At 40.2% G+C, this 127,054-nt stretch overlaps 1 protein-coding gene and 1 long non-coding RNA gene across 2 annotated transcripts; both read right to left on the bottom strand.

Moving 5' to 3' along the window:
• Positions 1-7,292: 7,292 nt before the first annotated feature.
• On the bottom strand, positions 7,293-9,217 carry LOC133221034 (uncharacterized). The gene is made up of 2 exons (XR_009727870.1): positions 9,085-9,217; positions 7,293-8,538 (listed from the first exon to the last, which is right to left on the bottom strand). It is a non-coding gene; the product is annotated as an uncharacterized LOC133221034 (long non-coding RNA).
• An 8,315-nt stretch (positions 9,218-17,532) lies between these two features.
• On the bottom strand, positions 17,533-67,487 carry DAP (death associated protein). Its single transcript, XM_061369697.1, has 4 exons — positions 67,328-67,487; positions 60,673-60,769; positions 21,575-21,617; positions 17,533-20,354 (listed from the first exon to the last, which is right to left on the bottom strand). The coding sequence occupies exons 1-4, from the start codon at positions 67,380-67,382 to the stop codon at positions 20,235-20,237; spliced, it is 315 nt and encodes a 104-aa protein (XP_061225681.1). The 5' UTR covers positions 67,383-67,487; the 3' UTR covers positions 17,533-20,234.
• Positions 67,488-127,054: the final 59,567 nt, after the last annotated feature.

A 127,054-nucleotide genomic window follows, 5' to 3' on the forward strand; every position in this document is an offset into this window, starting at 1 on the left:
GTCGGAATGGCATGGCAAACCCCGGCAAATTCTGCTAAGGAAGGGCTGCAAACCTGCTGCTTGCTGAAAAAAGACCGTGTTTGTGAAAGCAGAGGTCACCTGCAAACAGCAAGTCATACAGCAGTTTCTCAGGCTTTGCTCCCATTTGAAATGAGATGTGCTGCAGTGTGTCTTCCAGACAGCATTGCTCTGCTGGAGCTCCAGCAGACCCCAGCTGCCGCTGTCACCAGCTTCTCCATTCAGTTAAAGAGAGGGAAAACTTTCCCATCCTTTACTCCCACAGCACAAAGGCTGCCTGTGGTCTCACTGAAGCTGTAATGAAACTGTGTATGTCATGGGAGAAATAAATTCAGTTGACTGAAAACTAGTGCCCAGATTGATATTGCCAGCTAGCATCTGCAGGGTCAGGGCTTGACAGAGGTTATGGCAGACATGTGAAACAAGGCTTTTCCACACAACCTGTACTTTTACTTTTTGCTGGATTAGCTGTGCTGGCTGGACTGCATTGCCAGCGAGCCTCCAAGGTCAGAGCTGGAGGAATACTGACCCTGCTAATCAACCTCCCCAGTCCTGTGAATATAAAAAGTATTTTAGTCTGCAAGTGCATCAGCGCAACTTGTAGACACCAATTTTGTTATGGATTTGGTAACCAGAATATAAGCTAAATTTATGTCTTTGGAGAGCAGGGAGACAATCTTTTAGCTGTCTGTGACAAAGATACTGTGATGGATTCACAATGGATTTCAAATTTGTACACTGGATTGAATGGTTTTAACTATTAATTTTTGTTTGCTGCCAACCCAGCATACAGAAGGCTCAGCATTCAGATTCAGTATCTGAAAAGCAACCTGTGCTGCAGGTGAACGTCTGAATTTGCACTCTCAATATCACTTGCAGGAGACATACAATTGACAGGTGCTCTCAGGGATTAACATACAGACATTAACATGTTAGAATTAGGGGCTGAAAACTAAGCCAGTTTTCTAGCCCTTTGTACTGTACTGTGTATATGTGTATAAATATGTGATATTTCCATTAAAAGAAGCACAAACTGTCAAACTTATTTGGCGATCTTATTCTTCAGGGTGGTTTGAACACGCTGATCAGTAGATTGAAAAGCCCATTCACTTTCACCAATGGACTAATCAGTATCATCTGAAAGCAGTCTGGTTTCCTTGTAAGGAGCTATTGTGGGTTAACCTCCACTCGTTGTGAATTTTCCCTAGGAGTAAAAGGAAACCTCTACATTTGTCCCAAGATCAGCCTTTGATGGACACCTTGGTCAAAAGAGAAGCCATTGCTTTGATGACATGCAGCCACGTTACTCTGCTGCAAGCAGGCAGTCCCCTGGCATCCTTACAGTCAGCCTGGATCCATTCTGTGCATCTACGTAAAGCTTTGCACTAGCTGGGTTGGGAAGTGCAGGCATAGGTCTCTCCTCATTGCCTTCATCCCCTGCTGCATCACTGTAACCCCCCAGCTGTCTTACTCCTCGTCTTCATTACCATCCTCACCAAAGTGCTGTGCCTCTCTCTTGCTCTTCTTATTGTTTATCTGAAGGATCTGAAGGTTGGGCAAAGCTCCCACAAAGCATGCTTCCAGAAACCTGTGGCAAATGGACCATAGTAGTGGAAGCTGCATGCCTGGCTTGAGCTGCTGCCACCCAGGTGGATTCAATTTCTAATGAATTCCAGCACAAACAGAGGGGTTTGTGGTTTGTTGTTTTTGTTTTTCAAGAGATCTGTAACTACGAAATGCCAAGCAATACCCACTGTACTTCACACTGCTCCTGGTTACTCAAGCAGCTCATCAGTTTACCTCCTAAAACCGGTATGCGAACCCTTGGCAGTACCTCCTGGGAGCTGGAGCCCCTGAAGGAAGGCAGAGGTGCTGCTGTAGGAGGATGCTCCCACAGAAGGGAAGGGGACACTGATTCCTAGGATGGAGAAAGGTTTTTTACATGCCTTCAATGCCAGTCTGGCATATTAGTGGGAACAATGCTCCTGAGCGTTGTGAGTGAAGCTGGAGCAAGGGCTGTGTCTGCCTTCACTGCCATTGCTTGTCTCTCTACACTGTAAGCTTTGGCTTGACAGCCAGGTTCTCATCATCTAATGCTCACTCATTAGGGAGCAAACATCCCAATGAGCTGGCTGACTTCTACAGTAAGCAAAAGCAGTTTAATACAGTGATGGTATAAAGTGAAATGCCAAGCACTTCCCAATGTTCTTCAAAATCACATCGTGCTCTTGTCTCTGGAGAACAACGGTGTCATGAGGAAGAGATCACTAACCCTGCAGAAGGTTTTTCAGGCAGGAACACAGAATTGCACATAATTGGATCCTTGTGCCACTACGTATTATTAATTTGGGGTTTTTAATGCCAGTGAAAACTGTTCCTTAAGCCTTGACAGAAATCCTCTCTGGGCCTCTTCACTGAATGCCTTTTTCTTAATAGTTCTGACTGCTCATGCTAATCTGCCATGGGACAGATACCAGAGCAGCTGGTAAAAAGCACCTTGGATAGAAAAATGTAACATTCTTTGAGAGTATTTCCTTTTTAAACATCTACAGTTCTGCAGGAAACACCTGAAGTAGGACTGAAATTAGGACCTGATATGCAGGGTATGCCAATTTACAGGTGGTTTGAGCTGCTGAAGCCTCCCCTTTTGTTCTGTAATCCATATGATGCAGCCTTGTTTTTCTGGATCTGCTCATTGTGCCTCAGACACTCCACAGTTTGGTTAGATACCCAGAGGTGGCAGGTAGTCCACAAGCTAGAAAAGGAAGCTATGTCCCTCTCTCCTGCCCATGTGTTCCTGCGTGCCCCCAGAAAACCTGTCATTTTATGGATTAGTATTCTGCCAATTTAATGAGCTAGACAAAAGTGCTGGAGCCAGTGCAGGGAAGCAGGGAAGGGAAGGGGCAGGGCAGGACCGTGTCACTCAGAGCCATCCATCTGCCGGGTGGCTCAGGCAGTGCTCCAGGCTGTGCCCAAAGCAGTGAGGAAGAGCTCCACTGCACAAGTTAGGCAGCTCCAGGAAAGGTCCAGCTGTGTGACACACACAGGTGACACCCTCTTACAAATATTTGTATCTCTTCTGTACCCCAAGGAAAGGGGCTTGGACAGGTTTGCAGATGGTCAGGAAAACTACAGCCCCTCTCTCCTCCTTTGAGCGCTCTTCAGAAAGATATAACAAGTACCAGCAAGAAAGCTGCTTAGAGACTTCAGCCATAAAGTAGGGCAGAACTGGAAATTATCCTCACTGTTTCTTTCTTTTAAATTATCCCAGGTAGAATTACAAACCCATATGGACATTTGGTTCATTTAAAGAGCTTCTTCATAACTTAGATAATTACACACCCAGAGAGTGTATTCAGCAGAGAGAGCAGCTGAGATGTCCACCTGCCCTCTTCTCAAGGCAAGCAGAAACTGGACTGACAGTTCATTAGAATCTCCATATAGTAAATTTTGCAACTAAATCTTTGAATTCCAAGTCACTGACAACTGCTAAGCTAACATTATCACATATAACAGTAACAGTGGGAAGGGATAAGCCCTGGAAGAGTGGCAAAAGGGGGGGGGGGGGGGGCCAGGAAAATACATCTATCTCTGTGGTATGTCTCTGATTTAAAACAAGATTGGCTTTTTGACCCATTTTTTTCTGACTATTCTGTAGACAAGAGTGAAAAGCAGCCACAAAGCCTTGCTCTGGTCTGCTAAGGAATATATCATTTTAAAAGAAAGTGATTCAATATGAGCCTCCTTCATATATATTTAGGAATTTATAAAACATATACATATAAAAAGCCTCTCACCTCCCAGTGATAATGTGAATCACTCTAATATGTTAATGATGACCATCGTTAAGAAAGCTAATGTTAAATAATTGTTCTGTAAGAGGAACAAATCATTCAGGATATAATACGGAGCCTACAGAGAGAAAACAGACCAGCTGCCTTTTCACTGAACACTGTGGAATGCTTACATGGAAAGAGGCAGTGGATTCTGGGAAAAATTGTGTTTTGCTGGGTAATTAAAGTTGTTATGCATATTAATTTTGCCTAGTCAGGTTTAAATTTGCTACTTCTCTCAGCATGTTTGAATTTACAATGTTTGTGGCATTCTTTTATGGCTATAAAACTGCGCAGAGGTTGGTGGATAATTAGTGGGCCAAATGCTGCTGTTTCAGTCCACTCTTGGGAGAACAGAAGAGGTTGGGAAAAAAGACTCAGGCTTTTCCCCCTTTCCATTATAGCAGCTTCCCACATGAATGATAGTCTGCTGCTTTGCCCAAGCCCTTCCTCCCAAACAAATAAAAAATAAACAGAAATCCTCAAGCGGCAGATGTGCAAAATCCACGCTCAGAGGCATCATCCCGGATGCATTCAGTTGTTTCTCATAGGGCACTGATGGAACCGTGAGCTTTTGTAAATGTGGATCAAGAAAGTGGCACAGGAACTGCTCAAACATCTCTGCTGTCTGTGTACCTGTGGTAATTTTGCTTTTGGTGCCACAGTAACTGAAATCTGCTCAGGGCAGTGTTCATCACCAAAGGCGCTTTCTGAGTCTCTATAGGCAGCCTTCTGCTGACAAACATGATGAAATATTTACTCCCTACTGCATTCAGCAACAGGAGCTAAGTTTTCCTCGTGCTTGCTGCTATTATACTGAAGCCAGCTTTTTGCAGAACCAGTAGCATAGGGATGCTCTGAATGCTTGTGTGGTAGTGCTAATGTGACATAAATCAATAAGCGATGCCATTAAGTAAAGACTCCCCTAAAAGTTCTGTTCCAAAACAAGGTGAAGCACTGTTTCAAAAGAATATACAAGCATAGCTGTATTGAAAGCAGACATGCTGTATTAACAGCTTGGCTGCTTTCACAGGGAAGTATAGTGGCATAACTGTCTGTCAGGGTTTACCCAGTTTCCATTCAAGGGATATGTGGCCTTTGACCACCTGGTATCCTTTTCCAAATGCTGCCATTGCAACCTCCTGAAGTGCATCGTTATAACTGAAATAAAACAGCATTTGCTTGATGAGCAATACAACTGAACAAACCAGTCATATTAGGATAATTTTGCTTTGTTTTGCTCTCGAAAATTTGTTTAGCAAACTCAGATTTGAAACGTGCTCAGTTAAGAACATAATGGGTGTTTTACACAATCACTTTTTCTCTTGTGGTTTATAAAAACTGTGGTTATTATTCTTCATACAACTGACTGTACTCACCTCCATTTTATTGTCATGGGCACAATGAACAGTGTTTGTCTCTGGTTTCCCAGCAATTATGAGGCAGCCTTTTGCAAGAGTCTTTTAAGGCTTATGTAGGGCATTCTGTGACAGCATTCTGGAGAGCCTTGCACCAGCTCTTTGTTACAAGAAACTCTGTCAGCTACTCAGTGGCTGAGCCACATGAACCAGGCTTCTTTGTATGGCAGCAGTCGTCTCAGTCACAGTGATGGATGGGCACTGGTTTTGATCATATGCTCAAACAGAGCTCTCCATGTTCTTGGGTAATCACTTGCCTAACAACGTGCCCATTTATGATGCTTAAATACCCTGAACTGTCTTAGGGCTCCCATGACTGACTAAAATACCGTGCTCAGAGAAAGCCAAGGATAAAGGTGCTGGACTTACTTAAACTGCATGTCAGCTGGCCAATGAAGAACTAGGCAGGTGTTGTCTGTATTTAAAGACAAACCCAAAAATAAACAGTTGAATTGGTTTAACTGAAAAGTTAAGCTGAACAACTGTGTGCAGACTCCCTTGGGCTGGTTTTAATCAAGCTAATATTCACGTGACTTAACCAATCAGAACCAGTCTAAGATCAAAGCAATATAAACAATTCATCCTGAAATCAGAGTTTCCACCCAGAGAGTAGTGGTAGCTTAACCAAATTGTTTTCAGTGGAGAGCAGAGGGTTGTACCCTTGACCTGGGGAAGGCTCTAGCCTGAACTGTCTGATGACCCATTCTGGTTTCCTTACAGCTTTCATTTTCCCAACAGGAGAGTAAGATGCTCGTTTTTCTCCTACAGCTTGTCGTTGATGAGCTCGCTCATACACAGCAGTCAATGGCACCTGCTGGAGCATTTCAGTGCCTCTTGCACACTTTTGGCTAATTACCAGTCCCACTTTCATTAACGTGGCTTGCAACTGCCAAAGGCCCTTCCCGTCACACAGTCCCCAGCACCACACTGCAGCTTTGCTCTATCGTTTGGGTTTGGGAAACTTTAAACCCTTGCATGTAGAGCTGGGTAAGAACCGCCCTCCACAGAGAACTGCTCTCGTTCCATCAAGTAAAACACTGTCTTAATCTTTAATTCAAGGCTGTCTTTTGAGGATCACAGCCCCAGCTCAGGAACAAAGTGAGCCTGACAACAGTCAGAGGCAGAAGATGAAATATTAATCCATGCTTTCATGACATCCAGGCTGGATTACAGTAATTCCCTGTCTGCAGGTCTTCCCAAGGCCGCCTGCCGTAAAACACAGCTCAAACAGAAGTAAGCCATGGGATTTAACCAAGTACTGCAGGCATACATTCTACCTCCCAGCCACCAAGTTTGGGGCTTGCTTGGAGACCTCTATTCCTTCTTTATCTCCAGGTACGCTCTTCAACTGTTAGGAGCACATCCATAACTGTAGCTATTTTTAGTCACTAAAAAAAGGTCTCAGCTTCAGGATGTGTCTACCTGTCCCAGAAAGTAAAAACATGTAGAAAATCTATAAACATGGAAGGCAAAATCTTCAAACATAGTAGGCAAGCTCTGTCTCTTTCCTTCCTAAGACCATCCTCCCAGGACATTGGATGTGTGCTATATTTGTCAGGATTGAGTGGTACTTCCTGAGGGCAAGAATTAGTTAAATTGGAAAAGCAACAAAATTAGGCCCTTGTGAAGAGCTGACTGCTGTACACCAGTTGGCTAGGATATGACCAAAGTAAAGAGAATGTGTGGTTGGATGAGAGAAAGGAAACAACCACCACAGGGGAATATGGCTGAAGAAAACACTGAGGGAAGAAAACAGAATAAAGCCAGTATCACAACACGAGTCTCCAGAAGCATCAAGGCCACAGTGGTTCCTGTGTTGACACATACTGGATAGACTGGAAGGCTGGTTCCAGCCAGATTTGTTTGTTTGCTCTGTGCATCAGTCTCCCCAGCATATTCAGACAGAAATATATTCCTAAATCCCAAGTTAACTCATAAGGTCAGCTTTTGGTTATCAGGTAATGAGGGAAAATGATGAATGGGAAACCCCATAGAAAAAAAATCCCACATGATGGAAACAATGTCAATCAAGCAAACAGAGCACATGTCATTTATTGGCTTTGGAAAACCATGTAAAGTTCTTTACAGATGGTAGAGGCATGGACAGTAGGGGTCAGAGAGAAGCCTGGGGCAATCCCGATGGAAGTCTGCAGATCTCAAATGATGGTGATGCTGGACACATCCATAACATAGATCATCTGCTGCTCATGGCTAGAGGGTGGCTGAACCTCTGCAGCTTCAGAAGGCAAAGACACGCGAGAGTGCTTGTTCATTCCTCACAGTATAAAACATACTGTTAAAGGTGTCATCCTTCAAAGACCTTCAAAACATGAAAAAAACAAAGTAAATACAACTCTTGGAGTAATGGGAAACTGATAGTATCTTTGGCCTGTTTTTCACACCAAGTGCTTTCTTTCAGTAAATGAGTATTTGCTGTATAGCAAAAAGTACACTGAGAGCTTTGCCTAGAAATACAAGACTAAGAAAGCTTTGCCTCCTACACTACCATTATGCCATAATTTTCTGAAGAGTTACAGCTTTTGCTATTTAACAGTGGGCTATTTAACAGATTTATGAAGTTATGAAAGTGAAAGCCAGGTCCATGCAGTCTAAATGCCATTAAATCCCTGTGTTGCCATTTGCCATTAGCTGGGCACTTATAAAGCCTTGTGCCAGCTAAGAAGACGTATCAGGGAACAACACTTAGAAGGAATTTAAATGAACCTGGGGCAGAAGGGAGGAGGGAGAAGTGGTGGCATCAACCCAGCGGCAGCAAGTCAAACAAAGCCAAGTTCCAATTTAAGTGGTAATTCTCCACCAGTTATTTAAAAATCATGTTCATGTATGCACATGAATCTTCTTAGACAATTGTGGGTTTGCACAGACCCCAGATAGCCAGGGAAGAGCAGAAGAAAGCAGCATTTCATTCACTCATGGCCTGAAGGTCTCTCCCCTGTGCCAGAGCAGGCATGCCAGCCATGTCACAGTTATCAAACCCAGACATGTGACAATAAAGTTTGCAAAACGTGTATGAGATGCTCTGAGCACACACCGATAAATGCATAAGAAAAATAGCAGATATGTCACCAGTTTTAGTCTGGGCAAGACTGCTTTTTAATTAGTCCATGCAGTATTCAAGCATCAGCTTGTCTTTGTGCCTTTGAACTTGACTGGAAACATAGCTGAGGCAGGAGAAGTTTTGATGGGATTGTAAAAAGTTCCTAGGCACCAAGATTCATGAGTGAGCATGATGTGTGTGGGGATGTGTCCTGGGTTCAGCAGTAGCAGTCATTTTTCTCCTTCTTAGTAGCTGGTGCAGTGCTGTGTTTTTGACTTTCAGCCTGGGAACAGCGCTGATAACACCGATGTTTTAGTTAGTGCTCAAATGTTTGGTCTGACCAAGGACATTGTGAGCCTCATGCTCTGCCAGGGAGGAGGGGAAGCCAGGAGGAAGAGACAGGACACCTGACCCAAACTGACCAAAGAGGTATTCCATACCACAGCACGTCATGCCTAGGATGTAACTGAGAGTTACATGGAAGGGCTGGTTCACTGCTCGGTCGGGCTGGGTTTCGACGGGTGGTATTGTATTCTCTCCCCTTGTTATTTCCCTTATCATTATTATTATTGGTGGTAGCAGCAGTGGTTTGTGTTATACCTTAGTTACTGGACTGCTCTTATCTCACCCCATGGGAGTTACATTCTTTCGATTCTCTTCCCCATCCCTCCAGGAGTGGTGGGAGTAAGGGGGCAGTAAGAGAGTGGCTGCATGGTTCTGGGTTGCCGACTGGGCTTAAACCACGACAGGATGCCACAGGCAGCTGAGACTAAACCCTGTCACAGGCTGGAGGAAACACAACCCTTTCTCATCTAATTTATACGAAGTTACTGAACTAAATATAAAAATAAAGACTATGGTCAGTACAGTGGTCAACCACAACATGGCATGACAGCCTGTCCTTGAGTGTGCCAGCACTGGGAAGTGAGATGCCAGCAGATGGGACAGGCCCACATATTTTGCACTGCTGCCTCTGAATGACTGCAGTCCAATCGGTTTTGCTTACAAGTCCCTCCTCCTACTCCTTAGTTGGTGTTTTTTGCAGAATCTTTCCTTCTCTTTCTTTTCTCCCTTGTTGTTCCTGATGGGAAAGACTGTGAAGACAGAAAATGTCTCCCCCAAATCTGCACTGATCACATTGCTGTGACATACCAACTAACTCCAGCAGATGCTGTCAGCAAGCTGCACTGAGATAGAAGATTTGCTTTTAAGAGGCATTTCTGTCAAGTTTGCAGAGTAAAACCAAGTTCACTTCTCCTTTCACACTTGCAGAGCTTTTGCTGCACGGTTGATGGAAAGCAAAAAGCCTTCAGCTGTGTTGTTATTAATGCCAGCAAATATGGCTGAAACTACACAGGGCTCATATTCGTTGCTTGTAGCTTGTATTACCCATTAAAACTATAATGCTATCAAAGTAATATTCTCCATTTACATCAGCTCTAGCATTTTAACTTGAGTACTTATTATAAGCTATCAAAATACAGTGGCCCATAAGGAATACAAAGGTGCCATCCTTATTTAGAGACCTTTCAGAATACCAGTTCTAGGTCACAAATGCTATTTAGAATTGCTTTTCAGGGTAATTGGTACCTCTCTTCTTCCTGAAGTGCTGTGCTTTAATCTTTTCACTCTATAATCTCAGCTCCTTACGAACAGCCACAGAAATATTTGTATTTTCAGAAGACAAAGGACAATAAATCAAGAGTGAAGTTCCCGCTTGATTCTAGCTATTAAAATCATTTCAAAAGTATCTCCAGGCTGAGCAGATATCATGACTACTGCTTGTTTGATTATAGGCAAGCAATAACTATGTGAAGGAGAAACTGTAGAGCAGAAACACTAGGACTGCTTTTGTAAATTAACATGGGGTTTATATCATCCCTCAGAGAATGGCTGTGGTAGGGCTTACGTTTGTTTCTGTTGAAACAGATTGTACACTCATTACCGGGAACTGCAAAATTAGGATATATTCCCATAGTTATTAAAACCAGGTAATACTGAATTATGCAACACATATACGTAAGGATGTACATGTAGACCTGTGTGTTACAATAGTGATTTTTTCCTTCTTCCTACCTAGTAAGCTAATTTACTCTGAAGCATTTTGTTCAATTGTTTTCAAAATAACTCAGGTTTGAAATAACTACTATTTCAAAATAACTCAGGTTTTCACTCATACCATCTTTTCTTCTAAACTTGCAGTTCCAGTAAGAAGCACCCCACAGACACATGCTCCTTCTTCCAAAGAGCTCTGTTGAATTCCAGTCCCCTGTTTTCAAAATCACAGGGCCTACACAATGACAGGCTGGGGTCATATTTTGCACAACAAATTACATATCACTCCCCGTATCCAGGGCTTTACAACACATTTATAAGTCAGCAAATAAGCCAACCTTTAATAAGTGCCTTAGTAGCCTCCAAACTGCAGAACTGGAGATGGGACATAGTCATGTAGCACTGACACTCTTCTGCAGAGGAAACAACTCACATTAGGCAAAGGATCTGCCTGCAAGTCTCCTCCACCATTTTTCAGGTTGATATGCCTTATGCCGTTTGAGAAGAAAGATGTTTGGAGGTTCATACCTCATGGAAAATATCTAGTTTGACACTCCACTCCTGCAAAATAAATCTGAAGTTAACTTCAGTGATACCAAGGAATGAAGGTGACAGGACTCTTGTAAAGACAAAGTAGAAATCCTCCTTGAAAGATAGGTGGCCTGCATGGGATGGTACAAAAACATGCCTTGAAGAAACCTACATCTGTAGGAATCCTAAATCTCCCAGGAGAGATCTATTCAGATACCATTGGTAACATTTTCTATACGTTCAAGTTATAGTTTCTGCCCTTGAAGATTCTGCCTTTGAACCTGCTCCCACTGAACAAATGAATACCTGTTGCAAAGGACTGACCGTCAGAGAGTTAGGCATACCTTGCACAATGGCAGCCAGAAAAAAACCTGCATTTATAAACAGAGTGAACGTATGAAGCTAAAAGAGAGGAATATTATGAATCATAATAAATAGTCAGATCCCCCTCTATACTTTCTATAAATATTTATCTTAGAAACAATTGGCTAATGGTGAACCAGCAATTAGCATGCAAAGTAGAGCTCTCATACTATGAAGTATAGGTTTCCAGTGTGTATGCTGTAGGAGCTATTTGGCACAGTGAAAAGGAAGGCTGTGTGTTTAACAAATGGACTCATAATAAGCTCAGTTGAAAAGCTTATTTAAGGCTTCAGCCTTTCATTCCAGACCCCTCCAGCTGTCAAAATTCTCACATCAGCAGTAGGCTAATGTTTATTATGTTCTGGGTGATAAATCAGGCCCTAAAAGAGAATTTTTGCATTTGATATTCATCATCTTTTATCCAGAGAGCAGGAATTAGGTAAGGAATTAGCACAAAAAGATTTTACACATGAAAAGCTGCCTGCAAAGAGGATGTTAAAGGTGTTTAGCCAAACTGTGTGTTCCAAGGAATCCGATCTCACGTTGCTTAATGCTTCTGGGATGAATAAAATGTTGTATCTTAGTTTCTACAATTGACTGTTCTCTCTCTTTGTAGGCACATGCATACTAGAATATTAATTAGGTCTCAGTTCGACTAGACTATGTCTCAGTTCCACATTCTGCGTAAGCATACACCCAGTGCTGGCTTTTGCAGCAAGAAGAGATAATATATATTCCTTTATGCTGAGCTTTGTAGGTTAAAAGAACCGGGGTTTGTCAAAATACATTTAATTTGAAGATTTGCCTCATCTGAAGGTCTCTCCCATGCAAAAAGATTCAAGGATGTATAAATTTACAAATCAATGAATTGTACTTTCAGTATACAATTAAGCAGTGGAAATTGAGGTCACTGAACAGCATCAGAAATGGTCAGTATCCAGTTCTGAAATGCTCAGTTTCTTTTCTCTCATCATCTTTTAACAACAGCTTCATAGAGCACAACTGAATCCAATTCCCTGCTGATCCACATACTATTCTAGTTTTAATACTTGAGGGTTTACTGCTTTAGTCACAGCTCCTGTTCACTGCAGATTTAAATACATCAAAAAATAAAATGAAGTGCACAACACTTCACCAGCACATGCCCCAGTCTGCTAGTCTTCCAAGAAGCAAAGCTACAACACCTTAAGCATCCTTAACGTTCCCCATCACGTTGTTACCCATCCTACCCACCCTGCCACTGGGGACAGACCTGCTTGGAGCAGCAGCTTGGAGCTGAGAACCAGAGCTCCACTCAGCCCACGTTTCTGTGATACCTCAGTAACACACACCAGGACATCAGAGGCAGGTGAAAAAGGGTCCGTATCACAGAATCCCAGAATCCCAAGGGTTGGAAGGGACCTCAAAAGATCATCTAGTCCAACCCCCCTGCAAGAGCAGCTTAACCTAGAGTACATCACATAGGAACTTGTCCAGGTGGGCCTTGAATATCTCCAACATAGGAGACTTTACAACCCTCCTGGGCAACCTGTTCCAGTGCTCTGTCACTCTCACAGTAAAAAAATTTTTCCTGCTGTTCACATGGAAGCTCCTATGCTTCAGTTTACACCCACTGCCCCTTGTCCTATCACTGGACATCACTGAAAAAGACCTAGCTCCATCATCCTGACACTCACCCTTTACATATTTGTAAACATTGATGAGGTCACCCCTCAGTCTCCTCTTCTTCAAACTACAGAGACCCAGCTCCCTCAGTCTTTCCTCATAAGGGAGATGCTCCACTCCCTTAATCATCTTTGTGGCTCTGCGCTGGACTCTTTCAAGCAGTTCCCTGGCCTTCTTGAACTGAGGGGCCCAGAACTGGATGCAATATTCCAGATGCGGCCTAACCAAGGCAGAATAGAGGGGGAGGAGAACCTCTCTTGACCTACTAACCACACCCTTTCTAATGCACCCCAGGATGCCATTTGCCTTCTTGGCCACAAGGGCACATCGCTGGCTCATGGTCATCCTCCTATCCACCAGGACCCCCAGCTCCCTTTCCCTTCGCTACTTTCCAGCAGGTCAGTCCCCAACCTGTACTGGTACATGGGGTTGTTCTTCCCCATATGCAAGACTCTACACTTGCCCTTGTTGAATTTCATCAAACTTCTCTCCGCCCAACTCTCCAGCCTGTCCAGGTCTCGCTGGATGGCAGCACAGCCTTCTGGTGTGTCAGCCATTCCTCCCAGTTTAGTGTCATCAGTGAACTTGCTGAGAATACACTCGGTTCCCTCATCCAGGTCGTTGATGAAAATATTATCCAGCACTGGTCCCAGCACCGCCCCCAGAGGGACTCCACTAGTCACAGACCTCCAGCTAGATTCTGCACCATCGATCACAACTCTCTGCCTTCTTCCTTTCAACCACTTCTTGATCCACCTCACTACCTGATCGTCAAGCCCAGACTTCCTTAGCTTATCTATGAGGATGCTGTGGGAGACAGTATCAAATGCCTTACTGATGTCAAGAAAAACCACATCTACCGCTCTACCATCATCCATTCACCTAGTTACTTCCTCATAGAAGGCTATAAGGTTGGTCAAACATGACTTCCCCTTGGTAAAACCACGTTGGCTGCTCTTAATGACCCCCTCATCCTTGATATGTCTAGAGATGGTGTCAAGAATAAGTTGTTCCATCACCTTTCCAGGGACGGAGGTAAGGCTGACCGGTCTATAATTACCCGGGTCCTCCTTCTTGCCCTTCTTATAGACTGGTGTGACATTTGCCATCCTCCAATCCTCAGGCACCTCTCCTGTTTCCCACGACTTACCAAAGATGATGGAGAGTGGCCGAGCAATGACCTCTGCCAGCTCCCTCAGCACCCGTGGGTGCATTCCGTCTGGACCCATTGCTCCTTGTCCATGGCTCCTGTTTGTGAAAACCTGCTCTGAATGCACAGAAACAATCATGGATTAGAACAGCTTTTTAAAGAAATAAACCGTGAGGTCAGCAGAACATAAGCGAAGGTTAACTTACTGCAGAGTGATACATCAATCACTTTAAAAAATGAAATGGAGCCTAGGATTAGGTGTACATGACTTTAGAAACAAAGGTGTTTTTTAAACACTAAGCAAAGTGATCAGATAAATACAGTAGGCTCACAAGGAAGTGTAAAACAGGGAGAAAACTGATGTCTCCCTTCCGGCCCAAACAGTGGCACTCTGGTGCAACTTTACTCAGAGTGGAATTGAATGCACCTGTGGTTCCAGTCATGTCTGAAACATGGTGAGGTTCTAGTTATTTCAAGTTGCTGGCAGCTTGCATAGATTACTAGCTAACTTTTGCTTTTCATTTAAACTAAATCTGCTGCTCTGTATTTCAAGAGATGTTGATTTAAGAGGGAAGCCAGGTTAGTTGCTGTGCTCTCCAGTGCACTTGCTCCTCCCTATGTAAGAAAGTGATTATCCTTAAGGTGCTATTAGATACCCATTGACACCTGAGACAGCCCATCAAAAACAGCTTCTAAGAAGTTATTTCACATACCTTCATAATGCACTGCATATTTGTCAGCTAGAAAGAACGACAAACAACACTTTGCTGAACAAGCATTAGTCCCAACAATGTGAGAATACACCAAGGGTAGCACACATGTCCTTACTGTTGGCTACAGAGAGCTCACAGCTCGTTAACAGCTAAACAGTTTTTATAATCCTTAAAATCACTGTGGATTACAAATGCCTTTCTTTCGCTAAAGCCAGGAGTGACCTACAGAATGCCAGCCTCTCCAGGTTTCTAAAAATAGCTCCAACACAAGCTGGGCCACAGAGATTATATTACAGGGCTTCTTTCAAGGTCGCTTGCGAGATCCACACTTGCAATGGCTTTAGTGGCCGTGTTTCAGTTTTGTCCCTGGCAGCGTTGGGAGTGTGCTTTGCAAAAAGCCATCAGCATCCATGCATGCCTGTCAGCCCCGAGCAGTAATGAATTACTTTCTCACAAAAAGCCATTGTATTCTTTTTCTCGCCTCAGATCAGGATCCTGAAGGGAAGGGAAGCAGTTTCTGCAACAGAATTGACTTCTTTGTTCATGGAGAGCTTTGTAAAATACAGCCCATTCCAGAGGGCTTCCCTGTCTACATACTAGTGCTACCATTTTATGAGAAGACTCAAAAAGCAGTATTACACTGCATGCAGTCTTTTTTTCTCAAAAAAAGGAAAAACAATAAATGCACATTCTTGAAGGAGACCCAAGAGCACAGCAACAAGCAAAACACAAACCTCCACCTTCCTAAGACAAGTGTGTGTGCGCCAGCAGTGCGACACAGAAATTCCGATAAAAGGAAGAATTCTTTAGGAAAGCAAATCAGGTACTTGGTAATTACCAATTATTAATACACCATCACTTGGTAATTACCAATTATTAATATACCATGATGTCTTATGTAAACTATGTAATACAATCATGCACCGCACTTACCAAAGGCTACAGCTAGAGGGCAGGGTTATATTACCCATCTGTTGAAGAAATCTGATTAAGATTTACCACTGTAGACTTGACTCAGTTTCTCCTCATCGAGGCTCTTCCAGTCACTATGGTCTGCATTCGTCTTTTACTGACAGGGTAGATAATGGTAGCTGGAACAAGTTATATTTAAATGTCTTTGTCTTGTGAGGAAGGAGGTTTGTGTGGAAAAAAGTGATCAATTAAAACAGAGATTAGACTTCTTAACTCTATACGTCATTGCAGCACCTGACCAGCAATACCTCCCCCCTGTAAAATTAACTGTACACTTACTGACATTCCCACATTTCCTAAAATGTAATTAAAGTATCTTAATCCTATAACTGAAGCCATTGGCCAAGACTTAAATCTAATTTTAACTTGATATACTCAAATCTGAAGGGTACACGAGAAGTAGCTTATAAACCCCACTTCTCCTTCCTCCATGAAGATAAGTACTCAGAATAAAGTCATTTCAAAGGGACAAAACGTACATCCAGTCCATCCCCTTCACCTTTGTATGAAACAGACTGCTCTGAACAATTTGTTAAACAGCAAGGAGCATGTGATGGTCATATTACCACAAATAAAAGTGCAAGGCTCATGTTTCAGGACATTTGACGACAAAAGCCATACTATTGAAACTAGAAGGAAATAATTACTAATCACTAACATTTGCAATACTGCTGGCCACGAAGCTTGGGATAATTATGAAAAACTCAACAGCATGCCAGACATCACACACGTGTATTTTCCCCTAATTTTAATGAAATGAGATTTTTGTTTTTAATGATGTTGTACAAAAAGGAAGCTCAGGCGGGACCTTACCTCTCTCTACAACTGTGTGAAAGGAGGTTGTAGTGAGGTGGGTGTTGGTCTCTTCTCCCAAGTGACAAATGATAGAACAGGGAGAAAGGGACTAAAGTTGCACCAGGGGAGATTTAGACTGGATATGAGGAAAAAAATTTTCCATGGAAAGTGCTGTCAAGCACTGAAACAGGCTGTCAAGGGAAGTGGTGGAGTCACCCGAAGGTGACTTAAAGGTATTTAAAAGATGTGGAGATGTGATTTAGGGATGGACTTAGCAGTGTTAGGTTTAGGGTTGCACTTGATCGTAAAGGTCTTTTCCAGCCTAAATGACTATGATTATGTGAATGCAGCATCTAAAGATGTAACACTGCAATAGTCCCAGGGCAGTGAAACTATCATATCTGCAGTGTATCACATATGTCTGCTCTGTTATATACACACTACATATTTACTAAATACAGGATACCCAAAGTATCAGAAGGCTTCCAGAAGCACTGCAGCTATTTCTTCAAACTCTTTTGTGAATCATTTATGGCATGCACTATGTGATGTTAATTGCAGTTTTATAAGAAGCTCGCCACCTCTTCTGATTACAATACTTTTTTTTTCTGAAAGAATATTACAACTTGAAAAGCAATGGAAAACATTAAATTTCATTTCCTTTATCAGACTGATTTATTACCAGGCTTAGATTCAACAGCTTCACAAAGATAAGTGAGGATCTCCAATTTCACAGTGGAAAACAGCAATCCCCATTCTAGCTGGTAGCATCTAGTTTTTATTTTAAATGAGACTGGAATATCCAAACAGCTCATCCACTGTGTCATAAAACTTCCTAATAAATTTCACTATCTATAAAATGTTGATTAGTCATGGAGCATTCTGTAATAAAATCTCATAAACCCCACAAAACTACATCCTGCTGCTTTACATTGTACTTACAGAAAAAAGAAGCCCAATGTACAACTTCATGCTTTATTATTGCCACATTGACAATTACAGAAAATTTCTTTTGCAATCATTTCAAGGTAACATCTGAACATCTCCTGTGCTTGTATATTAACATTTTAAAAGTACCAGTAACCATCAGAAGGCAATCGAGACAACCAGTTATAATTCTTTATTTTGGGAAAGGTAATGCTTTGGTAAGGACACCTATCTATAAACACGGATACCTCCAACAATGTATAATATGCTTTCATACAGAGACATTGTCTAACCATATTGGAATTCCTGCACTCTAAAAGCCACTAAAGCTCTCTTGAAAGCCATACTATATTGTACAAACTTACATACCCCTTTAAGTAACCAAAGACAAAATTTGAGTATTCTCTATACATGGTGTATATATTGTATTAACATTCAGAAGCAGTAGTTTGTAATCCAAAGGCATCCACATTCATAACTTTAGTATTAGAATGGAAAAGTAGTGTTGTTTTCAGAAGCATTTCTACCAGCTATTGGTAGACACAGAGTAGAGGTACCCAGCCACATCTAAGTGTGAGCTTTTACACTGAGGTATGTTTAGTTTTCCACTGCAGTCAACAGAGTCAAGAATGATCCACCTCATCTTCAAAGACACTTCCATTTGGTTCAAGATGCCATACCTAAACTCTACTGACTCTCTTGACTACATCACCATTGACTACAGCTGGAGTCTAGACACTACCTCAGATGTAGGCACAGGACTAGGAGAGCTGAATCGCATTCAGCTCATTCTCAAGCCAGCAGCTACCAGTACGAAGCAACTGCAATGACCTGCTTCATTGCTGGTGCAGCATGCTGGCAGCTACTGGCTGCACCATAGAGATGTCACTACTTTCAGTCCTGAACCTGCAAACATTTCTGCCAGCAAATTACCCCATGCAGATATTCCAAAAGTCTCAACAATGCTACCCTTATGAATGAGTTACTCATGTGTGAATCACTTACACACTCATGAGCAGCTACAAATAAGGCCTCAGACGTACCATCATCAGAAACAGAAAGCGTGTTTTTAAAATGATGCATATTCTAATACAGAATAATTCTTATGAACAACACTCATTCCTTAAGGCAAGTACAGTTATCTAATTAAACTGGTAATAAGGACTGTACATACAGCTTGTACATACTTCCTTAGGTGTAGCACAAATATATCCATGCATATACTTTGCAAAACATCATTTTCATTTTAAGGCTAGGAAGAGATGGAAATGCCAAGTCCCTCTCGCTCACATGAAGTGAGTTATTCCACTTGTGAAATGGGCCACATTTCATATGATTGTTGTTGTTTTAAAATAGCTGCTCAGGGAGTAATTATTTAACGTGAAGAAATGTTATAAAAATGATGTTTTTAAATCTCTCCTCACTAGTTTTCTGTACTATTTGATTTTAAGCATAAACAAACTGGTAAAGGCCAAGGTGACCCCAAATTTTCATTGATTTGCCAGATGAATGTTTGCAGCACTCTCTGGTACACACTTGTTTTAAATTACGAGAAATTTCAGAGACCTAGAGGGTACTAAAGGCTCTATTGTATTTATAGTCAGTTAAAACCAAAAGAACGCTTTAAAAAAAGTAGATAAAATGTTTAAAAAATTATTTTCCTGGATTTTACAGAGATGAGCTGCAGAAGGAAAACAACAGAACTAAGTGATTTTGAACTTTGTAACCAAAAGATTTAATTATGTGGCCCAAACTAATCTGATCACTCTATTTGAAAAGTAACTTTTATTCCCTCTTATCACTCCTGTTCTTAAAAATACCACGATGAACAACAGAGGTTGGGTCATAAAATACAACACATTTACTAATGGTATCTCTTGATCACAAAAAAGTGATCTCAAACTGTAAGTCAAAAAAGAACAGAGATTTTCCACCAGTTTAAGTTCAGTTCTGGAGGGGTCCTGAGCTCCTTCAGCTTGTTATTTATCATTAATAATCATTACCTCATAAAAATGCAGCCCTCAATGAGACCCACGAGATCACGTATCAGTTACCTACAGCAGCAGTGTTCTTGTAACTGATGTCTCACCCCTCTCCACACCCACTCACCTCCAAATGGAAGAACCTCAGCAGGGCTGTGCGAGTGCAAGGGGATGTAAGGAAGATTCAGTTGGATTTCTGATGACTCATGAATGTGTTGGGGCCCTTCTACCAACTCACTAGCTGGAATCAGAGGGCATAGCCACTGGGGTACAATGCTGTAGGATACTGAAGACTGCAAGGGCTATACATAAGCAGGACAACCACCAGTTTCTGTCTTAACATACACAGACTCCCTCCAGGTATTAAAGACACCAGTACAAAAGGGATATTCTTCCTTACCGGCTTAACATAAAAGCTGCATTAACTATCTGCTACTGTGATGCCACACCTAAAAGTACAAGTTTTAAGCTCATTAATCTTATTGTTCATACTAAAGTTCTATCTTGGCAATAAGAAAAATCTTATAAAAAACCCATCCCTAATCAGCACACACTTAATAGAGAATTTTCCATCCGGGATAACAAATAAACAATGTCTTCATTTTTATTAACCCTTGAGAATTGAAGTAAAAGAAACAGCATATTATTTTAGAGGTCAATTTAACTGATTTGACAGTCTGAATCTAAAGGGTTTTCATCTTCTCTTGAAAACTTCTTCACTCTTGTCAAGTTGGCTGGGATTCCGATGGAGAGCTCACTTGCGAGGCTGGTGGATGTGCTGTTTGACATGCTGTGGGGGAGGAAGCTTTTCCACAGAAGGATGTGGTTTCTGATGAGCCACCTGAGCCGCTGCTGGAGGGAAGTCCTTATCACCCTGTTCAAAGAATACACCGGGAAAAAATTAAATCTTAAAAGTGTACTTTCCGGTTTTTAGAAATGTGAAAAGCAGACAGAGAACAATGTTGCACGTTACTCTATTTTATTACCTAGAGAAGAAATTTCTATACATGTTTGGGAGCTATTAAGACTCAGGAAATTATAGAACAATTTTGCTTTTCATAGGTTAATACACTAACTTGTAGCTGACAGCACACTAAGGATAAATACAGTACTCTGTTAGGTAATTGATTATCTGAAGAAGAGCTGAGTTACAAAATTAAGAGAGTATTTCCCTCCCATTTTGAATCTTTTGCATGCCCACTAAACTGGCAGCCTGTGTTTTTTATGTGTGACATTTCGTGAGTCACTCATAAAAAAGATACCACTACCCTACAACTGTTAAAGTGTTATCAAAGTTACTAAACATTAAGGCAACAATTAGTTACAAGTAATTAGGCATGTAAATGCCTAAATAGGTATCCACCTTGGTGCAGACAGAGGTCCAGGAAAAACAGCACTTGCTGTCTACTACCTCTATGGGCTAGGGAAAATGGCATCAGCTTGCTCTTTCCACTTATGTGATCTGATGCAACCACAGCATGTTACAGTAAACCATACTGTACACCTCAGTGATGTACGGTTATCATTATAAAGGTGACCATCATATAAAGCCATGATGAAACCCGTCACAACACACAAGGCGTAAATTACTGATCACGAAATTAATGGCTAGTTAATGCTAATTATTTAGCTCATGTATTTCCAGGTCCTGGAAAACCAGGGAATAACATCTTGAATCCCATGTACCTCAAGGCACAAATGGCAGCTGAAACATGTATCTTCAAGCACATATCCTTACAGGCAGGACTGTTACTCCGCATCACAGATCAGGCTATAGCAGATGACTTAACATGCAATTGCTTTCACGGGAAATGAATACAGTAATGACTAGCTTCAGTATGAAAAGAAGATCCAATAAACTTAAAGTGTTAAAATTCAGAACAGAACAATGGAAGTCATTTCAATAAATAATTTCAATTTCACGCAAAAGCAAAAAGAATGCTCAAAGGGACTTACAAACAAACAAAACATAAAACCTCTTCTGATAAAAGAGGAAGGGGGATGCAAAATATTAATTCTGCCCTCATCAACAATAATTCTGGAAAGCCTACAGTAAGTTTTCTCTCCTTTAAAGATATTTAATGATAATCTTACCCTAGCAATGACACCAGAGATGAACACCGTTGGCTTAGGTGGGCTAAAAAAAAATAAGAGGGATTATTTGTATAAATTATATAGAAGGTGAAAATGACAAATACATCACATATACAATGGAAAGAAAAAGTGTCATTTTTGACAATTAATGAATGTTTCAAATAGACAAATTTCCCCTTCAAATGACCACTGCCTTAATAGTTCTTAATGCAGCAAGAACAGACCTATCGTTTTTGGCTGCTATTGCTTCACATTAATTGACAGCAGCTAAAAGCTAGTCCAGCAACACTATGTTCCTTACTTAAAGCTGAGAGTCTTTGTTTGTTTGCATTGGTTTCTTAATCCTCAAATTTTATCGATAAGCTGCCAGCAGTACTTTAGGCTCAGTGTGTTTGTATTGCAACATTGAAAACTGTACTTGGACTAAACTTACTGCTGTGATAGGAGAGTAAACAAAAATTCAAGTTTATATCTGTCAATCAAATGGATTAAGATTCTGAGTCTCAGAATAAAACCAACACCCAGTATCAGAGATTTTTCAAGCGGGTATTTATCTACTCTATTACATAGGAAAATCAAGCCTACAACAAAACAAACACCAAAAACCATAAAGTAAAGCCCACCCTGCTTTTTCATTTGTAGACCTTCATCCATGCCAGTAAGAACAGACACTCCCATTTTCAAGAAGGGGAAAATGGATAACCCAGGGAATTACAGACCAGTCAGTCTCACCTCCGTGCCTGGCAAAATCTTGGAGCAGATTCTCCTGGAAGGCATGCTAAGGCACATGAAAAACAACAAGGTGCTTGGTGACAGCCAGCATGGCTTCACTAAGGGGAAATCCTGCCTGACCAATTTGGTGGCCTGTGATGGGGCTACAGAACTGATGGACAGGGGTAGAGCAGTTGATGTCATCTACCTGGACTTGTGTAAAGCGTTCGACACTGTCCCACATGACATCCTTGTCTTTAAATTGGAGAGATATCAATTTGATAGGTGGACCACTTGGTGGACAAAGGACTGGCTGGATGGCCGCACACAAAGTGCTGTGGTCAACGGCTCAGTGTCCAATTGGAGACCAGTAACGAGTGGTGTCCCTCAGGGATTGGTGTTGGGACTGGTCTTGTTCAACATCTTCGTCGCTCACATGGACAGTGGGATTGAGTGCGCCCTCAGCAAGTTTGCCAATGACACCAAGCTGTGTGGTTCGGTTGATACGCTGGAGGGAAGGAATGCCATCCAGAGGGACCTTGACACGCTTGTGAGGTGAGCTGATGCCAACCTCATGAAGTTTAACCATGCCAAGTGCAAGGTCCTACACCTGGGTCAGAGCAATCCCAGACACAGCTACAGGCTGGGCAGAGAAGAGATTCAGAGCAGCCCTGAGGAGAAGGACTTGGGGGTGTTGGTCCATGAGAAAATGAATATGAGCTGGCTTCAGTGTGCGCTTGCAGCCCAGAAAGCCAACCGTATCCTGGGCTTCATCAAAAGGAGCGTGACCAGCAGGTCGAAGGAGGTGATCCTGCCCCTCTACTCTGCTCTTGTTAGACCTCACCTGGAGTATTGTGTGCAGTTCTGGTGCCCTCAACATAAAAAGGACATGGATCTGTTGGAACAAGCCCAGAGGAGGGCCACAAGGATGACCAGGGGACTGGAGCACCTCCCGTATGAAGACAGGCTGAGAAAGTTGGGTCTGTTCAACCTGGAGAAGAGAAGGCTGCGTGGAGACCTCATAGCAGCCTTCCAGTATCTGAAGGGGGCCTGCAAGGATGCTGGGGAGGGACTCTTCACTAGGGACTGTAGTGACAGGACAAGGGGTAATGGGTTAAAACCTAAATAGGGGAAGTTTAGATTGGATATAAGGAAGAAATTCTTTCCTGTTAGGGTGGTGAGGCACTGGAATAGGTTGCCCAGGAAGCTGTCAATGCTCCATCCCTGGCAGTGTTCAAGGCCAAGTTGGACAGAGCCGTGGGCATCACGGTTTAGTGTAAGGTGTCCCTGTCCATGGCAGGGAAGATGGCCCTAGATGATCTTAAGGTCCTTTCCAACCCTAACTATTCTATGATTCTATGATTAGCAGATTCAATCAGTATCCCTGGGCCACCAACCTACTGAGCTGACCAAAACTACATGAAGGCCAAGGAGAATCCAAGTCTAGCAGTCCAGCCCTGGGGGTGGGCATTTTCAGTGTCTAAATTATAAATACTCAGCAACTGCAGTGGTCTCCCTGGCAAGAAAATCCATACATGTGCATGGAATCTGCAGAAGGATCAAGACCAGGAACTCCAGAAATCTCTGCAACAGAGGTAATACTTCTTTAAGAAAACCATATAACCTGAGGCATTGCAAAGGGAAGCAGAGTGCAGAGATGTTGTGCCTCCCTTTGAGCATGTCCATAACTGAGGACTCTAAGCAGGTGGCTCATTAACTTGCACCATCAGAAGGGTCCCTGCCCAGTGATGTTATAGCTGATCAGGCTGGAACAACACAAAGCAAACACAAATCAAATTATTTATTAGAGGAATGATACTGATTATTATGATGCACTTTACAACTACACAGCCTGTAAAGATTTATTAATATAATGTTATGTGATGTTAAGGTAACAAGCAGCACAGTATTAGAACTTGATATAATGGTCTAATAAATATTGCCTGAGCCCTGTTTAAGTCACAGTATTGCTACACAGTTTCTGAACACGCTAGTTACTTTAAAAAACTCATCATCCCTTCTAGAGATTTTTAATGTCAGAAAGACAGAAGAGGAGGAGGGAGAAAAGGACGTTCTGCTCTGAAATACCTCCATTAAAGAGCACCAGTAACATTTCCTGTTAAAAGAAATAATATTTTGATAGCTATATTAGACATCATCAATCCAATTTTCTGTTAGTATAAACTAATAACAAGCGAAGATCAATAGCAAAACACTTTCATTTTATCCAAACTGTACTAAGCTAATTAGTACGTTACCATCTGCATGAGATTTCCTGGATGCTGAGTAACAAACTCAGAGAAATAACTGACTGGGGAAACACAGATGTACTGCAGTGGCGCAAGGTACCATTCATAAACTAACACCATGACATCATAAAGGAAATGAACAGTAAATGGGGAAAAAAAAAGTGTGGCAAGTTATTCTTCAGCTACTTTCTGCATGGAATCTGGCTTTAGTCACACTCACAGAAACAGTTATTTCTTTGACAGTGCATTAACAACAATATTGGATAGTGTGAAATTCAAATCAGATGGATTTTTTTCTTATATTCTTACCACGACCTTTCAGTGTTCACTATGCTCAAATGATGCATGAAATTCAAATCAACATTTCCCAGAGAGCCTGTATTTGCTGAACGTGCTACGGCTTGTCTGCCCATCACCACACTGTTATCTGCAGTGTGTTTCATACTTCTTGCTTTAAAACCAAGTTAAATGCTCCCTGGTTTTGGCCTCAAATGACAATTGGAAGGAACCTCTTGCATAATGGTTGTTTCAAAAACAGCTTTCCCTGCTGCAAAATGCATACATCTTCTCAGAAACCCTGGTCTCCTCTTTGAAATGTCATGCTATTAATATTCAAAGGACCCAAACCTTAAAGTACGAAGTTCCCCGTGTACACAACAGAGCTGGATACAGTTACAATATATGGTACACTTCTGTACTTCCTTTTACTTGGTAGTATGTTCTTTTGTCTAAGGAATTAGGCTGAATATTCTATAAAGATCATTTTCAGACTCAGTTAAGCTAAAATCCAACCCGAGGAATATATTCCAGGTAGTGCTGAAGAACTAGCTATCAAATCAGCAATATCAATTTCCCGATAAAAGCTGTATGTTCAGATGTGAAACATTTTTCTTGAAGTCTTTCATGGAATAACATACTTAGCATTTTTTATATGCAATTGGTTCTATGCCTGTCTTTAGTCACTGTCTTGGGAACAGGACGCTAACTAGCACCATCTGACGAGTGTGTAGTGGGCATCAAAACACCTCACACTAAGTGGCCTAAGGATCAAGTGGAACATTTTGAGGAAGCAGAGGGGCAATTCACAGACAGGTAGGTAATGGGAAACCAGAGCTGCAAAAATGTATCTATATCCAGATGCAGCTGCAACAGATTGGTCCTTGACTTTCACCCTTATTTGTCTTGGATATTTGACTAGACTTTTCTTGCTTTATGCTAGATTTCCGAAACGTAAGAACTAATGGTAATGTTGACTTGGCTGCTAGCTCAAGCACCCCTACCCTCCATCCACAAAAATGTTTCACATAAATCCCATCATTCATTTCTGGCTGACTTCAGTTCCCACACTCAGCTGCAGGCACACACTGTAATGAGACTTCACCTCTCAGATGATTACAAAGGCAAAATGCTTCGTTCTTATGGAATACATATCAGCCTATTAGGAAGCTCATTTTCATGCACTAATTATTCCCTAGCAAGGGAAAAAAAAGAAAGCTGATAGAAATGTGAATGATTAAGTGTGTCTTTATTTATGTTTTATATAAAAAAACAGTGGCTTCCCCCCCCCCCAATCAGATTACACTGTCCCAGAAAATATCTTCAAAAATTTAATATTACCAATTATCTTCAATGATCTATAGAACCAGAATCAGACCAGAGCATACAGAGTCACATATCTATACTAATGAGGAGGAATTCACCGGATCAGAGAAAGGCCTGAGATAATCAGTCACTGATTCACACTTTAATTTCACCCTTAACGAGAGAAATCTTTCTACAGATGAACTTCTTCCCAATAAATTTAACTTCTACTGTCAGCCTCTCAAACCACTGGCTTTTGCAGACCCACATTAGCTTCCAGTATCATAACTCTGCAATTGCACTCTGGAACATCTACTGGCATAGCAGTGTTGCAACATCACTCATTATCTTCCTGAAGAACCTACTGAAAACAGGAAAAAAAAAAAAAGGAGAATATGCACAGGCTAGCATCACTACATTTGTAAAACACTTCAAGTGCTTTAAATTCTATTGGTGCTTTATGCAAAGCACAACCTACATTTCCAGTATTTTGTAAACAGTTACGGTTGCTTTGAGGATATACTTAATCTGATGAAAATTGGTTTGACAGATGTTGTTTTGAAGATGCAGCATTCCTTTGTCTAGGCATCACTAAACAAGAAAGCCAAAAATATATTACTTTTGAGAAAAACTGGATCTGTTTATATATATGTATGTGCTTAACAGCAATTTAATGCACACATTTATTTTAAGTTAAATAATAGCCACAGCTGATATTGTGTAAGGAATACAATGGCATGTTTGCCGAGGCTGCTTAGTTAGTGTGTCAATACTTGCAGAGCAAATTCTCATTTTATTATAACATATGGAGAAAAAGAACACATCTGCTTGTTAAGATCTGAGTGCTCAAAGAACCTACCCTAATTTTACATGTGCAATGCTGCTAAGAAATGCCCTTGTTTAACATCAGACTCTTTACTGGATTAATTTATCCTGATTGTATTAAAATGAAATAAAGATTTCTACTGTTTCATAATACTTCACTTAAATAAGATTTTTATCTGGCATTACAAGTAAATAACAAAGAAGATGGAAGACTTAAAAAGATCATTAACTAGGTGAAATGAGGCATTAATAATACCAAAATCTCATGCCTTCATCTCAGACGGATTAGTTGAGCTGAAGTCTGACAGATACACTCTAAAGCCAAACCCAGTGACACTGGAATTACTATGAAATCTCCTACAGGCCACAGAACATACATAGGGCAGATGAGTATTTATCCAACTCAATTTAAAATAGAGAAACTGAATAAATTAGTTCTCTGAGTTAACAAGGAATTTTGTAGTTCTTACTTTATCTATGCAGTGAATGCACACACATAGGTGCAGAGGCTATGAATATACACATAGATAGATTACACAGATTCACAGCTGTTATGAGTGGTCCCAAACACAGGGAAGAGTGTGGCACATCCCCATGGCCGTTGTTTTCAGTCCAGGAACACCGTAAAGAATTAGAACAGAAATAAAGATGGAAAAAAAAACCAACTGAGAGAGCATGGAGAAACTTCTGTATGAGGAAAGAGCTAAGAACTATTTGCATACAGTATACTAAACAGTGGAGAATATTGTTCCTATTTATCTTCTTTGTAATATAAGTAGAACTTGACATTTGAAGAAAGTCGAAGACCTACATTTAAAACTAGTAATTGCAGATACCTTTAAAATACTATTGAATGAAATGTAGAACCTTCAGAGTTAGGAGGCAACATAAATAAATACAATAAAAATAAGGCAAAATCAAGATCAAGAGTCTCATGAGGTTCAAAACCAGAATTAGACACTTACATGACACAAACCATTCATATCAGTTCAGATAGAAATGTGCAAAAGTTATAGGAATGCTGATGCTCCAGGGCTCAACTTAAACTGATCAGGACTACAAAGAAATCTCTTCTGTGCAGAGGTTAAACTTTGGTATGCTACTACCCTTTTTGCCTTCAGTTAAATATTTTAAGAGATTATTTTCCCGATATACCTGATTTATCCAAAAAACATCTATATACTGTAAATCAGGATACAGGCAGAGTCTCTAGATTCCCATTATGCCAACATTTCAAATATTTACAACAGGTTAGCCTACTTTAGAAAAGACAGAACTACATAGATGCAAGTGTTTTATTAGGCTAGAAGATTTTTTTATGTCAAAATAGGTAAAAAAAAGTTAAATACATTAAAACTACACTAAACTAATCTTCTAAATGGGAATGGTTCATATTTGTCTTTTCATACTCATGGGAATCGATACATCTGTTTAAGTGGATCTGGCAAACAGACTTACAAGTATATAAATAGTGACATGATGTGTTTTTCAAACACTTGGGAACCACAAATCATGCCATTTTTAACTACCAAAGAATAATGGTGGAGTTTGTAATTTGGGGTTTTCTTCGTTTAATCAATCACCCAGTGGCATGTACTGCGACTCATAGCTGGACTATAGCTTTGGAAAATGAAGGAGACATTCATGCAAGGATGCAAACTGGAGAGGTACCTATGCAGAACTTGGAGCTGCACCCAACTCCTTGAATCACTAGGCAAAGGCAGCATACACCTTGCCCTCCAGCACCCCATTCCAACAGGAAATTGAAAAATGAGCAGAAACTTCTATCAAGCATCTTGCCCTTTATTGCCTCGCTCATTTCCAGATAGATACATCATTCACTCTCATGGCAAGTTGCTTAGCATGAAAAATGAAAGACATGAAATACATGAAATACATGAAATAGTATGATCTGTAGTTAGTCACTGATCCCCTAATTAGAGCAGTTTGGCTATTTTATACCTTGTCCTCCATGAACAGAAAGTTCTCCAAATATTCTGAGCAGAATTCAGTCTTCAATCAACAAGACTTCAGAGCTTAATCCTGCCCTTATCTTTCTGGAATTAATAGCATTTTGGCCAGCTGCACAAATCATCCAACTTTATCTTCAAGGTTGCTTGGGAATTCATGCTTTCTGGTTATGAAACACAGAAGCTAGCTAGTCTGAGTTTCAGTCCAATGCCTCTTTAAAGATGTTCAGATACTTCTTTATAGAGGTTCTTATTTGAATTTACATAGCTGCCTTTGATTTTGGTATTGTCTGTGAAAATAAATGCCAAGATGATTAAAAACATACTGAGATGATTAAAACCACATTTTTCAGCAACAGAGTAAAACTAACAAGCACACTGCTCATCAGCTTGCCTGAAATACTTTCTCATTGGTTATAATACATTTAGGTTATTAATTTTCTGGACAGAAAAGTAATAATTAGGGAAATATTCTAGCTGATTGCATGGGGACATACTGCATCTGATAGTCTATAATAATTTATCCTGTTGAGGTCATTTATTTATCTGCCACAGCTTTCAAACCTTTAAGATCACCCACAGGATGGCACTGTTGAACCTCTAAGTATTGTGTACAGTAAGTAGGGAACAACCTCAAAGAAATCCAGGTATTGCAACAAATACTAAATTAAGTAAAAAGGAATATGTCCCCTTGATACCATATCTTGATGATATGCAGTACATACAGACACACACAAATTCATACACATACCTACAAACACTATGTTTGGAAAACAACATTCTTGTCCCCATGTATTAGACTGTGCCTTGATATACCCCACGAGATAGCTTCCACTCTGCTAATCTTTTCCTCTTCCTATACAGGTAAAATTAAGGCAAGTTTGAAGGAAGAACTCAGTGCCCTACCAGGAAATTTTAATGACTATTTGTTTTGCTATTCACATACAAATGAATTGGGTGTCTTGATCATTTAATGAGGTGGTAAATCACTGGCCATTATATTTAATAGCAATTGATTGACATTCACTGTTCTTACATTCTCTGTCATTGTATTGCAGCATATGGCCTGATTCATCGCACCAGCCTCTCATTCATCTTTGATTTAGTGCATGTGTTAGCCATAAAAGAAAATTATTTAAGAAAGATATCCAGCACCTCTTATGTATATTGTTGTACATTACATTGCTGTCAGAGAGTAAATTTCTTTTTCATGTCTTCTTCTGATCACAAAATGAAGATTAAGTATTTCACCTTTTCTATAAACTCGGAAGATCTAGAAATAGTCCATAATTCTCCAACTGCTGGTTCATTTATTAGGCTTCAACCCTGTTATCACTTATTAGCTCTTAGTGAACATCAGTGACAACCTTCTCACAGACAGCAACTGCAGCATTAGCCCACTTAGTATCTGCAGCCACTAAACTGTGGAAAAATAAGAGCTGTGAAAACTGACATAAAGCAAGCAGTACTTAAATGGTGACACAACTGAAAGGAAACTAAAATAAGGATGGAGTAGGGTAGACTTTTAAGTATTTGTAAAATGGCCAGCAAACGCCTTGGTGCAAAAGGGAGAGAGGACCAACTCTTCTGTGTATTAGTCAAGTGCTGAAGTGCATCCCCATGCATGTTCCCATGACAGTAACACACTTCCATACTGAGAATGTCATGACCATAAGCTTGTACTGCAGTGTTTCAGCTGCAGAGACACGAGTCAGTTGTGGCACTGCTGTAGCTTCTCCACTTCCCAGCAGATGAAAGATGGAGGAGAACTGGAAAAAGAACATGACGCTGTACTAGGAATAGAGGACATCAGTGCCATGAAGCAACGTCAGCACTGCTGTGGCTGTTCTTGGCCATTTCAATAAGCCATTCCTTAGAAAACTCTGAGCACAATAAAGGGCATTGCTGAAGGTCATGAAGACACTCTGGTAGTACCAGATTCTATGCATGAGCTGGCTGCGTTGGCCAGGAGCTTGCTTTAGTTCAAACCCTGCCGAAGTTATTGACACACCTCTCCCTATTCTCCAGTGGCAAGTGTCATTTCTAGAGATAAATCTTGTCATAGGAATGAGACCAGTAAATCCTGGAATTTCTTAATTGCTCTTAATTCAGACATAGAAAACAAGAAAATATTTTTTTTAAGCATGCAATCTCACATGTAGAGCTCATATAGGAGCAACAGAAGACAGAATTAAAGAACATTTTCAACTTAACAGCTTACTTTTAATAGCCGGAAACCTCCTAGCACCTAATAAACTTAGCCCAGCTAGGATTTTAATGTGACAAAAGACAGAATCACAGAATGGTTGAGGCTGAAAGGGATCACTGGGCATCATCTAGTCCAACCTCCCTGCTCAGGCAGGGCCACCCAGCGCACCCAGTTGCTCAGGATTACATTCAGACATCTTTTGAGTATCTGCAGGGAAGGAGACTCCACTGCCTCTTTGAGCAACTTATTCCAATGTTCAGTCACCCTCTTAAGAAGCAGAGTTACTGAAAAGGGATTCAGGGTGCATGTCTGTTTAAATGAATTTAGAGAAATTTAGCTTTTCCACTGAGAAACTGACCTCAACTGACCTGAGAGGAAGAAACCACTTCACTCTTCTACTACCATTACAATGCCTGCTGCTGAGGTGTGTGTTGGAAAGGCAGCATCTTAATTTTCCATCTAGGAACATTCAGTCACCTGAATACAATCAGAACAGGCTGTTTCTTCCTTTCATCTCTTCAACCCTTATCTTAAGGGTTTAATCTAGAAAGTCAAAATCAGATACAATCTACAAAATCTACAAACTGCAATCTGCAAAACTGTCAGTGGGACTGGAACCTGGTACCAAGAAAATAAACAGAAAATGACCTTGAAAAAAATCAATAGCAATGGAATTCAAAGCATTACAATCTGAAGGATTTTAAGAGGAGGTCTTGGATGGTAAGCTTTCACTCAGTACGAAATAAATGTCTAGCTTTAAGTGATAATGAAAGCCATGACAATGCAGATGAGTAAAAGATCAATGTGCTGTTAAATCTGAGTATAGTTCTATAGTAGTACCAATTCATTTCAATGGGATGTAGAAATCTTAAAGCAGCTACAAACTCCTGAATGTCAATATCACTAGTGATTTTTCCTTTAACAGAAATGACTGCTAATTTTCTAGTTCAGTTTGTCAGATCTGTCACATCCTGGTGTTCCATTTGTTTGAATGACTTCTAATTGCTTTAGTAATAGCTAAAGCAGTTCATTTCCTTAAAGAAGTGCTATAGCTCCTGCAACATGGCAGCTACCCTCTTGAAGGTATTACCTTCTACCATACAGAACAGGGTTAGATTACATTTTTTCCGATGTGTGATATACACGTAGCTTTGCTTCCTCACTTTGCTTCTACAGGACAAATAGATCAGTCCCTCTGAGGAACAAAAATAAAACAAGCATGCACAGCCTCAGCTGAGTTTACATTTATTAACAGCAGCAATGCTGTTGGCACTTTATACTGGTAGTTTGTACTTGTATTTTATATTGGTAATTTCTATACAGAGCACAACAGAAAAAAGACACTAAAAAATACTCATTTTATTTTATCCATTACCTGGTGGGACAGTGCTGGCTATGGCGCTGTCTAAAATTATATTTCTGTTGTTCTAGCTGAATGGTGTCCTTAGCAAGAACATAGCTCTTCCAAAACAACTGCCCAGCAGTAGTACCTCTGGCCACTATCTAGATGTTATAACAAGTGACAATATAATAATGGGAGTTGACTTAAGAAATCATTAACCTACTCACCTTTGAAATTGGGGACAACGGGCATAAGTAAAATGTACTACTTATTTCAAATATAATGTCGACCTATTTAAGTATCAATTTAAGTTAGGTTAGCAAAAAAAAAAAAAAAGATTTCTAAATATTCCTTAATTCCTCTGTATGCTTCAAAAAGCTATTTCAGACATCCTGTGTATACTTGGACATACAAACATTTTAATTAATAGCTTTCTATTTCCTAATGAACCAGGATATACCTTTTGTAGAAGTCTATTAACATGCAAATGCAGAGATCTCTCCTGATTCAGGAGGTCATTTTTACTCTGTGTAGTTCAAAAGAGTAATGGAGTCCCAGTACATCAGTGTGAAAACTAATGAAAACAGGAATTTTAATCTGTAGCAACCTAATTCTGCTGCAGGATGAAGTGCAAGATGATGCACTCCCTGATGCAGCTGAGCTCTTCTGAATTCACATTATCTTAGAAGCAGCTGCAAACCTCTGCAACAAGAAGTCTTAAAACTACTTTAGAGGAACTGTACCATTTTGGATAGTAACTTTCTTCAAATTAATGCCTAATACATGTACTGCCTGTACTTGCATTCGCTTGTAATTGTTCTTTGACATTATTTCCAAGATCACATTTTGTAAATTGATACGAATCATAGACTGGTTTGGCTGGAACGAACCCTAAAGATCACCTAGTTCCAACTACCCTGCCATGGGCAGGGACACCTTCCTCTCTAGACTAGGCTTGAAGCCTCATCCAACCTGGCCTTGAACACTTCCAGGGATGGAGCATGGGCAACCTGCTCCTGTGCCTCACCTCCCTCACAGTAAAGAAATTCTTCCTAATATCTAATCTAAATCTTCTCTCAGCTTAAAGTCATTGCCCCTTGTCCTATTCCCACATGCCCTTGTAAAAAGTCCTTCATCTTTCTTGTAGCCTCCCCCCCACCCCCCACCCCTCCCCTTTTAGGTAGTGGAAGGCTGCTCTAAGGTCTCTCCAGAGTCTTCTCTTCTCCAGGTTGAACAATCCCAACTCTCAGCCTGTCTTCACAGAAGAGGTGCTGCAGCCCCCTGAACCTGTTCGTGGCTCTCTGGACTTGATCCAGCAGGTCCACATCCTTCTTATGCTGGGGGCCCCATAGCTGAACGTGGTAACTGATCAACGGTTTTACACACCCCTTTATGTCAAATACCTACCCATTCATTCTGAGTTTATCACCATGAAAAAAGGCAATAAGAGCAGGTGCAAAGAGAATGTCCTTAATTTATCAAAAGGCCAAACCATTTTCTAATTTTCATCCTCTAAATTTAAGGCAAACCATTGTATTAACCAGTGTGGCATTCCTATTACTAACCTGCACTTTCAAGAGAGAATTCAGGCCTCTTGAGTATACTTGCTCTGAATACTTGCTGCTATGACATTAAAATTGACAAAACAGTATTGGGCTCCTGTCATTTTTATTTAAAATCCTAATACAGAAGTTGTCCATGGACACATACTCTAGGCACCCTGATGACAGCAATGCTATTGCTGCAATATAATGGCCAGCTGCAAACTGAAATTTAATTTCACTTTTGTCTATCAGAGGGATCTATTCTCTCTAGTTCCAGTTGCAAAGAAAGAAATTTACACAGATCTCACAACGGTGATCCTCATTCATAACTGTACCAAGAGAACAGATCAAGAGAAGAAGAAAGTAAAGAAGTATTGGCAGCCTTAAGCAAGAAAAGCAAGCTTTGTTCTGAAGCTCTGCTGTGAAGAACAGTAACATTTCCTGATGCAACAGGGAGAGAATAATAGCATAATCCACAGTTCAGAAAACACATGGTGCAATCACGCTACTTGATTTGTGAATGGAATTAAGGACAGAAGGGCCCATTCTTTCCAAGGACAGATAGTTCCAGTATGTTGTGAGTACTGGGCAGAAGTACAGTAGGACAGTAAACTATTGAGGGAAAGGCAAGGAAGAGATGGGGAAAGGGGAGGAAAAAACAAAACAGGAAGGAAAAAAGGGGATCCTCTTTTCAAATAGTACTGCTGAATAAGTATCAGGAGAAATTTCATAAAACACAGTGGAAGCTTCTATGACAGGCCTAGATGACAGGGCAGACAGATCCAGGAACACACTTCATGTTACAAGAACCAGATACCTTGTTTTGTTTACAATAGTAATACTAGAGAAAGCACGTGGAAAGACAATGCAAAAATGCCATTGATTTGCCCATGAAATCTTTGACGAGATACCACAGGGCATCAGTAATGGGCATGTTGCATGGGCTTGTCACCTCCTTCAGACAAAGAGCTCAGCTATGACGCTGTCAAGCATACAAAGGGAGACAACACACAAATATTCTCTCTCCTCCTCCTTTTCTGTGTGGATGGACTAACTACAGTCACATTTGCAATTGCCTTGACACATTTTATTGATTTCACATGGAGAAATGATCAAGTGTTTTGTAGCCTATGCAGAGACAAGGAGCACACTCTCTTGAAAGAGAGCACCAAAGACAAATTTGCAAACTTAGTTTCCATACAGACCACTAGATAGCCTCAATATTTTATGAATCAAAAGGTTATGACTTGAGCACTTGAAATTGGAAGACCACAGCTGTCCACAGCAGAAGAAAAACACATGGGAAATTGCCTACACTCCGTGTCTGCTCTACGCTGGCGTGGCACAACCCTGATGAAAAATTACATACAGAAATGATATACCTAGGATTGTGTCACAGGGGAGCTATGATCCTCCATGGAAGTAACAGAAGTTATGTTGATTTTAGTCTGCATTCACTTTGCAGAGCTTCAAGTAACAGCAGGGTGTTAACACAGAATAGAAACACTACATAAAACATGAGCTGAGCCAATTTACTATCAAGGAAGTCCACTCTGAAGTAATTCCCATCTGCCTTTCTCTAGGTCTCACAGAACGGCAAGCAGCCTCTCACAACTTTCTCACCAACCATCAGAAAATCTCATTTTGATTTCACTAAGCGTCATCTCAGTGCAACTCTTGGCATATGAAGCTATTTGATCAGCTGTTCCTGTTTCTTTTAGGTATGGTAATCTTGAGGAAGAAATTAATTAAAAACTTAAACCATGCTGACAGGTGTGACTATTCAGTGGCTGTTTTTCAATGGAAATGCATATTTAGAACCTCAGGAAGGCTTGTAACTATTTCATGTGGGTCAGGTTTTGGATCAGATTGAAATATTAACACAGCAATGTGAAGGTGTAATTTGGTGGTGTTTATGTCCTTGGAAAAATCTAAGGAAAACTTATTCAGTATCTCAGCTATTGTGCACATAATGTGTCAGTTTCAAAAGCAGTCTGCAAACTTAAAGTCTGGGTATTTTCATTAATATACCCTGCCACAACTGCCAAAGGGAATAGGCATTCACAGTTCCACTTGATTTAAACAAGGACACCATACCTCTGAAAACTGAGTGAAGGGTATCAAGTATGGTACCTGCTCTTGAGAAACCATTTCTTAATTTTCAGTAGAATGTGTAACCCAGCCTGCACAAACTGTCAAAGCAGCATGACAAAAGGGAAACGTCTGATGCAATCCTTGGGGAAAATGAAGAATGAATTTGAGCGTGAATACAGAGATTAAACAGGACAGAGCAAAGGAGCTGGTTGCCCACCTCACACAAAGTCTTGGATTTTAGTCTATAGAGTCTAGTTTTCGATAGCTAACTGGTATTTTCTATAAACACTTTGGTTGTAATAAGGAAATGCAACATTGTGCAAAATGTGAACTTGACGGCCTGAAAGATCATAGTCCTTTTAAGTACAGAACAGGCAACGTAAGCGGAGGCCAACTCAAATACCACTGCTAATGTGACCTTGCCCCTGTACCTGCGCTTCATTATCTTCGGTAGTGGTTCATGTGACCGCAGCTTAGGCTTTATCAGCAGTGCCCACAGGCAGGCGCCAGACCACTGAGCACACTCCCATGGCTACAGCGATGCACTGGTGTACCTCTGGGGGTTCAAATGCCCATGGCAGTTGTTCCACTCCAAAGATCACTATCTTTTTCTTCCTTTGTGGAGCACGTCACTGCATATATGTACTGTCTGCACATAAAATGTACTCAATCTGACACGGCCAGTCTGCTGATCAGAACTCTGATCAGGCAGTCTGGACCTCTAAAGTTGTACAGACAAGCAAGAAGTGGTTCCCTGCTGTCCCCTCAACCCAATTTGTAACAACTGGGGATGCCCGCATAAGGTGACACCCTGAAAAGGCTAGAACGGATCATCCAGTCTTTAGCATGTGCTGCTTGAGTGACTCCTCTTGGACAGTGGCACAAAGGACATGCTTCCTCCAAGATCACTCTTACCAAAGGTCTGTCACTGAATTGTTTTAAAACTGCTGTCTTGGATAATATCACTCCTCTAAGTCTCTTAAGTAATGCTCGGAGTATTGGAAACACTCATTCGTAACCTATTCCCTGGACATACTATTTACAGAGTTCATAAAACAAAACTGTCTTCAAAGATTCTGCTTATTTTTGAGAACTAGCAGAACCAAAACTAAAAGACAAACAACACTGACAGAACTAATAAAACAAATTACAGAACTGTAATTACAGAGCAGTCCACAACAGAACCACAGAATAGCTGAGGCTGGCAGCGGCCTCTGGTGATCATTTGGCCTCAGCCAGTTTTCAATTGACTTTGCTGTCTGCTCATCCAGCCCATATTTCATCATGTCCTCTCTACAAAGATCTCATGTCGGATAGCACTGAAAGCCTTCCTGAAGTCCAGGTAGGCAATATCCCAGGCTCTCTCCTCATTTACCAAGCTGGTGTTTTCATTACAGAAGTTTATAAAGTTTGTCAAGCATGCTTTGCCTTTGGTGAATTCATGCTGACTACTCCTATCGCCTTCTTGTCCTTTTAATGCCTCAAAATGTTTTCCAGGATTAGCTGCTTTCCCACCTTCGCAGGGGCTGAAGCTGACCAACCTGTAGCTTCCTGGCTCCTTCTGACTGTGTTTCTTGAAGTGCTTATAAACACTGGGAATTTCCTGCTTTCCTTTGTTGAAAGAATTACAATTCTTACGCTAAGAGCTTCAAGAAAACAAAAAAGCTACTGTAAAGGTGGGACTGAAAGATTCATAATTTTGACATTTTCTCCTTCAAAAGATTTTATTTTCATTTAGCTTTTAACTTGCCTGAATCTTAAAAGTGTCAAATATATTCCTATATAGAGCAATCAAACCTTAAGTGAAGACATACTCATCAGATTATGCAGTGATTACTCTGCAATAAATACCAAAGATAACGACATAACTATTAACTCACAAAGTGATTATGATAGCCACATTCACTTTATGGTTTAGAACTACGTACATGTACATTCCTGTATAAAAAGCAGCAGAATAGTGAATTTCAGCAGTATTACATTTGCCCTGCTTAAAAAGATTTTGACACAAACAAGGTCTTAAAATTTGTTATAGTTTTTACATGGTGCTATTTGCACAAAATTTTGTTTCCTCCTTCCTTGCATTTACAAACTCAACTTCTGTGTAAAACAATTCAACCATTCTAATTTTCTCATCTAACAGATCAGACTTCTGGGGTACGGAAAAAAAAGCAGGAATTATTTTATGAAGACATATTTGAAGTAAGCAGTACATGTAACACTAACAGTACTGTATCTCTGATATAAGGTCTAGATAAACCTTGAGCTCCTGAAACTACCTGGGGAAGATTCATGTCAGATTCCTGAAAGGTTAACAAATTGGAAAGCATGGGCCTCTATAGTCAGTGCTGTTAATCTTCACAGAAACCATGTGGATTAAGAGACATTAAAAACTTAACAGAAGACTGGTGAACTTCTGATGCAGCAGCATCTTAGTCAAATCCCATGAAAATTAACTTGTAAACTGTTTGTTTGTTTGTTTTTTCTTCATTAGCATTTTCACCCTAATATAAACAGTACAAAGTTGCCCAAAGTTTGGCTGGTTGCTGTTTAATCCCATTCCATGGGAGACCAGAGTCATGACAGATGAAGCTAAGTCTCTGTCAGAGTTACCACAGTAAATTACAAATATAAAGACTTTAAAAATCCATTTCTGAGAGCAAAGAATAGGGAATCACTGGTAAAACTGACACCACAAAAATATTATAAAACTGCAATATGTACACATAGGCAATCAAGATACCTTAAGATCAGCAGACTGATTAGCTAAGGGTTGTTTTCTGCAATCAACTGGTTCTTGGAATTCATCAGCTAAGGGAAGAGGAATGCAAAAAAGATAAAAGACGTGTACAACAGAAGTCATGGGGTGGGACTCACATGACATTACATACTTGACCACCTCTAGCTATACAGAAATCAGGGCACATTACCGCTTGACTTCTTAAAGTTCATCCTGATACTTTTGAAATATTCATGCATGACTGACAGCAGAACCAAGACAGTTCCCACCAGGCCTTGACTTCCTCCACAGCAATGAGGTTGCCTACCCTCTGCAGGTATAAGAAATCTCTATCACAGAAAGTGCTGATCCCCTGGAAAACAGTGATGTAACCCAGCTGTTTGAATACCTACCTTCAAGAGAAGGTAAGATGTTCTGTCACACTGAGAGTGGAAGCAACTTTAAGAAGCAATAGCATTGCCGCATCTTATAGGAGAGTCTTAATTGCATCTCTTTGTCAAGAATGCTCCCTCTGGCATTGAGTGTGGTAAAAGAATATGAGGTTTTGAGGTAACAGCATTGTCCTCATGATGGCCTGAGTACACAGGCAAGGCAAGATGTGTAGGCATCTCCATGTACAAAGTGGAAGTCTGAATATTTCAAATATATAAAAGTCCACAAGATCAAAAGCTCATCTAAATTTCCAGCTATATTAGGAGGTCTAATGAGATACACCATCTGTGCTTTTAAAGCATTTACGCTTGCATGTATCTGCTACGCACATATGAGGCAGAACAAATACAGCTCACCCTATACAAGATTCCCAAAGCTTCGTGGGCTAAATGGACTGTCCTGCGATTCCATCAAACAGCAGTATCCCCAAAACCAACACATTTTATAACACAGCTCTACTTTATCATCACTGCTTCTATGCATTGTCCCTACTACGCACAGGGAAATCCCAGGAGATCTGAGTGCAGAATACAGGAGCTTCACAGAACAGGCAGAAACAGTCGAAGATAAAAAAAGGCAAAAGATTGGGATCTGTGAACGATTTGCTTTGCTGCAGCAGCACACTGCTCATTCATGCTGAGCATACTGTCCACCGGGACCTCTAGGTCCCTTTCCACAGAGGTGCTCCCCAGCTGGGTTGGTCCCAGCCTGTGCTGCACTCTTGTATTGTTTTTACCAATGTAAGGTTATATAGAAGATCCCCTTGCTGTAACTGTTGGAAAGGGTTTAGCAAATAAGCTAAGAAATGCTCAAGAGAGAAAACATCTAGGGCTAAGGGAGTGCAATGACTTCATAGAGAATGTGCCGAAGCCATACACAGAAAAATCACATAACCAAACTTCTACAGTTATACTTTTTTTTTTATATATATATATAAGGTGTCCAACTTGAGATCCTCAATTGTAAGAAAGAATGCCAACACAAATAAAGGAAACAAGAGCAATGGCTGGAAGATACCAAAAGCTACATGCTAGCTAATTATTCTAACGTCTGGATCTTAGGGTCAAGCTGGCCAGCCAATTAATTGTACTTGCTGCACTTTAACATTAAACTCAGCTTCTTCATACCTTAAGAATGTTTTATAAATAAACTGATGCTAGGAGCACCACTTACAAGCACCATGCAAAAGCCCATCAGGAAATTATTGAGAGGCTGCTGTGAAAAAAGTTTTTTAAAGTGTAATAAATAAGAACTAGAGCCACTGGGGATTCAGTGGGGATTATAAAAGGTTGAGTGACTATCTGTTTAATGGCATAAATTCTGTGAAATAAAGCAGGTTCTGAAGAAAGCCTGGGAGAGCTGATCCTGCAACTAAAGTCTGTCAGTGATTATACAGATGGGAGCAGATTTAACCCTATTACTTTAGATTTTGGGGAGTCTTTTGCGTGTTACTTGTTTTCGTTTGGCGTCTTATTGTTACTTCAAAGACAACTTTTGGCACATACGAAGCTTCTGACTGGTATCATTTAACCATGATGATCTAACAATTAAAGGAAGTCTGAAGCAATTCGTATTAAATTCACAAACCCGTCTGAAAGAACAGACAGGTTTTCTGCAGCTCCTGCTACTTTTAGGAGAAAACATCAAACCAAAGCTCAATGAAGGTTAAGTAGGTTTTCAAAGTTTTTAAAGCTTAGTTTAACCCAGTGATATTATTCAGGCTATCCAAAATCCTTCTTGCACCAGAATAAACAAGATAGCGTTGTTTGTTTTTTTTTCTGAATAGCAATAACGGAAGGTTGCACAGATATTAGATGCTAAGCCTGGATGGGATGAAATCTTTTGCAACTTTGCTTTTAAAAAGCAAGGTAGGAAAACAAACTTCATCATACAGCATCATACTGACCATCACACTGATGAAGGTTTGCAGATTGTTATATTCACTGGGAAAATTAGTGAATAATACAGAAAGGTAAGTGATAGCGGCAATGAGCTGTCATCCTCAGAGCAGCATGAGATAAGGATATTCTGCTAGCATCTTGTATCTAGTTCCTGGCCATAAAGCAGCAGCAGCATTAGAAGCAAATAATGCTTTTCTGCACTCCCTTCTGTTTCTCAAATTTAATTCCTTCCGCCATTCCAGTTCACACCTTGATTTGGATCTCCTCATTCCTCTCCCCCTTTCTACCTAGCTCCTTATTAACTTCAGCAGGCCTCTCACTCAGTTTTCTGCCCTATTGAGGGCAGTTCAGGTCTCTCTCTTACACACTTAAACAACTCCACCTTCCAATTATATTTTCAGACAATTACAGTCTTTGCCTTCAAAAGCCTCCTCCTACTCCCTGAACCTTCCTTTGTCCTAGAAAGATATCCATCCCCTCAGGATCTTTAATTCTTCCCGTTATTATCTAGCTGTAATAAATTACTGCTTGCAGACATTAGTCCCTGGATATTTCTACATTCAGGATCTTCTGCCAATTTACTTCTTGTCCCAGGATCAAAATGGAACTTCAGGAAGTGGAACATTTTCCTGCTGCCACTGACCAGTACCACTGCAGAGCTGACAGCAGGTCGCAAAGAGAGAGAGAAAAAAGCTATTCTTCAGGAAAGAAGCAAATGCCAATGTATGTTTAAGTGTCAGCTTAACTCAGAAGTTTTGCTAAACATCTTCCTGGTACTGTTGTGCAGTTTTGGCTGCTGTCAGAAGGAAAGAGCTGATACACGTTATGTCACTTCTTCAGAAAATCTAAACAACTGCTGGAACAAAGCAAGGATAAGAAACTGGTGGCAGCAGTAAAGACAGCTGCTTGCAATGACAGCACTTAATCCAGATTGGTGCCTGAAGTCTTACCTTCCTGAGAAACTGTTGTCTTTTCCATTTCAAAGCCAGTCTCACAACAGTGTTTGGCAAGCTGCTTCAAATTTTGGAGAGAACCGACTGTATTCTGGGACTGACTAAAAGGTAATAGCTAATTACACTAGTTTGAAATCATAACAATAAAACTTTGATGATTCATACAATTGGTTCCAAGTTTATCTATGCCAGTTACCAAGCAGTTCTTTTCAGTCTTTGCTTTGATCAGAGAAACTGACCTTGCTGTCCTTTTAATACCAACTGTAAAATAAGCTTGCAATTAGTTCTTTAAAGTTCAAGTGATGCTAATGAAATCTCTTATGACCAAAAATGCAAATTAATGCTTTAGTTCTACATCTTGATAGTTTAGGGAATTTGGATTGTTCTCTGTCCCAGATACACTAGAGTAGAGAAGAAAATATTAACAGGACCAAAGACATTGGGATAAACATACTAGCATGTGGCCAAAACTAGCAATATTTTTATGCCTATGTTGATCAGCAAATATTATGAAACAAGCTTTTTTACGCATCTGATGAAAAGCGCATGAAAACTTGCATTATTTCTACATAAGCAAAATTTATAGGCAGCTGTCCCTAAAAACATGCATGTTTCAGCTCTTCCTTTCTCATTAAGTCAAACAACAGCAAGATAATGGAGCTAAAACCAATTTTGGTACCAATGTTATTTATTGTGTTTCCCAGCACATCAAGCTGTCATGCTAACAATTAGTTTCCTTTTGAATTAAACTTGACAGGCAGTCCCTTGGTGAAAAAACATGTGCTGACTTAACTAAAACACATACCTCTTCTCTTTCAAAATACCTCCTCCATCAAGCATACAGCTTTTGCGATACTCTTACCCTGTTAGGTGGTACTGCTCTTCCTGTTATTCCACAAATTCCTACTGTGGACACAGCAAGGCTCTAACTTACCCTCATGTGGTACACAAAATGAACGTTTTTCTCGCCTCCTTAAAGAAGCAGACATGAAATCTGGACTTAGGTGCTCCTGTCATTCACTAGTGTAGCTGCTAATAATGTGTAGTAACAGAATGGGAGAGAGAACATCTACATTAGCCTGTTAAATGAAGATGACAACACTCTCTGAGAAACATTAATAAGCACAGTATCCTCTATACTTCATTGCTTATCATCAGTTTCTTCATCTATTCATGTCCCTACCCTTTTGCAACTGAGGTCTACAAAGTGGCTCCAGGATCAAGGAACAATAGCCAAAGGAACACAGTGAGGACACTTGGTATTCAGCCACGAGAAACCAAGCTGTCTTCCCGTGTTCAAGTCAAAAGAAACACTCAAAGAAATGCCAACAAAACTAGCCTTGAAGATTTGGTATTTTTAATTCAGTACCAGTTGGTGCTCCTTCTCATTTACAGGCTCATCTTGTCCCAGGAAGAAGTGTTAGACACACAAAAAAACAACCTATACAAAATCTGATTATAAGGATATTTCTTTCTACTTTATCATGGTTTTTTTTGAGGAAGATGGTTTATACATAAATGAGACAATAAACACTGCTATTTTAAGTCTTTTTAAGCTGTTCAGGGCTGTTGCTTGCAATAACATCAATTTTCTAGGTCAAACGTGCTTCAGTCAAAGGTTTTTGGTTGGGTTTGTTGTTTTTTTTGCTTGGACTTTAAAAAATATGGTTATAATCCATCCTATGATCTGAAATTTCACCCCACAAAACAGAAAACAATGTAAGTACTACCTGTAGACACAGAAACACAGAATGACCAGGGATGGGGCATCCACAACTTCTCTGAGCAACTTGTTCCAGTGTATCCCTACCCTCATTGTAAAACAATTCTTCTTTGTATCTAACTAGATCTCCCCTTTCAGTGCTAGAGGTACCCTAGTAGACAGGAATGGCTTCATTTTTGCTCTTTTAAACGACTCTTTCATGTCATTTTACCACTGGCGCATTTGTGCCCAGCCTTGTCTCTCATCCCAACTTAATGACCTCTTTCCCCAGAAGGGCTCTAGCCCTGGCTCAATCCCTTGCCTGCTTTGATAACAGCATCCACCCTGGTGACCACCCATTCCTGCTGGGGTGCTGTGGGGCTAAGCATCTTCTCTAGCACTCTAGTACTAGTGGCTCCTGCCACTTCTTAGAATCAGAAAATGGTTAGGGTTGGAAGGGTCCTTAAGATCATCTACTTTCAACCCCTCTGCCATGGACAGGGATACCTTACACTAAACTATGTCACCCAAGGCTCTGTCCAACCTGGCCTTGAACACTGCCAGGGATGGAGCATTCACAACTTCCTTGGGCAACCCATTCCACTGCCTCACCATCCTCACAGTAAAGAACTTCTTCCTTATATCCAATCTAAACTTCCTCTGTTTAAGTTTGAATCCATTACCCCTTCTCCTATCACCACAGTCCCTAATGAAAAGTCCCTCTCCAGCATCCTTGTAGGCTTCCTTCAGATACTGGAAAGCTGCTATGAGGTCTCCATGCAGCCTTCCCTTTCTCCAGGCTGAACACTTGCAGTATTTTTCACATGAAGACTGTATGGCTAGCATAAAGAGACACCACCAGTATTTTTTGACTAAAGAACTTGCTGGATTCCCTGCAAAGGCTTTTACCACTGTAGCTGGTTCCCAGTTTATGCCCAGATCAAAAGATCTCTTGCTTTTGACAATGCACTATTTTCCTTAAGAGGCTTTGATTTGACAATTAAAGTAATCTTCCCCCCTATAACCTACGAAGTGTTATGTTAAAAAAAGAGTGAATTCCCACATGCGTTAACAAAAATAAGCCCTGCTGTTCTGTCAGGTTTACCTTTATGTTGCAATAATAGCCACGAGTTTTGCCTCTCTCTCCTCTAGCCACCACCTTCTGGACCTGTTAAGAGTGGGGGGATTAGAAAAAAATAAAATAATGAACGTTCTCACTTAATCATGCATCCCTTTCAGGGGAGAGCTCCGAATCAGGATGGCACAAGGATGAAGTGAGCAGAGAGGTCCTCCCTGAAATCAGACCTATTCAGCAGCTTCAGGTCAGGTTTGCACTTTTGAGCCAGGTGGTTGTGATCTTGTTCCCAGAATGCAGTACTACTGCGTGGACACGTGACAGACGTCAGTTCTGATCATTTCAGGATTGTTTGTAATTACCAGCTTACAAGGACGATCAAGGAAGTCAGTGTTTATGCTGCCAATACTACTTCTACCAAATGGGAATTATTCCAGGACACTGTCTTTAAACCAACATCACTTTCAAATTACTTCAAGATGCCTAGCAGCAGATGGACCACAGACTTACATCCTAAATGAAAATTATCACACCTTGACTGAAGGAAGTAGGGGGTGAAGAGAAGCTCATTACCAAGTATGAAAAGTCATGAACATCAACTACTACACACTGAATTAAAGCAACAACACTCTGCATAAAGAATTTTCAGGCTATTTCCCATAAAGCTGCATTTCATCTCTTCCAACAGTTTTCTTTAGGGAAGCGAAAGTAAGGGATGGATGTGCAGAACCAAATTAAACTTTTACATCAAAACCATTCATCTCTTGGCAACTATACATAGATTGACTAGTCTCACTAGACTCTTCTAGTTAGACTAACATTTGGCACTTAAATTTTTCAGCTATATTTACCCGGTTGTTTTCTCAATTTTCAACTGGGAAAATGAAAGCATTTCTCTGCCAGGTTTGTGTTAAAATTCTTTTTTTCAGACAAGTCTTACATTTCCTTCTTTTTTCATATTTTGAAAGCTAAACATGTTTTTAGGCATTTCCCCTTCCCCCCCCCCCTTTTAGTCAAACTGATCTTGGCAGATCATGAATCATCAACTAACACTGCAACTCATATCTCCATCTTAAGAAACAGGAAATCAAACTGAAAAAAATGTATAAATCAAGGCTCTTCTCTCTCCGCTTTTCATTCTTTTCCCGTATTTGCTAGAAAAGCTCAGTCTGTATTCATGTCCATGACTACAGTCTGAAGAAACTAGGATAGAATTAATCATATCCAATTTATGCCACATATTAAAGATAATGGATACAAATCTAAGCAAAGCCTAGGAGAGTTAAGATGCTAACTCATACACTGCTATGCCAAAACTAAACTCCTGGAAGCATTCTTTGCCATCCTATCTTAAAAAGAAGCCAAAGAAAACCCCCAAAACATATATGCATGTCTCAAATTTTCCCTCCCCCTGGGCTAATGCTCAGAATCTAACCATGAGAGATTTCCTGAGGTACTGTAAACAGTATAGGGTTATGTCTGAGCAATTAGATTTACATTTTCTCTAACCTTTTTTACCTAGGAAATCTTGCAAGACTAAAGATATTATTAATATCATGTGCAACAGCAGTAAATCCAGAGGATAACACTGCTCATGAGTTGTTTTCTGAACTTGCTACAGAGCCTACAGATATGCTGTGGACTAAAGGGGCATATGATACAGAGACCAGATCCTCATCTAAGGCTACAGGGACAGGCCTGTTGACACCAGCTGAGGGTCTAGCCTACTTATGCTACTTAAAATACATTTAAGAAAAGCAATGATTTGCTAGAATAATTAAGGATTCAGTTTTCAAATGCCTTCCTAGAAAGTGCTCTGATGTAGGCTTCCGACTTTCCAGGCCCCTAAAAATCTACCACAAATGTTCTGTTAACTACTGCAGCAGTACTACTGGATTGTCTCCATAATCAACTAATGTCACCATGGTCACCAAGAAGCCAAATTCCCAAGTACTCCTCTTACTCACTTTCAATGAATAAATCTTTCATGAGGTAACTGTTTCCTCCCAGCACACATATGTCTCTATTGAAATGCCAATTGCTCTTAACATTAAGTCAGTCTACAATTAGTCATACAGTGTTAGACCACATACTCACTTTGCTGACTCTCAGCAGGCAGCAGTGAACAGTGCTGTGGGAGAGAAGATGAGGACAAATCATGCAGAAGAGTGCTCCTGAGAGTGCTCTGCAGAAACTTGCTGCTTGGGAACCTCCCAAGCCAGAGGCAGTGCCCTTGTATTTAGTAGCCCTCAACAAAAACTATTTTCCATGAATTTTCTAGTGGCTTTTGTAATCCAACACTACTTCTTGCAGAGTTTAGTGCTGTCTTTCTGGAGTTCATCATTGGTAGGGCATTTAACAAAGTAAAACAGCTCTGTATTACCCGCAAACTTGAAGATTTCACTGTTTACTTCCTTAAGGTCACTAGCAACAATCAATAGTTTCACTGTTTACATATATGAAGTCATATGTCTACAATTTCTGTAAATAAAGATTTTGTTTATTCATTCAAATTCTAACGCTTGTGTATTTGCCCAGAAGCTTGGCCCAACACCGCCTTCTGTACCGAAGGTAAACTGGGCTATGGAATCTCATAGCAGTAAACACTCACTGAAATTATGGCAGACTAAACAAACTACAAAGATTCAACAACTCAAATATTAGCAAGTATCATTACAAAGGCTGTTAAATTCTGAGATGACTTCCAACAGAAACTTTGCTGCTAGTTTTTTTCTACACTTTGCCTTATTTGATAATCTTCATCCTGTAGTAACATAATTAAGTTCAAACAGAAACAAATGAATACAGAAGCTATTTACTTGCCAAGGTTTTTCTCTTAAATACATTCAAAGAAAAAACTTAGAAAATATTAACAGGCATATAGTTAATTTGCTTCAGCAATGTGAATGCTGAATTAGATTGAGCATATGAATCTATTACTTAATTCTTTTGTTTGCACAGTTTTCCACCTATGCCACCTAGTGAATGTAACAGCATCAGAAAACTTTAGTTCAGGATTTTCTAGAGGAAAAAAAATGAGTGGGTTCTCAATGTAAAGTTACCCCAAAACAGATATTATATATGTTGATGGAACTGTTACCAAAATCTGTACAAATGTCCATAGGAAGAAAAACCTTTCAATCTATTTGGGATGTGCAGGATTCAAAAAACCACAAAGTTCCTCATTAAATAAACCCATGGGATATGGCTGAAGACACTCTCGAGGATCAGAAACTAGAAATAAAGCAGAGGGATAAATCAAATATAATGATGGAAGTTAACAGTGGAATGCTGCAGGAATCTCAAAGAGAGATCTAAATAGCGAGATGACAATATATGCTAATGTTAGTGAATTATTCAGCTTAAAAAAAACCCAAACCTGAACATATACGGTGACAAGGGATCTCAGAGGAACGATGGAACAATAAAGTGAAAAAGAAAGATGACACCTTGATGAATGCAGAACATATACACTGGGAAAACCAATCCTAACTGTACATAATAATGATGGGCTCTTAGGACAGTTATTACCAAATGTTGGAATCACCATGAAAAGATTTTTTAAATCAGCAGCTTAATACCCTAAAGGCAGCTGCAAAGTCAACTGGAAAATGAGAACAACTAAGAGAAGGAAAAAAAGCAGAAAAATAGAACTATGCCAGTGTGTAAGTCTACAGTGTACTTTTACCCTCCACACTGCAATGCAAGTTACCCCACCACAAAAAACAAACAAACAAACAAACAAAACAAAACAAAACAAAAAAACAAAGAGAGAAAAAGAGAACTCCAGGGTAAATGCACAGTAGAGAGGAGAGACTAAAACAAACACAGTTATTCACTATTTCTTAGTAAGCAAGACTTGAGGGCACAGGAAGAAGTTCCAGGCAAGCAAAAAGCAAGCACTTTCTGCAGCACAGGCTATTCAAAATGCGATGCTACCATCAACAGAAATAAGATTATCGAAGTGAGAAATGTATGTATGATCAAAATAGGACGAGAGAAATAGGAACTAGGTCCAATGGCTAATATGATTAGCAAATTTCTAAGCAGTAATTTGGATTGCTAGATGCTTGGAGGCTCATTCTACACTGGCCCTTCTTGTACACTGTTCTGAAGCACCATCTGCCAAGGAGTGCTACACAGGCAGGTGAAGACAGACAAGAGCTTTGTGCTGGCCCTGCACAGCCATTCATATTCTTTAAAACAGGAGATGAAGGAAGAGATTATAATGAGGTTATAATTCCCCCTTTCCTTCATTGTATTAATAGTTATTTATTGTTTTAGAAGACATGGCAACAGGCAGGGAGAACTATGATCTAATACAGCATCTTAAAAAGCCATTAGCTAATAAACCTACATAAATTAAAAAAAAAAATGCTGTAGAGGAAGACAAAATCTGGTGCATTAACTGCAAGCAGTTATCTCCCCTTTCCCCGTCCTATTGGCACAAGAAAACTGCGTGCATTAACTTGGCAAATTTCCTCTTCCCAGTAAAAGCTACTAAAACCTGAAAGAATTATCGAAGAAATAATAACAAATATCTTCTAGCCTACTTGGTATGCACAGATTTCCAAAAAATGTCAACAAGACTCCTCATTAAACTGAGTTATCATGGGATACAGCAGGAGGCACTCTTGAGGATCAGAAACTACTTTAAAACATTTATGACTATCACATATCTATTTCTGTTAGAAATATGCAGCTCCTAAAAACTTCTCTCCTCCCTCCCCCCCAGTCTGACACAAAAAATCTAAAGGAGCCAAGTCCTGATCATCAGAATCAGGTATGTTGTTAGTCAGCTCTGCACAGAAGGCAGAACACACGCACAGAGGTCTCTCAACATTAGAACTCTTCCAGAAAAAGAAGGTTGATTTTAGGAAAACACATCAGGAAGAGGACAACTAGCAACCACCAATACAGAAATAATTTTAAGGGTAAGACACAGCACAAAGTAAGAACATGAAGACTGGGAAACAAGGTGGCATAAGGGGAGATCTTCCAAAGGGCAGCAGCAGGAGTAACACATTATCAGCAGGACTGCAAATTTTCTGCAGTTGTGCTCACATGTAAAATATGAAGCAAAAATGTACTACTAATTTCCAAAGCATCTAGAGGTCATCAAAACCATCCCAATACAGGGGAGGAATCAGAACAGCCAGTGCCATCAGACAGAACTCCTATGTTTGGAGAAAACAAGAGAACATGCAGCTCTGTTCCATAGAAGCTTTTGAGGTTCTGTCATTTTTTTCCCCACTGTAAACTGAAGCAACAATAAAATCTTTCAAATGCACCAGCAGAAACAGAATTGTGCAATGCCTGAAAACTGGAAATTAATTCTACAGCAGTTTTCAAAATAAGAACGCTAAATTCCATTTAGTCAAAAGCCTTCTACATAGCCCTATGTGGAAGAATTTGTGTTAATGTTATTAGTGTCACTGTTGATATAAAACATCATACACATGGCTACATACACTTTTCCTCTAGAATCACAAGTTAGCATCAACCTAGAAATAAAAGAAGAATCACACAAGTGCAAAAATACCCAGCTCACTTACTGTAATTTCATTCCATCACCTCCAATACAAAAGCAACATTTTAACAAACAAGCCAAATGGGACTGGGCATTAACTGGTCAGTTAATTAATGAGTGCCTCACAAAGTCAAAAGTCTAAACTATTGCATGCAAAGAAGTTGGTTATTAGCAACAACAACGTGGTGCATATTAATAAATATGATGTTGGATGCAAAAATGAAATATTAAAAATAATCTAGCAATGGCAGCTTTCATAAGTAATGCAAAGTACTCTTCATCATCCTAACAACCACCAAACAGTAAACACAGTTTCTAAATACTAACGTTCTAAATACTAGTACGAGGTTACAGTTTCAGGAGAGCGACTTGTCAGGACTAGAGGACAATCAAGCTCATTATCAAGAGTTTAATGTATAGAAGGATGCATACACTCAGTAATGAAATCGTGTTTACTGAATTATTTTGAAGACTTTCAGTAGTTCCAACCATTCTCAAAAGGGACACTACAACTTAAGCTGTTCTAGCAAAAAACAGCCTTCCTCTTCCAATACCTGGGGCTCTGCATTTATTATTTCTCTTTTTCTTTTTATTTTCAAATCAAGAAGAGTGCTTTAGAGTATGCTTCGGGAAGCAAAGTACAAAAAAAAACCCCAGCATCTGTCTTTAATAGAGCACCCAGTATTTGTCATTTTCCCAGGGTGAAATTTATAATTTGGGAAGACACGGAACCTAGTCATACCCTTGGCACATTGTCAACTGCAAGCTTAATGCTACCTGCCACCCCAGGCAGAATCCCAAGGCAAGCTACAGGAACTCAGTCTGAATGCGTGACTCAAGACTTGGGGAAGGCAGAGTGCTCCTGCTGCAAAAGACACCCGTGAAACCAAACACACCAGGACTCTCAGACTGTCTCATTCAGTAGTGCAGTATGGGGTGCTAGACGAAGCATGCCATGGATCTCTCCATAATTAAGAGCTAGCTGAGTATTTAATTATGGATATAACAACCTGGGGAGAAAAAAAAAAAAAGAAAAAAGTTGTATTTCAAGATCATTAGGGAGCCATTTTGGTTATACCCTGCAGCAACAAAGCCAGCTCGTCTTTGAACACAGTAAGAGCCTCAGGCTCACCATGTTATATATATTTTAAGGAATGAATCCCAGAGAAACTGAAACTCATCAGAACTAAAATTTGCACGAATGTTACCAAAATATTTTTATTAATTGCCCTTTAACAAATGCCTGTGACCAAGATGCAATCACTGAAATGTTACAATAAAATCAAAAGGCAGCAAGCCTACCGCAGCAAACGCTTTCGCATCAAGTAATGTGCTGCAATGAACAGCTCCATCAACTGCTACAGCAGACTAAATAAAACTAGGATGCTAATATAACAAACGTTTTCAGTGTTGTCTTTAATTATCATCCATATATCTCCCGAATCTAGTACCAGTGTCCTGGGAGCAGCTGAATGAAATTCCCTCCTGTTTGGTCTAGTGACAGTTAACAAATGATAATTCTAAGTTTATTCTAATATTAATGCTTCAAAGTTCAGAGCCTGATGTAGCTAAGGCAGAAAATACTTAGGGAGAGGAAGGTGCTACTTGAGAAACTAGATCCCCCTCAGCACACATGGTGTCAATCTCACACACCTCCTACTCATTTTCAGCTCATGGTGACTTTACTTCAAACATAGGTTTTTGACTCTAAATAAACAAGTAGCATCTGGTCCTCTGGCAGCTTTTTCTAGCAGAAATTCATACCTTTAGCTTTAGAAATGCTCTCGGTGTTGCTTAACAAGTAATAGAGGTTTGGTCTTAGGTGGTATAATGAAAAGGATTTGACTGTATTTTGGGGTTTGGAAACTTTTTTACTTTATAATGACAGTTGGGGCTGTTCAGCCTGGAGAAGAGAAGGCTGCATGAAGACCTCATAGCAGCCTTCCAGTATCTGAAGGGGGCCTACAAGGATGCCAGAGAAGGACCCTTCATCAGGGACTGCAGCGACAGGACAAGGGGTATGGGTTCAAACTTAAACAGAGGAAGTTCAGGTTAGTTGCTCTTTACAGTGAGGGTGGTGAGGCACTGGAACAGGCTGCCCAAGGAAGTTGTGAATATTCCATCCCTGGCAGTGTTCAAGACCAGGCTGGACAGAGCCTTGGGTGACACAGTTTAGTGTGAGGTGTCCCTGCCCTTGGCAGGAGAATTGGAACTAGACGATCTTCAGGTCCTTTCCAACTTTAACCATTCTGCGATTCTATGCCCATATAATACCTGTTTCAACACTGTGCCTTCAAACTGGCATGGTGATCTCCATCCCAAGCATTCCAATACTTCAGAAAGATTCCAAGAGAAAAGCACAAAGCAAAATGCCACTACTCAAGATACTAGCTTAAGATACTTTATCCTTCCATAAAGATATTGAAAACCACTCACAAGATACTACTTCCCATCCATTTTCCTCTCACATATGACTAAGCTTTTCTCACTTTCCTCATCACACAGAATACAAATTATAGACTTTTATTCTTTTAAATTTTTTTTTTTTTTTTTTTTTTTTTTTTTTTACACTGGCTTGGCTGACAATTCAACTCAGCTTTCCAACTAATTTCCTAAGACAGCATATGTTTCTTTGGGACTAAACTCAGCTCTCACTGAGCTGCATGGTGGATCTCCTATCCATTTTGAGGGAGGGAAATATCAGATCTTTTTTAGTTCTTTCACACATGCACACAGTACTTCAGGAATATGAAAAGAGCTATCCATATCATGTCATAACTAGCACTTACACTGATGGATTTATCAACTTACTGCATCAAGAAATACTGGAAGCATGAAACAGTCTCTCAGAAGACTCACATCTTTCTGTACAAAAATGCTTCATTCATAATCTTGTCTATATTTTTCTCCACTCCCTACACTCACAGATATTTTCACCTCTTAAATGGAGATATTCACAGCCTCTTTTTTTGCCTTACAGTAGTTCTACATATAAAAATCAGTATTACATATTCTATTCCCTATACTTATAGTTAAATCTATAAACGTATATGCATTTGATATAGTTCAACACAGGTCACAGCAATTACTTTGCTACTTCTCCAGTAGCAGATCTGTACAAGGTATTATCCTGAACACTCAAAGGAAAATTGCTAATATCAGGTTTAGATTTTATAATTAAACAAATTATGCATATATAAACTTCAGTAGACTTGAGCATCTGTTAATCATAAAAATTCTATGCAAAAGATTAAGACAAAAGATGAATGAGGTGGGAAAATGCATTGAAGGCAATGTCACTTACGCAAAGAAGAACATGACACTATTAACAAGCTATTCCCTTAACTGTGAAGTGAATTTCAGTCCAGAATAATAAAGATGAGAAGAAGAAAGGAGAAAAAAGAAAAATGTCACACCAAATCTTGTTGGAAAATAAAGATGTTATGGAGAAGGTAGGAAGCTATTTTCCTCATTGAGCTATGTTATGTATTCTGCTTAATAATATTAGAAAACTATAGCTGAGGTGTTTTTTTTTTTTTTACAGCTCTTTTGCCAGCAGAAATTCCTTTTAGCCTTTGGAATATTTAAGCAAGTAAAGAAAAAGTCACACCAAACTCTAGAATGCAGTGGGGTGATGCCCAACATTTGCTGCAGTCTGCACCTTTCCCAGAAACTGCTGCAAGCACAGTGTTCACAGCTGGATTGCTTTTTCCCCTGACATTTCATCCTCTAAGGCCAACTGCCTCTAAAGCTCTGCCTCTGAGTAATGAGAATTTGAATGACAAAGACATGAATAAAACCCCTCAAGAGTCATATCCATTATACCCATATATTTAATCAAGTTTCAGGTTTTAGATAGTCAATCATAAAATGGCAACATACAGTCTATGAATAAAATCTTTGTGTAAAGCCACATCAGCTCACAGAAATAACAGAATCGGGCACCAAAAAGAGGGGAAAAAAAGGTGGTTAGAAAAGTGGTGGAGGAAATGTAAAATCTGTCAAAGAGGAGAATCTTGATGCTGATGACAGATGCTTGTATACAGCAGCAGCTCACTCCTTCAGATCTTCCTCCACTGACACAATAGGCCAAGGGACCTTTTAAGCCAACATGTAAGAGGCCCTGCTCCCAGGAAGGGAGACTCAGTCAGTATTATACCCACTGAAGTTGCACATTTCCCCTCAAAAAACTCAAGCACAAGATGTAGCAACCTATGTGTCCCAACCTATCACTATCTTTTAACCTTAAATATTCATCGTGCTGAGCCAATGCCACCTTGCTTTTTCAATAATTTGGTTTTACAGATGCATGAACAGAGTAAAGAGGTCTTTTTTCAACTTTATGTTGGAGAACTACATGGGAGAAACACTCACTCTTGAGTATTTATGGAAATACAATGCTACCTGTTCACAACAGTTTGGTGTCCATTTTTAACAAACTCTGACGTATCTCGCTTTCTTTTTCCCCTTCTTAGAACTCTCAAGATTTCCAACTGACAAGCACCCGTTGACTCTACAACAGACAACATTAGAACTAACCTGACTGAAACACCTTCATCCATCACGGAAACGATCTCCTACAGGACTTGTGTGCAAGCAAGCTGAACACCAGACATTATTTCCCAAGTCTTAGCTATGCTGAAGGGCAGCTATTCCCAAGTGAAAGAGTCAGGACTTCGACTCTACAGTTTCTACCCCAGCTAAACAACCAGAACAACAGGGTAAAATCAAAGAGTAGAAAGAGCTTCAAGCACTTTCATATTTAGGGTGCAAACAAACATACAAGCTTGCTCTAATGGCTTAGCTCTATAATCTACTTCCTATTTTTTAAATTGTCAGAAGTTTGGACAACATTAGGGTCATTAACAAGGCAAATATTAAATATACTTCAGTGACAGCAGAACCTTCAGTGGCAAATGAAAAATGGAAATAACAACGCCTGTTGTTATTTCTTCTTAGTCACAACAGAACTAAGTGAGGGAAAGGAAAAACAAATATACTTTGAGTTAAATGCTATACCTGCAGCCTAAATTTTTGAGACTTTCATCACACTTCTAAAGGAAAAAAGGCAGGTGCAGCTGAACTAACATATTCAAACTTAACAAGTAACACAGAGATACCTGAAGGATAACACAGGCCTTCAACAACTCCTCTATCACCATGCAATTGAGTAGGTACCAAGACTGGCTCTTTGACATATGGGGACCCATATGCTTCATTAGCATGATTTTGGTTTTGAGTCATCGAATTTTAAATTATCCTCCTTTTTTTGTTTGTTTTGTTTTGTTTTTTTTCTTTTTACCCAATGAATATGTCTGAGGACAAAATCCACACCCTTAACTGAATTAAAATCCAGGCTACATAATTTATTCTTTCTAGAGCTAATGGAAAGGCAGACATTATGCTGGATTCACAATCCCCAGGTAAGTTTAAGTTTTAAAACACATAATTTACATATGTATACTGAGAAACCACTCTACTGCATTCATATTCAGGAATTAAATCACTGTAATTACCCACTTTGTTTTAGAAATATAACAAAGGAGAGGAAAAGAGTTTTTAGACATGAAAGCCTCTGCAGTTTACCCTGTTTGTTAAAAGGCAAAATTAATCGTATCTTTCCCTTAAATATTTTCCTTAAAATCCAGATGCTGATACATAATTACACTTTCTTCTTCTAGAGGTCCCAGAGAGACAATTAATAAAGCTTTTGTGCAAAACTGAACAAGCCGCTCTCACTTCAAATTATGGGCCTTTCAGGAGTATTTATTATGGCTAGAGTCAGATGCTGGCACCAGGAGTGCAAATGCTATTACAAATCGCAGTTAAACATGCATTAATGAGCTTCTAATAAGCCCAGGACTATGGATAGCCTACCTATTCAAAATATTTTATATAACAACATACAGCCCTGGAAAACTACGGTTTCTATTCATAACCCTTCCTCTACATTTCACCTTCATCTATCATCAGAAAAAAAAAAAAGGCACTTCCAGCAGCAATCAGTGTGACTGTCAATCAACCAAAACTGCAGCCATATCCAATACCCAAATCAACTCAAGTGTTAAGCAATTACAGAAACATTAAGAAAATCAGTAACAGACCAGAAGCTCATCCAGCTTGTACACTATCTCCAGCTAGGTTGGAGATACCAAAATCTCTCTTGCCTTGAAGAACATGTGGGCTAAGAACCCCACCTCACAGCCAAGTTTGCCCCTGACATCTTGACCACAGTGCTGCCACTGGCTTGGGATGCCACACAAATTTTTTTAGTTCAACTAAACCAAATGATGTAACCCTCCCTTCTTTCATTGAGTCTTCTCCATATAATCGTTTTCAGCCATTCCTCCTTAAGTAAAACTATATTTACACCAGACTTACAGAAGTATTTCCAATACCACTTAAGGCCATGCACTGCCTCGCAGGAAAAGTTTACATTTGTATAACATCATCTTACCCCATATTGTTTTAAGGGATCACAAATCACTATTTTGACAACTCAGCCTACCATTTCATGAAAACATATGCTGTCACAACAATTTTATTTTAGGAAACAGAACTTTGCAGAGTAAATTACAGTAACGAGATTGCAGGTTGCTAAACAACTAAGAAATGTCAAAGATGATATACCTGGTGAATGTTAAAAGTCACCTTTATCACAGCAATTAGCTACTGTAGAGGTGTTTACCTGTATCAGCTTTGTTTACATTAAGACTAGAAACACTGACCCAGTATCTTTTTCTGCAAGCATGATGTAAAAACAAAGTCAACTGTCTCCAAAGCCACAAATACTTCCATGAACGTTAGCCGAAAGCCTTCTTGCTGAGCAGCTGCTCAGATTTGTGCCATCATGGGGAGGACACATGCCCTCAGAGCTCCCAGGGAACTCTGGGAAAGCTCAAAATCTTCTGCTTCGATTTACTCTCAATTCCACTAATCTGTGCTCATCTAAGCCTGAAATGAGATTAAAATAATCACGTAACCATCCTAGCCTCCCTCTTCACACACAAATTACTCTTCTGTTTTGTTATTTTGTCTCACGTCACTGTCAGCTGCCTGTATCACCCAACACCAGTTGCCTGAAGGGCTGCTTACTTCTTCTGACTTTGAATGCAATACGGAGTAGAGATTGCAACATACCAATGATGCTAACTTAAAATGGCAAAGACTAAAAACACCAGACTAGAAAGTTAAACACACAGATGTCTCTGAACCTCCTTACCAAAGGGACATAAAATACCAACTAGCAAAGACCAAAAGGTACATATATATTGGTAAGAGAGGAAGCAGAATAGAATGCTAGTGGTTTCTTCTCCCCCTCCTAATAAACCTGTTCCCACCTCCTGTAAATCCTGCTTCCACAGGCATCAGACATCCAAGTGTTTCAGAAGGGCACTGTGAATCAGCAGGAGCAGAGAGAGAAACTCCAGGGGACTGCACCTTCCTGCACAAAAGCAGCTGACATGCTGCAAACGTAATTTAATTTTGAAAATCAACAACTTCAAGTACTATGGCCTGTGGAGTTTGCCCATTCTGTCTAAGGCCAAATAACTTCTTGCTCACATCTATAGCTTGTACAGCCACCGGAGCTGTACAAGCATTCCCACAGGAGCCTACAACAGGCACATCAAACCTTCTACCTCACAGAAACAAAGGTTTCCCAGTCCTACCAGGAAAACAACTTGTCTCAGACTTGTAAACCAACTCATAGTTTTGTTTTATAATTCACGCTGGTTCCCATCTAACTATGCTCCTTTTGTCAATTCTGACGCTGTCTCAAAAGGATTAAATCAAGGAAATAAGGAGTTCATACCAATGCTTTTTGCATTAATATACAAAGAACAACTGAATGAATACACAAGTGCCTAATACAGACTAATAACGTATCCTCTACAAGAAAACTAAGGTGAAGAGCGCGCTCCAAGTGCATATTTTGGAAATAAACTGATCAGGTGGCTGAAGGAGTGTATTTTATGGGGTGCAACAGCCACCTACTCCCTAGTTAATACAGTAGCTGTCGAGGTCATTAAACTTCCTCCTCTGCCTTTAAACCATAAAATATACTGTGTGTATTTGTTAGCATCTTAGCATCAGGAGTGCACTCCTCCCGATCCTTCAACTGGAGAGGCTTTGCTTTGCGGATTAGTCTCAGGGCAGCTGACCTGGACTACCTGAAGATAACACTGAACTGGAACAGACAGTCCAACGAAACCTCACACATGCCAGCTAGGACTGGACATTCAGTCCAGAGGACCAGACTAAATAATCTCCAAAACACACAGTGTGAACATGAAGTACCCAGCACTGCCTGTTTTCCCCTGCCAATCTGCTTCTATTGTGACACAGCACCTGCTAAAGCAGACACAGCCACAAATATCAAGGTTAACAATTAACTTTTCCCTATGCTATTTCAGTGAGAGGCGTGGGGGAATTAAAATCATGTTTGAAGAATTCTTTATAAAGCAGATAGCTATACTGTAGCAGAGGTGTAGATCTGTGAACAGGCGTACAAAGTCCTCTCACTAATCCTAATGAGATTCCCTCACCATGAGGTTGAGGAAATGTAAGAATAAACAGGTATATAACACTGCACTGGGACTGGCTGAGATGAAGTTAATTTTCCCCACAGCCACCCTCACAGTGCTGTCCTTTGTATCGCTAGTTAGAAAGGTGTGGGTAACACATCAGGTGTTTTGGCTACTGCTGAGCAGGTACTTAAACAGCATCAAGGCTGTCTCCCCAGGATTTCCCCCTCATCAGTAAGCTGGCAGTAGGCAAGATCTTGGGAGTGGATATAGCCAGGATGGCTGACCCAAACTGACCAAAGGGATATTCCATTGCATATGACATCTGATCAGCAACAAAACCAAAGAGAAAAGAGGAGGAGGTCTTCTGAACCAACCACTACACATACTGCACATCACCTACTGATGGGAAGTAAGAGTACATGTCTTCTGTTTTCTGTTGCTTCCATGCATAGCCTTTGTTTTTTCTTTATTAAACTGCCTTTAATTTGACCTACAAGTTTTTTCCACCCTATTTTCTCCCCACCCTGTCCTGCTAAGGAGGGGAATGACAGAGCAGCTTGGAGAAGACCTGGTATCCAGCCAAAGCCAACTCAACACAAAGACACCTCAAATAAAAGAATGTATCCCTAAGCACATTTTAAATTAACCACAAGATACAATTCCTTCCTTTGGACAAAACTCATTGCAGTACAAACTCTGTTCTGTGCCACTGAACAGAAATACAAGATGACCAACTCGGTTAAGGAAAAATGGCATAAAGTTCGTCTTCCTGCCTTTCATTTGGCTATATTGATTAAAATTATTTTTCCCTTCTCATGAAGGTGTTTCCTTTCAAGTTTCGAGTTAGTAAATAGACATGGTTGTTCTTATTTATACAGGCATCTTCACAATGCTTACTTATTACCATTGTTTTACATGCAAAATAAACATCATGTAAGTCAGGCCACTTCTCAAAGCACAAGAATGTCTGTTTGTTTTTTTTTTTACCTTGAGCAAATAGCAAGGACAAACCCATGCAGTAAACTAATACACAAAGATCTTGGGTAAATATAGTCTTGGTTACAAGAAAAAGCAGCACAAAACCAGGTGTCTTTGTATGAACAGAAATACAGCAACAGTGCATTGAACCTCCCTGCTTTCAACTGTACACAGCAATTACCAGATAGATCTAGTTAAAAATAGATCTAGGTAACTGCTGTCTGTCTTGTATGCTCCATTACTGAAGCTGCTACATCCCTACTTAAAATAAAAGCAGACACTAATACCATTGATTTTTTTTACTTGTCTTTTAAAAGCACCACATTGTCAAAGGCCTCACAGAGAAAAGAAGTATGGGCCAAAGGGTACATGGAATCATCTACCCCACAGCAAGTTCACCTTCATACACAGATTGACAGCCTAATGCTTGTTTCCAAATATGCCTACTCTCTGTATTTCTGCAGTCTGAAACAATACGGATAGATTTTAGGAAAGTTGATGTTTTTCTTTAACTGTACTTTTTTTCCTAACCTTCACTTACCTGGCAAGATCATTTAAAGGAGGCTCAGCAAGGTAAAAATTCCCAAATTCCCCAATTATCTTGAAAGAGCATGTAACTTCCTACTGCTTTAAATCGATTTTATGATACAAAACCAACCAGTTTGACCAAAGAGAGACAAGGTTCAAGATCACAGAAATTCACTGTAGCACATGCACCAAATCAAAGTGGTCACCTGCTGGTTTCCCAGTCTTGGTCATCCTTATCTCTTTCTTCTTTGGCATCAGAATTGTGTGGGTGTTTCTGCACAATACGCATCCCACCAGCCTTCACTGGAACAAAAATTAAAGAGACACAATGAAACTCAGTCAGATCAGCATAAGTGAAAAATGTTTTAAGGATAAGCCTCCCTTCTCCCCTAAATTTTTGCCAAGTAGGTTAATAGTAATCACAGTTAGAAAAAGTGGCCTGAAGCGTTTAAATGTGGCAAGCCTGAGGAACAGCTAGTTCAAGACCACATCTGCCATTCTTTATCACATCATGCCATCCATCTCTGCTCATCCTGAGAAGCTGCAGCTCATTTTACCACCTGCTTCAAAAACTGTTTTAGAAAACTCAGCTTTCCTCCCACCCTTAATAACTTGCAGCAGTCAGAAGAACAAACCAAGGTGATGGTTTGCGTAACACTATGCAGAAGTCCATGAACATCAATGTTAAATACTTTCATAAAACAAGAAGGGCTGAAGAACCTTATTCTGTCTTTTCAAGTTAAAAACAACAGCTATAATAATACTGTTTATACAAAGAAGTACTTCACAAGCAGTATAATAAAAAGCAAAATTTAGGATAACTGTTAACCATTTAGAACAGAGTTTTTTGTTTTGCAAAACATAAGCATTTACCACATTTCAAATCCTTGTCATGATTCAGTTTTAGAAATGACACGAAACTGAAAGAATCCCTTTGAAACAAAAAATAAGTAGTGAAAACAAATCCACTTGTGTTCATGATTTATCCCCTCCAAACTGAAATATAAACCAGGAACCTAACCAGACCTAAAACTGCAGAGCAACAGGCCATCTGCTCTTGATCTGCCCTCTGTTTTAATATTGTATTTGTATGGGTTGGTTTGTTGGGATTGTTTGGGTTTTTTTTCTTCAGTCATTGCTATACACACTCACAGGACAGCCCAGGGTAAGACGATGCAACTTGTTACCTAATTCAGTGGGTTACACAGCCATCAGTAACAGTATCAGAAAACCACTATTGTGGTCAGGAGTCAGTAAAACCACCTACAAACACATTGGTGTACGTTACACATTGCTGTGACACAGTAAGTCTGTGGACAGCCTCAGCAGAGATGCAGCAGGCAGAACAAGCAGGATGCCAGAGCAGTGGCCGGAAGGAGCCAAAGTGCTTGCCAGCATGGCAAGGGGCAGCTGTACTTCTGACAGCTCTCCTGTGTCCAGTCTCAGAACAATTAAAGCACCTCACAGCAGTGCAGTGCTAATCCCTGAAATCTAAAACCAGGTTTAGCTCCCAACTCTTACACAGGACAGCACTGATAAAGACACTCCTGTGCATTAATTTTACAGCCTGGGTGAAGTCAAGCAGCAAAGAGAAAGCAACCTGCCTCAGGACAGAGTGTGACAGGCCTTTGGCCCTGGGGTATTTTAGATGGATTCTAAACTCTATGTGGTATTTAAAAGATAAACTTCTGATTCAATAAAGGACATTAACTAAAGACACATAATCAACAGACAAAACCAAAGTACCTTTTTAAACCTACCAAAACCTGTGGCCCCTTATAAAGAATTAAAAAAGAACCAAACACAAACAAAACAAAAAAAAATTAAAAAAAAAAAAAAAATCAAAACATTCACCACTGTGTCCTCTCTCCAGCATAAAACTTACAAGATTTAAGTTGGTGAGAAATGTTTCACATGAGACAAGGAAAACCAGAAAGGTTAGGCAACAAAGAAATGTGATTTTAAAAATTAAACAAAAGTGAAATTCCTATTAACTTTTCTTGATGCAAAGTCCTTAGAAATTTATTTGCAAATGCAAACACTCCTAGTTCTGTCAAGTACTGCCTTCTTCTAACATCTCAGGTAATCAAAGTGATTGGTATGTTTTGTTTACATTGCTTTATAAATTTAACATTGCACAATCGGTTCTTACTAGTTCCCTTTCAAATTACTTTTTGCAGAAGATGCTGTCTCCACAGCAACATCTGCCTGGCTACAACAGCACTTCTGGTATATACATGCACACCTGAACATTCTTCACTGTCTAACAGACAACAGTAGCCACAAATTCAGTGCTAATTTAGGTGGTCTAAAATCTCCCCTCAAATTGTATACTATCAGGCCACCAGCCACTTGTTTGCACTTTATCTGTCACTGGCAAAGATACGCAGCTAACACATTCACGTCTGTCTGTATGTAGAATTAACAGGTATTAAAAGGCAAATAAACAGACAATTAAAAGGCACAGCAGTGACTGACCAAGGCAATAGCTTAATAATTTTAATAATCTGATTTCCTGCACTAATATCAACAGGCATAATACAGACAGCTAAAAGTATGTTGTTGAACAATTGAATAATCTAGTAGTCCAGGGTTACTGTGCAGATCTGGGAGACCAGAAGAAGAAACCAGCAAACAACTGCAGTAATATTTCTGAGACCAAAAGTGAAGTAATTAGATGAGCACCCTGTACATAGAGGTGATGCACATCTCTGCCACCCCTGACACAGCATGCTCATACCCGATCTATTTCCAAGAGGTTTAGCTTAAGATAAATACCTTTGCAACATAATTCACATTCCTTTTCAAAAGGTCTCAACCAGACTACACTACCTCAGGGTTAGGCAGAGAGAAGAAATAATTATTACATCCACCAAAAAGAAAGACTCACTCCGTTTGCAAGATTCTCTTGGAATTTACGAGGATTCATCTACTTCTTACTCACCTAGCATTCACCACATAATTTGACAGATGCTTAGCACCGTGATTTTGTCACTTAGAAGTCATCCTTGAAAGAGCAAGAGCTCTGCTTTACTCATAGTAAATCCAGCATAGTGCAGAGAGGATTTAAATAACTGATAAAGCCTTCCAGAACACTGCCAGATACCAGTGCACAGAAGAGGAGGGTGCCAGCGACACCGTGTTGGAATTAGGAAGAAAGCAGTTCCCAGCTGACAAAGGAGCTCAAACTGCATATGCTTGCTCAGGAGAGGTCAGGTGGGATCTGTGCTAAGGCAGGAGGGGACCAGGAATGGCTGTTGTGGTGATGGCCAAGAGGCCGCCAGCCTCTAAAGCATGAAATAGAGGGGATTACCTGCCAGCACACTCCAAGAAGAGTGCCACACAGGTCTGTTTGTCCCGCTGCTGGGTAACAGCCAAGTTTTGGATATTAATTATTATCTGTCATGTTTTCCCCCTGAGAGGCAGACAGGACTGTCTTGTTTGTCCTGTGAATGCCAGCATGTGCTCCTTTTAAGGGTATGACTACTCCTTTTGGAAAAGCATTAAACTCTGTAAATCAATTACCACTCAAGACAATCTGGAATCAGGAAACATTCTCAGTCTATTTATCATCCCTCCTTTCCCCCCACCTCACTTCCACAATTCTTTCAAACTGCTCCCAGTTTCTGGGACTGAATTCTGATGAAATAAACTCCAAGGAGCTCAAGCAAGCATCAAGTACCTAGAGAAGTGCCACAGTTCACTCATCCAGGTTGTAGACCTGAGGCAATCCTCTCTGGAGAAACCTTCCAGCTCAACCCACATCACCCACTGGTCACAGCAACAAGATGGGGTCTTTCAGAAATTCAGAGTATAATCAAGAGCTATAGCGGCTTCCCCTTTTCCTTTAGTATTAAATATTAATACCAAATTTATTTCATATGTACAGTATAATAACAGATTCCATTACATCAATAAGATGTATGAAGAATGGAAGTAAGAGCTATTACATACCTTCATTTCACAGAAATCTTGGCTCAGAGTTGTATTTTTTTTAATGCAGGAAAAAGCACATAACTATTTTCAAAAACCAATTGCAAAGCTTCATAAATAAACTATTAACACAATCAGCTTGCTTTATTCCTCCACAATATCTACTAGAAGAAATGAACAGCTAAAAGCATAATTATGCAGACTGCTTTAGAGGGACCTGCAAGCTGCACAAACCTACTCAGCAATCTATTACAGATGCACTGATCTCACTGACAGATGGATACTTAAAGCTTAAGTTGGGGCTCTCTTAAGTTTCAGAATGGAGTTCAAAGTTGCTTCGTGCACCCTACTGCCAGCCTGAGGTCTCGAGGTTTCTCTCCATTTCATTATCCTTTGTCTTTTCAAGTGCTGTTCTTGTCTTTCCTGCCCCTCGTCCCCCCAAGAAGATCAGTGCAGAGAGGAAGCTAACAGACTGCACACAGTTGAGTGAGGGCTAACAGTGCATATGAAAAACAATGCATTTGACAATTCTGCTGTAATTTGATGACTTGAATCCTTCCTAACTTTTATGTGTCTAATTCATACTCTGTGGAGTAAGACACATCCATAATTACTGGTAGGGTTCTTTATACAACTGTATGCAGCAAAACCAGAGCTTTTAAGGCCATTAGTCAGAAAATGAACCCCTATTCCCATCTTTGCCTTGCTAGGAACTTGCCTTATTATTTAGGAACACAATTCCACCTGTATTTATGTAGTGAGCTTTTATGTAAGAATGTTTGAATTTCATTTTATTAAAATTTGTTTGCAAACTGCCTTACTGCATTACGCTATTGCTCAGGAATCTAAACTGGCTTGAGATGGAGGAGTAACACCTAGCTTCAGCCCCTACAGTAAATATAAACTGAAGTTAGTCAGCACATTTATTGTGGATATTCCCAATGTTAGAAGACCGCAAGGCCAACTTCCTCTGCTAACCGGCTCAGAACCATCTTCTTCCAGAAACAATTTGAAGATAATGTAAAGCATTAGGTTTTTTCCTGGCCTCAAAGATAGACTTGGGTAGTACCTTATTCCAAAGGTGAACTGGTTACATACTCACAAAAAACCCTTCAGGGATGCTAATGATCTTGAACAGCACATGGCTGCAAAAGTTCTTCAGTTCATATGTGGATGCATGTTTTACAGAGAAAAAAAAAAGAATTCTGAAATACTCTGAAAGCAAGGGAAATCTGTGCTGCAGTTGTGCTTTTGCATTGTACATTGTTGGTTTCGCCTGTGATCTATGGGGGCTCACTTCAGCTCTAAAAGAAACCCACCTTTTTAAAAGGACAGGTTTTGAAGCAAAACTCTCAAACATGCAGCGTAAAATCAGAAAATACAGTTACAATGCATCTAAATGAAAATATCTGCCACTTATCCTTCATTCCCCTCCCACTGAAGGTGTGTCAGGAAGCCACAGCTATACCAACCCAAGGTCTTAACCACCCTTTCCTGCTGAAGCCCACTTCAAGGCAAGCCAGCTCGAGGAGCTATAGCAGCAAAAGCTGTTCATGCAGAGGGAGTTGCTTTGGTCTGGCTCCCTGAGCCAGCTCACCAGGAAGTCAGGTAAGAGCTACTGTCACAACAAGGGAGGCTGCAGAAGTAGGATCACCCTACTGAGCCAGGACATCAGCTTAACTGTAGTCCTGAACTGTATCTGCCTCTTAAAGTAAAGCCATCATTGCTCACTTCTATTACCTATTTAAAAGAATTTCAAGTCTTCATAATAAAACCACATAATTTGATTAGGGTTCAAAAACTGTTTTCAAATTTAGCTTTAAATCTCATCAATTTATTTGAATATATAACTAACTATCCCATGGTTTAGAATCAAGAACTGCACCAGGAAACACTAAGGACTCATGAAAAGTTGCTGGTGTAGTGACCAAAGTTCCCTTTTTTAAGAAAACTAATAAAGAGAAGCTAACAGTACATGGAGGTACAAGACACCCTGGCAATGCAAGTACCTGAACCCCGTCTGTGTAGTAGAGAGGAACTATTGTGTACAGTCAGCGGCAGAGCAGCACCCCACCAAAGGAGAACCCCAGCTTTCTTCACAGACCACCTGCTGCTCGGCGTACCCATAAGCTCACAGCAGTGGGTAGGAAGTACTGGACCTCCTTCGCTGGGCAGCTTGCTGACCGCTTTATGCGTTTCCTACCCTGCCAGCCTCCAGAATTAAAGCCGGGAGTGTGCACTGGCTCCAGCGCCGGCCCCATAATGCTCACAGGGAAAAGGGATGCACGGAATACTACTGATCTGCACTGTGCCTGCTCTGCGTGCTCTGTGCTGCCAACAGCCACGCAGGCTGCGACGTCGCTATACTGCTCCTCTCCCCTTCCCGCCGGCATCAGCCGCAGGCGGTGGTTTCGTAGGCCTCTCGGGGCCAGGATGCCCTCACGGAGGAGGATCCATGAAGACAAGGCTATTCGTCTCCCGGGTCATAAGCCGGAGAGGCCGAACAGCACAAACCGAGTGGGCGTTTGCCTGCAACATGAGGGCTCCCCTGGGAAAGGCAGGGCAGGCACCCTGGCCCCCACTCCCGGCTGCTGGAGGGCCAGGGAAGCTGGGGGAGGGCGGGCGAGCGACAGGCAACCACCGCCGGTACCCGCGCACCCGTCCCGGTGCCAGACGCCGACAGCCGGATCCTGCGAGAGGAGTAGGATGGGGAAACCGCCTGGGGCTCACACCCCCAGCAGCAGCAGCTGCGCGGAGGGGGCGCCCTCACTCACCCTCCTCCGCCCCGGGATTTGGCGGGGAAGCGGCGCCCGACCGGACTCTCCCGGAGGTGCTCGGCCCCCCTGTCCCGCGGCTGCCCAGACCCCCCCGTCCCGTCCCCAGGGATGGGAAGAGAAAGAGCGGAGAGACGGGACCCGGCGGCCGTACCAGCAGGAGGGTGTCCGGCCCGCGTCTCTGCTTTCTCTCTGGGAGGCGAAGACATTTTTACTGCGGCAGCGGCCCCGCTACCCGCGCCCAACCTTCCCCGCGATGCGCGGCTGGGCCCCGTTCCCGCCTTGTCAACGTGGCCGCCGGGCGCCGCCGCCAGGACGCGCCCATCGGGGGGCGGTGTCCGGGCGCGCCCGCGCTGCGCTGCCACCGCGGCCAGCGCGGGGGAGCAGGGCAACGGGGGGAGGTGACCGTGCCCGCCCCGCCACGCCCCGCCAGGGGAGGACAGTGCCGCTGGGACCGGGGGTGGGGCCGGGCCGGGCCGAGCCGAGGCGGGGCTCTGGTGGGTGTTACGGGCGGTTCCCGTTGCGGCGGAGCGGGTGTTTGCTTTGCCGTTCGCTGTATCTCTGTTTCCGTTTCTCTTGTGTGTTTCCCTAGCGGTCTGAGTTTTAAGTTGCTCATGATCCTTTTTGCCACAGCTAAGAGTGAAGCTAAGAGTTGCGAAACGGCTCCCCTGCTGAATCCTGCCTTTTCTTCCCCACCCTCCCTACCTTTTGTAACTGCTTCCTGCAGCAGACTGCCTTTTGAAGTCCAGTTTGGATAGTGTATGTGGTTTCATAGAATGATAGGATCAACTAGGTTGGAAAAGACATTTAAAATTATCAAGTTTAACCTTTACACCAGGACTGCCAAGACCACCACTAAACCATGTCACTTAAGGGCATAATCTATGTGGTTTTTGAACACTTCCAGGGACGGTGATTCCATCATTTCCCTGGGCAGCCTGTTCCAATGCCTGATCACCCTTTTGGTGAAGAAATTTATCCCAATATCTAGTCTAAACCTCCCCTGGCACAGCTTGAGTCTCTCAACCTCTTACCCTATCACTTGTTACTTGGGAAAGAGACCAGCCACCTCCTCACTCCAGCCTCCTTTCAGGTAATTGTAGAGAGCAGTAAGTTCCCCCCGATCCTTCTCTTCTCCAAACTAAACACCCCCATTTCCCTCAGACGTTCCTCATAAAACCTGTGCTCCATGTCCTTCACCAGCTTTGTTGCCCTTCTCTGGACCCACTTCAGCACCTCAGTGTCTCTCTTGTAGTGAGTAGCCCAGACATGAAGGCAGGATTCAGTGTGCAGCCTCACCAGTGATGAGTACAGGAGGATGATCCCTGCCCTGGCCCTGCTGGCTGTGCTATTTCTGATACAGGCCAGGATGCTGTTGGCCTTCTTGGCTGCCTGGGCACAAGCTGGCTCATGTTCAGCTCTGTCAGTCAGCATTCCCAGGTCCTTTTCTGCTGAGCAGCTTTCCAGCCACTCTTTCCCAAGCCTGGAGCATTGCTTGGGGTTATTGTGACCTAAGTGCAGGACCTGGCACTTTGCCTTGTTGTCCCCACGTATGTAATACGGAAATTAGTGTCGTAACACTTCTGTTATTTGCTAGTACTCTTTGTTACAATCATATTACCATTGTAAAAATGTAAGTGATGGGCAAATATACAGGCTTCTGTTGGTAACAGTCTGAAGTACAATCACATCATAGTATACTTAACAGCCTGCATGAACAAACATTACAAAAAGTGCTGTAACTAAGTCGTTGCATTTTCTGCTGGGTAATTGCAAATTCTTACACATACGACACTTTAGAGTCTCAGTTTGTATTTTCAGTTTTGTCACCTTCTGTGTATCTTAACACAAATTACTCCAATTCCCTTTCCAGTCTGTCAAAATCTATTCAGATTATAGAATAGAGCAGAATTCTCTCCTAAATGGAGATTTTAATGTTTGTTGACTATCCTCTGGATTAGAATTACAAGATTCTATTTTCAGTTATTCTTTATTTTAAGAGGCATGTTTGGTTTGGATGTCCCTGTGCTGGTTACTGGAGTCGGAATGAATTTTTGCTGTTGCACATTTACTCTAAACCTGCTGTTATAGAACTGACATAAAAAAAACCTGTGCCTTCTGACGTTAAAACCCCCACAAGTTAATATGTTTTCCTTTAAGAATCAGTTATAATTTCATATTTCAGTGCAATGATTTGGTATGTGGAGGTGTACTGGGAGGAAGAAATACATCAAAGATGTGGTTTGGCTGGTCTTGGAAAAGCTGGAAACATTTCTTAATGTTACAAGACTTTGCATGTGTCTATTGACACAAGCATTTGTATGAAGGCTTGCTGTGGCTTCACAGCCAAAATACAACAGCTGTCCTGAGTATGTCTCAGAAACGTGGAGCTAAAATTGGGTATTCTCTACGAATGCAGCTTTGCATCAGGCTTGGCAGCTGGGATCCCAAGGCAAACCATTCTGGTGCAGAAGGAAGAAGGACTGGAAGAGGAGAAGAGAGATGGAGATAGGAAGAAACAAGGCACAGGAGGACTTGGCCTGCGTGGAGAGAGAGATAAAAGGACAAAAACTTGAGTAAGGGAGCAGTGGAGAAGTGACGTGAGAACTGAAGAAGCAGAGTGAGTGACACAGTGGGAGATACAAAAAATATTTCCTCAAGCAATGAAGTGGAAGCCAGGACTAGTTGGGTGAGATGAGGATGAGAAGCCCTGGGGGAGGGAGAAAAGACTGAAGGTAGGTCAGGCAGGAGCCAGCACACAGACGATCAGGCTTGCAGGAGGGAGAGGGAAAGATCTTCGCTGCTTCCTAGAGCAGGTTCTCAGACCTCACTGTACTTGTCAATACATATAATTACTCATTTTCTCAAGCAACAGGGGCCTGTGCATATGGTAAGTTTCTGTGCTTGCAGAACAGTTACATAGGTGTCAGTATTATACCATTGGACAGAATTTAGTTTTCAGTTATTTATTCCATTATTGTTTTCTAAATGTTGCAAGAAAAGCAAAAAGGAGACATCCCACATTCAAAAAAGAATTAGTAATAGCAATTTATAAAATCAGGCACCTAAATGAGGACATCCTGTAAAGGTTGTGAGATTCCACTTTTGTGAAACAGAGTGATTGTTTCTTTGGCAGATCTAAGGGAACATGCATTTCTCTGGCTAGCTGTGGTGCCGTAATATTAGTAGCAATGTCTTTCTCCATTATGCCCAACGTACAGCAAATACAGAGGCATAATGACAGGCATTATAATGCCAGGAGTCGGCAGTCCCATTGTTTGTACCAGCATGCACAAATGGAAGCAGCTGTGGGAAACTACAATGGAAAACAGGCAGAGTTTTTACACAAAGTTAGCTGTGGAGTCACTTCCTTTGCCAAATCAACCACGCCTCATGCTGACACCCTTTCCCACAGACTGTAGCAAAGGCAAGTCTCCACTGGAAAGCTTGTGAATGACAGCATCGTGAGACAGGGCACTGAAATGCAACAGTAATGAAAGAGTAAATAAACCACATTGGTTTTATCTCACTTTTTTAGGTGTTTTGAGGACTGGTGGATGTTCTAGAATAAGAGCATTTTTGTGAAGGATTCCACAACTCTTCAGTTAATAGGCAAGAGCTCATAATAGGCATCCGGAGTATCCGTGACATTATCCAGCACAACTAAGAATGAATACTCTTCAGCTACTACTAATTTTAATAGAAATAGCAAACAGAAAGAAGCTATGTCTTTTGTTGCAATGGTGCAAAGGAAAATCCAGCTCCTGCATTAAAAAAAAAAAAAAAGAAAAGAAAAAAACCCAAACCAACCAAAAAAAGCCCTTCACAGATCCTAAAGACTAAGTTAAAAGAAAACATGTGAAGAGATTAGATAGGAAGGTGTGCAAAAGCATACATATAAAAACTATTTTCAGTGACAGTTGGCCCTCCACAGCACTTTTGACAGTAATACTAGGTTCTTACAGGCCAAAGTATGTTCAGTTAATAGTCTATTTTAAAAGCAAGCAGTCTGTTGAACTATGATTAGGACACCGTTTATGTCTATTTTGAAAATACTCCCTAGTACTTAACAGATGGCTGCAATTTTGCTTCTTTCACTCAGGGCCTCCAGCAAAGGCTTATATTCTTTCTGAAAATACAGAAACACATAGAAAAACGTTTTCTGGGCTCAAGTCATGGGGAAATTATAGTACAACCAAGGGTCATGCAGAACCTAAAAGGCAGCAAAGTGTTCCACCACTCAACTTCTGCTGTAATTTCCAGCACACATATGCACATGCTGTAAATCCTGGGAAGCATGAGAAACTGCTCTGTATTTAGCCATAGGGTAGGCAAAACTTTCTCAGTGAATAGGTTTTTGCCAAATCTATAGATAAAAATCAAGACAATGGAAACTACCAGCTGATTTTGATAATGCGTCCAAAATAGTTTTGCCTCAAAACAGCTAGTTGTTTTGAAGGTTGAGCTATTTTGCTTCAACAGCATGTTTTAAGATTTATTTTTTTTAAGATTAAAAACCACCAAGAAACTAAATTATTTTTCTCTTCCTCACATTCTTCCCAACCAGTTAGTAAAAATATCGGTTCTCCATGTAGTTCTAATCCTTTGTGACATTTTTAGGGTAGCATAATAGCTCCAAGAAATGATAAACAAACTAAAAGGTTTTTTTTTTTAATTTGATCTTTCACTTTGACTTTTTGGGTTTGCAGATTTTTATTTGTATATGTCAGTACCCACTACTTAAAACAATACAGTCAGAAGATAGGGAAGTTCCCTGCTTTTCTACTTCCATGTAAATATGTAAAGGAGGCCAAATAATGGTTGTTTCAATTCTGTCCACTGCTATTCCAGGTTAAGAAAAGGATACTGTTTTTAAGACTGTGGTTTGCTTGGAAATCTTCAGAGATTGTGTGGACCACCATCCAAAACCACCAATTTGTGTAAGAAAACAAGCAAAGAAATCTTGGGCAAGGAGTAACGTCTTGTTTTCCAGTCTTCCCTTACCACATGTTTTTGCATTGACTTATTAAAGTCACTTGGATTGCTGGTGTTTGCTGGTTTCTCTGTACCTTGATGATTGTATTGATTCCATGTTGTTACTCAAACTGCACTGTTACTCTTACAACGAACACAAATTTGTTTGCTCACTGGGTATACTAATTCAGTTTTCCAGGAAGACCCATATAATTCGGTTGTTTTTCTTTAGAATTAGAATAAGCTCCCATTGGGGAAAACCTATAAATCCAGTAAGTGTTAAAAGTTACTGAATTTAATCATAATGCAATTGCAAAACTCAAACACTCTTTTATCTTAATGTTTCAGTAAATTTCCTTGGAAATGTTTCTGGTAAAAAGTATACAACAGGTCTGTCTCATCAGAAAGGTGGAATAAAGAAATGTAGCAACCTTACACTGCCACTCCTACATTATATTGTCATATAGTTCAGACTTCTGAGCTGTCATCAAACGTTAAATCAGCACAAAAAGCAGTTTCTCAGTATGACGGATTACTGTTGAGATGTGAATCAAATTCAGGAGGTTTGTAGCATGTTCAAAAGCTGCTCTGTATGCTTTTTTCACAAAAGCTTTCTGGTTTTCTGTTAATCGTTATCTTAGATGCAATTACTACTTTTTACATTTGCTTCACCCCACTGTTGTTTACAATATTATTTTAGCTGTTAAATTTTAGACATAGTGCATGCTAGAGTGACATAATTCACAGTAGGTTTCTTTTCTCTCAAGAACAGTTGCAGGTTGTTATTTGCCATGCAGCTGAAGTAGAAATTTATATTGACTTCACAGGAGAATTATGCCTTAAAGGAAAACCCAAATGGAAACCACTGTCACAATATGGCCTCACATTAAGATAAAATTTAGTGCTTTTCATTAAAATCTTTATAAATGTCTCACAGTATATACTGAAAGAAAAATAAAGCAGGTAAAGCAAATAAACCCCTGTGAGTTTCCAGAGACCTTGCTCTACAAAATATCACCGTTTGTTCTTCCTTTCCTCCTCTTCAGTGCAATTCAGTTCTGCCTTAGGACACTACTCACAGTGGTAATACTACAGAAGTATTCTGATATGAAAGATTAATAGAGCAATTTATAGGTTCAGAGGAAGGAAGGGAGGAAGGCTGGAGGACAGAGGGAAGAAGAAAGAGGGGGAAAAAAGGAGAAGGAGGGAAGAAAGGAGGACAGAGAGACGGAGGGAAGATGACGTTTAGTTCAACAGGCAAAGTAAAAGCAGAAGCCATCCTTTGGAGCTTTCTCATTCAAAGATCTCAACAGTTTTTTTTATTATCCCCTGTGTTAAAATTGGTAAATGGAAGCACAGAGACGTAAAAATAAGTTGACAAAGCCAAACTAGCAGCAAAATTGAAAACAGAAGCCAGGCCCCTCTGTTTTCTCATTAGTCTGGGACTTATTTAAGAGACTGTATTTTGTTATAGGTAACAGGCATATATTGCTGCTGCCCAGTTAGAGAGGGTCTTCTTCTTCTAGCTCTGCAGATGAGAAGGCTGCCCTCCACATGGGTGTGAGCATGCACTGACTCTCAGGGTTTGTGAGTCACATCACAGCATCAGTGTCTGTTGGAATGGGACCGTGATTGCTCCTGGAAGCTACTGGTATGGCTCCCAAATGAGGCTCAAGAAAATTAGGTATTGTACAAATCTTTGCATCACTTTTCTGTTCCTCTGCTTCTCATCACATTCTGTCTTTGAGGTTGCAACTGATTTGGGCCTGTAGAAGTTGTGCTATTTGAATAAAGAATTTATGTTGGTCAAAAACTGAAAAAAAGGTCAAGTTAACTTAGATTCTTAGTGTTTCCAAACACATTGGATTTAATGTTTGGTTTTCGGTTTGTATTGTCTTGTTTTGTTTTCCTGCATTTCATTTCAAAAAACTGTTAACATCAGAATATGGTGGATTTTGGTGGCTGTGATGGGAACATAGAACCTTGCTGACAGCAAGCCTTATAGTAAGCACTCATAGAATTGATGGTGGCTTTGTTTCAATATTTAATATTTAGGGTCAGATACCACATCTATGGTACATACCAACTTTATTGATTTCCATATCCTCAGGCTTTCTTTTATTTTTAGAAATTGTCCCTGGCTTCAGAGGAGGTTTTGCATGTATCCAAGTACGGGCAGTTGGCACTAGCGTCTAGGAAATAACCTTTTAAGACTGTAGGGTTGACTCTTACAGGTGCTAACAGCTGCCATTAACATAAGCTCATCATAGGTAGGCTCATTTCAGTCCTGGCATGGTGACTTTCTTGGAGCTCAGGCGAAAGTAGTCACTCTTAAGACACAGTTTGGTGCTCGGCATCCCACAGTAACGGTACCTGACATAGGCTTCACCTGACCCCAATTTATCCATCTAAAAGATAGCCAGACCTATTCTAAAACCCACTTTTTCTCCTGGAAGAGCCTTACTGCCTTAGTTTCAGACCTTTGGCAGATGACCTAAGATTTCTGTTAAATTTGCAGCAAATGTATCTATTGCAAAGTTCAGGTCTTTACCCTCTATGCATTATTTATTCAAGTTCCATCCAGAGAATGCTAAGAAATAGACAATAAGAAATTACATATTATGGTGTAAATATAGTTGAAATGTATCTATCTTTGTCTAGAGTAATGTAGTATTTTTTTTAATCTTTGAACTGATCTTAACACATAGCTCAGCTGTAAATCTACCCAATAATCTTCCTTTAGAGGTACTATGTTACAGAGAGAACTAACTGCTAAACAGCAAAAATCCCTTTTCAGCTGAATTCTAGATGCCAGATTTGCAACTATAATTCTTTTTTATTCTTATTAGGAGTATGAGTATGTCAACATTCTTATCGATGTTTTCTGCTTAATGCTTTGTTATAAACTGAACAAAATTAAATATAAGTTGACTGTTATTTCATCACAGCTCAAGGGTATAAGGCTAACACATTCTTCTGTTATCTCTCCAGTCCTCTCTCTTCTTACATGAAAAGAATGCAAAATATCAGGATTCTTTAGGTTGGGAAGTCTTATGACTTCTCCTTAGGAAACTGCAGCATTTGAACAATGGCGGAAGGTTTGCTTTTCAGTTGTGTTCCAGAATTATGTTCTTTTTAATAAATATGTTTTCAAAATACTTGCTGTCTGAGAGCTAAAGGTTATAAGACATTTTTAAAATATGCATATCTTTTATTTCTCTTTGAACAAAGATTCACTTTGTTTACCAGCTTTCATTTTTTTCTGCTTTTCCAGACTACATAATTTATTTTAGTTGCTAGTATTACAATTTTTAATACTTTTCACAGAAGTCTAGTTTTATGTTCAACAATTAGCCTGTGTTAAGCATCTATCAAAATATCATTAGAAGATTTATCATGCTTGTACTGGGTCTAGTTGGAATGGAGGTAATTCTTTGTCATAGCAGGCCTTATGGTGTTTGTGTTTTGGATTTGTGATCAAAACATTGATAAAACCCCAGCACTTTGGCTATTGCTGAGCAGTGCTTGCGCATCATCAAGGCTTTCTCTTTTTCCAGATCTGTGCCCTGCAGTGAGGGGAGAAGGGGAGGGAGTGACCAACTGCGTGGGTGCTTGGCTGTTGGCCCAAGTTGACCCATCACAATGCTGTACTGTGGGAAGCTGAGTACCAACTTCATTCTTGTCTTAAGAGTGGCTGCTTGTGCCTAAGCTCCAAGACAGTCACCCTGTCAGGTACTGAAAGGTGCTGACCTATGATGAGCTTGTGTAATGGCAGCTGTTTAGCACCTGTAACAGTCCTAAATGGCACCACAGACTCCTTACAAGTTTGTTATGGTGAACCGTGTTTGCTCATTAACAGGTAAACCTCGTTTGTCTATAAGCCATCAAATTTTGCAGTGGTGAGTGCACCATGCCTCTGTGCAATCACTGCCACTATGCATACAAGATCTAAATGTCCCCCAGCATCATCTGCGATTGTTTGAATGGTCCTTCTTGGCCCACTTCTAATTTCTCTCCGTTCCTCCTGTGACAGCATGGGTTGGTCCTATGTGGGTGTCTAGCTTGTTTACACTCTCAAGGCAGCTTCTGCTCAGAAACCCTCTGTCCTTCCATGTGGCCATAGGGACTTCATACCTTCCTGCTACCACAGTCTGCTACCACATTGTTTTTTACTACTCTTCTTTCTTCCCTCCCTTTTCAGCAAAGTCCTGAGGACACTAACCTACCAGAGGCTTTCCTCTTCCCATTTCACTCTCTGTCTACTGCATTTTGATGAATTGCCAGAGGCTGTGCTGGTCACCGACCAACCTCTTGACATCGCTTTCTTGAAGAAATACTCTCCCTGGATCCCAAATCCCAGCAAATTGAAGTCATGGTGGTGAACTGGTAATAGCTGAAATACCAATTTGGTGTTACAATTTGCAAACCATGTTACAAGGCCGTGGGTAAGAATGACGGATACTGCTAGGTCAAGGAAAATGTGTATCAAATTACTAATCAAGGGTCACCACCATCATTTATGGACACTCTGCGAGGGCAAGAGGGAGGCTGAATGGATCATTCTGAATTCATCACATCCTTTTGTCAATATCTGTCCTAGAGGAATGAAGGCACCCATAATCCCCTTTGCAGCCACCTCATTTATTTTTTTTATGGGCTATTCTTTCCAGCCCCTTACTGATTTTACCTTCTTGGGTGTTACAGTGCTCTTGGTTCTCCCTCAAGGACAAGTCTGCTAGAAATATTTTCTCTTATGGTCATCCTGAAACAGAGTCTCAAGTTCATACAGATTAACAGAGAAAGTTCTGGCTACCCAAACTGCTTTATGCTCCTGCCCAAGGTTTAGTGCTCCTTCTTTGCCCTTTTCATCTATGCCTTATCATCCTACTTGCCCTTTTCCATAACACAAACTTAATCTTAGTTTCTGAACCTGCATCAGGCAGGGCAGTATGAAAGTGTATAAGCTGCCTAAAAGGCAGTGCTCTACACTGAAACTGAACTGCACTTCTGCTGTCTTTATCAAGAGCCACAAGTCATACTTCACTCCTGTCCGCTGTCCATCAGTTAATTTTTGTTAATTCAACCACAGTTAATTCAACCACAGGTTAAAACCTCATCCTTCAAAAGGCTCTACACAGCCTGCCTCTGCTTCTGTAAGGCTTTTTACTATCTCTGGCTTCTTTCTCTGATCTATTGCTATCTTTTTCCAGTGCCACAATGAAAATAGCTCCATATGGTCCTGTTCCAAATGGCTTTCCAGAAGATTAGACAGTGCTCCATATTGCTACCATCTCTGAACACCTGATAGAAATCCTTCTACCAACAGATTGCTCAGGAAGAAATGCCCTGTTTCTTTGCTCTGCTCAGTCCCATCAGTTGGTTAAATACTTGTTTTGCCCACCTTCTGTTCACATAATTAGTTTGCCCTTTGAAGACAATCCTGAAATAAAGTTCTGCTGCATCAAACATATATGAAAACAGTTTAGCTGCTTTTTCGTCTCATGGGCCTTTCTCATATCGTATGATTCACAGGTCTGTAGGGAACAAAATCAAAAATCCCAAACAAAATAATTTCTCACAGTCCTCAAGTGCTTCCACTCCATCTGTTGGGGTGGGTTTTGTGGCCTGACACACACGCTCCTTTTCTACCTGGGTGTCTCTGCTGCCTCCTCAGCTCAAGGGGCTTTACCCTGCGTATCTTCTCTGCAAATGCTGGGACTCCTGCAAAGGTAGCCTGTGCCTGGAGGACCCTGTTCCTGCAGGGGTTTTGGGGTGCAGCTGCAGTGCCTGAGAAGTGCTGCGTGAGAACCTGCAGGCACCACTGACCCCACTTAGCTACGTCATGTACCAAAGTGAACCAGACCCTGTGCTGTAGCTGTCAGCTCTGGGTACTCTTCAGTCATCCCATGCCTGACTTACCTTATGAGGTAGAGTTCAGTTGTGTCTGCTTCAGTGATTATAACCAACAGACAGATGTGGCATAGTCCATTGTTATGTTTGTCTAAAACATGGGTGAAGCCTTGTGTGAAATAAAACCTCCTGATTAAAGAGATAATACACACTGATTTTCGGACGTATTTTCAGCTTTAATTGCGTGGAAGAGATGTGTATTCATTGGTGATGAAGTGATTAATAGTTTGCTAATACTCAAGCCAAGGAGATGACTATGTCTGGTTTGCCAAAAAGAAAGCATTTTTAAAGAGGCAAGGGTAATTAATAGAAACAGATCCAAAGTGAAGGATCACCTTTCACTGAAGAAGTGACGGTTCAAAATTTTGAGCACATCCTTAAAATGTATTTAAAGAAACATACTATGAAAAGTAATGTTCTTCCCTGAGCCAAGATCCCCTTCCATGAGAATGTAATTATTCCAGAGCTGGATCCTAAGTCAAGAAGATGTGAACTTCTTATAGTCCTTCAGCTGTTTCATGATACATGAGAGGAAACTTTAGACCCAACATAAATAATGACCAAACCTCTGCATGCAATTTCCATTTCCTTTTGGCCTTTGAATTTAGAAAATTTTGCAATCACCGATTTTAAATATTTTAGGCAAACATTTTTCTTTCCTTTTACTTTAGGTTAACTTGAATTAAGAATGATTTCATGGTAAATGCCTAATGACTTAATCCCATGGGTACAGCTAATCTTGGAATCAGTTTGCTGGAATATACTTTTTCCTTTCTGGAGCTTGTCAGATAAGGGTTTAAGGGGAAGAAGTATTTGCTGTTGACTGGTGCTAGGCAGGGAAGGAGCAGAACAGTGGAGAAGAATGCTTATACCCAAGAATTCTGCCAGTTTGGGTGTCAAAGTGTTTTCTACACTGAATGAAAGGATTTTTTAAATGTCAAGTTACATTAAGTGAAAGGCATGCAGCACTGTGAGAAGCAGGAGGAAAATGATCTGTTATAAATATTTGAACTCTTGCTGAGGTATCTTTTCTCCTTTGTCCTCCTTGGAATAGCTAAAACTAACATCTCTGTTGAGCTTAAAGAAGTGGGCCAATCAGCTATTGAACCCACAGCATTTGTTGCCTGGAGGAATGAATAATTAATGTAGCCTCCCTAATGTGATATCAAAAGGAAGGAAAAGTAATAGCAAATATGCCTATGCACAAGGGGGAAAAAAGACAATAGTAATATCCTATCAGGTCGGCTTAAGTAGTTCATATATATGAACCTGAGCTGAAGGTGCAAACTGAAATCCCTAGTGAAAAATCCCTAGGCTGAGAAACCAGAATACTTTCTTTTGCTGGAAAGAGAACTGAGGTGAAGGCAGAAAAGGTTTCTGAGCCTGTTCAAAATGAAGCAAGGAAAGTATTTCCAGCTGAAGATTTTGGACTTTGAGATGAAATCACTGCTGCTAAGCTTGGCTATTCTCTAAGGTAATGAAAGATTCAGGCTTGTATTTCTGTAACTTCTTCAGTATATGAATCACAATCCTGCCTCTGAATATAACTAAGGCAAATCTAGGGATTGAAATCCATTTAGTTTTCTTTTTGATGGTTCCTTCTCTATTAAAAGGTAAGTATTTATCAGGGAATATACATATATATATATATATATATGTTCAGAAGATAATCCCAGAAGCTTGGTTACATTTTAGAAGGAAGATGCTGTAGTCTGAATGTTGAAAATTGTTCTAGAGCCAATACAATCCACAGAGACAATGTGGAAAAAGCAGGGTAAAAAGGGAAACAGGAACTGGTGAATAGGAAGTGTAAGCAGAAGAACACTTTTTGAGATCATTGAGGTTCCCAGAAGTGGCAGTGATATTTATGCAAGTTTTTGTTTTGAGAAACAACTAAAAAACTGTGCTTGCAATCAGAGAAGGAAGTTTTGGAATGATGGGGAACTGACAGTATAGAGGAAAAATCCTGTAGGGGATCATGTATACCTTTCTTTTTTCTTTTTTTTTTTTGCCTTATTGTATATGGTTTAAAGCCTTTTCTCCATGAGAAAGTTTTGCCAGTCTTGTTAGGTGCGCAGCTTTAAGTAAATCCACTGACATTCCATTTGAGCTTAAACCATTTTGTTTTCTATTTTTAATTCAGGACAACTTGTGTGTGCTATACCCAGCAAGAAGGTCTTACACAACAATTTACATTAATTAGACTAGATTGATTTAAAACCTGGTTAACATTTAATCAGTGCATCTTTCTGTTGTAGAGAAGGCCTACATCATGTGAACTGCACACATGAGAGACGAACCTGGTAAAAGCACCTCACTGCTGAGGAGGTACATCTGAGGATTCACCATTTTTCAGAGAAGTACTTTGAAGAAGAAGCTAGAATTAAGAAAAGTTGACTGCCTTATAGGCACCCCATTCCCCCAAACAAACAAGAAATTCTGCATACACTGGTTTAAATCAGACCACAAAATCAAGGATCAAAGATACTGAAAGACAGAAAGGCATGCTCAAGAAGTGGTTTTAAGAAAAGCCAAGATCATTGATACAGACAGAGAAGCATCACATGTAGCTTGGTGAAAAAAAAACAGTTAACAAATACGGAGAATGTTTAATACTCTGAAAGATTCAGTGATATGTCTTTGTCGTTAATGTATTGGAACAAAATTGTAAAGGCTGGTAGGTTTGCATGCCATAGGCAAAGGAGAGCACATGCAAAGTCATGTTCATCCCTGCTCTGTTCAGCACGTAAGACAACTGCAATCTGGGCTTCAACAAGAAACAGTGTCACATTCTGCTGCAAGGTGTGTGGATCATTGAAAGCCTGTGGTGGGAGAAGGAAAGAGAACTCGTGTCTCAATGGGTTGACATGAAGATTTTCTCTTCTCCAGCAGTTCATATATCTTTACAAAAACATAGTAATCATGGAAGGGAGTCTGGGTAGGAGGCAGACTGTACAGATCTAGGAAATAATGCCAACTATGGAATTTAAGAAGAAATAAAAGGAAAAATTTTCAATAGTTTTACTGCAAAAATGTCCTCCTTTTTCAACCATCTGTATGTTGTAACAAAGCAACCATGAGAGAAATATGAAAAAGTAAAGCATATGGGATTCTTTCAAGAGCACAGGATGGCAGAGAAGGGGAAAAAGCAACTCTGATAATAAAGTAAGCTAGGAAAACAGTGAAGGCATAGCTGAGAAGAGAATCCATGGACTAAAAATACCTAGTGGTAGTAGCAGACCATTACATGGCTGACTGCAGACTAATTGCATTTGTTCAGTCATTGTGAAAATGGATACAGATGGGATGCACAAGTTTGGAAATATCCTACTGTTACAGAGAAAATAAAGCAAATGTTGGATGATAAGCCATTACCTAAGATGATGTTGTTGGAGAGAACTCAGAAGATCATACATCTAAAATACTCTTTTCTGCTTTAGCAGCTCTTTTAATTAATTTTTATGGTTTTTTTCTTTTTTTTTTTTTTTTTTAATAAAAAGAAATGCTGGATGGTGGTTGGTGGAGAAAAGGAGGATGCAGATCTTAGCCAGTGAGATAGGTTTTCTTGCTGTGCGACCGAAGTAACATAACACTTCCTTTCTTGAAATAGAAGTTAGTTTTGTGAAAATCTGTTAGAGCTGGTAGCAGAGCTTCTGTGGTCAAATGAGTATTTTGCATTTTCTTCACTGCTGTGGTATTGCAAGTTCTTATTGGGATGCCTTTGAAGGAACAGTCCAGATTTTACAAGCTTTTCTAAGTAGGAACAGCTGGAGAAACAGCTGATATCAAAGTCAGCAATTCCTCAGAGGTCCAAATACATTCCAGATCCGAAGGGAGAAAAAGAAAAGCCCAGACCAGTCTTTTGTATCTGTTTTTTATATACTCGTAGTACACCTAGTGGCAACTGGGACTCACAGCTGTTACTCTTGACTGCTCTGATGTTATTACATGGTTCCTGGAATGTTCTGTTTGGTTCCAGCAAATCTTGGTCAGAGAGAAAGCATAAAGCATGAAAACTTCTCTCTCCAGCTGCATAAACAACACAGTGGGGTCCTACATAGTTCTCAAAATAATAGGAAATGGCTGATGTATGCCAGGCAGGAAATATTCCTTGCCAGTTAGTATCCATCATTTCCCACAGTTCAGGCAGATTTACCAGTCAGAGACACTGGGCAGCCTTTGGGCCAGATGCCTGGCATGTCATTCTCCACTGAAGAAGGACGCATGTTACCCTTCATTAAGGAAATCATAAGATGCACTTGGCAGTGCATTCCTCTGAGCCGGGTGACTGCGGCATTTAGTGTAAGTCTGTTACAGAGCTACTTCACTTTCCATCTGCGCTCCAGGTGAATCAGCTTTACTGCATGCACTCAGGTGTTTACGTGTCTCTTAGAAACACCCTGACAAAAAAATTAGTCTGGGTTTTCTTTTTTTTTTTTTTTTGGTTAGCTTTTATTTTTTTGTTTGTATGCTTGGATTTGGGTATGGGGGTATGGTTTTTTTTGTTAGTTTGGGGATTGGGGGGGGGGGTGTTTGGGTTTTTTGTTTGGTTGGGTTTTTGTTTTTTTTTTTTCAAAAGTCTTTGAGGCTGCTGGATAAAAGCAGGAAGAAAATGGAAAAGGTACTTTGTGGAGAGATTTAAGTCTGAAGATTAAAATGCTACTTGATGGTGAACAACACTGAGGCATTTGTGGTACTTCTTTAGGCTCTGTCAGTTACCTAAATAAAAAGTCAGAAGTGCTGGCTTCTGAGCTCTGGTAACTTAATACAAATTTTCATTCATTTTGGCTAAATTGCTACAAACTTATACAAACCACATTAATTAGACAAGCCTGGGGAACTCTCTGTATTACAGTACAAAAAAACCTGTAAGGAAGGACCTTAAAGCCTTTAAAGACAATCCTAGAAACCACAGGAAAATTAACATTATACCACAGAAACTCAGAAAATTGAATTGTCAGAGGGAAAAAGAGCTTGCAAAGAAAAGAACAATAGGGAAGGGAGAGAGCCAGTGATAATAGTTTCAATATCATTTAGAAGAAAGAGGAGGTCAGGCAGAGCAGTATACACCAAAAAATTATGTCTGCAGCTTCACAAGTCAGAAGAAAAAGCTTGCACACTTGCTAGTGATAATTCGTGTTCCTTATGTTTAGCTGACAGCAACAGGGGAGACTAAAAAAGCACTCCTGCAGGTACATAACTAAGAAAGTTTCGAGAGCATTGCTATTCACCCTGTGAAGACAGACATTAAATATTTAAATCAATTTAAATGCAATTGTTCTGTTCTAAGTTAGAGAAGATCCGCAAGCACATCAAAGACACATAAGGATTTTGGTAGCAGGCAAAAGCAATTACCTGCTATGCAATATCTAAGCATCTGCCAGCCATGTCTGAAAGCAGGGTGTTTAAGCTGCTATGACAAAGCCACTGCCCAGGTGCGTAGACTGTGGCTGCAAAGGGAAAGCTCTAATTAGTATTCCCTGACATGTGTCCTATGGACTCCTAACCTCATATGTACTTCCATCTGAGCCTACAACAGACTAAGCAGAGATGCCTAAAACAGGCTATGTTTCTTATATTGTCACTAAAACTATGGATCAGCTGGCTGAGCAAGAGCTGAGCTTCCCAGCAGGCTGGCTAGAAGGAGGAAGTTGCTTGGCAGAGCAGAGTACAGGAAAAACATGTTACAGAAGTGTTGCACAAGTCATCACTGTTAATGCTATAATCTTACCCCGTGCTTTATCATTTATCTATAGTCCTTGCCATCAAAATTTCACATTTACAGGAGCCTTATTTCACTTTACTGTATTTTGTTGACTATATATTTTACGGTGTGTTTTTTCCCCTAGAACAATCTAGTGGTATGTTGGTTGGGCATGCCCAACTTAACAGTCTAGATTAATTATTGCCTTTTCTGTGCTCCATCAGTGCGTAGCCCAAAATTACTAGCTGCTGGGAGGTACTGCTGTTTTCCCTAAGGGAACGCTGAAGCTTCTGTGCTGATGAATGATAGCACCCATGGGGTTGTTCTCTGGCTTAAAGCCCCTCTGCAAATGATCAGTAGCAAATGCCTGTCAGAGATAGGAGGCCTTGTTGTCTCTGCTGGTTGGGTTGTCCTTGCTGCCTCACTAGCTGTCTCAGGACAGCCAGAGCTGCAGTGAGCATATTCTTCGCAGTATTTAATGGCTGATTCTGTGATGTTTCTTTCACTACATGCTGCATATGTGCTCAGATTAAACCAAACTACCATTCAAGGCTCTGAGTGTTTCAATGAGTGAACCATCATGTAATCTTTTCACGAGTTAAATTTACTCTCTAGGGGATGTTGCTAGGAGGAAGATCCAGACCAGCAGGATTCACTGTGTGACTGAAATAATGCCTGGCCAGAATATTTCATTGTTGTGCTTGATCACCCCTCAATAACTAACATCTACAGCTCTTCAAGACTTCACTATCTCAGAGAAAGCATTTCTTGTGATTTAAGCCCAGCTGGTCACTAAGTACCACACAGCTGCTCAGTCACTTCTCCCCCTGCCTCTTGGGATGTGGTGGAGAATCAGAAAAAGGTAAAAAACACAGGCTGAGATAAGAACAGTTTAATAATTGAAATAAAGGAGGATAATACTATTATATTAGTATTAACAATAGGAAAGACAGAGGAATAAAACTCAATAAAACACAAGTGATGCACAATTGTTCACCACCTGCTGATCAATACCTAACCCAATCCAAGAAGCAATCTGGGCCTTCTGGGTAACTCTCCCCAGTTTATATACTTGGCATGACATGCTGTGGTATGGAATACCCTTTTGGATAGTTTGAGTCAGGTGTCCTGCCTCTGCTTCCTCCTGGCTTCCTATATTCCTCCTCACTGGAAGAGCATGAGACTGAAAAGTCCTTGATCAGTGTAAGAGCTACTGAGCAACAACTAAAACATCAGTGTGTTATCAGCATTGTTCTCAGACTAAAGCCAAAACACAGCACTGCACCAGCTACTAGGAAGAAAATTAACTCTATCCCAGACAAAAACAGGATGGCATTGATCAGCTGCATTTTTTAACACAGTACTACAGTCTCACAGTATTTTATATGTTTTTGCTCATAGAATCCAGAAGGAAAAGACTGCTGTAGCACAGCTTGTCATTGCTGAAATAGAAGTTACTTGCTGCATGCATTATGGTGTGGTGTGACAGCACATAAAAATGTTTGAGATTGCACAGTAACCTGCAATTGCACTGAAGGACAGTGTAGGCCAGATAGATGTGGTACAGTCTTGTCCGTGCTGCCTAGTGTTCTTGGTCTTTGGCTTAGCTCTATGAGAGGCTGTGGGTAGGAGTGGTCAAACCCATGCTGGGGAGTGTGCTTAGGCAGTGAGAACAGAATAAAGCAGCCACGGGGTGCTTGAACATGCCTCTAAATTCTGATCTAGTAAGATGTACAAGCACAGCCAAAAAAAGGATTAGTCCATGTACAAGAGCAAAACTTTCAGAATCTAACTTGACTGCTGGAAACAAAAATGCTCATTGGAGTAGAAAGGAGCTTTTAAGAATTAGGTGGTTAAATTGATTTCTAGCTTCCCTGTGCCTTAGCTTATCAGCAGTGATGGTAATCACAAGCCCCTCTACTCAGAGTCATAAGGATGAATAATGTAATGATTTTACAGGATCCAAATAAAAGAATAATGAGGGCTAAATAAGGACTTTGAGTAGTTTGAGCATTAGAACAGTAATGCAGTTTGACTGCAATAATATCCTTTAGTGCTGTAGACTATCTCAGCTCTGGCAACTGCAGTTAACTGCAGTATTGAAAATTGACCACAGTATTGTGTTGAAGTTTTCCAATTCCAGATACCTACGTAGCCATTTGGATGGTCACTAAAGCAGTAGTATATACATAAACTTAGTTCCTCTGATATGACCGTTGATGGGGATATCAAAAAATGCTATATGCAGTTATTCTTGCTTTCCCTCCTTTCACCCGAATCTCACACATTACTCAACCAAGTCCCCAAATTATAACGTGCTAGCCTCCAAGGCGCCCTGAGGTTCCAGATGGGTCAGGCCTTCTCTGCTTTACGCTATAAGTTACATGACAACACTATGAAACAGAACCCCTTTGGCCTCCTGAATATGGTAGTTTGTTGCAGGGTAATGTGCTCACCCCTTCAAAGGCTAGGTTTGTTTCATCTTATTGTATGCTGGATAACAATCTGTCTGATGCCAGCATCTGAGTGCTGTTCAGTGCTGGCAGCAATCCCAATTAGTTGTTTTTCCCTCTTTAGACCAGAGAATATATTTAGATATCCTCTACTGTGTTGCTTTTGGATCTGCCTTTAAATCTAAGCTTTATGGAGCCCCTCTACTCCAGGCTTTGGTGCTGTTCATGTAACATATTATTGCTTCCAAACAACATACCCTTTGAAGGACACACCATAGAAGAACTTGGTCTTCTGCTAAAGCATACAACATGATGACATTTTAGTTTAGAAACATGAAGGCCTTTGCTTGGGGTCACTGGCAACTTTGTGAAGTAGCAAAAGAGTTAATAACTTTAGTGTTTGAACTAGAGTACGTAGACTGTGTTGCAGGGAAATGAGATCACTGATTTTGGGAGCTAAATGTTCATTTCCAAAGCGATGTACATTTTACTTCATTTTTTAAAGTGCTCTCCTCACAGGAGCAAAAGCTACTACTAATAGTGGACCAACAGACTTCAAGTAAAGCTCTGGGTGCAGTCTGAGCCCTTTCCTTCCCTCTCCCGATGAAGACAGCTGTACTTAGTTCCCTCTAGTTTAAGCACCTCAACAGTTTTGGAGCTTCACAGAGAAATGCTGCCATGACTCAGCCCTGCCGGAAGCCTCACACTGCCACCACCCAGAGCTCCTTATGGAGTGATCCTGTAAGAATCTACGGGAAATGGGACATCACCTCTGCTAGGAAACAAAACAAGGGAAGGGCACAAGTTCACAGGACACTGCCTGGTGGCTATCCAGACTGCTTAATGGCTAGTGTGTTCCCCCTCTCAGCCTCAGCCCATGCTGGTTGGTATTCCCTGAGATGCTGCTGGGACACAGCTCAGAGTAAGCAAAGGTCAGGAACTGTTCTTAGCTAGTGTTACAGGTCAGGATACACTGTTTTGAGAAGGAAGTGTTCAGTTGTAAGCAAGGGTCAGGAGCCGTTCTTACTTGGTGTTGCAGGTCAGGATACACTGTTTTCGGAAAGAAGTGCTCAGTTGTATGCATACCATTTTTACCATGACATTTGCCCTCAGGGGATCCCCGTGGAGATCTGGGTGATGATGGGATTCGGGAATGAGAGTTGTTACTGCACTTAGGTGGACAGAATGCTGATGCTGTAGTGAGAGGTATGTCTGTTCTTCATGTCCTCAGGTCTCATTTCTGGTCCCCATGTACAAGATAGAGTTGAAAGGGACCTTACCAGCTGATTTCCAGACAGCAGGGGAGCAGGGAAGAGTATCTTTGAGCCCAAATCATGCTTCAAGAAGCCAGTCTCCCTGATGTGTGTCCCACTCACCCCTCCCAATCTCTATGCCCATGTAACGCAGCCCCAGGGTATAAACCAAGCAGCAGAGAGTGAGGATTCCAGTACACTGGTAGCAGTGGGAAGATTACAGTTACAGACTGGCTTACCTTCCTGGAAACTTCTCCTGTAAACTGAGCATCAACAGCCATAATTTCTGAGGTTAACTTTTAAATGTTCCGATTTCCCACTATTCCTGAGGTGGAAGGATTAGTTTCACATTGGCTTTCTAGTTTAAAAGAGAAAGTTTCTGTATAGCAGGTCTGGGCTGAGTTTCTGCAAATGGGAGTTGTTTGTCTGTGTGACTGTCTTTGAGAAGGGACGTTTTGAAACTATTATTGCTTCAGTAGCAATATCTGGACTGTAAAATTGTTTAGCAGTTGGTTGGTTGATGATCGGCTGATACGTTTTCCATTTTGCTCCCATTGAAAGACTCGGCAGGTTTTCAGTTTAAATGCCCTCTCCTAGATTTCTAAATTATACTTCAACACAGCACAAAGTCTAGCTCACGCCTCAGCAGTGTGGATTAGGCAACTGTGGTTAGGTAACTGCTGGTTAGGTCTCGATGGACTAAGTCTATCAGAAATCAAAGCTATCTGACAATGAGTTCAGTTTTATTGCTTTTTTTTTTTTTTTGTATCCAAATGTGAGCAAATACTTGTACTCAGAAGCATTTTTTTCCATGATATTTAAGATTAGCAGTTCTACTATAAGAACAGTAGCAATTGCTACTTTTCTACCATTAAACTGGGTGACATGGCTTTTACAGTTCAAAGGCAATTTTGGTATAATGGAGATAATTCCTCACCAATTTAATACAAATTTAAATCTTTAATTTGTAGTATTTTATGCTTATTTTATGCCACAAAGATGGTTACGGGACTGGAGCACCTTTCACAGGGGAAGAAAGTGAGAGAACTGGTCCTGCCCATTCAGCCTGAAGAAGAGAAAGCTCAGGGGAGAATCTTGTCAATGTATATAAATACCTGAAAGGAGGATGTAGGCAAGGATGTAGCCAAACTTTTCTCAGTTGTGACCAGTAACAGAGCAAGAGGCAGTGGGCACAAAGTGACACGCAGGAAATTCTACCTAAACCGGAGAAAAACACCTTTTTACCATGAGCCTAGGCTCATAGTCCAGAGAGGTTGTTGAGTCTCTATCCATGGAGATATCAAAAGCTGACTGGACATGATCCTGAGCAACCTGGTCTAGGTGACTCTGTTTTGAACAGGATTTGGACTAGACAATCTTCAGTGGTCCTTCCACATTCAGTGATTATCTGATTCTGTGATTCTGGTTTATCTGTTTCCAAGGTGTGTTTTTCTATTTCACAGGGATATACAAGAGGTAATGAAGGCTGTGAGGGTGCTTAAACACTGCAGTAATAGTATGAGAAATTACCTATAAAGCCTATTTTTGAAAATACAGATTTCCCTGTAGCATACTGAAGAAAGAAGAGGCCGGTGATGTCCTCCTTCATGCCTAAATGTATTGCTCACTGAAACTTGTGCAGTTTGCACAGATGTTTTAAGTACAGTCATTTGTTATTTGCTCAATAACAGAGATGCAGTTCAGGCTGTCCAGGCACATTTAAGAACTTGAAAAGACCTTAATCAGGAACTTAAAATGACATGGAATCAGTGCAGTGGGTGCTACACTAGGAGTTTTCCATCTTTGTTTTCTGTCATGTTTTAGCAATCATTTCATAGACTGCACTGCCAAGATTTAATTCTGGGACAAATTGAATTTATTTATTTATTTATTGTAAGAGAAAATTGACTTTGGTATATATTCTGAGCAATACAATAGAAACGTTCTACAGTTTGAAAAGCCTAATGGTAAGTTACATTGTGTTATTGTTTTCCTGTTGTGGCATATTTCATCATTGCCAAGCAGGGTACATTTCTGTAATGCTGTGGCAGATTCTCAGTGGAATGGAGTTTTTATCTATCATGTTAATGAATGGTTTAATAATACAGTAAGAAAGACTACTCACATAAAAGGCTTTAATGATGGATGTCAGAACAGTTTCTAGAATGGATTTGTCTTAACACAGGCAAATGTGCTTCCTCAGGCATCTGTGGGATTGCTACTAATAAAAGGAATGAGTGCCATTAAATTGGTAACATCATGTGCCTACGCTTTTATTATCCTTACTTTTTCTTTTATTACATTTTACTAGATGTTTTCAAAACATGAATTGTAAAATACTCTGTCACATTTATCAGTAGAGTTGAAGAACCTATGTTCATTTACAGTGTTCCCACATTGTGTTCCCCTTGTATCGTGTATTTAAATATATCTAAGACACAGACAAACAGAGGTTAGATGATTGCCACTCTATTAGACTGATATTCCCTGGGAATAATCAATAGCAAATGATGATGCTATAAAAATTTGAGTCACTGTTCTGTATTTGAGAGAGACTGTTACAAGCTTTTGGGTTTTATTCTTTTTCTTTGACTGGCAAGACATGGCTTCATTTTGAACCCAAGCTGGAATAAAGGCTTTACCAGGCCATTTAGATTATTATCCTAAAGTACTAAGCAACAAACCTTTCTTCTTAGTGCTTAAGGACGGTACAGATTTCCTTACAATACTGAAACTCCTTAGGATTATTAAGTAGAACTCTTGTTGAATGTTTCCCACTGTTTCTAAAGTCCTGTACAAACAAATAATTTAGTTAACAGCTAATAACTGCCATATACCTAGCCCCTCCTTTGCTTGCTGAAGTAGAAAAAAGATTGAGAATTACATTTATCTTGTATAAAAACATATTTATGTTATGTATGTCCTGTGTACATCCTAGGTAATACACTTGGGACCCAATCTTTCCTCCATGCATGAAACTCTCATTTATTTGAACATAGTGAACCTCAGATTAAACTATTTATTCAGTCCCTCTGGGTTTGCTGCATAGGAACCAAGCAGTTGCAAGTTCATATGAAATCTATTTCAATTTAAGTCTGAAATCCTGTCTCTGGCAGCGGCCAGCACTTGGTGCATCAACAAACAAACAAAACCAAACTTATGGTTCAGCAATCTGATTGTGTACTACTAAACATCTAGGAGAGAAACTCAATCTTCATTCTTATTAAGATCATTATTAGACATGGAGAAAGAGACATGAATGCTCCTCTAATATTTATGCCCTAATTTTTGTCCAAAATGTATTTTTGGAAACCTACTGTAGGTAAAAGAAACATCTACTGTAATATACAGGTATAATATATGTACATATGTATGCATATCGAGTAAATATATATATGTAGGTATATTAAATAAAATGCAAGCAGAATACTATATCATTTTAGTCAGGCACAGGATACTTATTCTGAGTAATCATCTTCCACATTCTTAGCTTCATTGATGAAAATAACATTTAAAGGTCAATTGCAAATTGTTTTTAAAGCATTCCTTTTCTGTATTTTTTGCCTTGACAGCTGTACCCTAAAGCTTTGACAAGTTTCCAGGGGAGCTAATGGCTATAAATGTGACTGATACTTGAATAATACAGTTTTATTTCCTAATGGTACTACTAAATCTAATTGGCACAATACATTTCCTGAAATCTTTGTATCTTTAAAAAGTGACTCTTCTTCCTTCACTTCTAGAAGAGATACATAATTATTCCTCATTATTACACAGAAGTATGATTTATCCTTTCTCATACCACCCTAGAAAGCTGTAAAAAGATGTTTACAACTCCGCCCACGTAACTACTTGGGCAGGATTTAGATATCTGAAACCAGCATCGCATGCTCAAAATCCTGTATTTTGCTCATGCTTAACTCCTTAAAAGTTACCTTCTTAAGAAAAATTAATATTCATATTAGGGGTGCACTTTTACTTCTGAGCAAACTTAGAAGTGTCTCAATCTTGTCAGGGACTCTCAAAACTTATTCATGCATAAGACCAGTTAGTAGCTAATAGACAAGTACTTGCCCATTTATTTTTTCAGATGGATGCTGTCAACAGGCACTGCCTAAGTGCATTTAATGACTGGTTATCTACTCGGGGTCTCTGGGGGAAGCTGTGGCTACCATTTTACTCCACTTCCACTCACTTTTCAGGGAGTCTACAGTCAGTGCACTGGCTCAGGCAACCTGAATTTAAGTCACTGCTTTTCCTTTGCAGAAGCTGGTTTTTAGAAACCAGCTTTGTTGAGACATACGTTATATGATTTGTGCTTTTTCTGTGTTTAAAGGTCCTCAAAAATGTCAAAATGACAGAATAAATTGACTACTTCCTTTTGGAAAATGGCAAATTTTTAACAGATTTTATTATTTCATGTGTTTGCTATTTTGTGTATCCAGAAACTCCAAGGCTTCTGTCATCCAAACATGTTCCATGAAAGCAGGAATTGTTCCCACTTTACTATGCTAATCTACAAATGCTGTTTTTCTTGGGAAGTCATTGTCCATGACATCTCAAGCTTTGAGCTTCCAGCTAAAAAAAGCAAGAGGGATCCCAGATGTGCCAGTCATTTTTGCAAGGCAGCTTCTTAATAATAGATCAGCTGCAGGAGGCACAGGTATCTGCAGAGCAAACCTTCCTGCATCCTCTAAGGGAGGATGGGAAGGGAAGCCAAGAGGACTGTGGCACGTATGAGAAAGTAGCATGGTCCTATGGGAGAGGCCCATATGGGAGAGATGTGGTATCAATCAAAATCTCTGGAGATAGGGGAACGGAGGTCAGCTGGTGGCAGGCAAATAAGGAACCACCATTAGTGTTGTGGTTGCTGTTCACCACCAAGGGGACATCAGACAAAGTGAGCTGGTGGCAAGTTCATAACAAACACATGGAAGCAATTTCTCATACATCATGAAGCTCACCTTCCAAATGTCTTTCTGACAGATGATGCAAATGCTGGAAGTTTCTGTGAGTTAAGTGTCAACTGGACCGGTCTAGTGGAGTCACCACCCCTGAAGGAAATTAAAAGATATGTAGAAGTGACACTTAGTGCCATGATTTAGTGGTGTACTTGGAATTGCTGGGTTAACGGTTGGGCTCTGACCTTAAAGGCCTTTTCTAACCTAAAAAATTCTATGATTCTATAATTCTACTTCTGCAAAGCCTTGAGCCAGCTCTGCCTCAGGTTAGAAATGTGGGATTCATATTATATTTTTACTCAAGCTTCATGATATATCTTATGCAAGCAAATTCCCTCAGAAATCAGTGGAGTAAAAGATTTGGAGTTTGCAATAGTTGCAATAAAAATATCAGTTAGTAAATAAGCCTCCAGGACATTCACAGTGCTTTCAAAACAGACGAGTCCTCATTATACCAAACTTGCAGAAGTATTTCCCCTACTGCAGAGAGCCATATGTCAAAACAAGACTACAGCCTTCCACTAAACCAAGGTACAAAACTTCATGAATAAAACTTTCAGAACACACAGTTTTGACTGTGCAAGGATTGACAAAAGTAGAGAAGATATGGAAGGGACTCTGTCATCCTCCAGTGTTCAGGGCAAGTCATGGTAAAAGATGCTTCTGCCAGACTTTGTTCAACATTGACAGTGCTCCAATACTTGCCCCAGTTTTAGTGTCTTTTGTTTCTTTTTCTTTATTCAGTCGGCACTCAGTCAAACTCTCTAGGTGTGGAGAGGTCTATGGCCACCCAGCCTTTTGAGCCATAAGAACATGACTCTGTTTTGATAATACACTTTAACCCCAGTAGTTCGCTGCATTTTTCTCCATCCTTTGCTACTCTTTAAAATCAAAATTAAATTAAAAGCAAAGAAAAAGGAAAGACTTGAATTTTTAGTAATTCCTGGACTGTTTGGTTAGAGTTACGCTGTCAGACCCAGATCAATAATCACATCTGACAACTTCAAGTGAAGGTTTATGTTTGACTAAGGGGAAATAAAATGAAAGTTAGTATAGAGGGGAATTTATTTGTAGAATGATCGTTTTTCTCCATTACCTTGTGTATAGGTGTCACAGAGATTGACTGCATACAAGACACTGAAGACTACTAAAAAGGCTACAAAGTGTTTATTTATAGGCAGTTGAAATATTTCCCAGAGGCCTCACTTAACTGCAGCACCCTTTTTATCCCTGTGTAAATGGACTCTAATTTTAAAGGTGGAAGCTAGCCCCTAATACACCCTTAAGTGATGTTCATTACTTTTCACAGCAGAAAATTCCTCTTCTTTCTATTTTTTTAACAGCATGCAGAGATCTTTCAATTTCAGCACCCAGCATGGACAGAAAAATGCTCAGGGACAGGTGTGTGTGCCTGGAAGAAAGGACAGCTAATTGCTTTAGTGGTTGAAATTGTGCCCTATATTTAATGGTACTGAGAGAAGCTCGGAAGTTAATTTCCTTAAGAGCAAAACTCCTTATTCTGTCTAGATAATTTCCCAGCTTGTAAAGGATGTAGAGAAACTAAAATGCAATGCCAAGTGGTTTTTAGATTTTTTTTTCTTTACAGTTAATACGTACAGTTACAATAGCACTCTAACAAGTCCTGCATGTCACTAACTACAAGACACAGAAATACTGCTATTGATATTGCCACTGCTATTCTAAGTGCTTTAACTGTTGACAAACAAAAAAAGTAATCCATGCCTCCCATTGGGTTAGTTTTGTATTGAAGTATAATGTTCACATTAACAAGATGCTTGATACACCTCTCTGGAATCAATGTCTTCCTTAACGTTCCGAAATTACAAACATAGATGCATTTCTTTTAACTGATCTTTATGCTTGCATATGTTTTTCTTTTTGTCAAAACCCATTTTAGGGTTCTCTGGCAATTATTTGTTGTTTATATAAGCATTACTTTTTCAAAGTCTGTTCCTCATTTCCAGTGTATCTGCATACAACTTTTTTTAGAGCAAGTCCATAAACTGGCAAATTTCCTTGCTCTGGCTGTTCAAGGTGGCAAGAGCCAGCTACTTTGACCAAGCACTTTGCTTGGCAACTGAGAAAAGCAGTCCCACATCAAGAAGCATGCAAGAATCCTTACTCATTTGGGGTTATTTATAAAACAATTTATTTTTCAGTCACATAACTCAGGTTAGAGAGAGGTTCTACTTTGTGGGAAGGTTTATAAAGCAGAGGTACATCCTATATCCAGAAAATATTTCTAGTCCACTTGGAATTCATGTTTCTACTTTGGCAGGGCACTAATGTCAAGCACATGAAGCAGTGCTTGGTGAACATGAGCAAACTAAGGTAAGAGCCAAGAATAAGCATAAGGATCAACAGAAAGGTGGGTAAGACAGGCAGGGCAAAAATATAAGCATGTGGTAAGAGAAAACATCTGTGAGAAGCAAGATGGTTGGGTTTTATTTTCAACTTTATTGAAAAATCCCAGACATAACCTATGGAAAATGTTACAACTAACAGAAATAAAAAATTATTAATGAGAGGCATATTTCTGCTATGAGTTTCATCACAAGTTGCTGCAAATACTTGGCCTTCCTGTAACATAATTCATATTTTTATTTTATAGGGTTTTGGCAGGTAAATGAAGCAAATCACAACCACACTGAAGCTTTACGCGTTCAGACGACCTTTTGCAAAACAGGTGATGTTAGAGAAGGCCCAGCTAAAAGACATCTGATTCAATAAATGCAGCATGCTCCATTATGCTGTGTAGTCCAACTTGGAATGAACAAGCTCCTCCACCATTAAAAAGACAACCAACCAACCAAACAAACCAACAGCATGCTTCCAGAAGGAAAAGCAGTTTGTATTGATAATGTCGCAATTCAGCTTACCTGTGTTAGAGAAAAATTAATTTGAGCTGGAAACAGCACTATTAGAATAATGAGAACAAGAGAAGTTAACATACAGAAGACTATTTGAAGAGCCTCTTTAGAGAAAGGAGTATGAAAACGTCTATATGCAGGGTATGATATCAGGAGGGAAGAATTACTTTAAATATTGGACAAATAGGAGAGGTATTCACGGGAGCACTTGACCAGGATTCGAAAGACTCAGCTTCAGCTGCTTTCCCATTGAATCGCGGACAGTGAACTGTGGTTTCTTTCTGCCTAAGAAGGTAGCCAAATCAATAGGGTAAAGACATGTTTATTCTTTCTCTAGCAGTTTCATGTGAAGTGGAACTAGTGTGAGAGAAGAAACGGAGCATGCCCTACAGTCTTTTACACCAGAATGCTGCAGCCTGGTGGCTTCCAAATTATTGGATCCCAAAAAATAAAGTATGAATGGTCCAGCTTTTTCCCAAGAAGGTGTGAAAAGGTTGCTATAGCAAAATATATCATTTTACACACCCTTAATCTCCAATGCAATACAACACACTTTGCTTTGATAAGGCTTGCATTTCTTTTGGGATATCTGGAGCTAGATGGTCAAAACATTTTCCTTCATAAGAGGTATATCAAGAGAAAGGTGAAACAGAAGTTCCCACTTCAGTAGCCAACCTGTCACATAAAATGTATCTCTTTCCTTTTTTTTCTGCGAGATGCTGCCTTTGGCACCTGACCCTGGGAGAGGATGCAGGATCTTGAAGGGAGTGAGTCACCCTCTTCATTAGGGTAAGGCATCCAGACTCTAAAGATGGCAAAATGTAAGGCAGACATCTTAGCTTTTGTTTTTCCACTTTGGCTATTTAAGCTAGCTGCCTGGTAGAGCCAGACAGCTGGCTTGTGTGGATCCCTTAGGCACATATCCCTCTGGATCATATGGGGAAGCTAAGTCTGAAAAAACTTCTGTATTCTGCCTTGCTGACAGCTTTGTGACACCAGTGTGCAAAATTTAAGAGTATGAGAAGAAACAGTTGTGACTGATGTTAGTCAAATTGCTTCATGCTGTACTGGAAGATCCTCAGATGACAAAGAGAGTAGCCTAGTTTAAAAATTTCTGAATGCTGATGGTAAAGATCATATAACAACTTTGATTTGATGGAGGCTCTTGTGTACATAAATCTAGCTGGAAATCTTGAAGTCCAGTTGAGGTTATTGTACAAAACACATCATTATTCTATTTTACAATCTATCTTATACTTTCAGTACATATATACATAGCCTGTAAATTCAATACACATTTTTTTTTGCATCAGTATTCATATAGCTAGAGGCCAAGATGTTCTTATCTTTTCATTGTTGTCACAACAAACTTGTAAGTCTAAAAAGCAGACATTGAGCACAGTGCCACCAGCTTTGCATTGATCCTTTTTTTCCCTCATGTCCCATTTTCCCGAAACAAACAGCAAAGTTATAAAAAATTGAAAAGTAGAACTATTAATGAGTCTCAGCCAACATGACAGTTTTTTCTTTTTCCTGTGCATCAAAGAACCATGCATTTTTTTCTTCAATGTAGCACAGTTCCTTAAGGCATCTAATCACAAAAAAGTTGGCTCCAGTCAAGGAAAGAGAGTGAAATGTTTAGCCCAACCTAAGTCAAAACCTAATGAAAAATAGCTGTCATGAACATAGTCTAACGCTGCATTCATTGACCATGCTTGCTTTCTGAGCAGTCTGCCTATAGCATTGTAATTTGCAGCCAGATCTCAGCATTCCCAGAAGATGGCTGCCGGAACTTGTGAGCAGCTAAAAAGAGCATCAAAGGTAAAATGTGTGAAAAACTGGAATAAAAAAAAGGTAATTAACTTTGGGAGTGTTGCCAGAGCAAAGGCAGCTAACAAGCACCACAGATTATTCAAAATTGGGGGATGTAGTTTTGTTCCTAAAATGGCATGCACATTACCTTTTGAATGTCTTCGTTTTACAGTCGTTTGTGAATTATCCTGTGAAGAGCTGTTTAGCCCAACACTTCCAGCACAGAGCCCAAATGACTGACCTGATGTTACCCCTTTCCAGATAACCGTAGTCTAGATTGCAGAGGCTGGCACTACTTTGCAATGGCTGGAGTTAATGAATAGATTATTTTCTCTTCCATTTTTTGTACTTCGTTTAAAAAAAAATACCAGTGAATATGGCAGCAGAAGTAATAAAGACCTTACCACGTAAAAATACAAACAGGAAGTAATTCACTATTCCTGAGATGCATTGCAAATTAAACACAAAGGATTTTACTATGTGGCATTTTGCATGTGTTTGATTTTTACTTTCATACACATGCTTAAACCCTTGGATGTTCTTTTGTCCTTAAAGATAAGGCCATCTTCTGGACGTTGAATTGTTTTAGGACATGGCCAGATTGTAGCTGAAAGTGTGCCTTTCAGTCTTCACCATTACACAAACAGCTCTATTTAGGGAGCTGGCGATGGTTTCCATGAGTGCTTTCTCGGAAAAGGAGAACGTTGCTAATTTGAATTTTGGTTTCCATGAATTGACATTCTTTGTATTATTACAATTGAGGCTTCACAAACATAGAAAGCAAAATTTTGTTTCAGCATTTCAAAACATAGCCTTATGTCTGGGGTTTCTTGTGCACTGCTGCTTAGCTGCCAAATCTGTAGTAACTCTTCTTTGCTATAGCCAGTGTGCGCCTTATTCCTGTATACTGATGACAGGGTTGCAATTAATTAGGTTCTAGTGTTTCTGGGGGAAAGTAGACATTTTCTTATCTCATTACAATCTTGAAGTATTCAGGGAAAAAAAGGCTTCTGGAACATTCTGGAAGGAAACCTTTCTCCTTTGTGAAGCCCTGTGGAAACCAGCACCTTTCTCAGTCAATGTATGTAGGTGGCGCATTTTGGCTCACAAAGGCTGCCTAATCCAGACGTTTGTCTCCTCTTGCCAGAAACTGGTAAGCATTTCATCGAGAAGGTCGTGTCTGGGGATTTACCTTTCCTCATGTGGAGGAAGAGCCCATGTAGGTTTCGGAGGCTTTTCCTAAGCAGTCTAGGCAGCTGCTTTGGGCCAACAGGAGTGAAGTCTTTGCAAAGAAATGAGAGGATACACTCAATTTTCTCTGCAGGAAGAAAAAGAGCCCTTGCTGAGTTTTCTGTGCCATCAGAAGAATTTTTGTGTCAGCTGAGACTTACCTAAGCATCAGTCTGAAGTTAGCTGAGACTTAAGCTAACTTTGTTCAAAACTTGGTCTCTCCCACAGATATTCAGCCCTTGTTTCCTAGAACCTTTTTTGTGATTTAGGCTTATGTTGAATACTCCCACCACAGTTTCAGGACCAGACTAATTTTGCCTTATTCCTTATTTTGTTATGAAGTATCATGTATTCCAACCCAAGCAGTGTACTTATGCTAATAAACTGAAACCTAGATGTGTTTTTTCTGTTCTTCTTGTATTTTTTTTATTTTTAATCATCATGTAGGATCATGAAATCTTTACCAGGTAATTTTTGCTGTCAGTATCTGAACACATCTGGAATATTGTGTCCAGTTCTGGGCCCCTCAGTTTAAGAAGGACAGGGACCTGCTGGAGAGAGTCCAGCGCAGGGCAACTAAGATGATTAAGGGAGTGGAGCATCTCCCTTATGAGGAAAGACTGAGGGAGCTGGGTCTCTATAGTTTGGAGAAGAGGAGATTGAGGGGTGACCTTATTAGTGTATATAAATATATAAAGGGGGAGTGTCACGAGGATGGAGCCAGGCTCTTCTCAGTGGCAAACAATGATAGGACAAGGGGAAATGGGTACAAACTGGAACACAAGAGGTTCCACTTAAACTTGAGAAGAAACTTCTTCTCAGTGAGGGTGACGGAACACTGGAACAGGCTGCCCAGGGAGGTTGTGGGGTCTCCTTCTCTGGAGACATTCAAAACCCGCCTGGACACGTTCCTGTGTAACCTTATCTAGGTGTTCCTGCTCCGGCAGGGGGATTGGACTAGATGATCTTTTGAGGTCCCTTCCAATCTCTAACATACTGTGATACTGTGATACATGGTAAGGTTGCCATTTGAGGTGCGTACTACTGCACTCTTCCTCTCTTCTCACAAAATGCCAGTGAAGTAATTCCAGAACAACTCCACTGACTCCAGTGGAAGCAGGAAGTGTCCAGGGCCTTTGAAAATCAAGTTCCTTATTTAAAGACTTAACTGCAGGCACACAAGTCTAGTAAAGCTTATCTTTCAGTGCTGAAATCAGAGGATGATAAAGGGGTAGAGAAGAGAAGCAAGGGAGAATTGATACAGCGCAGAGAACAGCCAGCTGTTAGGCACACAAAGAAAAAAGAGGAAAGAACTTGAAGCCAGCTTTGAAAGAGGCTTGGGGAAATGATTTGAAAGTCACAGCCCCTCTTTCAGGGAAGTTGTCCCAGCTTGATTTCAAAACTTTATACAGATACCCTAAATTCTTAAGGTTTAAAGTCCTTCTTATAGCCCTAGTGGAAGGAAAATTTCAGGAAGTGTTCCCAGTATTCCCAGTTACTGTGACTGTCTTGGGCAAGAGAGTGCCAGGCAATTTAGATTTCCAATTCTCACCTAGGGTAAAGCTAATTGTACAAACCACAGCAGTGACAGAAGTGTTTACATGAGATAGTCTGATGAACAAGAGTAGAAAATCTTTTACTGTGGATGGAGCTTTCAACTTAAAGACTGCAGTATACATATATAGGAAAGAGGAGAGAGGATAAGAGCAGAATTAATTTTGGTTTTACTGTCCAAGTCAACCTGGTGAATTTGAGACCTGATCTGTTTCTAGTATTGTCACATGCCATGATTAGATTAACTGATCTCAAGATGTAACGTCAAATTCAGGCCTTTTAAAAGAAGCATGTTTTACTTTCAGTCTTTCTGATACAGGTAAGGTCTTTTGAAGTGTGCCAGTTTCTGCCATGAGGGTAAACAGGGTATAAATAAGCAGACAGTGACAGACATTCTCTTGTAAATAGAACTCTTTGAGCTGCTCCTGCCAACTGTTGTTCATTGTACCAGTGGAAGGTGTAGACTTCAGCAATCATTTTGTAAAGTGACATCTCCCCCAGAATCTCCCTCACCTTCTGCGTGTGTGTGTACTCGGCTCTGAGTTACTGCTGCATGATCTGGGTTTTATATCTGGGAATTTAGTTCACTCCTATCCCGTGACAGACATTGTCAATAGTGTAGTATCACAAGCAGAAGACAGCTACAGACTAATTGTTTTGTCTCTAGAATTGCACTTTTGTGTCAACCTTGCTCAGTTATTAAGAAAATACAAGTACATGTTTGATTTTTCACTAATACTTAAATTATACTATTTTTACAACACATTGTTAGTTTAGACATTCGATACTTGGAACATGCAGGAGGTTGAAGGCAAATACGTATTTATGCTAGAAGAATAAGTCAGATATTAATACTTTCTAGAATCATTCCCATGCATCAAAATCATAAAAAGACAAAGCTGAAGTGCTCCATGAACTAAAATAATTTGTTTCATAGCTAAAGTAATACTTTAAAGATGAAAGTATTATTTTATAGTGACAAATTCTTTTATCCTGATAAGAATTCTTTTGTGTGAATATTTGACATAGGACATAACAGCCAGTTCAGCTGGCGCTGACTCTGCTTCCTTTATTTGAGATGAAATAAGTCACTGAGGCCTGACCAAGCCTGCCTGCAGTCTCAGGACTCCAAAGGATGAAATATGCTATTTGGCTGGAGTAGCCCCTGGCATTTACAGTTTTTGCAATCAACAAAGGCTGCTGCCGCCAAAAAGATTACTTTTGGTAGCTTCGCTAATGCCTGGGAGCCTGTGTAGAACAATCTACATCCTGCAGTACATACACACATCATGACTACAATAACTCAGAGAAACCCTCTAGCACCCATGACTTCGTGAAATCTTGTTTCAAGCTAATCTGCAAACAGAATGTGACCATCGTCTGCACTCTCAGCTGCCCTGTTTCTGATAGAGAGTGCCAGGGACCAGAAGTGTGCATCTGAGGCAGCTGCAGGCCACAATGCAAAATTCTCTCCTGCAGAAAATCCCTGTAATGGGAACTTAGTGACTTGCTGGACTTCCTGCTTGGAGTGGTATTATCTGAGTTTCCTCTTGAAAGAATTAAATCCTCCCTTTTGAAACTCTAAAGCCTCCATAATGCAGTAACCATCACATCTGTAAGTGGCAGTGACAGATGGTCTCAGGTACTATGGCCCTAAGAAGTAATATATTCAAAGGTATCAGTGAGAAGGTCTTCTTAATTTAAGAAGTAAAGCTTTAAAAGAGTTAATCTGCCTTTAAGTTTGCTAGACTATTTGCTGTAGTTTCTGGAGGTTTCAAACTGGAAACTCCTTTTTAAAAATGCCTTCTTAAACATTAAGTTCTACCTGATCATAATTGAAGAATCGCCTTGGGATTCCAGAAGCTACAGTATTTGAGGAGGCTCTGCACAGCACAGGGTTTTCCAAGCCTATCAGTTTGCAGGACTGAAAGTTTTCTGAGCTGCCACTAAAGGGAAAGATTTGAACAGCTATCGAAATAATAGTAGAAGGATCTGGTGTTCTTTGCTAAGGCACTGATGTTTTAATTTTGCACTCATTGCTTAGGGGACATGTATTTAGGCACACATTGAGCTGCTGGGATTTTGCCTCGCTATGCAAATCTTTGCTCACAGACATCTGGGAGTTGTCTTGGAGAAAAGCCTTGCCCAGCAAAACCGCTCAAGACTCTTGTTGCAATTTTAAAGTGACTTTATATTCTTGTGGCAACAGTTTTATTTAGTATACATTCATATCTAAAGATCTGAAATTGGCTTAAAAGTAAAAAAAATAAACCTAAAAGAATTCGTGAGGGCCATGAAATCAGAGAAACCCTGAGAAAGAAAAGGAAATTTTTGTAACACTTCTGACACTAAACTCTTTTCATTATTTTCTTCTATCTTTTTTTTTTTTTATTTTATGAATGTGTCAAGCTGTCAAACACATGTTACACATGGAGTTTGCCATCTTCATAGCCCTTCTCCTAACTCTCAAAATCAACAGGGCAGAAGATATGCAAGTATATGGCACCCATGTTCCTAACACGTCCTTTTGGGGTATGACAGGCTCCATAAGTATACTGTAAAATCAGCTACAAATAGGTAAATTCCCAATGGGGTGGGCCTTCTGGTTAAAGCCATGGGAAAGCAATATGGTCATTGGGTGGGAGGGGAGAAGGAGGAGGCTGCCTTTTGCCTATGCTCTGTCCTAAAATGCCAGGCTGGCCACTGCTGCCATCCCAGAGGAGCTTTCCATGAGATGGGGAACTTGGCTGCTCCCAGCAATCATGGTTGCCACCTTCCCCCTTCCTGCTCCCCGTGAGTAGCAAGCCAACTCTGCAGGACTTTATTTTAATGACGAGGGATCGGTATTGGTCTGTCATCCTTGTGTGAGAAAAATTTGATTTTGCATATATTTCCTATGCCTTGCGTGAGCTCTGCTTATGCATGTCTCAGCTGGAGCCTGATGATAGAGATCATTTAGGATTTGGAAGATATCTAATTCATAAATAAAATATCAGCTATACAAATCAATGTAACACTTTTTTATGAAGTTGTTTAGATTGCCTAAGACAAGCTCAAAGGAAATTAAATTATGTCACCCCTAGTGCTTGCCATAATCCCCTTCAACCACAGATGCACGTCTCCCCATGATCAGCGTTTTCTGGAGGAAATTTCATCTCGCTGGGGGTTGTGAGCCTTTCAGAGCTTCCTTAACCAAATTCCATGTATTTCATGCTCATATGCCAACCATCACCATCAGTAGTGTTGTGAAATGAAAAATCAGGCAGGGTACATTGGAAATAAGGGCGTTGTCCAAAATACCTAAGAGGGAACAGGTTGGTATGGGGTGATGAAAAATAGGAGCTGAGGTCTTATGACCACTACAGTGACACCTTGTATCACCCTGAGCACTGAGATGGTAGTATTGGACCTCTCCTTGTGGTCAGGACATCAAAAGGGTAGTTAAAAGCTGAAGTCAGGTTGTATCATGAACTAAAAGACTAAACTTTTTCAAACAAAGAAAACTCAGGATGAGAACAGAAATAAAAGGACTTTTTTACAAGCCTTTGTTATACCACCATGCCTTTGCAGGGTTTATTCCTTCTTACATGCTTGAGACTTGTTACCTTCTGGTTCTAACAAGACCTGTGCCATCTCCTTTGGCTTTTCAGGAAACATCCTTTTGCTGCTACCAGTACACCTGCTTTTTGCTTTTCCCAGCAGTGTCCTTGGCTGTTCGGCAGGCTCCTTGCTGCCTGACTGCCTGCTCCCTGTCTCCCTCCACCTGGGTGCATCCTGACTGCCTTAATCAGTGGCTCTCAGGTAAAGCATGATCTTCTGCTCCATCCAGCTCCTCCTGACTCAGACTGCAGCAGGCAGGACAAGGTTGTAACATTATGCATGTTACGTAGTAAACCACAAACACAGCAGATGTCAACTGCCAGAGCTACTCACTTCCTTCATTTGTCTCTCTGTGGTTATGGGGGTTCTGTGTGCTTATATTAATACCAGCAATGTCTCTTAGAAAATACTGATTCTATGAATAAAGGCTGTCAGAAACACCTAAGCTAACATGTACATAACAGAGACTTCACTTGCAGAAAAATAGTGGAAAAAAAATCAGGCAATTTGTACATAAGCACCTAAAGGATCATAGGTGAGGTGGCACATGCAACATGAACTTCTCAATACTTTTTATTTTATGCTACAATAACAGGTCTTATTTATATGGAGAAAGCATCTGATTTCATGTATCTTGACTTTAGAGAGGCATTGCCTCCCATTACAGTCTGTAAGTAAGCTAAAGAAACATAGACTACTACATAAATTAATTTGGTACAGAGGAAAATCTGTCTGGAAAATGAGACACTGTCATAACAACAATCAAAATGGGAGATATGTCAAGCAGTGTTCCCCCATAGGTTGATAGGTATACAGTGTTTTTTTGCGTTTTCATTGATAATCTGGATCAGGAAGTTTGGGAACAGAAAGTGGGACAGTGGAAGCAATAAAAGGGAAAGTATGACTGCCGAATCTGAAGTCAAACTAGGAGGGACTTTACAGAGCAAGCTTAGGATTCTGGATAATTTTGTTGACTTGGAGGAATATTCTGCAAAGAAGACAGGGTACCATTCACTGATGAGGAGTAATACTCCTAAGCAGGAAATGGAGGAGCATGCAGGTTACATAAAGAGAGGAGGAGCAAGAACTGCCAAGAAATCATTCTGCAGGGAAAAAAGAAGGAAAATATTTTATAGTAAAGAACACAAGTCAGCAGTGTCACGTTATTGCCAAAGAAAAGGAGAAATGCTAAACTCACTATACCAAAAGACATTTTCTATTTTTATATCTACATATAGTTAGTGAAAGAAGGGCTTAAAAGACTGAATACCACTGCAGTCAGCATTGCCAGTGTCTCAGCAGGAGGGCTATGCCCACTTTTGGTGACATGCTTTAAAAAGGGTGTGCAAAAAAGCATTGCAGAGGGAACAGTGAAAGCAGTGCAAAATATCACCCACAGGGAAAAGTTAAGTCATTTGAGGTTATTTAATCTAGAAAGTGTCAAGGAGACATGCAGTAACAATCTTCAGATGTGTAAAGATGTTGCTGCTAAAAGCAAATGAATAAGCTCTTCTCTATGTCTGTAATAGGCAGGGGATAAAGTAATAGGTTTAAACTCAGGAGGAAAGATTCAGGTTAGACATCTGGATATCAGGCATACAACATGTTCCCACAGAAAGAAGAAAATTTAAGTCAATTGAGGTTGATTTGTCTCAGCAAGGGGACTGCACTTAATGGGCACTCAGGGAATGATCAAAACTTCGCTGACAATTACTGAATTTGATGATACTCTACCGATGCCAGAAAATGAAATAGATGGAGGAAATAATGCAAGTTGTGATGTGGAGAGAGGAAAGGTGTGGAGTACAGTGTAAATAACACTGCAAAAGAAAGATTAAAGATAAGAAGCGAAAGGCAGTAGGTGAGAGTAAGCAATGGGGAATACATCAACGTGGTGAGAGGAAACTAAGGATGCAGCCAAAAGATAAAAAGGGGAGGATAGGGTGAGAAAGGGAGCACCTGGCGCAGAAGAGTCAGTCCTAGTTGATCCCTTTAGACCTCTGGGTTACAGAGAAAGATGGTCAGAAAGATTTCTTGCCTCCCAGATATTTCCAGACCACATTGTTTTCCAGGCAGTTCCACAAAGTCCTCTGTATTCTTCTGCACTCAGGCATGACCATGAAACCAACTTGTAGAGAGTTTCATCACTTTCTTCTTCTTTGTGTTGTCATGGCAGTTCACAGCACAACCCCAAAATTTCTCTGTCACTGTTCTCAGAGATCAACACTTCAGCAAATCCAGCCCTTTCTGTGCTTGATTTTGGGTACCAAGGAACTCTGGGACGTTTAATAATGAGCATCACATAAAAATTATCCAGCAGCAGGTTGGGGGATAAAGCACATTTCTCCATGGCACTATTCCACTGGCTCATCCCTTCCTCTTATTCCTGCAGGCTCCTTTCCTCACCCCATACTACTCAAAAGCTGCAACTGGGGAATCAAGGATGCTATAGGAGACAGTGTAGTTTGATGCTTGACTGCCTCTTCCATCTGTACACAGCCTTCTCCTCTCATGTCAGGCACTGCACAACACCTGAGGTCTGGGAGTTAGACATCTGGACAATACTTCTCAGGGTCTGGCAGTAACAAGCTCATCTCTTTTACTACAATTGTAGAATAAATATAAAATAATAATCATAAACTTGTATAGTTAATAGTACTTGAAGCAAGCATGTACAAATGGCTCAGACGTGGTTGCCCCTTTTGGAAAGGTTGTTACATGCTCCCACTTTTTCTGTGGAACTGGAAAAGAATCACCAGCCATGAAGAATTATTTGTGCAATGGTAGTGTGAGTGGTAAAATGAGAACCATCAAACAGCACACAAGAGGGAAAACATGGCTGAGCAATTTTCCTTTATGTGGCACAAAATGTATTGTTGCATTTTTGGAATGCCAGATATTTTAGCTGCTAAGATCACACAGAGGAGGCATTTAGAGTTTGTTGCAAAAAACCCAAGTTCATCTTAAAAATCTGTTTCCCCATTAATGTTTTCAGCCACATGTCTGTTATTCATTTATCAGCTAATTCTCTGCAGGTTGTCTTGGCAGTGCAACTTTTTCAGCAACACTGCTTAATGTGATGAAAAACATTGTCATGATGAGCTTCAATAATTTTCCTCTAGCCAATAATTGTTTGAATTACAACCAGACTAGAGGAACTTTATGGAGTTAGAAAGAGCCTCCAACAAACCTTTCTGTGACAAAACAAACCGAGCACTTTGGTGCTTTATTTCCCAGGAAGGAGGTAAGGTGGCTGTGACACCAATTTAAACAAGTTACCAGACCAGACCTGTTAAGGTTACTGGGGGTGAGGGTACATTATTATAAGCCAGTGATTTTCAGTATCTTAGGAAAAAAAGTTAGAGATGAAAAAAACAGAAGCCTTAAGTTTTTATGAAGCCACATTCCTCATGACTACTTTTTTTTTTTTTTTTTTCTTTATGGAATGCTTTCTAGCTGTATTATCATTAACATCAGTAAACTTCTTCCATGCAAGTTGTTTAGCTTGGTAGCAAAATTCAGAGAAAAAAAAATCCTGGTAATGGTCATTAAGGTCTGTCAGGCTGAAGAGAAAGTCATGAATGCAAGCAAAGCAAGGCAAAAAGGTCAAACTAATAGAAAACAAATAGTCTCCAAATGCTGTGTGAAATAAAGCTCTCAGTCTGGACACAAAGCCCTAATTCTGTCATTCTGTCCTTTTTGTCCTGGTGTATCCTCATATTTATGACCATTTTCTAATCACAAGGGAAGGAAAAATGAAACTGGACAACCCTGAGGTCCCAGCAACTGTACACTGCCTTTCCCCACATCCTGGACTGACAATTTGTGTACAAAGAAAATGTGCTAATGAGCTTATTTTCTTCCCCTTTCTGAGATAAAAGATAGCTTTCCTGAAAGGGAGTTTGCTGTTAGAAGTTGCCATTGAAGTAAAGCAGCAGCAGGTTGCCATCATTTCTGGATTTCACTGAGACCAGAGGAAATTATTTTCTTGTTTTGAGCAGCAGATAAAGTTCTGTATTTAAAAAGAAAATTTAAAAGTCTTACAATATAGATATGCTCTCCTGCTTTCACTTAATTTAACAGGTTCCCTCCTCTTTCTTTTCCTTGATAGAGAATATGCGCTGCTTCGGTAAGATTTCCTCACACAGAGATCACGAAAACTCAGCTGGCAGTCTTACTCCACTTTTTCAGTGGGAACTTTCAAATAAGATGAAAGCACTAGAAAATGAAAGCATTTCTTAGATGTCCAAGGGTATCTGTCTCCTCTGTGTCAGAAACTGGGCAGTCTCTCATGAGAACAAAATGTACCTTGGTTTCAACAGGGTCTTCATTAACTGAAAGACTATCTAACACTAACTTTTCTTTTTTCTTTTTGTCTTAGTGGTGGTTTGTGCTTACTTAATACACATTAAGAAATCCTTAAGAAGAAAGCTATGTTCCCCTTCCCAGAAACAGGGAGCCGTGTTTCATGACTAGAGAAAACCAAGCTACTTAAGGCTTAGTGCACACAGCAACAAAAAGCAGTTTTGAAATCCCCCAACACATAACTTTTCATTTAATCAGACTGATTTTTCTAGAGAATATTGTTCATGAAGGGATAAATATGAAATAAGGGTAGAGCAGGCACAATATTCTTCAAGAAAGGCTATAGTGAGCTACTAAAGTGACCCTGCCTAACCATCTGTTTAAAGACGGGAAGCTGTGCAGTACTGCAGGATTGGTACTGGACAAGAGAGTGTAACACCTCTAAGTGCCAACATGAAGAGAAAAGCAGAGGATGAATATGGTAACTTTGAGTGCTGTGCACTGCTGTTTGCCTTGGTAGTGCGGTACTGCCAGACACTTCCCTGGGTAGCCAAATTCCAAGGACTCCACTCCTTTTCTCCTTAGTATACGATGAGCTGGTGTCAAGGATGTGCCCTTGGTTTAACCTCTCCATCCCTGCAGTGCACACTGGCACCTACACTTCTCATGATTGGATTTGGGTGTTTGAACCTCGCAGTTGACGACAAAGAGCTTTCCTGAAGCTTTGCTTATGTACTGCCTTGGAAAAATGGCATGTTGCCCTCATGGCATGAAAGCTCTAAACCAAATGGTCTGCATAATTGAAACACCTTTGGCCACCTTAGGCAAATATTAGAATCAGACAGAAACCCCAAACCAGCTTTACAGCTGCAGTATACTCTCAGTTACTGCAGACATCCTGCAAAACACGTCACTGCCAAAACAGCAGACATTGAGCTCAGGTTTTCCAGAATCCAACCTCAAGTACACTAAGTCACTGCAGTGCTTGTGCTGAACAGGAACAGAATCCATGTCTGCTGCAGATGGAAGAAGAGTACTGTTAAAGTATATTGAGATGGCTCCAGATCACTAAACCAACATTGGAATTGACTCAGTAATTTCTGTACAGACTTGAATCTGTTATTCCACAGCTCTTTTGGAGTTTATCACTTTTTGAACTTATATTGTGTATTTGGTTGCCTGCATGCAAATATGTCTTTTGGTATGTGTTCTGTAGATGTTGGGTCCTGTATAATGCATAGTTGTACTGCCATGCTAGGCACAGATTTTTTTTATTGCACTTAATATACAAATAGCAATTGATGTACGGTTTCAAAACAACCCAAAACCATTATAATATAAACTGCAGTTTCAGTTATTACAGGAGAAAGTACTGTGAAGGTGCTTGGTTGTGCAGAGTTTGATGAAACGTTTAAAGTACAATATAACGTGGCTTCCAAATGAAAAAAGATATCCCCTTGATTTTGTGTGAAAGTGATTATTCCACAGAATCTTAAAAAACTCTCTCAGTTGTTCTTTGGTTGGTTGGGGGATTCTGTTGGGTTTTTTTCCCTAGGTTTCACTAAGAGGTCTTTTCATTAATTTAGGAAAATCAAATAAAGCTGTGGTGCTGACAGACTTTTATTCTCCAGGATGGTCAGGATCCTGCAGTTAAGAGGTAGTCAGGCTTGTGTAGCCTAGAGGAGGGGAAAATAAGGTCCCATGTAACAGCTGCCAACAGCTACTTTGGGGAAAGTGGCAAAGATGGGGAGCCAAATTGTTCATAGCAGTCATGGATGGTACAGCAACATGCAAAGGACACCTGTTGTGCTTTGGGAGATCCAGATGGGACTCGAGGAAAAACTTCTTCACTAAGAGGTCAGTGCAGCACAGGGACAGCTTTCCTGGGAACATGGGAAACCTTAATGTTTTCAAGAAATGGCCTGGCAGTGCTGTGGCTGACCTTATGACGTATTGGTGATACTTTTGTTTTGAGTGCCATGTTGGACTAAGTAGCCTTTAGACATCCCTTCCCACCAGTATGACTATGAGTCTTTGCTCTGCTCACCAACCTGGAATACAAATGAGAGTTTTTGTACCATCACCAACCACAAAGCCATTCTAGATCACCTATCCACATGAGCTATGAGCATAGTATTAATTTCCCAGAAGAAATGTATTATATTTTCACTAATGAGGAACAGTTCCAGGAGTTCACTTTTCAATTTTATCTTCTACTTTAGGTGCCTGTCCAAAATAAGTATGCTTTCCTGAAATAAGGGCGTATACAACAACATTTCTGCCTTTCCAAATGTAAAAGTTAACATAAGCCTCCTGATGATTATTGTTACATTGAACAAGGTTAACTAAACACTGTTGGGTTTTTTTGCATAATGACAACATTTAGCAGTGCCAAAACATCTTTCACTACTGTGTCTGTTGCTACCCATAGTGAGAGTGAGTCATAGGCTTAATGAGTGGGCAGCCTAGGGCAGACAAAGAGTGGAGAAAAGGGAGTACATATAGTGGAAAACCAAGGAAGGGAAATACGTCACGATTCACCAAATATTGCTTAGAATGGGGAAAGACGAGTTATTTGATAAATACTATTCTGGTAAGGTCTAGCTCAGTACTACCACAGCATAACTACCTTCCAGTAATTGTTAAAACTCATGTTTTGTTTTGTTTTACAATATGAATAGAGTGAAATTTTCAGAAAATCATATTCTTCATCCTCCCAAGATAAATAAAAATATGTAATTTCATAATGCTTTTGATGGAGTGTCCTGGGTATCTGCCCCTGCTGCTTGCTGCATAGGCAGAAAAGTTCCCACAGATTGTTTTATAAAGAACTGCTTCCAAGTTCCTGTATCAATTTGATTTCATTCACTGCCTTTGAGAGTGTATACATACTGCCCAGGGCAGAGGCACAACTCACTGGGAAATTACTGAAGTCACAATTCGTATTTGGATATTCTAACAGCAGAGTCATACCTGACTCATTTATAAGGAGGGGAGAAATAATATCATCAGCAAACAAACCTGTGGATATAAAGCTATGGCTTGCAGTGTCCAAACACAATAAAGTGTCCCCAGTGAGTCCTGAGCTGGTTCATTTGTTGGGTTTAGCTGATCTGACAGACTTTTCTTGTGCTGTTCTGTAGTTTCTGTAAGCCAAGGGTGAACATCAAGGCAGACATCTCAAATATGGTTTCTTCCTTTAGGAATTACAGACTGTTTAGAGCCCATCTCTTTGCTTCTGTATATGGAGGTGAAGAGCTGCCTACAGGGCACTTAAGTAAGTTCACTTCAGCTACCAGTAGTAGGTACTTTACAAAACCAAAATCAACAATGCCACACAGCTGAAGAACAACATAGACAAAGGTTTTTTTGACAATAGGAATATGCTGGTTTGGCTATTGTAATAATACACAGAGTCATATGTTCTCAGTCATCTTCAAAGTTATGGAAAAGTTTCTGCAAAGCTTAATGAGAATATAGGAATTTCTGGTTTTCTGTCTTGTAAAGCAGAGCAGGTTTCTAAAATGTGCATTCCCCAAAGCCCTTGCTCAGCTCAGCAGCTCCTGTGATATATCATATAATGTAAGCCCAACCTTACAAAAGGAGTGATACATGTGGACTTAAAAAGTGGTTGAACAAAATCATGGTAGAAACAGCCCATTCACAGCTCCTAACTATAGAGACACAAGTTCTGGTTCAGGAAACCCCTAGAGGGATGACAATTTACTGGGAGCTGTATACGCTCAGAATTTGTTTACACTCAAAACCTTGTTATTGGCAAAGGGAACACAGTTTAGCATCAGCTCTATTAGCATTTTAACAGTCTAATAGTCCAAATTACTAGTGCATTTACAATAACATGCACTCTATTTAATTTAGAGAAATCTCATTAGTAATACAGTTAAAACTGTTTTACAAGAAGACTTATTGATATCTCCTCCTTTTCCCTGGTGCTCTGAAAGACCTTCCAAGCTCATTCTCTCTGCTAAGGTCAAGGGCCTGAATCTCCCTCATGAAAAGTGGAGTAGGGTGCAACAAGTCATCAGCATCCCAAGGTCTTTGCTGTTAGCAGTGTGATGGCTGTGGTAGGGTCCTTTTCTCCTCAGCCTTGGGTCTCTTGTGAGATATTTTTATATGATGTTTTATCACAGGCTGTCTCTTCCTTCCTGCTTCCCAAGGAAAGTCTGGGAGGTGCACACTGCCCTCCATACCCTGGAGGGGCTGTTTGCTCTGCACTGACTTCATAGGGAAGCCAGGCCCCTGCCCTGAGTCCTCCAAGAGTGAAGGAAATGCAGGGATACAACAGGCACGTGGCCATCAGGCAATTGCTGCCATGGTTAAAACCCGTGGCCTTGTCCTAGGTTTAGCAGTAGCACGACAGGCCTTTTAATTGTTATTGTCAAAGATCATAGTTATGGGGCTATAGCTAGGAGAAAACTTTAAGAAAATATTACCCTTGTCATACATTACCTTGCTTTATAGACTATTCCGTACACATTTGCTACTGACTGCTGCTGAACTGAGGATTCTGGACTAGACAGATGCTTGGCTTGATCCATTGCAGTCCTCTTAATGTTATTTTATGTCTCTGTAAATTTCTGTGTATGTCTCTGTATCTCTTAATGTCTCTTAATATCTCTGTAAATACAGGTGGAGCCAAAAGCCAGTACTATTAATATTAAAACAACTAAGTACTACAATATTAAACAACTAAGGAAATATTTTCTTAAATGACATTTGTGAGAGTTTACAGAGCCGAGGGTATTTTGTGATAGTGATGAGCATGGTATGATGCTGAACATGTGGTCCAAGGCCAGGGAGGGGTGAGGTTAGCACAGGAGTGGTGGGTAGGGAGTGTGTCAGAGCTGAAATGTGATGATTTTTTCATGTAAACATCACTTTGTATCAAGTTCCACTACATATTTTAGTACAGTCTTTAACGTATGCCTGATTGACACATAGAATTCCTGTTTGGGTACCCAACAGGAATTTACATTCCTCAGCTGAAGAGAGGAGAATGCAAACCCTAAATTATGTAATAAAAATTATAACCTGAAAAAATAGGTTTCATTGTATCCCAACTGAGTCCTTTTTTTGTGCCTGCTGAAATATGAAGGTTTTTATATAGCAGCATGAATCATTTCAATGTGACATAGAAGGATGGCTTGTCTTCATTACTTTTGCATTTCTTGTACTAATTGTAGAGCACTTTTAAAACATACATTTTTAGAAGGTAATAACAATGTTTTGGGGGAAGCCCAAATCTGTCTCCTTTCTCTTCTTGTAACAGCATTACAGTAGTGGCAGAACATCTTTGTCCTGCTCCTGAAACAAATGGAATCCTTTTCTTATGGAGTTAGGGCACTGACAAGTTATTACTCATGACTTGCTTATCAAGTCTTTTCTTCACAGAGAAGGATTTTCATATTGCACTTTTCCTGGAACGCATTCACATGCCTAGGGATACATCCATCATGGGAATGAACAAGAGTAGCTCCAACAACATCAGCGATTCAGATTTTGTAAATTAGTGTTAATCTGACCCATACTGACATTTTGATACATTAAGTTTAAAATTGTATACTGAATGCAAGCATTTATTTTCACAAGTCAAAATGGTAAGAAACTTCTGTGTGAATGCTTTCTTTGGAACATGTTTTTAGGAACTTGTTGAACATATTGATTAAAAAAGAGTAGGGTCTGCATTTTTATATACTGCATGTTGGTTTCATAAGCAAATTGATCTAAATAATCTGCTTCATGGTGAATCATGACTGTTTTGGTGTTAACTGTTACTTTGCCTCTGCTATTAGATTACTTTCTAAATGAGATATGTCTGATTAAATAATTTTAAAGACAGAACAAACAGCTCCAAATTTGTTTAATTTGTTATTCATGAGTCACACTGAAGTCAGAAGAGGTTTTGTTCACAGCAAATTGATATTCAACAGTACAAGTTTATGTTCATACAGTATCACTGAGAATCCAATAGAGAATATGCCTTACTTACATAATTTCTGACTAGCAGAGAATAAATAATGACATTTATCAGTTTATTTTTGCCTGTACTGTATGGTTAGGAATATTTACACTGAATTCATTGTGGTTGCTGAGATGCAAAACTTGTAATCAATAGAAAGTGGCCCATATTCCTGATAATGTAAACTGTCCCCTCATTCTTCTTTGAAGAAAGATAAAGACAACTACAGTGGCATTAGATTGACGTATATTATCATGAGAGAAGGGTCAGGCCCTGACATTCCTGACATTAATGAGAGGCAGCAGTTAAGGCTGTCATCTGTCATGCTGTTGTGCTTTTTCTTGCCTTTTCTCCCCTCAGAAGTCTTATTTTTAGATCCTCAGCTCCTGGAACCATGAGACTGGTTCCAGGTTTTTACCTTTGTTTTTAAGACAATTTTTAAAATCTTGTGGACAGCTGGACATCATGGGCTGCCTATTGTGTCACTTGTGTTTGTAGTTAACACTGCAAATGGTGACTCACACAAACATAACCTCTTGTCCCTTCCTAATGGAGGAAAAGAGAGCCAGCTCACGTGGCTGTGTCCACTCACTGATGTTTTCCAAGCTCATTTGAATGCCTTGTCCTTTTCTTCCCATGTGAATTTAGCAATGTTTGTGTTTTAAATGTCTATATCTAGCAGAAGTAACATCTTTTATTTTACTAACCCTGTAGAATGAGATGGAAGGTCATGACTAATGACTATACTGACACTAGATATCACTAAACATAATCATAGAATTTATGTTTTATCGTCCTAAAAGCTAGATCCTTGTTTTAAGGATGGTCATGTAAGCTCCCATCATAGTTAACAGAAAAGAAAATAGGAGCTTCCAGAAGTCAATTCACCCAATACTAAGATGAATCTCTATTATAGAGGAAGCCTAAATAACTGTCATAAACTAGATGCTTCATAAATGGCTTCAGTTTGATGGAATGTGTCTCACCCCTATGTCTGAAGAAGAAAAAGAGCTGCAACATCTACAGACTGAAATTTAACATGATGCATAATATTCTTAATGCGGAATACTTGAAAATTCATCACTGATAACTCATCCAGAATTGCAACAACAGGTCACTGAATTGCTATTTATAGTGAAGCTTATTATCATCTATCCTATTCAGGTTGAGTGACCTTGGAATTTTTGCTCATCAGACCCTTGAAATTTCATTTATTGCTTAGTCTCCAGCAAGGGAAGGAGTCCAGCTACATGCTTTGACTGTTAATGTGAGCAGCAGAAGCACAATTTGCTACAGTGCTCTAGCTCTTCATTTGGCTTTTTACCGTTGCCCAGTGTCAACAGCAAGATGTTACTGACAGTCCCACCTTCTAAAAATGGAGGAGCTACTGAGTTTCAACCTAGCACAGCTACTGCAGTCAAAGGTTTCTTCTGTCCTTTCCCCTGTCTTTTTAATTCTTCTTGTCTCTTTCCATCAAGGGCACCATGAACAAAGCTTTCAAGGCAGGGTATCACAACCCAGAATATAGATGTGAAGATACAGAAAACGTAGAACTGTGTACAGTGCAGAGGGCTCCCTTCATTCCGATCAAATAAGGAGAATCTTGCCCTCTAGTCCAGGGAGCCAAACTTCTGTTGTTTTCTATTCAGTGCAGAAGACTTTTTTTCAGTCAAATGATGCAATTTACCACCTAGTGGAAAGTTGGGTTCCCAGGCGGTTGCACATATAGATAGATAGACACATAGACAAAGTGAGTGGTACAAGCTAAGGTATCATGGTATTCTGGCTCTTGCTGACTTCAAATGACATGACCTTGCAGATGCAATACACCCTTTTTGTGAATGCATTTTGTGCACAACTCCCTATAGTTTTTAAAATGCAAATATAAACATAAGAAAACCAATGTGAGTAGTTCTGCCTGTGAGCCACCATCAGCTTCAGGGGGCCAGAGCATTTTTGTCCTGAAGTTTTCCTATTTTGAAGCAATTTTTTTTTATTGAGGACACATTTGAGCACTATGTGGTCATAAATGGCTATATTCTCAACACCTTAGTACACAGGACAAAGTTCTTCAAGCTGATTTCATATTTATATCTGATCTCTGAGTGGTCATATCACTTTTCCCCAGAACTACAGTATGCAATTTCAGAATGTCCCATTTGTCCTTTTCAAGCTTCAATCACTTTGTTGCAGGGGGGCGCTTGATGTCCCTGCTTAGCTCTTTTACCTGGAGCCTTGGATGGAAAAACACATTGACCTTAACTACATGTAGATACTGAAGTCCTTTTTGTATGTAGACAGTAGTAACTGAGCCAGGATTCCTGCTGGAAGTTAGGCAAGGCTATCAAGACAGCAAACACATGGCTGGGCTGCGCTTCCATTGTAAAACCCCCAGTCCTTCCCAAATTGGTTTTCTGGTTTTGCAGATTTGGTTTCTATGGGTTGTCTGCAACAACTGATGCCTTTTACTGGGGAAGGAAAACTAAGAGAAGTTTTCCTTAAATGTTCATAAGTAAGTAATGCTGAAACCCAGTCAAGCAGACCTGAAGGTCATTCCAGAAATACCCAGTTTATTCAGTTGCCACGGCTTACAATGGCACTGAGAATGGAGATGTAGAAGGATTTGACTGCAGCTGGTGCCAGGAAAGGATTTAGTGCCTGTGATTAAAACCTAGGTCTGAAAGCCAGGCTTTACACATAAAGGAGAAGTCTTGGTTCCCAGAAGTGATTGTGCTTCTCTGTCGCATGTGAAGCTTCTTTGAGGAAGCACTAAAAGAGCAGGATATAAAAAAGCATGGTTTATTCCCTGAATTCAACTGCCTGTTTTAAATGGCTGGCTTGTACAATGCTGAGGAGAGCAGCTACTTCTGGGAGCAAAGGACAGCCTAAGAAAGAGGCTGTATTTAGTTATTTGTTTTTCTTTCTCCAGAATATTCAGCAGAAGGTCCTAATGTTCAACAAAAAAGGGAAGAAACTCTCAACACACTTCCCATCTGGCTCTTAAGCATGTGAATCTGAATCCTCTCAAATACTCCAGAGAGGGTATCTGAAAACCCCTCTTGCTGTGAAAGCCCATCATAGTCTTACTGCTTTGTCCTACAGCTCTGGTGTCAGGGTATCTGAAAAGACAATCCCACACAGGCTCCCTCCAGCCAGAGCATGCAGTATGTTGTCCCCCCTCAGAAGACAGGCATCTGGTTCATCATCTGGTGTCTCCTGTCCCTAAAATCAGCCCTGGTAATACCACCAAAATATGTTTTCCTTCCACGCCATTAGTGTTCCTGCAAAGTAATAAACTTGCTCTCTTCTCTACTCCTCACACAAATACACGAGTTAGCATAACAGATGCTTATAACAATGTTGAGATTTTAATTGTCCAAGTGCATTTAGTCTTTTCCATGTCACACACCATTCAGTTACTTGATTCCTCAAAATTTTTTCTTTGCTTCTCCCCTCTTCTACAATTTGGATTAGGCAGTGTAAAAGCAAAACAAGTTGCTGTTATTTTCAGATCAGCTCTCTACATTTCCCTTCACTGTTTTAACTGGTATCCATTTCTTTGTCTTATGCACTGTGTAATATGCAGTCTCTGTGGACTCCGCAAATTATTTTCTGTAATGTTTGCTGAAAGTGAACTATTCAAAGTGCAGCATAATCTTTCCAAGCCTGACTCCTTCATTTTTAAAAAGCATATATAAAGATAACCAAATGGCATGCCACAGGGGGCCTATTCATAACCTTATCAGGCAGTTTCCAATTTGAAACACATTATTCCAATAGCAGTATATATAGGTAGTTTCTCATCATTAAGAAGATAGATATTCCAGTTGCTGCTCGATATTATGCCATCCGTGTTCTCTCTGCTTTGTGGATCAATGAAGAATTCCTGACTCCAGCTACTTCTTTCTTGTCCCATACAGTTTAAACTGGTCTCTGTCAGCTGCTTGTAGCCTGTATTCAGAGAATCAAATCTTCAGATGTTTAAGCTGATGTGTGTTCAGAGGCAAGTCCTCCTGCTTATCACCCCTCAGGAGAACCTCAGGATCTGATAAGTGGAATAATATGTATAAATGGAATCAGTCAGATAACAAAGATTCCCGTATCTCTGGAGGCTCTTCAGGTATTTTATTTTATTTCATTCCTTTAATCATTATTTTGAAGACTTAGATTGTTTCCAAACACGCTGCAGTTATGCTCTTCTGCATCTGCAAATACATTTCATGTCAACTTCAAATATCCAGTCATGTTGGGAAAAAACTGTGACCCTACACTGCTCTCTTTTTCTAATGTAGTACTGAATGATAGTTTATAATTTTTCAGTGAGAGCACAGATCCTTGATTTTTAAAGATCCTGGACATGATTAAAGATGAAAAAAAATCATTATTATAGGTTGGCTTTATAAACCTATTAGGCCATTTGTGTTCTGTTCACTACGGTACATGTGCTCAGTGTATCTTTGTTCCTTTTGCATGACATCAAACATGCACCAAATTACATAAATATGAAAATACATAAATACATAAAAATATTTCTTCACTTTTTCCCTCATTCTTTTCAATCTACACTTTGGATGTACTACTTGTACACAGCATCTAGTAAATCATTCTAATCAGAAAAGGTTCAAGCACCAGGGGGCCTATAGGGATGCTGGGAAGGGACTCTTCATTAGGGACTATAGTGATAGGACAAGGGGTAATGGGTTAAAACTTAAACAGGGGAAGTTTAGATTGGATATAAGGAGGAAATTCTTTCCTGTTAGGGTGGTGAGGCACTGGAATGGGTTGCCCAGGGAGGTTGTGAATGCTCCATCCCTGGCAGTGTTCAAGACCAGGCTGGACGAGGCCTTGGGTGATATGGTTTAGAGCGAGGTGTCCCTGCCCATGGCAGGGGGGTTGGAACTTGATGATCTTAAGGTCCTTTCCAACCCTAACTATTCTATGATTCTATTCTATCATTTGGTATTCACCAGCCCAGCATGATATTAAGAGTTGCAAATGTATAAATACGTGCAGCTTTATGCTGCCTGCTGCTGCATGTAACAGCCAATTCATGCAGCAGTGAGAGACAGAGACAGGTCCTCTTTTGAAAATGAAGGACTCTGCCACATGGCCATAAGAAGAGTAACTTTTAGATTCACAGCAGTACAAAACTTGCTTATTGTGGCTCCATGGCACAGATGCATATGCATGTGAGACAATTGAAATACAGCATTTTTTAGATCATGTCTAATTTCCCTTCCTCACTAGCCAGGTTATTTGCTTGGTCATTGTAGCTATAGAATAGTATATGCTTCTAGCTTTGAATTTGAATTTCCAAACCAGATGATAATGCTACAAGCAGATACAAACCCTGGGAGATGGGACTAGTTGGCCTTTTTTTATTAATGATTGCCTCTGTTCATTTCTGCTTTGCATTAGTGGTAAAATATAGGTATTTTCTAGCAACATGGCATTTTAGAAAGTTTAAAGTTACTCATTTAGCTGTATGTTTGACACTACCAACAGCTGGATATTTACTGCCTGATACACAGTCCTAAAATCTACTGCAAAGAACAGTATAAGCATAATTCAACCCTTAATGAGTGAAAGGGGACACACTTGAGAGCCATGTTAGTCCCATCTCAGTGTTCTGGAATCTACATTGCCAAATCCTGTTCCTGGCTTTGGTCTCCTTCAAAGCATTATGAGGGTAAATATTATATGCACTGCTGACAGGTATTTTTTATCTCTTATTTATTTGTTTTCCTCAGGAGCACAGAAAGGTGACATCTTTCTGAGAAGGAGGCTTATGACCACAGAGCGCTTGCTTACTTTAAAGAGAAAATATGCTAAACATCAACCAGCCATGATGCGATGTTATGTTACTAGCAGCGTGCAAAAACCTTCTTACGTATCAGTCTGTCCAGAGAACACAAAACAATGACACTTCACTTGAAAGTGGACCTGAAACTGTACCCTTTCAACTGCAAATACGTCAATCATCATTCAGGAAGACTGATTAGACTTAATGTTGGTATACCTGCAGACTAACTTAACAAGTTTCCTTATCCACCAATCTGTTGCTCCGTATGTCTAAATCTAAAGCAGAGAAGTGTCTCAAGAGACAGCAACATATTTCGGGTTCTGAGGCATCCGTCACAGCTGGGGCTGTGCTCAGCCTCCTGAAATACTTGCACCAATGCCTGCAACTGTGTTCCCCATAGGTGGCATCCAAATAAACCTGCCTATCAGAGTTATGCAGCAGTTAACAGGAAAATGTGGAGTGGTAGTCTGAGGTCTTTCTTACAAATTGCAAGCCTTCCCTTGAAGCTAGTCGGTTGCCAGACAGATGATGGAAGGCAGACAGCCCAGTATCTAGCCCAGATGCTATTAGAAAGCATCTAACAGTACAGGAGCTGTTGCATTGTCAACAAACATCATATGCAATGCTTTGGTTTATTTTCTAAGAATAAAGACGTGATAAATATTTAGAAGAGCACTGAGACACTGCAGTGACATTTGACTTGCTTTTTCACAGCACTGAATGAAAGTCTAGATGAACAACTTCCTTGGAAGTGAGTAGGAGATGTGGTTACACATGTTCACATAGCTGGCATGAGCACAGATTTGTGCGTCTGTTTGGTCTGTGGCTAAGAAGCCTATGCTTAAATAAAAAACAGGTCATGCTTTGCTTCTGCCTCAGAAAACAATTAAAACAACAACAACAAAAATTTAAAAAAGCTTCCTAAACCCATCCAAAATATCAGTGAAAACACCTTTCTTTTGCCTATAGTAGGGCAGGCAATCTTTCTTCTTTAAGAAATGAGGCTTAAAGCTAATCCCCGGTATACTCCATGATGTGACCCCTTTAATGCAACAGATGTTTAAAGGTGCCACAGGCAAGCTGGGAAAGGAAGGACAACTACTAGTCAAAGAGCAGACCTGGATCAAAAGATCTCTTGACTAAAATACACTTTGGTCTCTTTATCTGTTTACTTGGTTGAACTGCCCTCTTCGTAACTTCTTCTCCTGAAGCAGATATAAAACCTTTCTTGCTTAGCATCTCTTGCAAGAATGTAATTTGAAGGAAAACTTTGTGTATACTTTTAAATATTTTATGAAATGTATATTATGAAAATATAATTAGAAAATATTGTATGTTATGCTTATTCATGTTTATGTAAACATGTAATATACAATATATAGTACACAAATATGTGTTATACTATAGATATGGTAAGAAACTACAAAGCTTTACAGAAGAACAAAAAGTGCAGAGAAAACACAGACACCTTTGATCTGCTTTTCAGGTTCTCTTTTATCAGTGCTTTTATTGCTTTCAACATTCCCTGGAAAACAATAATTAAAGTTCACTGCAGACCATGATTTCTAAGACTCAAAAGAATTCTTCTCTCTCTCTCTCTCTCTTGGTAATAGTCTGTGTGCTTTTGTAACCCCTTTTTACTTTCATCTTCCAAAAATGTCTGTGGCTCCCTAGCCCTTAAAAATGTTTCTCAATAATTTAGATAAAAGAATTATTTTTAAGCACACATTGAATTCATTTTTTTAATCACTTGTGAATATTCCTGCTTTCTCTTCATATACACTGTGTAGCTGGGACCTGCAGTAGCTTCTTTGGGGCAATATTTATTGAAACTTACTCATAACCTTCATGCACCTGTTCCAGCAACTAAATATTTGAAAGGATAGCTGTGGTGTTATAGTGTTTGCAAGAGGCCCTAGCATGTACAAAACCACTTCAACAGATAAAGAACATCGTAGAAATAGGTGGATGTCTATGCAGCTGGTCCTGATAGACCTTATTGAGGTCTTGAATGGTTTGCAAGAGGAACGGGAATGCATAAGAGAGCACAGTATGTTGTTCCATATTTTAGAAATGCTTCTGAAGAACTCCAAACTCTAAAAGCAATTTAACACTTGGTAACATCCAAAGAATACTATACACCATTGTTTCTGGATATGCTGAAATTTCTTCAAAAAAAGCCTTAAAAAAAAAAAAAAAGCTACTTAAGGCACATTTTATATGTCAAACAACACGTAGTTTCTATATCAAATACAATTTTTGTTTGGGAAGTTGGACTAGAAGAAGAAAATCCAGAGTGAAATGTTAAAAATATTTCAGAAATTTCATGTTTTGCTCTTCTTGCCTTGGGCAGCCCAATCAGACTTTATTACTTTGTTTCAAAAGGAACATAAGTGAGATGATTGATAGATGTAGTTGGCTTGGGGAAGGCAACAAGAGATCAGAGAGGTGCAGCTGTTGCCTGCATTTCATCCATTGTTAATACAAATCTAGTAAAGGGTAACTGAGAGATGTCATTACCACCAGTCTATAAAATGTAGGCAAGTGGACACTTCATTTATTCCATAATCAGCAAAATGTAAACACAAGATAAAAAATGTTTTGCATATTCCAAATTCATGGAAATCATTGTGAATGACATGCAGTTAAGTAGATCATCCAGCCCAGACGTGAGTTTATCCACCAATTAAGGTTACATCAAGAGGAATGTTTGTCAGCTAATCCCTGAAGACAGGAAGAGATCCTTTCTGTGTATAAGTTGTTAATCACAGTATGACTTGGGTTGGTTGTTTTTTTTTCTGGCAGAGTTATTCTCTTCCACATGTGGAAGAAGAGAATTAATTCACAGCGCATTGTTGTCACTTTCTACAAGGGCAAAGACTTTAAAGGGCAGGCAGTGGAAAGTAACTTCCATAAATGCAAATGCATTTCCTTCTGCTTCCTTAACTGTGTCAATTACAAATTCAGGAAAGTTTGCTGTGTTCAGCTCCTTCAGTGCACAGATTTGGCTCACAAAAGCAAGCTGATGGACTTCATTAAGCAGGTATATTTGTAAGCTTCCTTCATGTAAACATTTTCTTGAGTCTGTATCTCTCCAGTGGTCACATCTGTCAACTTTTACTCTTCCTTATTATTGTCTGACGCTGCTTGATGGAGTCATTTTTCTTTTGCTTCTATATTAGAACAGCCTGAGAAGCTGTACTGCCAGAGCTAAGGTCCGTGCTACTGAGACACAATGAACCATAACCCGTAAATCTCCAGTAGCACGAGTGAAGTCCTTCATCTAATGGTTGAAAATCATTTTATAATTGCAGAACAGGAATGAAAGCTCAGGTTGTGACAATGTGCATGGTTTTCTCTGAATACACTGATTTTTACAACTTTTTACCCTGATAAAAAAACTCAGACAGCCAAATTAATAGGAGTCATAGAGGGTTATTGCTGTTTTCTCCCTGATTCTAGGATGCATCTACTCCCGTATCCAACAAGATAAAATAAGTTCTAAGGTGACACTTCTAGCCACTACATAGACTTTTCTTAAACTTTGAGTTTCTAGTTTAATAAAGCCTTGAAGATTTAGGCATGTTTGGCTGTTCCGGTTTTTCTCCTCTCTGTAACCCTCTTATTAAACTTGGATGTTGTAATATGAGAGACTCCTGATGTGGGACTTTGGATGTTACTGCACTGTAATGTTGCCAAGAGCTATTATTCCTAGTGCTGAGTTTCTAAATTAAAAGGGAATGACTGAAAACTCACCTACCCTATTACTTATGTGTGTAGTCACAACTATGAGAAATGTTTTGCTGGAATTTTACGTTGTAAACTTACTTTCCTACCCTAGTCAGAATCCAAAATTGCTGGGCAATCTGACATGCTTTTGTGTCATTTCCTACCTGGATAATGCAACAAGACACATTCTTGTGACTCTGTAAATGCAGGTGCCTTGGACTACAGGATATACCTCATCTGCAACATTCTCGTTTTGTGGTACCTATGTACAACCCTTGTACCAGGATCTGACTGAGCAATAAGGGCCCAGTTCAGATTTCAGAAGTCACTAAAAAGACTGGCATGTATTCCTGTCCAGAAACTGGGGGAAATGAAATGAAACCAGCAGTTCCTCAATGACCTAATCTTCCTCACTTGTGAACAATAAATTAACTGCCTTAAAAAGTAGGATAGCATAAAGGAACAGCAGGCAAAAAATATCCCAACAGATACATTAAAATAAGACATGCTTCATGTACCTGGTTTTGTAAACTCTTCTCTCCATCAGGTATCAAGAGGAGAAGCTGCTTGACTTTTTCAGGCATCAGCCACTTCAAGCTCTTGTGGTGCTACAGAATCCGTCTGCTTTGACAAGAAAGGGAGATGTAGCTGCAAATGGAAGGAAAAGGAGCAGGAGCACCTTCTTTAACTGGAAACAAATGGGGTTTCTCTGGAAGAGGAGCAGCAATTTTATCTGTAATACAGTGCAAAAGCTTGTCATGCTGGGAAAAAAAGGACAAAAATTAAAAGAAAAAGCAGAATGCTTTTAAAGTAAAGAGACAGCTTTCCTGCAGTCCTTTTGTGTATTTGCAAGAGCAAAAATACCATCAATCAGTGGTAACAGTGGCCCCAGCAGCAGGGGAGCAAGTGCCAAATGCATCTGGCCCTGGTAGTGGCTGGTCACTCCTCTTATAATGCTCAGGTACAACTGAAACACTTAAGGCAGCTTCTCTCTGCAAATCTCTCCAGTGATCACTGAACCTGGTTTGCATCTGGGGTGGGGGACACACCAACAAAACCCCCACCTATAGGAACAGCCTGGGAACCATGAAGAAGCACTTAGAATCTCTAAGAAAGCTGAATCTCTCCAGAAGCCTGGAGGACCCTGAGAGACTGAAAGCAGCCCCTTGCTTTGGGTCTGTGAACAGCAGCTACTAACATGAATGACACAGAGGGTGCCTTCAGTTTGTAATTCTGATATTTTAACCAGTCTTCAGTCAACTGCAGATCTGTTCTACAGACATGTGAATGGTATTGTCTGTGTTTACAGGGAGTACAAAAGAAGGGGAAACAAAATAGTTTGAGACTGACTTAAAGCTAAGAAACATATTCTGCAGTGTGGCAGTAACACTAAACAGCAAAAAAAGTTTATCTTGGCATCCTAGTTAACTGTCGTCACCCAAGAAAAGCAAGAGAGTATACAGGTTAACACAAGCATTTTAGGTTTTCAGCCGATATGCAGATGAGAGAGTCATATCAGAGATCTCCATTCTGCAAAGCCACAAGCAATGTCACCTCCAAATTCCAGAAAAAGGGGAACAAAGGTAGCTGGTTCTGCTTTCAAGATCATAGCAACAGATGTAGTTTTGAAAGTCAAAGTCCAGGACTCACTCATGTCCAAGCACAGAGACCATACAGTTCAGAACAGGCTACTGCACAGATTAGCCATCAGGCTCCAGGTAACGAAAACTCTGTCAGGGCTTCAGTTTTACCATTTTTTATTAATGACTGCTGCTGTTGGTTTTGTTTCTGAGAGAAAAGGAGGAGGTTTTGTCATGAACCAGTTGGAATAGGTCACTGAGCTTTGGGGTTGCTCATGGTCTGGGTGCAATGCTGTGAAAGAGAGCTAGTGCACTCTTTGGTTACTCTTCAACAAGGGTAGAGGCTGGGGGCAGAGGATGGGCTAAATGTGCCCAAAAGAGAGGCTGCAGACCTCCAGATATGTTTCTTGGAAGCAGTGCTGCCCAAAGACACTTACAGAGCAAGGACATGTAAATTGAAGTCTAATGGGACAAAGACCCTTCAGCATTTACCACCTTATGCTCAAAATTGCATGTGACAGGACTCCAGATGGTGTACAAATTTGAAAAGGATTTGCCTGGACCTTTTCCTACAGTGAATTCCCCAGGCAGCTTTTAAACTCAGAAAAGCCCAGGTTCATTACAATACAAAACTCTAGTGCTTACATTTGTGAATGGAGACAGCTCAAAGGTACTGTCAGGGTTACTACACCAGAAAGGGAGGAGCTGAGGAGATACAGAGAAGGGTAAAGATTTGGCAGGAACAGTGAATATTCAAGCAAACTCGTGTTGTTTTTTCAAGTACCTATAAGATTTCAACTGTCATTAAATTAAGTTGGAATTGGAAATATTCCTCCAACCACTTCTCAATGTCTCAACAGTAGAGTTTTCTTTTTGGAGGAAAGTTTCTTGTTTTAATTAAGCTCAGAATGTTGGCTTCCTGGCTGGTTTTCAACTCCTGCCTTCTTTCCATACTGCCTTTCTAAAGAGATCTTCTTCTAAGCAGCCTTCGTCTCCACATTGTAATACTGTGGTAATTAGCTGTGGCTTTGCTGAGTTTGTGGAAATCTTGTGAGTGAAGTCATTATAATAGAGTTCAGCGTTTCAGCCTCTCACTTTTGTTTGCAAGATTATTGGCTTGCTAAAAGAAACAGATTTTTGACTATGTGATGGCTGTAGACACTTGAAAAATTATCTCCAAGCAGTTGTCTTAGCTAAGAGTACAGTATAGTCCCTTGTGTAAGGAGAACAGTGACATTGTGGGTAGGAAGTCCAGGGGTATGGTGACAAGTAGGTACCATTCAGCTTACATGTTAAAGCACGCACAGTCATCAGTTCAGTTATCAGGCTCCAGCTGTGGCTAAGCTCATATTTTTGCATCTTATTACCACTTTTTGTGGGTTCAAATTTGCCTTTTTGTTTTTCTAAAAGGAAAGGCATCTGCCTTTTTTATTCTCTCTACTAGTGATTCAGACAGGAGAAAGTGAATTTTGAATTTCAAAACTAATGAAATTCAGTGTTATTAATAAAAGTGCAAACTTAAATGTCTTTAGAAACCATGTCTTCATCTTCCTCCTATGAAAAGTGCAATCTCAGAAATCCCTCCCAGGCAAAACTGGGCATCTGCAAATGCAACTGTCTGTGTAGACTATTTAAAGTAAAATGTTTTGATAGAGGAGGTAATAAACTGGTGCCAGAAGGGGCACAATGAGAACAAAACAGGAGGTGGAGATGTTTGCAATAAAAGCCAGCTGATGGAGAAGCCAAACAAGTGTTGAATGAGCTAGAGCCTCCTGAGAGGTATACCAGGTGTTAATGGGCTTCAGTGGCTGAAGTGACTTTTGAACTAAAAGGTATGAAATAGTCAGGCCAGGATAAGGGTGGCTGCCTGTTTAACTTCCACTTAAATATCAGCTGACATGGAAGAAAGGCAGTGAAAGATCAGCTTGAGTTCAGTATTGAACAGGAATTCAAAATTAATATGTTTTGATTTCCAGTAATGATATCCAAGGATAGGTAATAGTGTTTAAATAAGAGAGTCTGTAGACCAGACTTGTTCATCTGTCTTGATAAGAGGGTTAATGGTGGGAACCAAAGACAATTTATCAGCATATCTTCTAAAACCTGTTTATTTCACATAGAAATTAATTTCAGTCTTGAAAG

The sequence above is a fragment of the Neopsephotus bourkii genome, unplaced genomic scaffold, assembly GCF_033783945.1.
Source record: "Neopsephotus bourkii isolate Nb327-2 ecotype Australia unplaced genomic scaffold, CSIRO-AGI_Nbou_v1 NB_1508, whole genome shotgun sequence".
NCBI classification, from domain to species: Eukaryota; Metazoa; Chordata; class Aves; order Psittaciformes; family Psittacidae; genus Neopsephotus; species Neopsephotus bourkii.

Coding starts and splice junctions, on each gene's coding strand:
- DAP (XM_061369697.1), bottom strand. CDS start 67,382: ATGTCTTCGCCTCCCAGAGAGAAAGCAGAGACGCGGGCCGGACACCCT. Junction 21,618..60,672: donor CAAGACTGGGAAACCAGCAG/GTGACCACTTTG, acceptor ATTTTTTTTTAG/CCCACCTAAGCCAACGGTGT. Junction 20,355..21,574: donor TCTCTGGTGTCATTGCTAGG/GTAAGATTATCA, acceptor TTCTTTGAACAG/GGTGATAAGGACTTCCCTCC.